General features: G+C 39.8%; 3 protein-coding genes across 3 annotated transcripts; 2 read left to right on the top strand and 1 right to left on the bottom strand.

The window, feature by feature from the left end:
• Positions 1-16499: 16499 nt before the first annotated feature.
• On the top strand, positions 16500-28194 carry CLUL1 (clusterin like 1; the record flags this gene model as incomplete). Its single annotated transcript, XM_082296333.1, has 7 exons — positions 16500-16602; positions 17927-18075; positions 19779-19946; positions 21811-22255; positions 23511-23648; positions 26724-26938; positions 28027-28194. The coding sequence occupies 7 exons, from the start codon at positions 16500-16502 to the stop codon at positions 28192-28194; spliced, it is 1386 nt and encodes a 461-aa protein (XP_082152459.1).
• A 4128-nt stretch (positions 28195-32322) lies between these two features.
• TYMS (thymidylate synthetase) lies at positions 32323-40231 on the top strand (the record flags this gene model as incomplete). Its single annotated transcript, XM_082282062.1, has 7 exons — positions 32323-32491; positions 32786-32859; positions 34073-34247; positions 36379-36480; positions 37685-37860; positions 39180-39251; positions 40094-40231. The coding sequence occupies 7 exons, from the start codon at positions 32323-32325 to the stop codon at positions 40229-40231; spliced, it is 906 nt and encodes a 301-aa protein (XP_082138188.1).
• A 22723-nt stretch (positions 40232-62954) lies between these two features.
• Positions 62955-112474, bottom strand: YES1 (YES proto-oncogene 1, Src family tyrosine kinase). Its single transcript, XM_082280116.1, has 12 exons — positions 112363-112474; positions 78700-78972; positions 74460-74559; positions 73690-73788; positions 70577-70680; positions 70342-70491; positions 69963-70118; positions 69509-69688; positions 67184-67260; positions 66703-66856; positions 66034-66165; positions 62955-65244 (listed from the first exon to the last, which is right to left on the bottom strand). The coding sequence occupies exons 2-12, from the start codon at positions 78962-78964 to the stop codon at positions 65036-65038; spliced, it is 1626 nt and encodes a 541-aa protein (XP_082136242.1). The 5' UTR covers positions 78965-78972; positions 112363-112474; the 3' UTR covers positions 62955-65035.
• Between the last annotated feature and the right edge of the window lie 31705 nt (positions 112475-144179).

Below are 144179 nucleotides of genomic sequence, written 5' to 3'. Positions count from 1 at the left end.
GGTTACCTGCAGATCTTGGGGTGAATATTCCTGCCAATGAAACTGCAAGATGATTTATAGAGAACCTTTGTGAAAAACCTTTGATTGGAGAGGCTATGGGGATATCTTGCAAAATCTGCAGTGAAAAATGCAGCCACATAACTGGGTTCCTAATATAAATGCCCCCAGTTGCATATGCAAATAGGGTTTTCATATAATCCCAAAATGAGAGCTGTCTGGCAATAAGTCTCTTTCATTTTACTGTCAGTTTCTTGGCTACTTGGAGCACAATGAATAAGAAATGGAAGAGAAAGACCTTGGAGGACCCAGCTGCAAAGTAAGAAATAGAAAAATTATGTGCTAAGAACATAGATTTGGTATTTCTGGCAAATGTCCATATTTAAGTAGACTTTTCACATAATATGGATAAGTGTTGTGAGTTGTTGACAAAATTAATTTTTTTCTGTTTTATCCATGACATGAAAAATCCCTTTTCTATTTCTTCAGTAAGTCCAAACACCAAGGATAGCAAATGCTATTTAGCCACAAGCAAACATTACAAACACTGAGTAAAGTACACTGGTTTGTTTGTTTGGGGTTTTTTTGTGCAAAGAGCAACTGCCTTAAGTGCACATAACTGAGTGAATACAACTGCTTGGTTGCTCCCACTTGGAAGTCTGTTGCTATACATTTCTCTTTAGCATTGACTAGTGTTGAAATAGGTAGATCATAATAGGCTTTATTCTCTAAACTGCTTCCTGCTCTGACAACAGGTGTAAGTCAAGAGATATGAGGGATAAGAGAACACTTTCCATGGCTATTTCAGTCCATGATAATGTTTGTTGAATTTCCAGAAGAGGATGCTTCTGATGAGGTTGCGCATGTGAAGATTCTTCTGGCAACAACTCGTATTGGTTCCTCACAGCAGAAGTGAAAGCATTTCATTGAAGAAGCTTCTGTTGAAATGTATCTATACTCATTTCTCTGAACAAAAAAAAGAAATATCATGTATTAGCTCTGAAGCTAGAACAGGAAGGAAGCTCTTCCTTGAGCTGAAAGGAATGGAAAGATAACTTCTCCATATAAAACTCACAAGAAGGAGTGAATAGATAGTAGCTATCAGCAAAATTAAGCACATATCTTTCATTTCCAAACTCACTTCCATTCTTCAAGAAAACTGGAAGTGGGTTTTGGACACAATCTGACAATTAAAACAACCACTATTTTCTAATTCTGCTGTGTCACAGAATAGGACTTCTTATTAAAATTTCTTTGGAAGCTGTTCCATTCTGAATTACATGGGAGTGTGTGCACTTTTCAAGTGACAAAAGGTCCTAAATCTGTTTGCATAAGTGAGAACTGAAGCCTGTCTTAGACACCACAATCCTTGTCATGTGTAGCAAGAACAGAGATTAGCTGTGATTTCAATAGTGTAAGCCCTTTGCTAACACAATGACCTGTAAGAAAAGTAGGGAGCCCCTGCTACTTACTAACATGATAGCATCTTATTAATCCACCATGCCTTTCCACATGCTGCTCTTTTAACATACATGTTTCAGGCAGATGGGGAATTGTAGTCTATTTCTTTTCTCTTAAATGCCCCCATAAATTATGGGACAGATTTGATTTCCTCAAGGTCTCAAGTCATGGCTATTTACACCTGTAAGAAACCATTGCAATAGAAGATTGTACTACTAATGAGAAAGTGGCAACAAAGGATTATGGCAACTCTATTAAATGATTTTATTGAAACAGTGAGATCTGAGTGCCCTATAGCTCCCCAGTATTATGACAGTTGTTGAGAAAATAGGGATCATTTGTCCCTTTGATGCTTCCGCATTCCTAACATGAGGAAATGTTTCAGTGATATTGTTAATATTTTGGAGGTATGCAAGCTAAAATACAGGGTTTTCTCTTAGACCCTTGTACTCTGGGTGGTTCACATAGCTCTTACCTAAACCCCAGATACTTGGGACCTTGGGGATGCTTGTCCTACTTGCTTATCTGTATGGTTACAGCAGGATGTAGATAGCAGGTTTCAGTTGCAGTTTGTTGCCTTGGCTGGTGGCTAAAAGCAATGTCTGAAATTAGTGTCAGGCCTTTTTTCTTAGATAAAGATTTCGTTGCATTTTTGTTTGTTGGACTAAAGATTCAGAGATGGAAACATTTTCCTAGGAGAGCTCAGAGGTAGAAACTTCTGCTGGAGAAGAGCTTTCATGAATAAGTGCCTGGATTTTTCAGTACTGCTGATGATCACCTAGAGAAACCATGTGCAGAAATATCTAAACCTTGACTCCCTCTTGGAGCCATAGACAAACACTTATCCATTAGAGCTGGAGAGGAATCCATCACAAAAAAGAAAATTAGATGCAAATGTTGTCAGTGGATGCCTTAAGTGGACTTAGCTTCTTTACACAAGGCACTGTTAGATTAAGTGATTCATGTTATGGCTGAAGGAAATGGTGGATAATGGCAAAGTGTGAGCTCCCGTCAATCATGGTTTGGATGAGGCTGATAAATTTGCATTTACTTAATCTGAAAATGTAACACCTGATTTTACCTCTCTTGCAATTTTATATCCTTCTACCACAGGACTGACAGAAATCAAAAGTGTAGCTGTGTTCCCCAGTAATCTTAATTGCATCAGATTGCATTTAATGTCTCCACTGGCACATAGTTTAACTACAGGTATGGCCATATTCCATGAGAATGTCAACATCACTTCAAATTCCACCTAACCAATCCATAACAAGGTTGTCTGAAAAAGTCTCCGTTTCATTAGCCCTTATTTTTTTTAGCCAGGCACAATACTCCTTCCCAGACTGAAGATATAGAGAGTAAATGACCATTACTGTATTTTCATTTTGGAAAGATTCCTCTGCTGTAATGTGTTCTGTATGGAAATATGTACCTGCCCCCAGTATTCCAGACAAAGCTTAATGGAATAATGATGCCACCTTGGCTATTAATAGAATGAGTTCAGCTGATTAGTCAAGCTTAACCTACTTGTTTTGACAAGGTCTTCAAGTTAACTTCTGTTTAAACAAGCATAGAAAGCTTCTCACTTCTTAAGTATAAACCCATATTTTTCTGTAATGGCAGTGAAAAGAAATAAATAGCTCAGAGGTGCAAAATAAACATTTAAAAATATATTTTGCAGTACAGGTGACCCCTGTTTGCTTTGTTTCCTCAGATGTAGTGAAAAATATTCAATGCACTTAATAACAGGAGGTGATCCAGCATAAAATTCCTTTGTTGCGAGAGAGCAAGAAATACTATTTTATATATTTATAGGTAAAAGGATGGGTATTATTTAGTCTTAAAAATGCAATTTAATGGAAGGAGCTGCTTTACTACCAGGAAACCATGAGCTGCATCTCTATATAGTAAACTTAATTAAATTTTAGATAGTAAATTCAATTAAACTGATCTTGAAGAAACTTAAAGTCTAAATGTTAGCCCAGGTCAGATGCACAGAAGGTTTTTAAGAAATCCACCCCTACTGAATTTAGCTACTGAATTAAATATACTGGCCAGATACTTTGTTTTCCATCAGTTTTCCTATGACTCTTTCTCTGCTATATCCCCCTCCCTCAGACAGTGACAGCTAAGAAGACAATTAAGCCCTTAACAGAGGAATGTCACAGAGGCAGGAGAGGACAGGAGCCCTTTTATTTGGTAATGTGTAACAGTGGCTGGCAGAACAAGAGTTCCCCTGGAGCTATGGCTCTTAAAAAGCTGCAGATGAGTTCCTGTACAGCTCCTACAGCTGTTCCTCATCTCTCTTGGTCTCATCACCCAATTAGTGAAAGATACATCAAGCCGTGCTTCCCCATGTGTGTTTGAGCTTGCACCTATGCACGGATCTTCAGAGCCAGTACCTTGACCGTGTAGGCTCTGTAGGTTGTGCAGGCATGTCAGGGTTGGTTAGACAGGGGAGATGGCTGGCTGATGCACATCAGTGCCTAACATCAATCTGGAAAGAGAGCACAGCCTGTGCCCAGAAACTGGAAGTGAAGACAGCTCTGATGAGTTACATATTGCCTTAGCACCCTCGTCTGCAATGAAATAATTATTCATGAGTCTGAAAGACACAGGGCTCCTTAATGACCCAGTTCTCTTTCAGCCGCAGCTCTGGACTGTCAGACTGAATCTTGCCTGTCTTGACTTGTAATAACAACCAGCCCGGTGGGGTGGCACCAAGGAGCATGGGGTGGCACCGAGCAGCTTTCAGGTCTGGCAGTACAAGGAGGAGTGCACAGGAGGAGATGTCTGTGCAATCACCCACAGGCAACTCAGCTCCTGGGAGAAGCTTGCTGGAGGTGGTTCCTAACATCTGGATTGAGAAACAGCTGTGATTTGCTGATCTACATGATTGAGATGCCTCCCTGGAACTAACAGTCTCCGGAGGAAAATCTGCATCTGAGCAAATAAGAAAACCAGGAAGGATGTGGTATTGAGATACATGGAAGTTGGGTCTTCCATCTCTTTGTCCATGTGCTAAACACCTTTCTTGTGTACCCTGCTTCTTCACAGGGGATTTATAACAGGCAGCATGAGTGCTGCAGCCTCCTGTGATCACCATGTGGAAGTTACTAGCTCATGACCAATCCTGTGTCTCTGGTTATGGTATTTGAGCTGACAGACATGCATCCATCTCCCTGTCAGTGCAGTTCTTGCCCAGGAAGCATTTCAAATCCTATGTCCTGTCTCTATCTTCAAACACCAAACTTGCCCTTTGGATTCTATTCCAGTCCAACAGTGCCAGGATATGATACTTAGGCTAATTTTTTGTTATTTTGAGCTCTTTGTGCTAGCCCACACTGTTCTGCTCTCTCCTCGGCTGCCAGCTCCTATGGCAATGGTCCAGCGTTTCTCTCCACACTCCTGTATAAAATGCTCAAATTCCCCTGCTAAGCCTGTTCTTGAAAAAGCCTGTTCCCCCTGTTCTCTAATCCATATCTATTTGCTATGAAACTCCATGGAAAAGCTTTTTATGTGTGTTCCTGATAAATGTCTCTCCCCTCCCAAATGTTACTGTGAGTAGTGAGGGGGAAAGGAGACACAGAGGAGGCAGGGATAAGGAGAAAAGCAAGAAATGATAATGGAAATATTTTACATTCCTCCAAATGCATGAAACTGTGCCTATCATTTCACAATTAAAAGTGGGATTCAGCTGCCTTTCCCCAGAGTGTTGTGAAATGACAGGCAGCATTTTTGCAGTTTAAAGAATACTAAGACATTTCTAAAATATATCATATAGTAAAGGCAGCCTTCACTCGATTTTTTTGCCAAGATAATTTTCTGTGACAGCTAATTTCTTGTTAAAAAGCAAACACATCACTTTTACTTGCCTTGAGTACATGCCTCTTGCATAGATGAAAACTGGTTTTCAACTGTATGTGCCAAAGTTATAACTTTTCAGCAAAATGCAACAATTACAAATAATCTAACTGAAAACAAATGCAAACAAAGCACAACTCACAAACAAGCAGAGGAAAAAGAATCCCTGTCTTATGAAAACAGGTCATTATATCAGCCACAAGTAAATTTTCCAGGTTAGTCATCTCTCTCAAACACACAGAGTCCTGCTATCTGCCCAGTTACCACATTTTTTGCTCACATGTACATAATTAGTGTTTCATGTTCTCTAATGCTTCTCTATCACACCCAGTGTCCAGGAATGTAGTCTCCTCTGCTTGACAGTGCTTGAGGCTGAGCCAGACCTTGGGCTCTCACTTGTGCTCTGCATGGGGTCTTTGTTATCATGCCTGGCTAACCATCTACCTCCCTAATTTAATATACCCACTTTGAGAAAACAGACCCTAATCTTTATACTCTCTAAAATTTTTGGTCTTGTGGGAATTTTGAATTGCCAAGTAGAACAAGGTTATGTCTCAAGTTACCTTTTGCTCATAAAGTCCTGAGCTTTTATATTCCACAGATGGAAGGTGGAGAAGACAAATCTACCCACAAAGGCACAAACCCACCATATGCAAATCTTCCTTTATGCCTATGCATAAAGATAATAACAATGCCAAGCTGAAGAGGTGTGTTATTGTAACTTGTACAAAGTGAAATATTCCTTATGTCCCAACTAACATTCCTAAATATCTTATTATTTAAATGGGGTTATTTTAATGGCAGGCACATAACTGCTTTATCAACAACTCTCTTAAGACAATGATGACTTCCATTTATATGCAAAGATGCATCTATTTCTTACTGATTCTTTATCACTGCATAAAGAAGAACAGGAAAATCACAGCTCAGTATTTAACAAAAAGCCCAACATTTAAACAGGGATCACGTCTCTGCCATGAGAGACTTAGGCATATTAAAGGTTGGTATTTAGGGTAAAAGTGCACAGTTAATTGCTCCCAGCACTCTGCCATGTCTAAGGTCTAAAGCTAAGAGATTTCATAGTGAAACTTGCAGAAGCTCTGACTTAAAACTGCAGAAAAATATTACTGCTATGAACTAGATCCTTAGGGCTATACCAGATGTGCTTCTGGCCTAAAGCACGAGTCTTTTCTCATTTAGAACCCAGTAAATTACGTGGGCTGATCTCAGTTTCCTTTTAGGAAATGGACAAACTGTGGTGAAAGAGCTTTTTTCCAGTGGCTGAATCTGTAGGGCCCCATAGCCAATCCCAAATTTCCCCCCCCATAAGTAACTATAAATACTTTTAACTTCAGTAGACTTTTCATACAGAAAGCTGAGAAGAATATCTCCTGCTGATATCTATAGCTAATTAAGCTTTCACACATTACATTTCTGTGAGGATGCTGTTACAAGTCCTTTCTGAATAACTCTGCTTGTGGTCATTTAGGTGTAAGTATTTACTGCAAGCTTAGCCGCATTCTTTTTGGACCCCCGTTGACTCAGGCATAGTCTGTACATTGAGTTGAAGTCTTGTTCATGCAGAGTGGAGTCAATACAAGTATTTCCAGGGACTCAGATGGGCTTTGATGGGCCCTAGCCCAGGACAAGAGTTTACAGCATTTGGAGCCAGAAAAAACTGAGCGAGGTCATCTGGTCTGGTCTCTAGCTAACCACAGGATATGCAAGTTTTATCCAGATATGACAGTATTAAAATAACATTTTTTTTTGCCTTAGGAGATTAGAAAGCGTGTGCCATGGAGAGGTGAAATGGAGGTGCCTCTGTCACAGTGTGGCACCCTGGCTGCTGGGACTTGCTCAGGAGAGAAGCTCCTGGATGGCTCCATCTCCACTGACAGCCACTGAGTCACAGAGGACTGTGCAGCGCAGTGCTCACTTCCTTCCCAAATCCTGAAGGAAGCTCAGGATTGTCAAACTGTGCCATGAAATGTAATGAATGCTGTTTCCTATCAAGCTCATGAACAAAAGGGGTAAGCACAAGTCAGGCTGACGTACTTTAGGGCCAGAAAAGACTGCAAATAGCAGCCACCTTAATCCTCTCATGATGGGTGTGTATGTATAGTACAGTATTAAAAAGAAATATGTCCAGACAAGTACTTCCAAAAGCAGCAGATGCTTACAAGAAATACAAAAAGCAGGGAAATATAAAATCATCTGTCTCATAATCAGTGGTTTAAGAATCTTTTAGGCTGGAGGTTGGATGTGGACCAATATGCTGCAATAAACTGGTGGAGGTGTCTCTTCTTCAAGAACTGCCTAATTTTTTATTTTTTAGCTCCTTGAATTTACTCTCAGAATCTGGATTAATCCCCTTTTTCTTTTAATATATTTAATGTCATCATAAGAACTCTGTGAGGGTAAATCCACTCCCTTCTCATAAGCTGTCTCAATATTCTCCTCACAGCTACAAGGAAATGTCTTATTTCAAGGCTGGATTTTTCCAACTCTAACTTCCTAGTGCTAGATCTTATCATGCCTTCGTCAGTACTTGAAACAGAGGATGGAAAACAGATTTTTCTCCTTTCCTTTCTGTGTTGTACTGTATCCATTATAAGTAACAGCCATACAGATTTTTAAAATCCTGATCCACTGGACCATTTAATCGCATGATTTACTCAAGTACGTAAGTAATCCCATTGACTTCCATGGGACTGCTCTCAGGTTAAAAGTTAAATGCATGGTTAAGTGCTTTGCTTGAATAGTATTGAAGTTCTTTCTAATTTCGCATTTATTTTCTTTCCTTGCTCATGATATTTGATCTGTACAGTGTTGGAAGCACAGTGTTTGAAGTAAATTATTCAGTATGGGATCACACAGGTTACAACACAGCAATTTCCATTGCAGCTTTTGTCTAGCACTAAAGGAATTCTGACTGATGGATACCAAGGGCTTTTTTTGATGTTATTTTCTCTGAGGAACTAATGCTCTTCATTCCTGCCAATTCCCTCTGCTGCCTAGTTTATTTGTTCAGCAATGCCCCAAACAAGAAAGGTTTCCTTCAAACAATAAGCTGCTTTGCACTCTGTGTGTGTGTGGTTTACTGAATCCAGACCTAGTGAAAATGTACTGGTCTTCAGCTGGTATGAATCAGAGCTGTCTGCAGAGACAAGGGAGCTTCGCTTATTTACATGAGCTAACGATCTGACCTGTTGTCTACTGTCTTAATATATAAATGTGTCTATGTGTGCAGCTAAATGTGTAAGACCCAGGCAGAGGAACAGGCCTTCAACCATCTGCTCTGGGGATATGAGATACAATATTGGAGGCACAAGGGCAAAGGGTAAATGAAAATTCATTTCTTCCTGAGGTCAGGTATGGAAATACATTATGTGGTATTGTTCCCCAGCACCAATAGCAAAATACTTCTGAATAATATTTGCAACATAAATTGCAATGTACCATGGACCTTTGAAAGTTTTCTAGCACCTAAGGTGTTTCAAAGGCATCTGCACTATTTATAAATTTTTAGTAATTGTCACTGACCATTCCTGTGTCCTACATATATGTGACCAGGGGCTCTGGCTGCTTTTGCAAACAATGTGAAGCAGCTATTTCAGATCAGTCAGGCTTGGAAGTTAAGTGTTACCCAGCTCATGGTTTAAATTACTTTCTGAAGATTTCTATATCTGGTCTGTTGATCAGACGCAGAGACAAACCCCTTCTACAAGGTGCTGAGAATATACAGTGAGATTGCTCCTTAAAATACAGTACTGTCCCAATATTCCAGATTTGCATACCCCAAATATTCTTCCAGCAGGTGAAATTTCATGGATTTCTTCATTTGGACAGAGCTTTTTGTCCATTGTGCTAAATATTCACTATGAGCCTATCTTCTAGGATTTTTCAAAACATACTTTGTCTGCAGGAACAAAATAAAAACATCAGCATAAGGAATCCCTACAAACCACTGTCCACAAAGTAGGATGTGTGATACTGTGCTGGACACTATAATGTAACTGACCCAAAACCTAAGTGAAAATCTAGCATGATTTTGAAGTGTTAAGAGCCTAATGCTAACTATATTATTGTGCTCTGTAGGAGTTTGCCTTCATCTTTTATGAGTTTAACACTTTGATTCAAGTTTACAAAAAGGATGATGACTTAAACGTGGTAGCTGCCACTCAGCTGACTGCAGGTTGTGGTAGAAAATGGTGGACTTACAATTTGGATTGTAAAAAATGTGGATTTTTTACAACTTGAAATAATTTCTATGTTTGTTGTGCTTTAAGTATGAAGGATCAGACCCTGCCAACTCCCATGCATGATAGATGTTGCACAAATCCATATCCAGCAGGATATCCAAGTATCCCATTTTGGCCTGTACCATACATGCCACAGAATCACAGAAATCACAGAAGGTGATTTGGGTGGGAAGGGACCTTCAAAGATCATCTAGTTGAATCTCCCTGTCACAGGTAGGGACACCTTCCTGTAGATCAGGTTGCTTCCTGCTAGCTGAGGTGCATACACTCACTGTGCACACTCAAATCTGGACTGGTGAATTCCACAATTCCTTTCTGTATGTTTAGCATTTCACACTACCTGCAAATGTATTGAAGTGTGGGAAAATCCCCCCATCTTCCCCAGAATGGCTTCATACCAGAGCAGAAGGAAATATGAAGATCAAGAAAGGATTTCAAGAGTTATATAGTTGTCCTGTTCTGCCACATGTGCATCTTCACAGGCTTCCTACATTCTTTTTGCTGCAATAACTATTTGGCTGTTGGTAGAGGATATGGATACATATACTTCCAATTGGAAACACTGTTCTCATCAGTGTCTCCCTTGGTATTTTGTACTTTGTAGTCTTTCTTATTTCACCTTCCTTTTCCTTTCTGCTTTTTTCTCATTTGCTCTGAACTCAATTTTTCTTTTTTTTTTTTTCTCCTCCCCCTTTTCAGGTCTCTGTAACTGATGTTTTTTCACAGTGCTTTAAAAAGCTCTGAGTACTGAGGCAGATACATGGGGCAGGGTACCAGTTATATAAAAGGACAGCTGTAAAAACATGTGCAAGTGCAATTAAGCAACAACTCTTAGAAGCATGAAGTCATTAATCGTAATTGCAATAAGGGTTTTCTTAGAAATTGTCCTTAATATTTGAAATGGAGAAAATGGCAGCTTCAGGCAGCATTCCAGTTTTGCTTCCTCCACTTCATGCTACTGCAACCAAGGGGACAGTGTGTGTCCAACTATCAACTACGTTGAGGAAGCTTTATATTCAGACATCCTTCTTTGGGCTTGCTGTCCCATAGGCACTGGAGCACGTTCCACTTTAAATGCAGCAGAAACAAGAGGCCAAGCTACCGGGCAGATGATTATTCCCCAAGAAAGCAATTTCCAGTTTCTTCATTGAATACTATCCTGTGGCCCTATCCTGAGTGCCTTCAATTCCTTTTCAGCAGGTTAGGGCAGCTACCATCATCAGGAGTTGTTCAGCACCTCACAAACTGGTAACTCAGTCCTCTCAATTTCATTGAACTCTGGAGTTGTTTTCAATAATCAGTCACTCTTTTAACTAGGTGATACAGAGCTGAATGACAAAGATGTGCTTAAGCAAACCAGATGAATACACAGAAGGAACCCTGTTCCTTTCAGTTGCAGGCTGAAAGCTGATCTATTACATGTCTGCATGCAATAAAACTTTTTTGTTTTAATGTTCCTAGGGAAGCTTGAAACTAAACCCTTGCAAAACATCTGGTTCAAAACTTCAGCATTTTAATATTAAATACTTCCTGAAATCTGTTTGTGTAACTGTACCATGCAGGTTTGCTTCATAGCTTTCTAATAAATTGTTTCTAACTCACATTGTTATCCTTGCACCGACTTTGGTATCTCCTGCTGATAATATAATGTCAGTAATAGTGCTTCTCCAAGTTCAATAGGTAGCTGATATCCTAAGCACATATTCTGAAAACAACTGCATAATTTTAGGTTTCAGCTTTGTATTGCCTTTCATTCAACTCTAAGGTTTCAATTTTTTGTTCCTTGAAATGAATTAAATTTTTGTTACAGTTTTGTCTTCCCAAATATAGTCTTCAGTATCACCACAGGTCCCTTTTGCAATGCCTCTGGATAAGGTGGGAAAAAACTTTATATGGCCCTGTGAACAACAGCTGTCATGTTACTGCTGGGGCTGGTATTTAGAACTTTGTGTCAAAGCCCTGAAGAGCTTGGAAAACAAAAAATTTCAGCAGTGAAATGAAGATTTTTTCCACACTGCAGAGTCATCCTTATCATCCATGGATAGACAAGCAAAAGGAAATCAGAAAATGCATTTTAAAGCTAGCTAAGCCTTGTGAAGTTGCTCTTGCTGACCCCAAAAGCTGTAGCTTAATAGTTCCAACTAAAGCCACATTAACAATGCTCCAACTTTTGCAGGCTGATTTCTGCCTTCTGCTGGCTTCATGCTTGTGCTGAGCACAGCACAGAGTCCTGACCTGGCATTGCCTGACCCTCCTCCAGACAGGGTAATTGTGTCAGCCTGACTCTGAGCTTCAGGGCTCATGAACTTTGGGATCCTGTCATGCTAACACAGCTGTGCTACTTAGGGGGCCTGAGCTGGTATTTTTGCAAGATGTGTAGCTTAGACTAACTGTAGATATTCAGCTTAATGCAGCCTCAGCTCCTCTGTCTGAGGCCTTCCAGCATGACTGAGAGCACCCCAGGAACATGCCTCTCTCTCTGGGCTAAAGAAGGAGCCTTGATTCCTAACTCCAAGTAATCAGGTAGAGCTCAAAGACTGAACACTAATTCAAGGGAGCTCCAAGAGCCTTTTAAATACAGGAGAAAGCAGAAGCTGCTCAGGGGCTCCTGAAGCACTGGAAAGGATTAAAACAAAACAAAACAAACGTTTACAGCACAAAAGTACAATTCCATACCCTTAAAATCCATACTAACTTTTAGCAAAGCTTCGTGCATGCTTTAGATTAGCCATGTAATTACACCATTTAATTTCAATTGAAAGCAGTAGAACTAATAGTGTGCTTACAAATAAAGCTAATTAAGATTTTGTAGAACTAGGGACTATTTCATACAAATACCAAGAGGTTTAATGTCAGTGTATGGCACTTTCCATGACTCATAGAGTCTATAAATATGTACAGGTATTTTCAGCCTGATCATTACATGCCTGGCCTAGCTCAGAAAGAAATGTGTAGGAAATGTGTAGCATAGTAGGAAACAACTCTTATAAACAGAAAATAATAGTGTAAATATCTAACTGGAACAAAATCCTATAGCTGATGTACAACACAGGAAATTCCATTTCAACATATTTCTTGATGCTTAATCCTGCCAGGTGGAATGGATCAACAAAAAGGGAGAAGTCACAGTACATGGTGAAAAAATGTTACACATTTGTGGAGGTCGTCCAACGGGACCTAAGAAAAATCCACAAAGCAGCTACAACTCTCATTGCTCAAGTTCAGCTAGGTTCAAGCTCAATGTCTATATATCTTCTTACAATTATTTACTTTTCAATTTATCAGTATCTTGCAAAAAAATCTATTTTAACTGAAATTCCTTTTCAAGCTATTTTCCTATTTTTTTTCAATATATACATATTATTTCAATTAAAATAGAGTAGCAGTGAAATAACAGGGGTAGGAAATTGGGGCAGGGAAAAAGGCACTTTTTACAATTAGATCCCATTCTTCAGACTGTCTCTAGTATGATCCAATATTAGAAGAGTACCTTATTAATTTCAACAGCATCAATAAGCACTGAATCATCTGCTTGTATAAGAGTGGGAAAAAATTAAAATGTCAGCACAATGTCGTGACATGCTATACTATAGCTGATCAAAGCATTCAAATTCAGAGGAAAATAAAATATTAAGAGGAAACTGTTGAACATGGCAGCTGAGATGAAAAATGGAGATCTCCATAATAGGTCACTGTAAATCAGATTTGGAAAGCTAAAAAAGAAGAGAGTGGATATTTCACATTAAACCTGAAGGTATTACTGATGAGATTTTTTAAAAATTAAATTCAAAACAGAAATGAGAGAGGAAAAGCTTTTCAGAGTAAGCACAATTAACAGCTGCCTTTCAGGAACAGGGTGTTGTGTTCTTAAGTGCACTTCTAAGGTTAAGTTTAAGCCCAAGATTAAATTTAACAGACATACTAGCTCTATCAGTTTTGCCCTTGGGTTCCTCACACCTCCTCTTTTAGCCATCAGATATATATGAAATAACAGGAGAGCAAAGAGCTAGGATTTTGTGGTTTTGTAAAAAGAAATAGATAACATACAGCAGTGCCTATTTCCATGTGGTTACATAATGGCTAGAAAAAAATTTGAGGAGTAACATCTAAGATGGTGCAAGACACTTTGCAATGTTCAAAATTAACTGAGTTGAGAACAGGAGCCCAACACACACCAGGACTCTACATCTCAGCATCAGCTTAAGGACTGGCTTTGCAAGGTACAAGTGTGTACTTGACCAGAGACTCCCAAGGAGACCTTCAGAAAGCAGACAATTCTGAAAATAAGTGGTGGGATCTGTGCCAGAGATCCCCCAGCCTCTTCCCCTGGGGCAGGAGTGCTGCTCTCCCTCCCCACAGGGCTGGGGCCACCTGCTTTCTCACAAGCTCCTGTGAACTGTGAGTGACGTGTTGAAACAACCCTTTTTACTCTAGATTGAGTAAAGCTTTCCCTATATAAAGTCAGGCTCAGAAAGACCAGCAAACGAATGCTACTAGTAAATGAATATTAGCAAAGTGAAATGTCAAAAATGAGTGGACAAGCCCTTGTAGTGAAAGATTGAAGTCTTTGTTAGATTTCATTACACATGTAGGCTAATAGCACACATTTCACAAGTGTCTGTAAATGATTGTCTTCCTTTATGCAAATGTATTTTCCATTTTCACTCTCCTGAGCCAAGCATGAGGTTCAGAGGGAGGGAGAGATTGCCCCTTCTACTTCAGCCCAAGACCCAGGGATCCTTAAGAAACAGTCTGGCCAGGGGATTGCGAGGTCTGCAAGGGTACCTGCTTGGTATTTCCAGAGAATAGAACTTGAAATGTTTTGGGTAGTGATGAGTCTTGGTCAAGGGGTTAGCAGCAACTCAACGAGACAGCAATTCATAGAGATCACAACAAAATACATATTCCATTCAATCCATCATATTCAGAAAAAAAACCTGTGGAGCTATCTTAATTTTTAGTGCAAATTGGGGACTTGCAGTACCCATTAGAGCTAACAGATTCTTCACTCTTCCTGATTATGTGTTTAAAAATAAATCCCTCAAATCTCTTGCCTAAGCAGCATTAATTATGCTAGATCTTAGCCATCAATCATCAACTGGCTTTTATGAATGATTAGGTAAACAGAATAGAATGTTTGAAAGTTGCTGTCACAGACCATGGGCTACAGACACCCACTCTCCCCACCTCCTCTTTGATTACAAGGGAGTAATATTGCTGAGTATCACGAAGTGGGATATCATTTGCTAACAATATCTGTCTGTATTTTATATCAAGCACCTGTTAGTATTTAAATATCTCATTTCAAAGTATCCAAAACTTTGTACAAGTCAGATCTCAGACATATTTCACAGAGATGGAGAAACTGAAGGAAATAGCATTAAGCAGGCAAACCCTCAAAACAAGTATAATGATGTACAAAATGCCAAAAATTGCTTATCTCATTCCAGAATCTGCTCATATGCCAGCCTGCATCTGGATTCCTGACTTTTTTTCAACTGCTGTAGCTTCAGAAGGTGTACAAAGAAGGCCCTTACATAATGCAGTGGTTTTTTTAGCAAGCTAAAACTATGCTGAAGAGATTAAATGTTGAAAGCTATTTTTAGCCAAACTAATGGTATCAATTTCACTAATAACATAAGCTGCAGGTGTCTCCTAAAGTAAAAAGCAAGACGATGGAAGAGCTAGCATGACAAAAGGCTACTGACTACAGAAAAGTAGCAGTTCCAAATTACATTAAATTAGGCAAGTCTACCCAACACTCCCCCTGGTGGTTTTGCCCACAGAGATGATCATGAAGTCCCATACAGGCAAAATCCTCCAGCCTAATGACTAAACGTCCCGTTAATAGGATTAAGTACCTTCTCATCAGATAAACAGAACATGGCAAAATCCCTGACACTCCCAGAAATTAGATCAGAACACAGGCCAGCCCCTTCCTGACGCAGGGAGCAATTTTACAGAAGAGGTGTTTCAGTATTAATGGTAAATATACTTGTTTTTTTTACTTTTCTTTGGTCATGTGTTTGTATTTCTTTGCAAAGTTAATTGTTCTTTCATGATAAATGCAAAGGTATAATATGCAAGTAACTGTAGAAGTAAATCCAGGCTAGAAACAAATCCAGGCTTTTAATTTACATATGCTCTTACAGCTGATAATTGCATCTCCAAGAAGGCTATATTGGCTAACTACGAGGCACTTGCATACTGTGTTCACTTAATCAGATGAGAACTATAAAGTGCAGTTGCATGGTTTCTGAAAAATAAACCTTTTGCCTCTGCTCTTAGGAGGGAAATAAAGAAAATGGCATTTCTTTCCCTTATTTCGCAGGAATTTCTTTCATTTGTTGATCAGTTTGTTTACAAAACTGATCTAGTTGCCAATTTCTTGGCACACCTATTGCTGCGTCTCTTATATTAAGGCTTATTCTGAAAGAAATCGCATATTTGGACACAAGAAAGCGAACAATATTCCAGAAATTTCCCTCTTTGAAACTGGCAATAGTGTTTAGCATGGATGTATTTATAATATGAACTAAGGACACAATATGAGATCAGTAATTAGTGTGTTTCACAAAGTAGAAAAGGGACAGACTGAGCAGCATAAACTTTTGGTTTTATATATACATGTCCTGATTCTGTTAACCACTGTGCAAACTCAGTGGAATTCATCTAATTAATCGAAATAGATAATTACAAATGAGGTCAAGCGTCTTACTCGTGTTTTCACCAAGAGTAGCATTTAGGTGCATGCTATACACCTCAGAAACCATAGATAAGACAAAATTAACGGGATCTTGTAAGATACTTAGTATTACATTTAGTATTTATATTTACTTAGTATACCTAGACATTTGAGCTTCCTGACAAGGTTTACATGTAACTGCACTGACCTTTTTCTTTAACAGAAAGAACATGAGGTCCTCTTGGATACTTATAATACATGTGCTGTGTCTGAAGGGTCACCAGTGCGTACCAATGAAGCAGGAGGACATGAATCTCCGGGATAACCTTAAGCGTACGTATGGAAGCCCCTGGGCCCAGGTCTCCAGCTGGGTAATGCATCTTGATTTCCACACTCACTGGCATCAAGAAGTTCCACTTCCATGTGTGGAGCTTAGAAACCATAATAAAGCTGGTTGCATGAATGAATACACACACACACACAACAGGAAGATAAGAACAAGCAGGATGAGAAAGCAAAGGGATTCACAGATAAGTATCACCTGCCAAAAAAAAAAAAGAGTGTTTACAGGATTTTTATAGGTTATTTGGTTCCTTGTAGATCGTCAGAATATAAACCAAACCCATAATTCAATTCAACAGATTTTGAACTATTTTGTTTGTTTAAATTATCTTTGAAAATATTTACTCTACACTTACATACTTCACTGAAAAAGGTGGCTTTACAAACAACTCCAATAAAATTACTTAATTTAGAAAATAGCAGCTACTCTGCACACAGACACACACACACACACACACACACACACACACACACACCTCTAAGCATGGCTTTATGGAGGATCAGCCATTTAACAACCCTGTGCTTCAGTCTATGTTAATAAGATTTCTGCAATAAACAAAAAAAAAGTTAGGGTTGAGGAAGAAAGATATAAGAGAAGAAGTGATCAATGTGTTTTTGGCAGTCTCAAGGTGATGTGATTTTACTTGTTTTCTATAGGTCCAGTGATAGGGTATTTCCACAAAGAAAACAACTACAGATAAAAGATAGGCAGTCATGCAGATCTTCAAGGTGCAACACATGGCCCAGCCCAGGTTTTCACCAAAACTCTATGGTCATTACTTCACAGGAAGTTTAGAAATTGAATTTTTATGAAAACAGGTTGAAGGCACCTGTAATCTGCATTATTAAAATGTAAAGGGAAGCTGTCCCAGGCTTCTACCAGACCAAAGATAAATATAAAGGTTATGTCATTACAAAACTGATGAATGATCCTTGGAGATACCCAAAACCGAGGATGATGACCTGTGCAACCTGCTGTAGCTGACCCTGCTTTGAGTGGGGCGGGGAGGCAGACTCAATGATCTCCAAAGGTGCCTTCTAGCCTCAATTTTTCTGGAATTCAGTAATCAGCAGTGGGACAGCTGAATATATATACTGAGTTACATACAGATGATCCTTGCAAAAGCTCTGGGCCAGATTCTTATCTGATGGAAATTGTCTTGGCTCAGTGTTACTCAGCATTCGCTATCTCAGATTTGGCTCTGCCACTGTAGGGAAACACAGAGCGATTTCATTCTCCTTCAGCATCAGTGCATGACAATTTGCAATAGTGTTAAAATCTGATTAAGTTACTATATAATTTGGCTTTTTTTAGAATTATCTGAAGTTGGAGAGAAGTATGTAGATGAAGAGGTGAAGAAAGCTTTGATTGGTATTAAGCAGATGAAAATTATGATGGAAAGAAATGAAGATAAGCACATAGATCTGATGAAAACCTTGAAGAAGAGCAGTGAAGAAAAACAGGTAACATAAGTGCATACATGTTTGGTTTGTTTTTTTTTTTTTAATGTTTATTCTGGGAAGAATATAAACCACATTGTTTGTACAAAACAAGGAGAGTACATCTCTTTATGCAGTCATGGGATCAAGAGAAAATCTGCTTCTGCCCCTTTGTCTCACTAGCAGAGGAAAACTGCACTTACTGCTTGTTTCTAAAAACCCCTGCTTCACTGAATTCACACCAAGGCAACTGCAGGCCACTGTAGAACAGTGTTTTGTGCAGAAGGTTCAGCAGTTCTGCCTTCCATGTCTCTACACTCCTGGGGACACACGATGTTTTCCAGCTTGCTTTGCAAACTTCAGACCTGCAGGAGAATATCAAAGCCACAAATGATAATGTGCTCTAAAGAAAGTACAGTGAATCAGGGAAATTTCCAGTGTCTCAGTGCAATGCCTGGGCTCAGAGCCACGTGCTCAGATGATCTGAAGAAACAGAAGTTTACTGCATATTTTAAAAAATACAAATATCCTAACTTTGTTTCAACGAGGTTGAAGGAAAATTCCTTTCTGGCCCAACATCTGCTAGTTAGTTTAAACTATTTGTATTAGCAAGCCAAAAAGTACCTGACAGCTTCCTAACATCTTAAGGAACACCAGTGCACTCCCACCATCAACACTTCTGTTAGATCTTAGTGGATGATTTCATTTACACAGGACTTACATCCACAGTGAGAGTTCATAAAACACTGAATAAATGTATTAGAAAGATCAGAAAATAACTAAACATAGATTATGAAAACTGCAGTTACTGTCTCCATCAAGCACATTCTGACAGAAGTTTTCTTTTATGTGAGTCTTTTCCCTATTGGAATGCTGACAAAAAGGAATAAGCCCCACCAATTAAAAGGCTTTTGTCATACTTAGAGATAACCTGGAACGTTGTTTGGAAACCAAAACTATTAAAATATGTTGCAGCTGGAGAGAGAAATTGATGATGTGCATTCTACTTCAATAGGAAGAACTTCTCTCTTTCCAAGTCTATTCCAAAAATGCTGCTTCTGACCTGCTCAGCTTTGTGCCCTAGTGGATGAAGTAAATAGAAGCAGCATTGTAAAATGCATCTTGTTTCCCTTCAGTATGGAAGGAGTGCCTCACACTTCCACAAGAGCAGGAAAAAAAGCCCCTCCCTACAGCCTTTTGATTCATACGCTCCCAAACAGCAGAAATGCTATACATCTATATATTTCTGCATTAGAGAAAGACTTTATGTATGGCAAGGACCTAGCCTGAAAATATCAATCCCTTAAGGGTAAGGAAAAGCAACAGCAAAGGACTATTTGTGGGACAGATGAATACTGTTCAGATGATACGGAGAAAAAATAACACAAGTTGAACACATGACCGTGTAGGAGGTTGAATTCTTACACAGAATGATGGGTGAGTTTTTTTCTTAACATCAAAAATCCTGGTAGACTGTAGAGATCTGTTTGTTTCTGTAGGCTGTGCCCCCTGAGAGAACAACATCAGAAAAAACTTATGAGGAAAAAGGTTTTCAATTTTCAGTTCCCTCCATATGTGACTGCAGCTGAGAAGACAACCTACTCTAGTGGTTAGGGATTAGCAAAAAGAGGAGCCATAAATAGCCAAAATGAGTGATCAACACTGGGATGAGTACTTAGAATACTCATCTGAAAATTGCCCTCAACTGAATCTTTTTCCTTACTTAGCAAGCCTTGCGACTTATGGATGAAGTAAAGGCGAGACTGGAAGAAGAGGAAAGACAATGTCAAGTATCCTTGAAAAATCTATGGGATGAATGTGAATCTTGTTTAGAAAGTACCTGCATGAGATATTATACGACTTGCAAACATGGTGTGTCAACATTTAAGAGAAAGGTAGGAAGAAACTTTGTATCTGGGGAATACTCTTGAGTTCACCCAAAGTTTGAGAGACAGCACATCTTATTTTCTCAATATCCAGATCTGCCAGTTATATCATCTTACTAAAATTAATTTGATTTGGAGGGTCTGGAAATATGAAGTTATGTGGTAGAGATTACATGTGATTATGGTCATTGAATGCTGAGCCAAAATGAGTTCAGTTGCACCCTGGCAAGACTCCACGGAAACTGATTACTCCCTTGACTCCCAACAGACTCATTCCAGATATACCATATTTTCTCTCACAGTAGGACTTGCATTAAGATGCACGATAACTGTTTGTGAAAAATACCTCATAGATTCTTTATGGTCTGTCCGAAAATCAGTGAAGTTAAAAGTGTAGCTGTAGTTAGCAAAATTACATGGGGAAAAAAACTCACCTACTTATTACAATGTCATTCTTTCCTATATTTATCTTAAATCAACTCTTTAAGTAACAAAACCAGCTTTAAAATGCTTAATGTCTTTTAACAAAGGAACCTGTCAGCAAAGGAGATTCCCCTAATTCTAACAGACAGAAAATAAGCTTTCCTGACTGGCACATTATTATTACTAAAAGACTTAACAAAATTGTAATCACATATTTTTTGTTTGGGCATACGCTTTAAGTGCAATGAACTTCAGACACAAAACTGTAATTGCTGCATATTCTCAAAATAATTCAGGTTAAAATGTGGGAGATAATAAATTTAAGACTATTGTTGATACTTTTAGCTTTTTAAATACCACTCTCAGATACCTCATACAGATGTTTTGGACTTTCAAGGGTTTGTGGATGCTGAAATTATTGCAGTAAAAGTTACACACTGCATTGTCACTGTCTTTGACCCTCTTAGTAACTTCCTCCATGAGTTATTTGGTTTATTTGAAGCATTCAAAGTAAGAAATGTGTTGTGACCCAAGTTAATTTCTAAAAAAAAAGAAATAGAAAAGAAGACAAAGATGATAGCTGTGGCTGAGTACACACAGACAGCAGGAGCAATACTGGCTTAGGCTGTTCCTGCGGTGTTGTTCCACATTTCACCTTCCCTCTGAGCTGCACTAATGGTCAGATCAAGCTGATGATCTAGGTTTTTTTTAAAAAATTAATATGTATAACTGTCTTTATCTATATGTGTATCTGTCTATATCTGTGTATATCCCCATGTGTGTATTTTAGCGGGGCACTTCTTAACCCTCACCCATTTCGTAATGCCATGGAGTGTGGCTCAAAAACCACTCCATTGGCTCAGGCCAAATTAGTGCTTGAAAGCAGGGAGCAGGGAACCAGTGGCCAAGACCCAGGAACAGGGAACTCTGTATAGAATTGACACTTGGCCTCTTACATGGTAAAACCACAGACTCAGAACCACGGCTTTATTGATTTTGCTGGTTTCAGCTCGCACAAGGAGGTGAGGATTTGCCCATTGGTGAGAAAGAGCAGGCTTTTTACAAATCAAGGTGAGAACAATCACCTTCTGCTCCCTACACCGCACATAAGCAGACAGAAATGCTTCTCACATCTTTCCAACGTAAAGTCCAAATTGTCGGTTGGAAGAAACCCAAATGCTGATAATAACTTTGAGCCTCTACAGATTAAAGGGCAACTGGCAACTTTTTTACTCCAGATCTGATTTGGAACTAATGATTTCGAATGAATGCGCTTCCCCTCTTTGGGGTCTAGTGTCTTAAATTACTTCAGAGAATATGCTGTGTTGGCAGTTATTAAGAGTGCATCATTTCTATGAGTATTTGAAGGAGAAAAATAAGAGACACTTACCTGAGAAATGAGAAACTGGTTACTTGTCAGGCAGCTGATCTGTCTCCTTCTTACACACAGGTTGAAGATTTTTTGAGGAAAATACCTCCACTCATATTTACTTTTCATGAGGATCAAGGAAGAGAGATCCAGTCTAATGAAAAGCCTGAGAAAGAGGATACCCAGCTAGCAAAGATGGAAGATTTATTTAGCCAGCTATTATCAGATGTAGGCTCAATATTTGACAGAAGTTTCATTTTTTTCATGCACATGCAGAAAGAATTTGACCAGTCTTTTCAGACATATTTCATGTCTGACCTGGACTTGAGTGAGTCCCCCAGTATGCCAGCGCTACCCGAGGTCACCACCAGGAATGACGGCTCCCAGAGAGGCTGGGGCATGCCTGGCTTCTTACAGATAGTTTTTGATTTCAGTAGGACGGTGTTCGAAGGTGTCAGTGAAGTGATCACCGATGTATTTGATGAATACAGAGATCATAGAAGAGATGTGCCAGAACAAACCAAAGGCAAGTGTTAGAAAATGAAAATTGACTGCACTGTTAGTGACATCAACCTCTTTGGGATGGCTAAACTACAGTGAATGACTCAGTTTCCAGTATGCTAGTGTGAGATACGTAAGGAAGCTCTGGAGGTTACGGGTCAAGAACAACTATCAGTTAAATGCACAAGTAGAAGTCACCTAGAAATCTCATAGAAATGTTGCAGGGGACTTACAGGTCCTACACAGCCTGATTTTCATGGCAATTCTCAAAGAATTTGCAGGAGTTCCTCAGGAGCACTTAAATTCTGGGTGGATGCAGGTTTTCATAAGGGTGACTGACAGACGCAATCTCAGCATTTGTCAGGATGTGATTTGTATCATCTCTTATTGACATGGTCATCAATTCTAAAAAATTAGGGTAATTCTGTGAGATGACAAGGCAGATCCCTGTCCTTGCCAAATGATGTTAAGTTCAGCTTGACAGCTCCAAGTCTTGTTCCAGGCTACAGCAGCAATGTAGTTTGCCAATCAAATACCAGCCAATCAAAGATCAGCCATCAGGTTTTCTGGTGACCAGAAAATTCTGGGCATACCATTGGTGATAACATTCAGTGAAGGAAAAAGACCATGGCCAACTTTTAGAATACAAATAAGCCTCATATTTTACTATTGCAAACAGGACAAATACATGCTGGTCCTTGTCTACAAGGAAATCAGAGTGAGAACATGCCATAACTCCGAGTGGCAGGTGACATAAGCATTATGTGATCATCAGGAAATACAAAGTTAAGTGACTTTTGAACAGTGGTTTTTAGTTTTTTTCTGCATCATAAGCCATGTTACCTCAGAAATAAGCTTTGGTACTGTGTTGTCATCTAACTGTATGTGATTATGAAACATCCTGACTTCCAAGGGTCAAAAAGATCTTACCAGAACTCACATGTTGTAGAAATAATGTGTAATAATATCAGCAATTGTTTGGATATTAGTGGGGGATACACTACTATGCCTTTATAGGGAATATACTACAGCAGCATGAATTCCTTGAAAGGAAACATGATTTGTATCTTCTCCTGACTTCTACTTTTTAATAATTTATTCCTTTTATTTTTGTGGGGCAAGGGGAGGGGAAGAGAAGGAGTAGGGAAGGAGGATTTATGCAAAACACTTTGGATTAAGGGCAAGAAATTATATTCTAGCAGTCAGGCTCGGTAATGAATGCATACTTACAAAGACTCTAAGTTTAATGGCAGTCTAAAAATACTATGACTTCATTCTAGATCCTGACAGGAGTGGCATGTTTTCAAAAATTGTGTCAGGGCACCAGAGACTTCAGTGCAGTGAGCTTCGGGAGAACTCCTCTGGATGCCCACAGTTTCATGAGAGATGCCAGAAGTGTCAAGACAATCTTTTGCACGGTAAATAACTATTTTGCCGGTTTTTGTCTTTTTTTTCTGTAATGCATTGATCAGTGGTTTATAAATGTTGAAGTTTTAATTTTCTACTTTAATTTTCATATTTTTGGAATTAACATTTAGTCACTTGAGTTTTTACTGTAACTACGGGTACAATAACCATTCCTCATTCCAGATGATTTCAATTAGCTTTCCCCACTGTCTCCACAGAGTGTCAGTATAGCTCGGTTGTTAACATACCGCTGGTGTTCCAAAGAGACGACCCACAGTCTCTAACAAAATACCTACATGTTTTGTTAGAGCTGCCATCCTGCAGAGATGTCAGGCAGCAGTCGATCCTTGCTGGGTGCAGCAGTGCTGAGCAGAAAGTGAGGAGAAGCTCAAACTCCTGACACTCGCTTCTCCTGATGACAACCAGGGGTGACCTCAGGTACCATTCAGCTCCTCGCAAGGAAAGCAAGTGCTGAAGAGCCTGTAATTACTTTTTGTTGAACCCTGTCCACAAAGAGAACTGACAAGAAGGACAAAAAGGGGGCTTCATGTCAGTATGAAAGGAGATGGCAGAGCTCTGTCGGCACCATCCATGGGCACCTGAAAAACCTCCAGACTGATCACCTAGAACTGCTGTCAGGACTCCCACTGCAGGATAACGTACCTGTCTTTCCAGAATTATTTAGATCTTAAAATCCACGGAATATGCTTAAACCTAAATTTCTTCAGAATAACTCCAGTGTGGCAAACATTAATGATACAATTAAATACTTATAAAATAATATCATATCATTATAAATATCTTTTTATCTACACCAACATATTGCAGATACCAGTTTGTTACTGTACTATCAGCTTGGAGATGCCCCTTGATAATCCTATTTGACAGAAAAAACCCTGAATTTTTACAGAGCAATTTTTGTATAAAAATTTTTCTTGTTTAAAATCCATATTTTAGTAAAGAAAAAACCGGCCATCTTCCATTCTGAATTCGTGGCAGATGATACTAGTCTCATACTACTGTCTAGCTATTGCAAGATAAATATTAGGTCTTAACACTCAACAGGAATACAGGCTTCCTTGTAATAACCTCTATCACAGAATCATAGAATAATTTGGGTTTAAAGGGACCTTTACAAGTCATCTAGACAAACTCCCTAGAAAACATGGCAGGGACATCTTCATCTAGATCAGGTTGCTCAGAGACCCACCGAACCTGACCTTGAATGTTTCCAGGGATGGGACATCCACCACCTCTCTGGGCAACCTGTGCCACTGTTTCACCGCCCTCATTGTAAAAAACTTCTTGCTTACATGCAATCTAAGTCCACCCTCTTTCAAATTAAAATCATTACCTCTTGTCCCCAGGGCTTGATAAAAAGCTTGTCCCCATCCTTCTTACAGGGACCCTTCAATTGCTGAAGGCCACAAATCATATTCAAAGGCCACAATAAGGTGTCCCCAGAGTCTTTTCTTCAGGCTGAATAACCCCAGATCTCTCTGCCTGTCCTAATAAATAGGAGAGGTGCTCTCACCCTCTAATAGCTTTTGTGGCCCTCCTCTGGCCTTGCTCAAACAGGTCCATGTCTTTCTGTGCTGAGGAGTGCAGACCTGGATGAAGTACTCCAGGGGTCTTATGAGAGAAGAGTAGGGGGGCAAAATTACCTCCCTCAACTGCTGGCCATGATTCTTTTGATGCAGCCCAGGATATGTTAGGCTTTTCGGGCTGTGAGCACACATGGCCAGTTCACGTCCAGCTTTTCATCCTCCCGCACCTCCAAGTCCTTCTTGGCAGGGCTGCTCTCGATGTGTTCATCTTTCAGCCTGTGTTGATACCAGGAGTTGCCACAACCAAGGTGCAGCACCTTGCACTTGGCCTTGCTGAACCTCATGAAGTTCACCTGGGCCCACTTCATGATCCTGTCCATCTCCCTCTGGATGGCATCCCATCCCCCAGGTGTGTCAACCACACCACTCAGCTTGGTGTCATCTGTGAACTTGCTGGGGGTGCACTCGATCCCACTGTCCGTGTCACTGATGAACCCATTAAACAGTACTGGTCCCACTACGGACTCCTAAGGGACACCACTTGTCCCTGATGTCTATCTGGGCATTAAACCATTGACCACTACCCTCTGCACAATTCCTCATCCACCAAACAGTCCACCCAGCAAATCCATATCTCTCCAATTCAGGGAGAAGGATGTTGTGGGGGACCATGTCAAAGGCCTTATAGAAGTACAGATAAATGACTTCTTTAACCCTTTCTTTCTCCACTGATGGAATCACTCCATCACAGGAAGTGACTGGTTGGCCAGGCAGGACTTGCCCTGGGTGAAGTCGTGCTGGCTGTCTCAAATCACCTCCCTGTCTTCCATGTGCCTGAGCAGAGCTTCTTGGAGGATCTGTTCCATGATCTTTCCAGGCACAGAGCTGAGGCTGACAGGGTGGTAATCCTCAGGGTACTTCTTACTACCCTTGTTTAAAAATCAGTGAAATATTTCCCTTTTTCCAGTCACCAGAGAATTCAGCTATCTTCCATGACTTCTCAAATATCATGTAGAGCAGCTACATCAGCCAGTACCCTCAGGACTCATCAAGTCCCACAGCTCAGATACGTTAATGCTCCTCACGTGGACTCAAAACTGATCTTCTCTTACAGTGGAAGGAATTTTGCTCCCTCAGACCCTGCCTTGCAGTCTATATACCTGGGGCAGATTCATAATGAAATATAATTAAATATAATTTAAAAAACCCATTATGTGTAAGGAAACTATGAAGTTGCTATATGTAAAATTTACCAGATCTTATTTAGCATTAACAGAAAATCTATTGCCATGAAATACGATATAAACCTTGAACTACTTGGTAAATCACTTTAATACAACAAAAGGGATAATGCATCCATTTAATCATTACGAGCCTAAACTAAATCTACCAAAATAAGTCAGAAAAATTATTCTCCTTTTTTCAGCATTATTTAAAGACCAATCCAAACCATGCCCCCTTGCTAGACTCTTTCTGCAGTTTTCATTCTTTCAGACAAAAAAGATGAAGTACAAGACATAACACTGTCTTTTCTAACAGATTGCCCAAATGTTCCCGAGCTGCACATAAAGTTTGACGAAGCCTTTAAGCTAGTTAATCTCTCAGGGGAGCAGTATGAACAGATTCTCCAGGTGGTTCGGCATCACACAGAAGACACTTCCTACTTGTTGAACAAAATGAAAGAAAGATTTGGGTGGGTGTCTGAGTTATCCAACATGACCATCGGACCCGAAAACATTTTCAACATAGTTAAGGTAAGGGTTGTCTTCTGAAGGGAGCTATTGCTGCCTTTAACCTGCATTTTGCTTGTGCTTACACTCCTGTGAGTTGTGGATGTTCGTACATGTGTAATGTTTGGGTTTACAACACGACGTTCCTACTCATCTTGAATTTGTGTATGCTTGGTAATCCCTCAGTGAGCTGCAACTCCTGAGATTAGAAACCATTTTCCTCTAAATCCTTTTAGTCTGATGGATGGCTGACAGGCTAACCTGAATCACTGTCTGATAAGAGTAAATTGACACTAGCAGCTTTGACCGGCCTCAGATTACCTTCACAGATAAATTGCCCTGCAGCAGTCACTAACACATCCATATTGGATTGATGAATGTCTAGCTGTATAGCTGTACCTAGATATTCCAAAGTTCAAAGAACGCAAATGTTATACAGATTGTTGCAGTGGAAGCTGCACATGCTTGACAGCATTGGTCAATATTTCATAAATACATAATGATTAATTGTATCTCACACACAAGGATACATTCAACGTAAATTCAATCCATTTTCTTTGGGCAGGGGACAAATCTTATTCTCTAACTCAGAAATCCACTCACATATAGTGAATTACTACTACTACTACCAGAACTTTATACAAAATGATGGTACAATCCACCAAAAAAAAGCACAAAATAGGAACAGGAGACAGGCACACTTTCCCAACTAAGTCAGATACCTGTTCTAGGAAAAAGTCTGATTAAGATAAACACACAGGAATGAATAAATTCAATCACACAAATGTTGTATTGAACTTAGTGGGACAGCTCAGAAGTTTTCATTAGGAGAAGTTCCTTATAGATGTAGCTCATGGTATAAATATTAACATGCAGTTCTTTAATATGGTCTTGGCAGTGCCATGTCAGCTCTTTCCACCACCTACAATAAGCTTTGGCATAAATTTAGACACCCACTGTCTTTTCAGAAGAAAGCAATTTAAATAAAGTAGGTAAGTCTAAAATATTCCTCTATTTAATTTTCCCCTATTAAAGACAGTGGGCACAGTAGGTATAAACAAAACTGAAAGCACACAGTAGTTTGTAGTGTCTAAAGTACTGATCTCTTCTAGGTGGTACCTGGGGATCCCTCCAGTAAAGACGAAACCGTGGTAGATGTAAACATTCTGACTTCACCTACTTTCACCATTAAAGTTCCTCCCAACTTAGATACAAAGAGTCCTGAGTTCATTGAATATGTAGCTGGGAAAGCACTGCAATTGTATAAGCAGAATTTTTAAGTGGTAAGTTCATTCTTTCTGCTCTCATAGAGAACACACTTCTTCATTAGGGGTGTTTACCTTGCAATAAACTTCAGTTGGAACAAGATTCAGTCATGGTGTACACAAGGCTGTCTTCTCAGAAAGGACACATCGAGAAAAACACAAGCATTATGGAAAACACAAACACTCAATGATCTAGCCTGTAAAACACAGACACAATGATATTAAATGATGTGACTTGTTAAACTGTGAAACCTTCGATCTTTAAGTAACAGCTGGGATGAGGTAATGTGATGATAAATATTCCTTCAGAAAAGAATTGCCTCACAATCACAGTCCAGTGTCTTGGCATTGAAAACCATGTCTTTGTGTTCATTCATCATGAATGGACTGGAATTACCACTATTCATTATGGTTTTATTATTTTCTGTAATGTTTCAGAGCGTGCTCATATTATTTTTGATGATAAAGAAGTACAAAGTGAGAACCACCACCAGGACTTGGAAGAACTGTCTTACTGTAACATTCCTGCATTAGCAGCATTCTGGTCAGATTAACAGTGTTTATTAATAGAGGCTACAGTTCAACTTGCAGGAACATGCACAGAAAGATCCTGCTCATGGGCTTCAACCAGTTTTGTAGAAAGGACACACAAGAAGCCTCTCTCCATGTTTAAGACATTTCAGGAGGAGGAAAGAAAAACTAGACAGAGAGGCAGGGAGGAAAAATGCTTCATATTCTCTACTTCCACAGGGAATTTCCAGGAAAGATGGGATGGTTTTAGGTGGCATCACACTGCTGTGGAACTTGTGAAAAACTTGTGTGTTTCCCTTCCCTGGGGACTCTGGGATGCACAGCTTTAGCGGCCTCCGACTCTCAGAGTTGTCTCTCCCAGGGGAACAGAGCCACAAGACACATGAGACTTTCAGGCAAAGCACTGCAGTGTCCCCACATCTCCTCAGAAGGACCAGATTTGGACACAGTTTCTCTTTAGGTCATAGCTGACTTGCTCAGCTGAGCAATTGAAGCATTACCGGAACACAAAGAGAAGTCTCAGGAGGCGGGGAAAAAGCATTGCACATTAACAAAGTAGATGAAGAAGATTTCAGCACTTTGTATTAAATCTGGCCATTCTTTTGAGGTCAGAGGCACAAGTTTTGAGCCGATGAAAGAAATCACTCCGACCAGAAAGGCTGAAGTGGGCTGCAGAATTTAGACATAATAGAATAAACCCCACCATGTACTTTGCTTAGGTAAATGTTGGTGAAATTATGTGTATATTATATTTAAAGCACAAACATTTTAATATTTATAAACATATAAAATAAAATGCTCTGACACTTTCTCTACAATTTTTCTTCAAAATTCTCTGTAACTTATAAGCAGTTATAAATATAAATAATAAATACTGTTTTAGATCACAGAATACTAATCTTCAGGGCCTAATTATTTCAGGGCAATAATTATTTCTGTAGTCTGATGATGATTTTTAGCCTGAATCTTAGTCTGATTCTCCTGTAGCCATTTCATACCTGAGAAAAGTGGTGTTGATTTCAAAATCACACCACCATTTTAAATTCAGTTTGCACAAGACTTAAAGCACATGTAATTGTAATGCATAAAAAAGAATTAAAACTCTACAAGAAAACTGGACAGATCTATAAGAACAGAGAGAGAAAAAAATCTGTTTGTCTGGTTTTTATGTTATGCATGTTTCTACAGCAGGACACCAATACATTCCACATATACTTATTTTTCTAACATATTTTTCTCCATTCAAAACCAAAATTAATAATCTTTCTTTCTTTTTTTTTTTTTTTTTTTCCTCCTAGGAAAGAAGAAGTGTGAAATCTTTCTTCCTGAAATAAAGTATATGCTTTTTAGGTGAAATACCCCTATGCTCAACATAGCTAACTGTTAAATTACTATGGTTAAAATAGCTGCATATAAATAAAATGTTGCTTAGTAAATACTGTGACATATGAGCTATCAACCAAAGACTGTAGACATATTTTAACCCAAACCCAAATCCATTTTAATATTAACTTATTTTAAAAAATGTTATTTATGTTGTCAGTAAGGTAATCTTTGATAACAAGCTATGGCTCTGGTTATGCAAAGATTTAAGGACATAATCAGCTGTAAGCATATAAGTAATTTCTATTTGCATACTTATATTCAAGCATATGCTTAAGCCTTTTCAACACTGATCCCTACAGATGTTGCACATTCAGCTAAGTCTGAATCAACCAGATTTCCATATGCATGTAGCATATTATTTTGCAATGAAAATATTAGATTTCTTCTTCCAGTTGCTTTTGATGCTTATTGTGTACATTAAATGACTTATCTGAATATGAACTAATGAGTAAGTCTTCTGCCTTTGGCATTTCTTACAAACAGCAGTTTGCCTCTGGATTTCATTTTTTAATTAATTAACAGGCTTTATCAGTAAAGAAGTTTGTTTCTCCCTAAATTATACACATCAGCTTTCAATGGTATTTGTAAATTATAATGAAGGTTAAGAACTGATATAGCTCTCAGCTAGAAGCAGAGCTCTAGGTGATTTGGTTTCATTTGCTGTGCCCAGCATTTCTAAGCATTTTCTGCACACAGGTATATGCACAATTTCCAACTTCAGCTCTGCTAAATATATCATATTAATTTCGAAGTGTACAGAAACATCTATGTTAGATATGAGCAGAGAAAAATATCCACACCCTACTTACACTTTGTTTTCCTTTGCTTCTATACATACATGTTAAGTATACAACTTTATACAAGAAAAAAGCCATCTCACTCTTTTTATTAGTGGAAAAGATGATTTTCTGCCTGCTGCAAAGAAAGTCCTCTGTGCTCCTCACCTTCCACATTTCAGGCTCCTAATCATGAGAGATTATCAGTCATAACTCCTGTAAACATATCACTTGTCAGAAAGCTGGGCTTTATCTGAGAGATAAGTGACTTAAAAAATTCTTGACTTCCAAGAGATACTAACAAAGAAATATGCAGAGAACAATCAGTTTCTTCTGACCAGCAGAGATTACACCTAGAAGATTTTCAGAGGACATCACATTGGGAACAGGTGCAATCAGACACGGGTGGGGATGCAAAGTGACAATGGGATGTGGGAAAATCTGACATCAACACGATGAGACCCAATAAACCCAAGTGACAAGTACTGGCCTTAGTGAGAAAGCAAATGTGCCAATAAAATATGAAGCAGGAAGCTGATGACATGGCATGGCATGAAAGGATCTTGGCTTTAGAAGCGCAGGTCAGGGTGACACTGCTGGAAGTGGAAGGTGAGGTGAGCATGGGGCCTGGCACTGCAGGGGCAACACACCAGGGGAGACAAGGGAGGCTGGCACTGGGCTGCACCCGGGCCTTTTTCAGGATATCCTGGCTGGGGGGATCTAGTGCCAGATGCGTGTGGCCTGCCAGACCCAGCCGAAGGCTTTGGTCTTGTTCAGCTCCGATGTGGGATGCCTGAGGCTGCAGAGAGAGGGAGAAAGATGACAAATGCCAAAAGCACCTTCCAGCATGGGATGAGCCTGAAGAGCAGTTACTGTGCCGCTAGAGCAGAACGAAGTCACGAAATCGCACAATCAACCACGTACGAAAAGACTTCTGGGCTCATCAAGTCCAACCTGTGACCGAACACCACCAGGTCAACTAGACCAGAGCACTACATGCCACCTTTTTTTCCCTTAAACACCTCCAGGGACCACCTCCCTGGGCAGCCCATTCCGATATGTGATCAACCTTTCTGTGAAGAAACTCTTCCGAATATCCAACCTAAACGAGCCGCTATGTTCGGAGCACGGGCTCGGGCCAGGTGCTCGGGCCAGCCCTCCCTCAGGGGGAACAGCTCCGTGCGGGACCAGCGTGGGTGGCGGTGGAAGCGGCGCTGCCGAGACCCCTGGGCACGGGAAGGGGAAGGGGAAAGGGAAGGGGGCGGGCGAGGGAGGAGGTGGCAGTGGTGCCGCTCCGCCCCGCCCGCCCCTCGGCGCCGCTTGGCGGGAAAGCCCGGCTTTGGCGGGAAGTCCGGGCTTTGGCGGGCTCGGCGGAGGCGCGCAGCCGGAGCCCAGCGCTGCCCGCGGGAGCCGCTCGCCCGCCGTGCCCGCCGTGCCCGCCATGCCCGCCATGCCCGCCGACGGGGAGCTGCTGAGCGCCGCCGCCCGCCCCGAGCCCGGCGAGCAGCAGTACCTGCAGCAGGTGCGGCACATCCTGCAGCACGGCCACCGGCGGGAGGATCGCACCGGCACCGGCACCATCTCCGTGTTCGGCATGCAGGCGCGGTACAGCCTGAGAGGTGGGCACCGCCGGGACCCCCGGCCCCCTGCCCTTGCTCCCTGGCCCTGCTCCCCGGCCCTGCTCCACCCCCTGAGCCGGGCTGAGTGGGGGGGTGTCACAAGCCGGGGCTGTCCCGCTCCGTACCCACCCGAGGGATCTGAATATGGGAATTATACATCCTCTCTCAAATCCTTACTTCATATCCCAGCCTCACAATGTCAGGTGGTGGCGTTGCCCTCTGTGTGGGGAAAAGCCAAAGTCTGTTCACCCTGGGAAATGGCTGGCCCGCGCTGACACTCTGAAACTTTTCCAGATCAGTTTCCACTGCTCACAACGAAGAGGGTGTTCTGGAAGGGAGTGCTGGAGGAGCTGCTGTGGTTCATCAAGGTTCGGTATTTGAGTGTCTCTCTGAGGGGTGGGCCCGAGAGTGGCATAAACAGAACGAACTGGTGGGGAGTGCATTAAGGCATTTGGGTAACTGCAGATGCTTCTGTGCCAGTGACAGAAGAAGTTCAACCCCCTAATACTGTGACCGCACATGGAAGGCCATTATCTTCAAGACATTCTGCATTTTAGTGCAGACTATTGCTACCAGGGCAATCAGAACAGTTTCTCTTCTATTTCTTTTTAAGGGAGAGAATCTGAAATAGTGAGGGCTTTGTCTAATTTGAATATACTCTACAGCTATAAAGCCTAATGCAGTCTCTTTTCTTGGTGTTTTAATCAGAAATAATAATATGAAATAGACAGTAGGCAATTTAATGATCTGCTTTTTAATATTGAGATAGCTTGATATGAACAGAAACAAGCAGTGTAGAACCACAGGTGAAGTAAGACTGATGTCAACTCTAGGCTTTTTAGTAGCAAAAAAAATGAGATCTAATGGAGCTAATAGCTGTACCTACTGTAATAAAATTCAACTATAGGTAGTACATTACGATGTAAGTGTTCTTTTATATGTTGTGATATTATGCAGCTGTGGGAGAATCTACATAATCATTTGCTAGATAGCAGGACTCAAATACACATTCATTTTTTGAAAGCTTTTGTTTTTTGGGTTTTTTTGTTAATTTAAAAGACTAGACACTCCCCAAAACAGCATAATTTCTTTGTTGGATTTTTGAGTGTGCTGATTTGGACATCTTGCAGGATTCAGTGACATTTTTCTGGGTTATTTTCTCATTTTCGATTTTTAAGGATCTCATTTAGGATTTTTAAGACCTTAAACTTATTATAGGTGGCTTGGCAAAGACAGTGCCTAGGCCATACATTTTTTATTAGTTTATTTTCTTCGATCTATAAAGTAATATCTTGTTACTTTACACAAATGTGCCTAGGAAATGACATTCCACAGTTGACCTTGAGGCTGTACTGTTTGTGCATTCACAAAGTGTGAGAATCCTGAGCTAAACAACAGCAGCATGGCACTTCAAACTCCATCCAATGTGCTGCTCACAAGTTTTGCTCTGTCCATGTGCAGGAACCTCATCCAGTACATTAATTGGAGAAATACTGTAGACTAGCAAAGCTTAATACAGCTGTTTCAAATCATGTCCTCTGTGTTGGAATTAGAATGCAGACTTTTCACTGTGTTTTGTAGGGTTCTACAAATGCCAAAGAGCTCTCCGCAAAAGGTGTGAAGATTTGGGATGCTAATGGGTCGCGTGAGTTTCTGGATAAGCAGGGTTTCAGCACCAGAGAGGAGGGTGATTTGGGACCAGTGTATGGTTTCCAGTGGAGGCATTTTGGAGCAGAATACAAAGATATGCACACAGGTAATCACATCCAAATACAGTCTTGATTGTTCAGTGAGACAGCTGTGACACACCACTTCCAAAATTCTGCATGGAATGGACTGTTCTTCAGGATCCATTCACATCAAACTGATAGCCAGAGTAGAGTGTTTGAGAGAGTGAACTTCTTTTTCCTTATTCAGTCTTAATTATCCTGAAAGATGTAGCTTTGTGTATTACAGTTGGGTATTTGTGGAACAGATGAGTCACGAGGCACACACTGTTACTCTTTTACCTAGAGCAGATGTGGTTGCTGACAGCTGGAAGGATGTGTGTGCTGCGGTCCGGAAACCTGAGCTAGCTCCATTTGATAACAGTGGAGCACAGGCTGCCATCTCTGTATACCAGTGCAGGGTTCATGAAATTGTTGTGCTAGAAAGAACTGACATCAGTGCACTACATTCACTGGAGGCAGTGGAAGAGAAAGATTTTTCCATTCTGCATCTGGAACAAAGTTGGACGTTTCCATAGCTGATGATGCTGTGGACAGAACAGCTGTGACAAGTTATGATGTGATGCAGTACCTGTTGGTATTTTCAGTGGAACTGGTTCATTAAACTGACTCTCAAATGTATTGATTCATCTTTTCTAAGTCACTGAAGGAAAGGATGTAGAAAATGTTTAGAGGACTGCCATTAAGAAAAAGGTTTCAAAAACCAGATTGTCACTATCTGGTATGATTTTTTAATTTGGATTAACAACATGGTTAGTTATCTAGGTGGGGTTGCTTGTTTGGTTTTTTGGTTTGGTTTTTTTTTTTTCCCAGTACAGCCTCAAATTGAAGCTCACATTAAGTACAGATTTTAGACTTGGTATTGGCATGTTGACCATTAGCAGAATACAGTTTTATGGTAACACAAATGATGCAAGTTGTGAACTGACACATCTGAAAACTCACTGATTTTCTCAGCTTAAAAGGTCTAAGGCATAACATAGCATGGAAAAACAGAACAAGATAAATTCCCACAGCTTTCCTTACGAATAGATTTCCTTAAGTTGCATTACTAATGAATAGGTAATTAGCTTCAGGAACTAATATAACCATTTGACAAGACTTCTGGCATGGTATTGCTGGCAGAAGAGTTCCCTGAGATGCTAATTGTGTATTACTACCTTGTTTGCCAGCTTGGGTCTCCCTGTAACCATAATTTGGTGTTGCTGCAATAAGAGTTATTACGAAATATGTAGTTACCAGCCATGCCGATTCACTAGCATGAGTCAGAACAATGATTAACAACTAACAACTTTTTTATTCTGAAATCCATTCTAATGGTCAGTTAATTTCAGAAAATTTCTTACATAACTGGTATTGAGCCTAAAACTCAGCCAGTGAGTGTCATTGGGTGAAATGCAATATCCTGTGCTACACATGATTAAAGTTCTCTTCTGCAGCTAAAGGCTATGGAAATTTAGTTTTCATACACGAAATATATGAAACTCGTGAAGGCTAGATGGATGCATTTATTCATCTATCAAAAACTTTCTGGTTTTGAGTGTGTAAAGAATTCTGGCACCTGGCACACTGGTCTGGGCATAATTTTTTTTATATATAAGAAGAAGAACTGTAGCATGCAAATTGAATGTCTAGAAAGGCTTTTTAGTCCAGAAATGCAATGAGCAAATCAGTATAAATACCATGACTGACTAGGTGGTAACATCTTGTCTATTCCAGTACAGCACTTGTATTATTTAGGTAACAAGTCATCATGAGTGATAAAATATCATGCTTTGTCCAGCCAGATTTTTTGTAACTGTTGTTTCTTGGGATTTAGTGATTATGCAGACTTCTTAGTTGGTCTTAAAAAATGTCAAGCTGTTGCGAATGGAATAAATAGGGATGGTCCTATTTCAGTGGGTAAAGCCCACCAAATAGTTGGGGGCACACATGAAAATACCATCATGAGAATTTCTGAAGTTCTAGAGCATCCTAAGAAAGACCAAGAACAACTCATGTTTAGAGGGTGCCAATTTATTAATCACTTTCCAAGTTGCCATAAAACCTTCAGAAGTTGTCATTTGGATATCACTTTTCAGTGGAACAAGGGCTGGGTGTTAAAAAAATACCATGATTTGAATCTGTCTGGTTTAGATCTTATTTGTTATATTTCTTCAGATTATTCCAACCAAGGAGTTGATCAGTTGCAAAAAGTGATTGAAATGATCAAAACCAATCCAGATGACAGAAGAATCATTATGTGTGCTTGGAATCCCAAAGGTATTGAACAGCTGGTGTAAAGTGAATGCAGTTGCACATTATACTGCTGTGTGCTAAATGATGTTCTATTCCTGTGTTACCAGTCAGTTCCATTTGGTGTCCTTGATCATTCTTTATAAAACTACTATGAGTGCAGTAAAAATGGCCAGGGGTTATAATCCTGATTCTCTTTCTACTTAATCCTTGTGTTCAGACCTCAAAAATAATGAGCCGTTTCTTCAGAGTTTTTCTCTCCAGGTTAAAGTGAGGGATATACCAGTGTCTTTGACATACAGTCTATTCAAAGACAGTAACTCTTATTTTAAAAAGGTAAAATAACAAACCATAAAAAGTATATTAAAGCAATGTGTCTGGCTTTTAGCCATGTAATCTATCGTAAAGTTAACGAACCCCTTAAAACTAGAGAACAAAAGTATTATTTGTGTTGTAATCTTGTCCTTGAACATAGGTTCATAGATGAACCTGTATCACATGAATGATAGGGTCTATTTATACATAGATATCCATTCACTCTGTAGGACAACTTCTAAACAAGAGCTACTGCAAGAGAATGTTTAACTTCACCAGTGATAGATCTGTGCTCCAAAAAAACCACACAGTGTTTTCCACTGGTGTCTGAAAGGGTATGCCACATGCTATTGCTGTTATTTTCAAGGTTAAAACATTCTCAGAAGATAAATGGTGAAAGTTTTCCTTGCCACACTGTAGTTTTACTCTCTGCACTTTTTAAGTGTAGAAAAACACTCAACAGATCTTCTGGTTTCTGATTTTTTTTTTTAATTGATCATTACTTTTATATCTCAACAAGCACATTGCAATGGGAAGAGAGTAAGATGAAGCAGCTGGAATTTGCTTTAGGATATATGCTTAATTTTACTCTTAATGTCTTCCTTTAGGGAATTCATCTGTCACCAAGGTGAGTAGAAATAAACTGCTGTGCAGCATTATGGCATAAATCTGTTCTGTGGAATATCTCTTTATGACTTTCTGGTCATACAACCCAGGAGACAGCTTGTCATGACCTGGACTTAATTGCCTGGGCAGAAGGTGCTTATAAACAAGAGAAAAAGCAACAGAGTGACAGTGCAGTTGGCTCTACTAGATCTCATTACATGCTTATTTAGGTTTTGCATCTTCTACATTCATAACACACTAATGCTGTTACTATTTTCTCCCCCCCCACCTTCTGTACCAGAATTCCTAGATATTTCCCTGATGGCTTTGCCTCCATGCCATGCCCTTTGCCAGTTCTATGTTCTGAATGGTGAATTGTCTTGCCAACTCTACCAGAGGTCTGGAGACATGGGACTAGGAGTGCCTTTCAATATTGCCAGCTATTCACTGCTCACATACATGATAGCCCATGTCACAGGGCTGAAGGTAGGCTATTTAATCATTTATTTAATCTTCTCTGAGAAGTGAGGGACTAAAAGATAAGACTCTTCATGTCATGCCCAGGAAAAACTGGAATGAACATACTGTTTGAAATCTTGCTGAAATATGTGTAAAAAAGGGCCCTGTGAATTTGATGTGAATTCCCTCTAGTTTGTATGGGCAGTTAGAATCAGCAATGTAAGAATTTTTAAATTCAGGTGAAGCAGAAGATGCTTTCAGGTCTTGACAGTGTCAAAACTGACCTGTTCATTAGTCTTAGAAATCTGAACTGAGTGCTTGTCCTTATGGGATGGTAACATGTCAGTGATTAGATTTTGTAGCATGTGTTTATTGCTATCTAATTTGGATATTCTGCCCACCTAACTTCCAGCTATAACTTCAGCTGGGTATTTCTTTGATTTCCTACTGTAGATGATTATGTACAGTGGTAGTATGTGCTCAAATAGCTCCTGCTCTGAGTTCAGAGCTGTATTTTCTAATTTGGAAGAGAAATTTAAATGCATGACAATCTTGTACAAGGGCAACCCCCTTTTCTTTAGGGCATGTAAAAATTTGTTCTAGAAAGGCCTTTCTATGCCTAATCCTCCTGCTACCAGCAACAAGAAGGGGAACTTGTTAAAACAGGGCAACGGGGAAGGATCAGACTTCACAGCAATTGCAGGAATTAGTCCAAGGTACTAAAAAAGGTGAAGTTTAATGTTGTGTCCAGCTGTTGCCTCTCAGCCACTTCCTCTCCTGGCTTTGGTGGTTTTCAGATCTGAGGGCTGATCAACATTGGTCAGAGGCTGGTAAAAGAGCTGATAAAACTTCCTCACATTGAATTCCATTGCTCAGGGGCTGCTAAGTCACAGAACTCGCAAGCTTGCAAACCCCATCTGGGTGCTTGCCTGTGCCTGGCACCTCCACGGCTGTTTAGTAGTGGCCGAGGCAACTGCTCTGAAGCCAGCTTTGGTGAGTTGTACTTACTATAAGTGGAGTGGAAAAGCTGGATGTCACTGCTGCACCTGTTTGTGTCTCAGTGAGTAGATCAGTGTTGCTCCATTCATTTACCAAAGCTACTGTTATAGCAGGATTTCAAAGATAAATTTTTTGGTAAGCTAGTGGAAATTTCATTTTACTTTCCATTAACTATGCATTAGTCAGAGAAGCTTGTGCCCTTCAAAGCTTTCAAGGATACAATCCAGTACAGAAGCTGCAATTCCACATTAGCCAGATGCTGAGAACCAATACTGTAAGCACTGTAATGTTCTGTTTTCTTGGAACCTGTCTGTTTGAAAACCACATGTATTCTTCATTCTTTTCAGCCTGGAGAGTTCATCCACACCTTAGGGGATGCTCACATATATCTGAACCATGTGGAACCTCTGAAAGTCCAAGTAAGTACTTTCTCTGTATTCTTTTATCCTTTTATCTTCCACAATGCTTATTCAATGCAAAATTATCTCAATATTTTAATTATCCTTTTGCAGATTTGTGCAGCTTTTCATTTCTACCCTAATAATTGCAGTACCTTAACATCTGCTCATTTTAGGTTGCAAACAGAAATACAATACAAGCATGATTGAAATGTTCATCAGTGTACTACTCTAGAACCAAGTTAGAGATCCAAATCCACTTTAGACTTTGAAAATAATTCCACCTAATCCCAGTAACACAAAATAAGATGTCTTTGTAATATATCAGAAAAGGATAACTTAAAATCCTTAATAAAGAGTTAATCAGTAATATTATTTGGCTGAGAAAGGCTACATTTTCTTCAGGAAGTGATTTGTTGCAGTAGGATAAAATCAGAATTTGATTTGATCAGACTGAATGTCTTCGCTACTAGTATGGTTTAAAACCATCCAGAGAACTAGTTATTGATTCAGACCCAAAGGGTCCTGTGAGAAAAATGCATTTTTGGGTCAGATTTTCTTAGTTTCCTCTGGAAGAAATATCATCTGTAACCACCAGGATTGCTTTGCCAACTGAAAGTGCTTGCAATGCATTTGGATGATCAGGGAATTCACTTGAAAATTATGCTACTGCTCCCTCTGAAAATACTAAGGCAGATTCTACCTAACTATATTGGAATTTTCTTTAATTTTTTTTTTTCTTAGTATAAATCTTCTCGGTGGGGAGGGAAAGCCTACATGGTGTAATCTGATTTGAGACTGAGAACACAAAAGTCTCTGCTTTAAAGTATTAGCTTTATACAGTAAACTTGCTTTTATTTCAGCTTCAGAGGGAGCCAAGACCTTTCCCCAAACTCAGAATTCTTCGTGAGATTAAAGACATCAGCGACTTTAAGGCAGAAGACTTTCAGATTGAAGATTATAATCCTCATCCACCTATTAAAATGGAGATGGCTGTCTAATGCTGTAAACCAGCATTAAATACTAATGTGGAAATGTACCTAAGATTGTTTCTCTAACGTGGTGGTGCTTTTATATACTTCAAAAGATATCTGCTTTATTGTTAAAAGGAAATAGATACTCGCGGACCAGAACTGCTTTCGGTGCTACCCTGTAGCTGTACAGCAGAGATGGTTATTCCTGATATGCTATGCAGATGTTAACCCAGTTTTAAGTTGTTAGAGAGCTCCTTTTCTACATGTTGTTTCAGTTACCAGTGGCCCTTTCTGTCACCATTCAGCTGCTATGTGTGAGTAGCACGTGCTTACATGCTTCACTGGGTACTGAAAATAAGAACTTGTATGTGCGATAGAGGATTCCTTCAAGGTGGGAGAAATCGTTAAATATATTCTAAAGAGTGTATGTTTAATAAAGCTTTTCGTAAAAAATCCTCTGGAAGGGATGATGCATATTTAATTTTGGTGTGGCTTTTTATAGTTAGTAGTAAAAAAGGGTTGGAAAGCAAATGTCTTGGAGGGTAACATCTGGCAAGGAAAAACAAACTTCCCGTAGTCTTCACAGATGAACCATCAGGAAGGCAAAAGATTTTCATGGAACCTTGCTGGAAATGCAATCTCTGCACAGTGTCTCTGTAGCAGCAATTTTTTTATTCCCCAGCCCTACAGGAATGACTGATATAAATTAAACAGAGCTGTAGTTAAAGAGAGGTTACCAGATAATATTAGTCATCAGCTGTCTGTCACCATTTAAAACCAGATCCCACAAACATATGGACTAATTTTGCAGCCTGGAGCAGTAAAACCTAGAGATCATAGTATTTGTAGGAACGGAGTTCCTTAATTAAATTGTAGCAGAATTCAGCTTTCACTCTCCTCATCCTTGTAACTTCTGCAGTAACTTATAAAATTCCTCTTCAGGAATTTAATTGTGAGTGGATCTGTGGTTAATATTCTGACATAGGATATTCAATACATATTTAAACATGTGGAAAAATGCATAGTAATTTTTTAAATTAAATTTTAAAGTCAATAAACTGATAAATATTGGAAAAGTGTACAATTTCAGATAATTCTAAGAATTTAATAATCTGTGTGCTTTCATTCAGGGTCCTGCAAAAGAGGACCATTGAATCTTTCTTAAACCAAACAAATCATAACTTTGAAAAGCATACTTTGTATAAAAATTATTTGCATATGTCATTATACTGATTTTCCTTATACTGATCACTGATGTTCAGACTAATTTTTTGTAGCACAAAAAGTTGTTCTCTTTTCCTGACATTTAGCCCAACACAATATTGCACAAAAAAAAATCTCTGCCTGTTGTAAGCACACCAAATGTAAAGAGACCACTGCTGGTTAGAAAGGTTCTTAATACACACTGTAGCCCGTCATTCTTGAAGAGAGATGATCAGACTATGTGCTATTTCAGCTTAGATCCTGTGAGAAGCTTGGAATGGTCAAACCTCATCCTTTTCTGAGGCTGCATTAAATGGACACTTAGTAGCCAACCTGCCGTTGAACTTCTCTCAAATTACTGAACTCACAGGTAGTTCCAGCACTCTTGTCACCACACCTGAGAGCTGTGTCACGTGCTCCTCCTAATAAACTTCATCTCAGCTCTACTAGTCTCATATTCTAAAATCACCTAGTTCAGGTAGTCCAGTAGTCATCTTTTCATTAATGGGATATCCCAGCTGTGGGCTGTCAGCCACTTCTTACCATGTGCATACTTTTACAAGTTAAAGGTTCTTGAGTGTTCCAACAGTCCTCTAAAAGTACAAGGAAATAGATTAAGCTGCAAATTCATTTAACAGGTCTGCCTACACTTAACAAGTTAAGTTCCTTTTGCTGGAAACCACTTTATGTAACACTGCAGATAAGGTGGATTCTGCAGGACATTTTAGCAAATATAGCCAGAGAGGATGTGAAATAAAGTTGGCCTCAGGGCCTGACTAGTGGGAATTAGCAGTCTCAGTGGTTATCCAGGACAGGAATACCTAGCCAAGAGACAAATTCAGAATGGGAGTCATTTACTTTTCTTCCTAAATTGCTGAGGAGTTAGGTGTATGGACATACATAGCATGCATAAGCAGACCAGTCTTTATAGCTCTGGAAGAGTATATAGAGTAGCTCTGAAGTGTATTCCTAGTTTTAGTATAGGAATTAATTACAATTTGACTGTTTCCCTTTATCAGCATAATTTACTACGAAGAGCAGTTGAAGTGATACTTGTACCTTGAAGACCAAGAAGGTTTATGGTGCTCAAAAGATCAGAAAGATGTAAAAAGCATTTACACAGCACCCTTTTAATGTGAGTAAAAGTAAAAATACACTTTAAAATTTGTAGGTATGAGACTTCTAGGAGCTCTCGTGCAAAAATATGATTATTTGAAGAATTTTAATATATAAACAGGAGGTACTCATGGAATTTTGATTTACAAAATATGAACACTGTTCATGCTGCAAAGATGACTACTATGACTGCAGGCCATATTCAGAGCAGTATTTTAGACAAAACATGGGACATTGCTAGATACTGTCAAGAGATGCATCCTTGTATGATTTCTCCACTTTCCAAGGGCCATTCAGCAACCTGGAGATAGCAATGAAATTTCTTACCACTTTGGTCAAGTATCAACTTCTACATTCCACCTTCTTAGATGAGCTTTTGTAACCCATACTGTTTCTGACGTGTTATGGTATGTTGCAAAATTGGCCTTACTGCAATACTACAAAGAATATTAGTTACCTGATTAACGTAGATAAAGGGTCAGAAAAGAAAAAACTGCTGAATTTTTGAGACAAACATCTTATCTGATCAGCCATCAAAATCAAGTCTTCTAATGAGCCTGGCTTGGTCAATTTGTCACCATAGTGACTGGCACCTGTGAAGTGTCTGAGTATGGAATGCAGCCCAGGTTTCAAGTGCCTTTATTAAAACCACAAACGGTTCATACTCACCTGCTTGAAGTTTAACCCACCCTTCTAACTTCCCTTTGCAGCCCACAGGAAGGTGGGCTTGTGGGGTAGCGACACAAGCGTATGCTGTGACCACCATGTAGCAACATATATGTTAAGAAATAAAAGAGCAACCACCATAGCCACTTCTTACTGGAATTTTTTTATATAACTAACCTGTTTTCAAGCGTTTCAGATACTTGGATATGATCAAACATTATCAAGCGCTAGACTAATTGACAGAGGCCCCCAAATCCATCCTAGAGATGACAGTGCCACACCAAGACATCCAAAGTCTTTTGGTGCATGACATGAAACAATGAAAATTACAGCAGTGTGTGCAAGCTTATGCTAAGAAATCACAAGCATGACAGCTGAAGAAACTAATCAGACTGCCTTGAAGGATGGGGAGAGAAAGATTTTTTTCATTGCTGTTGCATTTTGCAGAGCCTTTCTCTGGAACTTTTTGGCCATCAGCAGCACAGACAAGCTTTCATTCACACTTCCCAGCCTGCAGCTGTCAATTTGGAGATAACTCAAGGCCTTGGCTTGTAGAAGATGTTCAAATATCACTCTGTTGTGTCGGTGTAAGGGAAAAAATGGAAAGTTAAGACCTGGAGACTCCCAAATTAACATAGTATAAGAGTTGCTGGCAACTCATACAAAAGCATTTGTACAGTGTCCCTCCTGTGTGTGTCTCAATAAATCCAAATTATTTAAATTTAAATGAGAGACCACATGAGAATTTGGATGAACTTCAAGGATGTTGTCAGTATTAAAAATCAGCTTATACCTGTAATGTCAAGAACACTACACCTGACACAATGAACTGAGGCACACTGAATAAAAATCAATGTGTGCCAAAGGGCATAGTTGTACTGGACTGAGTTTGGAAATAACTGCCACTTAATTGGATGTTGAATCTCGTAAGTGAAAGTGAAAATGGCTGCTCCATTCCAGGCCAAGGACATGGGCTTAACGTGCACAAAGGCACACTGAGTTTGTAATGAGACTATTCTGTAATGCTTACACAAACTGACTGGGCAGCTCTGCCAAATAATTGCCTCACACACTGCCTCAAAATCTTTTTAGTATTTAGGCTCCTTTGGGAGCCAACTCACACCACTTTGGTCACCTAACTGTGTCCACAGGCAGGAGCTTGGGGCACTCTGGGGACAGGATTCAGCATGCTTGGGATTGCAGAGCTTTGGGATGTGCTTGCCTATGTGAATGAGCAGCTATTCCAATTTTGAGGCAGCTAAAGTGAAAATAGCAGTGATTCTGCTGTAAGAAATATTTCTTCCTCCTGGAGACCAGTCAGGATGAGAGATGGCCTTGTAGCTGAGATACACTTGGATAAGAGTTAGGATTCAATTTCTATCTGTGCTACAGATTTCCTGTCTTGAGCTTGACTAAGTTGTTCAGTCAGATCAGGCCTCATGTTAATTTCCCATGTTTCTAGTACAGATAATTGTATTCCCCTTATTCACATGGGAACTCTGCAGATAAATACATTAAATGCTATGTGGTTTTCAGATGCTATAGTAAAAAGAGAAAGGTTATATAAAACATCAAGTAAAGCCAGAATTCAGGACTGGCCTTTAATTTGTAAAGCAAGGCTATACTAATGGGTAATTCAAACCCATCCTACTAGACATTCATTATAAAACATCCCCCTCTGCAAGTAAAGTGTCTTATCTACTGGTAGACTACAGCTGAAGAGGGAGAAGTACAATTAAATATGTTTATAGCAGGGCTTGGCACGAGAAACTGGCAGAAGAGAAATTATGCTAATGTCATCACTGTTGTTTCCAGTTGCTGCAGAGAACCAAGAATTTGTTAATTCACATTGTTTGGCTCTGTAGATTTGGTGTCAATACTTGGCAAAAAGATGGGCACAATAAAAACCAATTTACTTTAATCTGGAGACTGGTATTCTAAAAAGTACCAGCCTGTCTGCTGACACCTGGCTATTTATGATATCTCTAGGAGTCAGTTCTGATCTTTGGACTCATTAAAAATATTTTATGCAAAAAGCATTTAAATATAGCTGATGGCAGTGACTTACTACTAATGCTAGCAATGAGTTTCCCTGGGGGAAAGGACAGGTTTCAACCTTTTAAAATAGCTGCAAATATACCAGACAAATTCCTCCTAAGGCCAGACAGGGCACTGAGTGCACTGACAGACCTCACCACGACCAGTCTCACCTGGGGCTCACCCCCTCTGCCCACAGGCCTTAGTTTCTGCCTGGGTTGCATGGCAGGTGTGCCTGCCTCCAGCTGTGCTACAGCTGTGGACACGTCTGGCCGTGGAACAACATCCCATCCCTGGGCCATGTCTGACCATGGTTCTCCTCACTGCCTGGCCTCTGCTCATCCCTGTCCCCAGGGAGGTGCTCAGCGCTTGAGGCTGGGGCCACCTCCCTGCTCCCTGGCACCCCTGCTCCTGAATAGAGGTGGGACAAGCCTGGCTGGGAGGACTCTGCCCTGCTGTCCCCGTGGGGCTCCCCGACTACAGCCAGTCTGCACGTGCTAGCTCCCAGAGAAGGCCGGAGATCCAGCTGCGGACCCTCTGAGTAACAGCGGCACACCAAGGGGGCAGAGGGGGGACGAGCTCCTCACCCAAGGGAGCTGTCTCTGAGCCTGATGTGAGAGCACACAGGTGGAGGCAAAGAAGGAGAGAGAGGACTCCTCATATAGGTTCCACACAGAAGATCGTCCGCACGAAAGGATACGGACAAACAGCCAAGGATCTGAGCGTTTCCAGGGGTTTTATAGTGGGGATGGGAAAGGCGGGATAAGGGATACAGCCAATAGGATAAGGGATAGGAGGCAGGGTTGAGAGCAAGGGAACCAATGGGAACAACACATAGGAGGGATTTAGGGAAGGAGCCAATGGGGGTGTTGAGTAACATAGAAGTTTCCAGAACTAATACATATTAACTTAAGGGAAATGAATATACATGACCTTGTACATAAAATAAGAAGGGGAAAACGTTAACCAGCCATACAAAAGTATGCAAACCACTGAGCTGGGGAATTGTGGGTTCTCACCCTAACTGCAGGTTGTTAAACCTTGGTGCCTGACCACCACAGTTTGGTATTGGTTGGCTTCTCAGGGGTTGGAGTGGTTGCAGCCAGTTGCACCACTACACTCGACAGTTCCCAGTTCTTGGAAGCAGCTGGCCCCCATGGCATCCTGCCTGTGAGGGATCTCAGGCTGCCTCAAGCCCTGAGCAGTGCAGAGCTAGGCCTGCAGCTGCATGAGACTTTTTCCTACAGGTCTGGCCTGACTCGTGGTTTAACCCTAGTCAACAACCCAGCCCTGTGCACCAGATCACTCATGCCCCACCTGATCACTCATGCCCCACCAGCAGGAGAAGGGAAAACACTGGAAAATGCACGGTTTGAGATACAGACAGTTTAATGGGGATAGCAAAAGCTGCATACACAAACAAAGCAAAACAAGGAGTGAATTCTCTGCTTCTCATGGGCAGGCAGGTGTTCAGCCATCTCCAGGAGAGCAGGGCCCCGTTACACCTCCATGTTCTCCAAGTAATGGTTACTTAGGAAGACAAATGCCATCACTCCAAACATCCGCCTTCCTCCTACTGGCCCTGCCCAGCCTTACTGGAAGCCCTTCCCCATCAATCCTGCCCTGGTAACACAGCCCCAGTCCCTGCCTGAGCTACCCCAGCTGTGATCACACCTGTGCAGAGCCATGGACCTCACTGATCCAGACCCTGAACCACAGGCTGAGCCCTGCTTGACCTGGGTCTAACTTCATCACTATGGGCAGGCTGGCAATCCCTGGGCTCTGTCTCACCCTGGTCCCTGTCACTGGGACAGAGCTTGCCCTCGGAGCCATCTTCGCACCATAAACCTTGTCTGGTAACCTTCTCAGTTCTGGCTGTTCCCTCACACCTGCCCTGCCAGCTATGCTCCCAGCCCACCTGCACCTCTGGCAGTGCCACTGGTGCCACCGAGAGGATGACTTGCAACATGCTAACAGCATGATTTCCTGGAATTTTGATATTTACAGCTGAGTTAGGGCAGCACAAATAGAGGTGGTACAATTAGAGGAGCCTGGAACCTCTCCCCTCTAAACCCCACTCCTTCATACAGCTACTGCAGGGTCATGTCTACACATGCACTGCTGTGCTGAGCAAAACACTGGCTGAAGCACCAAACCCACAGAGCAAAATGAACATGGGAGCTGGATAATTATCCTTGGGCAACAGGGGTTCTGAGCTTCATCAGGCCTTCAGTGCTCTACAGACCACACTATCTGCCTGCACTGTTCCGCACAGATGTTATCCAATCTGTCTCAAGGACCTGCAGTGTGCTCCACAGAGCAGCATGGACTTAATCTTTGTACCTTGCCGCTCTACCCTTCGTATGGGCAATCACAATCACAGGGTGCATTCTTTCATATTTCTCACTGATGCAGGAATATGAAATTTTAGCAATTGTTTTCATAATAATAGTGAAAAAAAAGATCAGATATTTCCAGGTTGTTCACAGAAATTGCATGTGGGAAGAATGAACCAGGGAGATAAGGGGAAGTGAGGCAACCTTGGTAGGGAAAAGCTGAAATAGAGACCAAGAAATTTTCAGCTTTAGTGTTTAATTTCATGCAAAGGAGTTTTGGCACCTGCTCCAAAGGTTATGTAGTAGATTCATTAAACAAACAGTAATTAGAAAAAAGCCCAAAGCACTTATACATATACTCACATGTTCCCTGGTTGCTGCACCAGTTTCTAGCATTGTTAAGGCCTGCAGGGAAATAACAAACATTCAAGACTTGCTTCTGGTTTTCTGAATTCCCAGTGGAATTACTCAGTAGCACAAAGGATGGAATAGCAGTACACTGTTTTCTACGTATTTTATAGAAAATGTAACACATATAAAACTTTTTAACTGATTTTTTTTTCTTGCTCTCTCTTGTCCACAAGCAATGTAAAGAATTATGTAACAGGGTGTGCAGAGCAGTAAAGAAATGCACATACAGTACATCTGGGGTTTTAACAGTGCTGCTAAGTGCAACATGTTGGGAGCACACATTCTGAACCAAATTTCCAATTTCACTGGAAACCACACATTTTTTAAAAAAAGTCCATTCCCATTTCCTACTAAATGTTGGCTGCCTTCTTTATGCAAGCATTGCAGTCCTTTTATGTATTTTTTTTTAAGAAAGAAACAATTTGTTTAGTTTCTTAAGGGAATACAGGTGCAGAATATGTATCAAGATCCTGTAGTGAATACATGTAATAGTATTCTGAATCACTAGTTCAAACTGAGCTCTGAACATGAGAAGGAACAGTGTCAACATTACATCAGTACTGACTGGAGTCACTGTAGTATTAGTGAAGTAAAATATTAAACCTACAGGCTTTGAAACACTTGCATGTCCCATCTGGATATGCATATCCTCATCTGGAAAAGTTGCCTCCTTAATCCATGAGGATTTAAACTCAGCTGGTTTAGTGACCCACTCTATTGCTTCCTTTATTTCCCATTTTTGCTTTGCATTCAGCATCTGGGATAAGGAAAATAAGACTCAAATACAGTGAAGGTTTCTAGAGAGTTATTTTTCCTGTCAAACTGCAAAATTTTTATGAAGTGGTAGAAATTCAGGAAATAGAAAGCAAATGAAAAGTTGGAATTGCTGTTCTGTCTGTATTGTACTTTTGGCTATGCTTATGCACAGTTGCAATGACTGTGTCAATATCCAGACTAGGTTCAAACCAAGCAGATCAGGACTTGTAGGAAGTAGAGCAGTCTTCTGTGGGAATGAGTATATCTTGGCAGCACATACTTAAGTACAGCACCCTGAAACATGGACATGGCTGCCTGAAATTTTCAGCAGAAAAGCTTCTTGACAAAAAAAAAAAAAAAGTGCAGTAGTTTAAATAAGATGAGTTTTTGAAGCAGAATTTCTCTCCCACACAAGGGAGAAATTTTCTGTCTATAAAAAATGAATCATCTGAAAATTACATCATAATTCCTCTGCAGGCTCTTCAGGTCTTTGCCATCCTGTATTCACAGAGTTCCTGGTTCATGATTTATGGCATCCCATGAAAGCTTTGTGCTGCACTGCAGCACCCAGATTAGGTCAGCAGCTGTGGTGTGTCAGTGAACATGTGGGGCAAAAGAATCTGACCCACAGCAGTCAACAGAGAAGCATTTCAAAACAAAAATGAGTGACTCCCATCTACTTCTTCATTTTCATTCAAATATTTTAGTTTGAATAACTTATTTTCCAGCTTATTTTTGGCCAAATACACATTTAAAATTATTAACAGGCTTTACTCTGGAAGCCTCCCTGGATATAAAAACCACTTTAAATCCTCTAGAAGAAAATCCTGGTAGTGGGGTTCTGCTGCAGACTCGAATTTCTGGCACAGAAATACAGGATAAAATTCTTAGTAATACAACTACTTCGGTCATATTCAATACGGCTCTTCATTGAAATAGATCAACATCTGTTGACATTATTCAGGATTTAAAGAAGGAAAGAGACAATATTTGTTCAATAAATGCATATAAGAGCTATTTCATCTAATGGCTTTAAGTAGAAAATAACAGTATAGTAGCAAAAAAGTGATATTCATAGTTATTTTGTCTGGGCCAAACATTTATTGCATAAATCTCAATCTGCAAATATCATCCTGTAGATAAGTGCCCACTTTTACTTTGAACGTATATGCATACTTGGAGCATGGAATAGATCACTTCTGAATGATTAACGGGGCCATAAACTGGAATCCATAAACTAGATTTTAGAATTTTAGCATCACTGTCTTACAGAAGGAACTTTCTTGTTACTTCTCCTCCCCTGTGAGTAAGCTTCATCCTACTCTGAAAATCAAGCAGCGATGGCGTTTCATAAATCAGCGGAAACACGTCTATCTTCACTTGTGATCAGCCCTCAGCTTTCCCACACCACTCCTGTTCTCCTGCAATGCAGCATTATGCAGTAGTGGAAGGGGGGAGTGCCTGGGAGAGATACAGAAGCAGAGTCATCACTGCCCATACCGCAGACCTGCACGAGTTAGACCTGGCCCAGTTTGTCCTTTCAAAGCATAAAACACAGAAGAGTAATACTCAATACAGGTGTTTACAATACAGGTTCCAGCCTTCTCTCAGGGCCTATGTGTGCAACTGCAAGCAAAACTACATCAGTTAGTTATACGTCTCCAAATAACTCCACCACACTGCATCTAGAATATTAATTTACACATAATTAGAATAAGCTTTTTATTTCTTCCTCACAAGTAGCTAGAAGAAACCATCAGAAAATGAGATCAGATCTATCAGTAACATACAGCTGAACCAAACTCCTCCACCCAGCTAACTGTAACAAATAATAAATTTTTCTAATCCTGATGTGAACATCCCATAACTTGGCAACATTATTTCTAGGTATACCAAGGTGTATATTTTCTGAAAGAAAAATACCAGCTGTATTAATTTGATCTGACACCAATAAACTGAGACAGAAAGGCACATGCAGCTCTCTCTGGCAATAGGGATGCTGTTTATGAAGGAAGCCAAGGGCCCTCTGCTACTGACAGTTCCAGAGTACCCCTCGAAGTGATGGCAACTAGAATTTCTAGAATAAACCATCATTTATCACATTTTGAGGTTCATGTTGACTCTGAAGAAGACATCCCCATTTCTCATCCGTGAAGTTACCACAGGTTAAGGGTACTGTGCTTCTCAGCTATCCAAGCACAGATTTTATGTATTTTCATTAATGACCATACTTTTGGTTAATTCATAGCACTCCCCTCAGAAGCCCCGTGTGCATAAGCCCCTTGCTTAAACCAACAACAGCTTTACCCATGCAAACTCACTGTTACACACAATATACCAGCAAAGAAACTTCCATTTCTGTGTTAGTTCCTTGGGTATATCCTCATTCATAAACACTCTGCCTTACTGGGAAAATCACTGAAATGGTATTAGGCCCACTTTTTTACCTCCCCAAATGGATCTGCAATGATACCTTTTCAGTCAGTCCAGCAAAACTTCTAAGTGTTTAGGAGCAAGCAGTGAGAATTGATCATCATCTGTTAGCATTTCCCACTTCACATACTATTTAAAATCTTACTGCTATAAAATTGAACATTCAAACCTGATTTAACTGGTGATCTGAGAAGCCCAGCCAGGAAGAGGATCCTGAATAAGCCAGATATCCATACTTTAACATTTTCTGTTCTGAAGCAGATAAGAACAATTACAAGTCAGGCTGTGTTTTAGTCGACAGCACATAATTTTGTTAAATAATACATCAAAGAATGTTCTTTGGGAAAACTGAAGGATTGGAGGCATTTTTACTTCTTTATTTTCCCCCAAACCCATCACTTTAATCAAATAGACCAATTTTGCCAGATAAGCCCTTCCCTCTTCTCCCTAGCTATTTCATTGCAAGACAACTGCAAAGCAGATAAATCCTTGGCAGCAGCAAAGAACAGCACAAGCTCCTCGCTAACCCAGTGCAAAGAGTTACATGGCAAAGCATCACCAGTGTGGCACAAACCTGAGGTTTGACATTGCTCTCCTGGTACACACAAGAAGATGCCAACAAACAGCAGGCTTCATCTCACACAGTCCCCTTCCCACTCTCTAAGAGGTGCAAAGTAACTGTTTTCATCAGGTACAGATGTATTTAAGCTCACACCTTTCTTTTTTCCCAAGCAGACCATTTTGGAGTATTTCTGTAGGGGAACAAGAATGAATATCAAATTAGACTGAACTGAACCAAATTCTCCTCACACTCCAGAGGTGATCATTACATTTCCTCCAGCCTGTCAGTCTCACAGGCTGGTGGTGTATTCCTGACAGAGTTGCTCCCATCAAAACTAATGAGACAAGGCCAGGATTAGGAAAATGGAGGGTACCAAAACTTCAGCTTTGAAGGAAAGATGACTTACCACAAGCTTCCCCTTCTGCTAGCACACCAGTAATATATCTGTATTCCATGCAGAATAGCAAATGCTTGGCAGCCTACTTCAAGCATGACATATAAAATAAAAAAACCCCATAGCATGATAAAACAGTATGATGGAAAAAAGATTAAGTAATGTTAGTCAGTTGAGGAATGGCTGTCAATCTTTTCCCTATTTTTCTGAAGCAAGCAGGGAGTTGAAACAGCAGATATTCTAAACCTTCACAACCCCCTCTCTCATCAGCTTGTGTTGCACTGCCAAATGCATGTTTGCCTAATTTCATGGCTGTGAGTACTTGATAATAAGCCATTTTCAGCTTCTTTTTAAACTCTATCCAAGCAGGAGTAAGAGATTAAACAGGAAAGCCAAGTCACACTATTTTAGCTGTCAAATTAAAAGAGAGAAGCAACCCTATTCTCATACCTCCTGCTCTCAGAAAAGGAAATAGCAAGTTATTTTAGAACAGGATCTTTTAGATCTTAATACTGAAGGGAATTTCCCCCAAAATGACTGATCACTCCAGCAAACAGATCAACACATTAAGCCCAAGCATTTACTAGCAGACAATGGTAGCACAGGCAATTCAATTACCAAATTTTTAGTTTTCAGCTAGGAGATTTTTTGTGAAAAAGCCCCCAACCATTTAAAAAACTAAGCCAAACTCCCAATTATCCAGACTTAAAGAAAAGCAGCTTCTTGTCCAACTCCTAAACAAAGACCTACAGATTAAAGCATGGTCTTTAAGTACACAGCTTCCTATAGCTGTAGCCATCAGTCCCCACTGCCAGCTGTGACGTGAGAGTGGGCACGACAAGCTGTACATCTTCCCCAGGAGAGAGGATAGTTTGCATCTCTGCTTGAGAGCAGACACATGAAGAGGGTCTGTTGGGAGGGAAGGACTTCTCTGGGCAGAAAGCACCACTCCCCACCAGGGACACAGCTTCTGTCTGAAATGAGCTGTAAGACCATTTTAGTCTGGACACCAGCTAAAACATGTACTCTTCTAATAGGGCCTAGTTGCCTTTAGACTTTCTGACCATGTCAAGCTGTAACTTTCACATAAAGTAGAAAACAAAACAAATCAAATAACTTGGACCACAGTGATGCCATAACACACAGATGCTTTTGTCTTTATGATGAAATGTCACAAAGTGCAAGTAACATTTACATTTGGCACACAAAATGAATTCCTGACACCAAAGCAAAGTGGTTAACAACAGTGAACAAGAACATTGACACTTTCTATTGAAAATCATTAAGGATGAAACATTATTTTTGACCTGCTTTCATTATGGAAGCAGTATTGGTAGAGTGATTATTGGAAAAGGTGTGGAGAGATAATGACTGTGGGTTTGTGAGAATCTGTAATACACAAGTATGTGAAAGCTTTGCCCTCTAAATTTCTCTTCTTTTGTACAGATTACCACCAATACCACAAAAACTTCCACTACAAAACATTTCTATGGTTAATAAAATGAATATGAATGAATATATATCAAGTTATTACAAATTACTCTCTGCCATCAATAATATATGTTATCAAACAACAGCATGTTATCAATCAATAAAAATATCAATCAGTACTGTGGTACAGCCAATGACAGGAGCAGCCAAGTAGTTCTGTATTATTTTAGATAACTACTGTTTATCATGAATGAAGCAAATTTATCAACAACATAACAGCAGATATTTTTATGATTACTTCTATTAATATTTATGCTATTGACATGAAGTGAATTAGATTTCAAAAGCAACCAAACCATTTCAAAAGGCAGGAAAAACCTGGGGGACCAACCCTTCCTGAAAGAGAGGAGGGCAGACCCAGACAGTAAGAGAACTGCTAAAGTCCCAATTCCAAAATAATCCATATCACAGACTCTTTTTTTAGCCAGGTGTCCCTAGGGAGAGCCTAAATGCTCATAGAAAGGTTGTGTGGGATTCAGCCAAGAAGTTCTCAGGCTCATTTTTGGATAAACATTAAGTGTTTTTTATATCACATAGTTGTAAGAGTATGTCTTGGGGTGACTTTATGCTGTGTATCCCCTATTGCTGCTCTGTGCCCAGAAATTAATTTTGTGCCTTTCCATGCCTTTAAATGGAGCCTGAGAGGGGGGGAGAGGAAAAAACCAAGTGAACTTTTCAAAGCAGTTGTTCAAGGACACAGATACACTCTTCTCTGCATTCTTCCGCTGCAGTAGCAAGAGCAGAGGAAGCACCCTGCTTGCTTTTCAGCCAGCTTTTGGCTCCTTTTCTCCGGAGGGAGACGGAGAGTTGAACTTTGTTTTCCTGTGACTTCCGTTTTTTCCCTTCTTCTCTTCTGGACTGTTTCAACATCAGAACACTTTGGGAGAATTTTCCACTGAGGCCCTGGAGGTGGGCCCACGACCCAGCTCCAAGGAGAAGGAAAGAGATTACACCTACAGAAGGACTCTGAAATTTCCCCAGGTTTCTCTCCACAGCGAGAGGTTTTATTATTTAGCATTATTATCCTTTTCCTGTGTGTTTGTTAAATAAATAGTTTTTATCTCTTTCACATTCATCCAACGAAAATTTATTTTTTTTCCTGAACCTCGTGGGGGAGGGATGGTTGTAACCTGCCTTCTATCAGGGAATATTTTCCTCCAAATTTGTCCAAACTGGCACAGAGGGAGTGGGGCATTGAGCAGCCAATAGATCCTATTTAATTTCTATTTTTCACAGCCAATTGGGGATGGTGTTTTCTGTTCCTTCAGAGCTATTTTATTTCTTCAGACTGTTTTTCACCTTCACACGACAAATTGTTGTTAGTGTCTCCTTGTTTGGTGTTGGTGGATGTCTCTGGTTTCTAGGTACCTCAGCTGCACTTCAAAGAGACCAGCTGCCATTTTAAAGGATGTTTTTCACTAGTTCACAGGGCTGGTCCCCAGGCTCACAGTTCCAGGCTGGCAGACCTTCTCTGTCAGTTTTTTTGACTGGACAATATCTTTCGTTCACTAATTTTCCTTTCTAACCAGGCCATCGTTATGACCTCACATCTCTGCCTAAAAAGGCTATTTTTACTAAATAGTAACATGCTAAGTATGCAAGATTTGGCTCCCAGATCAAGAGCATATTCAGTAGGGAAGCAGCTAAAAAGTGAAAATCTCAGATTAAAATGTGCGAGTAAGAAAGATGAAATCAAGAGAAGGGTATACAAAGAAACAGGACTAGGCAAAAATATTTTCTTTCAGAAATGCCAGAGTTCCACAAATTTACTCGGTAATGTTCTGACCAATTCCACCACTAAGCGCTGTGCAGTGGCTACAGTTTTCCATCCTGCAAAAATTAAGCATGGGCAGAGTGTCCAAGAACTCAGCAATGCTGTACTTTATTTGATACTTTAAAGCCAATCGTATGTATAGATTACTTCAAAATCAGGACCACATGCAAATAAGAGCAACCAGGAGCAGGGAATCTCTCTGAATTAATGAGCATACTTACACTGAGGTCCCATGGGTGTCACCTTTCCTTCTGGCTCACAGAGCTTTCAGGACAGCAGCTATAGCCAAGTGCACAGTGCCCTTCTCTGGTCCAATCTGTTGAACAAAAAAATGGAGACCCCTCAGTGTCATCTACAGTGGTTTGATACTCACCTATGTCTCAGTTTCTGTTAAATGATATTTTGTTTGCCGTGGTTTCAAAGACAGCACTGTTGATAACACAGCAAGGGAAAAAGTCACTGATGGGGGGAAGGGGGGAGGGGAAAAAGAGAACAATTCACATTGGTTAAAAATTATGAAAAACAGAAGATGCAGAAATGTGCAACTTGCATCAAATACCCCCCTGGAATTCTGACTGGTCGCTTTCACACTGGCTTGGCTGAGAACCACATGTATTCCCAATTTCCAAGAAGGCAAATGGAACTATTTTGTGAAAATTCACACCTTGCATGTTTGTTACTACTGTTTTCACAACAGCACCCTCATATGTGTCTTACCCAACTAAGCTGCCTGTTGCTGGTAAGCTCTCTGGAGAAGCCTCCAAAGTTGTTGACATTTTCTCCCATGTCTCTGTTGACCACAGGAATAAAGAAAGCCTTGAGAGCACATATGACTGCCAAGCATAGCCGAATTTACTACCTCATTACATCCAAATGCCTATAACAGAAGGACTGTAGGCCCTTTCCTCAGCTGATACTTTGAGAATTAACCTTTTCAGACAGCCTGTGAATTTGAAGTACCAGCATGGAACCATTCATTTTGCGCCCAGACCTGAGTGGCCACTGTCAATTTAGTTGAGTGGCCATGTTGCATTTTATACTTGCCTGTTTCCAGGTGCTGATCCCTTCCTCATAAAAATTAATAATCACAAAGGGCTTTCAAGATGAAAGTTATTCTGTATCACCTCCCACTCCACAGAAGAAGAAAACAGCCACCCTAGACTGGCAGTCCAAAACACTGTTAAGGACACAGAGGCCATCAGATCCCATTATCCTCTGAGGAAAACAGCATTTCTCCAAATTAGACAGCCTTTACATACCATCCCTTTGAAGCAACTGCTGCATTTCCCTGAGTTGTTTTGCTACTTGCAGTCACGTTCAAGTTGTCATTTCCTCATGAGGCATTCTGTTTCTGGCAGTGAGATAATGGCAGTTGGGCTCCAGCTGTTTCCGGTCCCCAAGACTCAGGCTGCAGCTGAATTGGTTTTTTCCAATACCACTAGTCAATGTCAACATATATTCCAAGCAAACGTTTTTGCCAGGGTAAACCACATGCCAATCTTCTTTAGCAAACTGCAGAGTGTCAGAGAAAGGACAGACACTGCATAAGCCTGGTGCCAACCATCATTTTCTTCAGCAGCATGGAATAAACAGTCTTGAGAGTTGAGACAGTGATTCCAGTTCTCTGAGTTCTCCACTGCTTGGGGTATTTGCTTGAGATATGAGGAACTGGTGTCTGAAACACTGTTTTGTAAGAACTCCTTTGCGTGGTTCTGCCTAAGACATTTTCCTTCCCTGTGTCTCAGTTCCTATGCTGTTCCCACCTGCATTGTGGGAACGACATCCCATCCCACTTTTCTTGGATGGGATGAGTCATGTACTACAGTGCCTGAGGTCATTATGTATCTAGGCAGGTTGTACTACGCACATTTCACCCATGACAACGGGAAGGGTTTTCAGCTTCTTAGAACAAACCAGGTGACACACAGATTCCAATTTGAGGCTGACTAAAGATAATGGTTTATTCCTAAAGAAGGTTAAAATAACTGAGTATGTACCTGCCAGATCGCTAAGTGATTAAAAAAAAAAACAAACCCAAACAAAGGAGACGTTTCTGTGAGAAACAATTGCAAAGGTAGATTGAAGGAGGAAAAAGCATGATATTGTCAAGTCAGAGGTTTTGTGGGTGTTCAGCTGAGTGCTTAGAGGGTTTTGATATATTCATAGTGTCAGTGAAACAGACTGGAATGGCAAAGAAGGAAGTGTTCATTCTCTGGTCTAGGGGTGAAAGGGCACTGCTGCAAACCAGTGATGTCTGGAAGCTACACCAAGGTACAAGAAGGGAGCAATGAGAACTATAGGGGAACTCATGGATGTGCTCACTGGGCAGTGCTTGTGGAACAGTCACAGAAGCTGTGTCCTGTCCAAACTGCCTAACAAAGCCTCCTGCCCCCCTGGCCATGTGTCTGAGATGTGGCAGCTCAGGGACCTGGGAAGGCAGATCCCACTGACAGTCACTGCGGTTCTCAGAGGCCAAGGTCCGGCACTCACCCACATGTGGGCTGTCTGAAAGGTGATTTGCTGCATCCCTAGGCCCCCTGGGCAAGCTTCAGGCTAGAGATCCGTGCTCCATGCCATCTGTATGACATAATTGGTACACTGGCTGTGTGGCAGTCAAATTGCTGCACAGGGCCCACAGGTTTTACACAAGTTTTTATCTTTTTTTTTTTTTCTGAGTAGCTCAGGTGCCCGTTGTAAGGAATAATGGGAAATTGCTACAGCTTTTCTTCTCTAAGCTCAAGACCAGGGGTCAAGGTTGGTAGGTGATGCTAAAAGTTGCCCATCTGAAAGGAAATGTTCAGTTGGCCAAATGCTAGATTCTGGCTGCTGCTTGATCATGGTCTTCAACTTGACCCTGGATGAATCAAAATACCTCTTCTCCCTTTGACAGAGGGTAATGACAGAGATAATGACACATCTCACTTGTTTGAGAGTGTGTGAGAAATGCTACGTATTAGGCAATAAGGTTGTTGGGCAAGATGGTAAATGCCTTGGAAACCCCTGGGAGAGATGCTGCCTATCAGTAGATTTCTGTTTATTGCATGGCATAACAGTGTCTGTCTTGGAACAAATGAAGTCCAGGCTATTTTGTCAATAGATCAAGAGCATTTCCACAAGATAGGCTGGCCTGGCATAGTGGATGTGTATCCCACTAACCTCCTGAATGCTCTTTGTCATCCCCAGGTTACAGGAAGGGTCATTCCTTCCTACCTTAATGATCAATTGAATTTAGGGGCATATCTATTGCTAAGTATATACAGCCTTGCTCTTCAAAACACTTAGTAGCAGTCTGAAAAGGCTGGGGCCATTCTAATGACAGTGGAGCCAGAGCTTATATTTAGCCTACTAATCTGCTCATTATAACTTTAATTCACTGAAGCAATTGATTGAACTTCAGTTCCATGGGGGGAAGAAAAACCTCTCCTTGCAAATGGCAGTTCTTCGATAAAGATGTCAAGAAAATGAAATGGACAGGTTTTGATGCAGTCACTTTAACAAGTAACACTAGACTAAAATGTAAATATGGAAATTGTTTCTATTGTACTTCTAGTCTTTTAACACAATGGAAATAACATACACTGATGGTAGTCATAAGCCACTTCGAAAGACAGAATCATTCCAGAAGTGAAGAGGGTAGAGCAAAATCAAAAGTCCAGTGAAAGTAGTACAGATCTGACCTTGCTCTAATAAAGCTGCTTAATTTTCCAGGCACATTTCACTTAAAAATTCCTGTTAATTGTCATATGTGTTTGTGCTATTACTGCACAGCTACATGATGGAGAAATAAAAGCTGATCAGTTGTGAACACCCCAGCTAGAACTGGGAGGAGAGGAAGGTGGGTAGAGGGATGTAAGGAACCAAAGTTATCTAGTCACCAGCTTTCACTCTTAGGAATGTGAACCAACACTCTTGCCTTTTCTTGGGAACTCTCCAGAAGGACAGAATCACAGAATTGGCCTCCTTGGCAGAACTGAACAGGGGCTGCAGTCTAGCACAGTCATTCACTGTTCACAGCACACCATGAGCATCTCCCTGAGTGGCATTTTCTACACTTGCTGGAGAAGCAGTGAGCAGTGTTCACTGTTCTCATGATGAAGCACTCAAATGATTAGATGTTCTCCTCATGTGTGACACTTTTATAATAGGAGTCATGCTGAACTGAGATTTATCATATTTTTGGTTTTGAAAGAGCAGAAATGCTTCCTTACCCTTCCTTACTGCAGCAAATACACCCCTGGCACTTCCAAACACTGAAGCCAAGAGAAGAATCAACAGCCATTTAGCCCCGGGAAGGCTGCCCCAAATGTGAAAAAATGTGTGTGTGGGAATTAATGAATGGTGAATCCAGCAGCTGGCACCTGTGGAGGTGCAGGAAAAAAAGGCGACTCGTTAGCATGCCTGGGATGGATTTTCAGGGCTAAAGGTAAAATGCACGGATCTGTCTGTTTCCCAGTGTGTACTTATCAGCAGCCTCAGCTAGAGACTCAATAACCTAGCAGCAGGGCACAAAGGAAAGGGGTGAAGTGCTCCTACTGGGAGCAGCTTTTTGATTAAAGAAAGGAATGCTTTCACAGCAGTCAGCTTTCCAGTTGGTACATGACTAATTCATCAAGACTGCTTGTATTCAGGTTTCCCTTTTCGATTTCCAGTCTGTTTCTCAGACCCTGCTGGGTTTGCCTAGGTACCTGTCCTATCTTCTTTAAGGACAAAACAAAAACAACACGATGGCCAACATGTTTCTGCTTGCCTTCAGTAAATGAAATACCAAGAGAAGATGGACAGTGTTTTGTAAAAATACACAGTGCTATAAATACTTTCATCGCCTAACAAGAGTGGTTGTTAGTTTGACAAAAACTGTCCCCTTAAAGAGAATGTTAAAAAATATAATCAATGTGCTACCTACAAAAAGCACGTTTGCATGCAGAACTATCAAGGGGAATAAGCTCAAAGAGTAGGACCAGAGAAGAACACGGGTCCCATGGGTAATGCCTGAACTCTGTGAAGTTCCTAGACACACCATATCCATACATGGAGAAGAGGGAAACCTGACACAAAATCCTGCATCCACACACATTCACCAGGAAAGAAATGCTAAGCTACCTCCCAGAGTCTGATATGCTCTCTATTTGGGATGCAGGGACCAGTAACACTCTGGTCAGGCTCTCAGTATCTTTTTTTTTGTTTGTTTTTTTAATTTCCTAACAGCTGATGAAGGTTCATTCTTAGAAATGAGAGCAAAACAATGCTTGGGACTCCCCAACTACTATGAAGGGGCTCTGCAAGAAGCCAGTGAGGGTGAGCTGCCCAGAACCACCACAGAGAACAGAAGCAGCACTTGGCATTAGCCTTGCTCCATTTCCACTGTGCACAAGGGAACAGATGCTCTTCAGTTCCCCTGCATTTCTACCTCCTTTTCAAAATATGACAGAGAGGAGAACATATGACATCTGCCATGCTCAGCCTGCTTCCCTCTGCCCAGTGACGAAGTGTGGTACCTCAGCCGCTTGCCTCCATCCTTCTATCCCACTCTCCCCCTTTCCTCCCCTATGCTAAGGGAGAAAGAAGCAGGGAAGCTGTTGCTGTTTCTGCAGCTAACACTCTCTCTGTGTCACTAAGAAAAAGTGCAGAGAAAATAATCTGGTCCTTGAGGAAATGTTAAAGTCTGCAGCTGAGGGTGAAGTTCTGCAGTAGGTTCTGCTTCCAACTCCCAACAATCTCAAAACAGTCTCTCACAGCTAACACCCAGCTAGCCAGGATTCTTGATCAGAACCCAGGTTTTATACTCAAGGCTGTTACATCAAAAAATAGATACAACCACCTCATTTCCATCTCCTGACTCTTCCCATCCTGTCTTGGAAGGGTGTCTGTCAGAGACATGTATTCGGGGGGGAGGGGGCTCCCAGCCCCACACCGCAGTGCCTGGAAGGTCAAAGGCAGTGTCGTCCCTGTACTACGATGAGGCTGAAGTGGGAGCAACGTGTGTGGCTATGAAGGCACCTGCACTTTCACACGCTTGCACAGAGCCCAGGTACTGACTGCACAAGACAATAGTTACTGGGTGAATCACAGTTCTGGACTTCAGACCTGCTTCTGGTGCCCAGATCAGCTGTTCCAATCTAGCCCTAAATTCCTTAAGCCAGGTGTGAGAATTTGAGTCTCCTGCTTGCAACATACTGCTTAGCTTACGCTGAGTGCTCCTGTGGTTTAAACCCAACGTGACCGTGTAGCTCTAAGTGAATGTTGGGGGAAAGTTGGCACAAATACAAACATCTACAGCATCTCCATGGAAAACTTAAAAACTGAGTTTATTGAATAGATGAAAATAAATAACAGAAGTGGGGGCTCATTAAGTTTACTTCTTTATACTCATTTATACTTATTCCAGCTGTAGATAATGTGTTTTAGAATAAACAGTATTGTAGATGACTGTGGATAAGACAGCATTCTGCTTTGTTTCAGCCCATCAGCAAACTCTAGAAGTCTTTCTTTAAACAAAAAAAACCCCAATCAACCAAAATAACCCACCAAACCCAAAACCCCTCCAAACCTTTTCAAGGCTACTTTTCAGTTGTAAGAGCTACTCACAAGCCTGGTGAAATGACAATTCAGTGGTTTCAAGGATAAGAACACGTAAGGTTCTTTTCATAATGCTTTATGCTAAAGTAGGAATGTACTTTATCTAAATAGTAGGATCATACACATGTTTTATGTTTGGAATTTTACTCAAAAATACTATGAAAATATTCTTAAAATACTACAACTTGAAACAATGCATGACAAACAGTCTGCAGGCCTAGCATGCAGAATGGGAATCACAAGGTTCGGATGGACAACAGGGAGGAGTACAGATTACCAGAAATTACATGATTGTTCTCATTAAAAGTAGTAAAACATTAATTACATTACAGGAAATACTAAAAATACAGTAAACTTTGCAGTTTGTAGGTTCTGTAAGAAGAATGGTTTTAGTGCTGCATTAGTTATTACTGAAACTCAAACAGTACTAGCCCCTTGATCTACAGTGGCACTGTATATACATGCCAGGATCTGCACTTTGAGTCGTTTGTTGAGACAGGTAACATTCAATGAGGTTGAGATAAAACATTGGCTATCACAAGAACAAATGTATAAAGTTCCCTGAAAAATTGGACAGAAGTGAACAGTGGCTGCTAATCCCACACAAAGCAAGAGGAAGGATATGTGCTTGCCTTACAGCGTGGCAGTGACTGCCAGCTGAGAGTTTAAGTTGGACGTGCTCTCACAAGAATCCCAAGTCTGTCTGTCTGTCTGTCCACCACGGGGGTTTGTTTTAAGCCCAGGCAGAACTGTTCTAACCCATTCCTGCCAAGGACCTGTGAACCGGTCTAGAAAATATCTCCCTTTTAACAGCAATAATGCACCATGAACTCACAATCCTGCATGGAAGTACATTAAAACAATTTACAGAGGATAAAAAAAACCTCATGAATCTTTTATTCCTGTCCTTCTCCCCTCAATGTGAAGGCTACTCTGCTTTTGGCCCCCTCCCACCTTCTCCCCTCCCCCACCTCAAATAAGCAGATGCAATCAAGGTGAAATTTATTTTGAACCAATTCTGCAAAACAGTTCAACAATGTCATACTTTATAAAAATACTTAGTTACATAATTAAACTTATTACTATTTATATAAAAAGTGTGAATGTGAATTTTAAACTCTGTTAGGGTAAGAACCACATCAAGGTCTTCAGGTGAAACAAATAAATTTTCATAAACATACAAACTCTTTTGGAGAAGTTTTATAATACACAACCATTTACAATGAACATGTTCATTAAGTTAGTGTTTTATTCCTTTACTATACAAGTGTTATTACAATGAACTGTTCCATTCAGTAATTAAAAATCCATACAATGCCAGTGTCATTTTTGGCATTTTTTTGTTATGACTATATTAATACATAAACTCATATGATTGTGTTATTAATTTTAAAATATTTAGAAAAATTAAAATTCCATAATATTTTTGGGTTTTTTGATTATTTTCTCTGTGTGTTTTTTTGTTTTGTTTTTGTTTTTCTTACAGAAAGCCCTTTTAAAATTTGATAGCCACAGATGTATAGTTGATGAGCAATGATGAGGGAAAATGAAAAATGATGGCACTGTTCTTACACAGATCTGTTTGGTACTTGGATTCAATGTAGTGTAAACGCATGAATGTTAAGTTTAGTACCAGAACTATATTACCAGCTTTTCTGAATTCTTTTGTTGGATAGCTTTACAATGATAATATGAATTCCAAGCTGGTAACTAAGTAAGAGTGTTTCAAAATTAAAGTATGTTAGCTTGATCAGAAATTCAAGAACCTCATGCAAATTGTTGCGTTAAAGACATGACGTTATTGCTTGATATGTCAGTAGCCAAAGAAAATAAATCTAGATGTAGTGTCAGCTGGGCTGAATGCCAGCAAGTTTCATCACTTGGACAATATTAAATATAGTTTAACCCTTTAGTTTTTAAACTTTCACATTTTCTTTTGTTTATTTTTAGTTAAATAATTCTGTAGGAAGGGCAGAAGTGGGAAGAGCAACTGCATGTGTGTCTTAATAGCCAAGACAAGCAAAAGTGCAATCAAATCCCTGAACTAGTGACAGATAGCACTTGTGGCACCCACCCTCATTAACACTTACAAGCCACATACAACAGTACCAAACCTCTCTGAAAAAGGACTAAAAAGTGGCCATTTACCAGCTTCAGTCTTGCTTTCCCAGTGAACTTTGTTCAGGTAGTCTTCCCATACAAAATCTTGCTGTTGCACTGGAGCTTAAAAGATTAAAGGCTTTCCCCCGTGATTGTATTACATAGCTTCAAGTTCAAATATCATCATACTTTATCAACACAATTTTATAAAATATTGCCTCATTTTCTAGTTACCTTCATTATTCTTAATTAGCTATGCAGAAAGGAAAAAGGAAAAATCTCTCATGCTACTTTCCAGTTATATTAATACAAGTATTAACACAGTGCATTATGCTCTCTAATCTCACTATTGAGGTCTACCATTTAGATCAAGTTTCTCATTCACTGTTCCAATTTCTCTTTTTACCTGCCTACCCTAATTAAGTCCATGAAAGCGGAAGCTTAAAGATCAATACTATAAATCAAGTACAGTTGTACCATCTTTTGTTTTGCGGGGGTGGGGGCACACACATGTAGTTTTAAACACAGGGAGTTTTACGGAACTGGAATAGAATTGCTTGGTCCCACAAAGTTCTTCTGCTTTAACAATGCCTTATCCCAAGATCACTAATTCCAGACAATTCCCTCATTAGTAGAATGATTAGCAAATATTGGGAGAATAAAGGATTTGAAACATTGGTTTTTCTGCTATTGTTCACACCAACACTTATTTTTTCTGCCCCGTATTTTCAGTAAGCTTCCTTTGGACCCTGAAAATAAGTTGGGAAAGAGGAAAAAATAAAAACATGTCATTGGTAAATCAGAGTATAACACTTTAAAAGTGGTTTTGTGCAACTGCATTATGAAATTCCAGTTTGCCATTAAGAGCATGCAAAGTAGCGAAGATTTTCTTTCCTGTGATTCCTTAGAGACTTCAGGAATTCTTTGCAAGTCTTTTAGATTTGGCAGATTTGTGCATGTTATATAGACTGTTGGCTTATAAATTGTCTCCAGGCTGGTACTGTGGTTCTGTAGCAGTAAAGTAGTCCTCCAAGAAAGACTGTATATACTCAAATGTTGGTCTCTCATCAGGGTCCTTCTTCCAACACAGTTTCATTAACTCGTGGAGAGACTCTGGGCAGCCTTGTGGACAAGGCATCCTGTATCCACGTTCCACTTGTTCCAGAACTTCTCGATTCACCATTCCTAAAGGGAAAGCATATTAGCTCTGAATGACATTATGCAAAGAACAGGTTCCCAAAGTTTTTCAAGAATCTCTTCAGCTGCAAGGCATGTGGTTCTGTGAGAACAGAACCTTTAATGAAAACGCTTTGTAGTGAATGAATTTTTTACAATTTTGCATTAAATAAGTTTTCTGAAAATTACTTTGGTACACTGGTAATTCCTCAATACCTGGTCCTTATTCCGTATGTACGCTTTCTCCCTTTCCCACTGCCTTGGACCTGTCCTTTTAGAAAGGAGACTCAAGCACAAATAGCTTCTCCCTGCCTTAGGTTCCACTCAAGGACCACTTAATTTGAAACCAGGCCAAATAAAAGTCTTTATATATCCCTAACAGAACTGCCTTACAAATTCCAGACCCAGCAAAGTATCTGTTGAAATATGTTTAGTTTCAAAAAACTGGTTTAGCAGGTTCAGTGTACTGATGCTCTCTGTTGCCTGGGAAAATGTCAAAAGTAGAAATATCAGGAACAGACAGATAGGAAACATAAGGATACTCACTAATCTGAAATAAACTGTCAGTCACATTTAGAAGTGCTATTATCTTAAAACACTTTAAAATATGCAATATTTAATCTGAAAATAAAACAAAGTATCTTTGTGAACAAAGGAACAAGTGAGGTGTGCCTAAGTTTTTGTCTCTGCTTGTCAACTGTGGGCTCTGAATGAAAGCAAAAAGTACAAAAGGTAACTCCAGAGGCACAGAATACAACAAAGAAAAGAAAAGAAAAATCCATTAAATTTTCCTGTTACCTGGATATGGCACTCTCCCCTTAGTTACCAGCTCTGTCAGTAAAATTCCAAATGACCACACATCAGACTTGATTGTAAACCGACCATACAACGCTGCTTCTGGAGCGGTCCATTTAATTGGAAATTTAGCTCCTACAAACATTGGAAAGAGATTCTCAGTTTTCCCTTACTAACCCATAATTTGCTTACACTTCAAAATAATTTGAAAATAATACTGCACTAAAAACATTTTTATACTTTGCTTTATTGATAAAATTCAAGGTGGTATCGGTGTTTTAATATTTCTCAAACTAGGGCATAAACTACTGGCTACAATATCTGGAACCACTAAAGACACCTGAGAATGTGTTAAATATGTTTCAAAAAGTGAACCTGATGAGCAACTTCTCTGGAATCTCATTTCTCTTCGAACTGTAGCATGTTTATCCCCCAAAAATAATTAAAAATGCTTTTTGAAAACACAAACAAACCACCACATAACTTTAAACAAAAGAAGTTTACTAGGACTGCACTTAGGTGAGGGGGTCACCTAAACATAGCTGTGAAAGGACACTTACATGCATGATATTTATTCATGAAGACACAATACACAGGCATGTTCTGCTAAATGTAATAGTTCTAAGCAATTAAAAGGCAACCGGTCTTATTAATTAAATTAATTGGCCTTACCTTGTCTTGCAGTGTACTCATTGTCCTCTATTAACCTTGCTAAACCAAAATCTGCTATTTTACACACAAGATTGTCTCCTACAAGAATGTTAGCTGCCCGGAGGTCCCTGTGGATGTAGTTCATTCTTTCAATGTAAGCCATGCCATCTGCAATCTTAAAAAGAAAGTGTTATGAAAGGTTATTTTTCATGACTATATACATTTATCCCAAGCAGTGAGCTGCACCCCTTTACTTAAGCTCCATTCCCATTGTGAAAGTATAGAAGTAGAGCATTGCAACCCAGAGCTCTGCACTGATTAGTGTGTCTGGCTACAGAGTATCTGCTAATTGCAAACCAGACTGTTTCCTTTCTGACAAATTAAAGCCTGCAACAGAAGGTGTAAGACAGAGCAGCATACAATAGCCAGAGCATTCGATATTTATGTTTAGTTGCTATCTGATATCTCTTCTCTAAGCACAAAATACAGGTTTTTTTGGTACCTGAGCAGCCATGTCAACCAGCTGTGGGAGTTTTAAGTATTTCCCTTCCCCTTCTTTAAGGAAGTCTAGCAAGCTGCCTGTAAAACATGACACATTTGGGGGGGAAGGGGGGGGGGAAGGAAGAAAAAACCAAAACATTAATTTGACCTGAAAACACAAATGAGATTTTTTTTCCTAGACATTATAATTGACACATTTATCTCATGAAATCCGTATTTGAAAATCCATCATTTACCAGAATATGTGACCCAGTAATGAAGCCCATGGTTACCTCCATGCTGGTAACTGGTTAGTGCAACTCTATCCAAGTGGTTTGGAATCCACTTCGATAATGCAGATAACTAAACAGTAATAAATCAGACTGCTGTTTTTGGCAATACATTAGAATTTTTCCAATGTTGCTGGTATCAGTGCTCCTCCTAGCTGGACTTTCTTCCACTGTATGATTTATAATTACAGAACAAAGAAACCTCTATGCCTTACTTACATTTTTCTGCCACCCCCAATCATATACTAGAGAAATTATTCTGAAACTGTTGCATTTTCTTTCTTACAGGGGAAAACAAAACTATCTTCCATTCTTTATGATACCTTATTTTCTCTCATTTATATAATGCAATTGTACCCAGAACATTACATGAGCAGCATCTGAAATCAGTTCCAAGGACCTGTGCTTCTGTTACGACAGCAACCTTTACGTGTGCAGTAAAGCTTTGTCTCTACACAACAGCTTTCCCTACAGGAGGCATTATGTCATGAGATGAAGGAACATGACCTCTTTCCTAAGAAACTGCTGAAGATTGGTAACTAATCAGCCTTGTCACAGTCAAAATTACAGCAACAAAATTACAAGTGTGGCCATGGTGGGGAAAGAAACCACTTGATTGCATATCCTGAAGTGGATTCATAGCAGTAACTCTGAATTAGATTCCTCCAACATGACTTTAGTGACTTGCTGTACTTTTGCATAGTGAAAGTGAAAATGTGGCAGACTCCCACTGCTGCTGCTGTTTGCTGTGTGTGTTTGCATAGACTTTTTCTAACCTTGGTTCATGAGATCAAAGGACTGAAGAGGAGCAAAGATTTCACACTGATCTCTAGTAACCTGTCCACGTTGCAAAAAAAGAAAAAAAAGTTGGATACTTTGCAGTTTTTACCTGTTTCTTTTCCTTGTAAAAGGGGAAATATAAATAAAAACAAATTGTTCTACTGCCTTAGAACAAAGCAGTTCTATGGTTTTTTTTGTAAAATGTGATAAGTTTGTCAAGGGTAAGCAATAAGAAGCTTCCAATGGCATTTAAAATCCATAATTTATACAAATTACAATTCTTTACTTCTGCTTTTGCAAGGTAACCAATTCTGCTAGTAAACTTTGCTTTTCTTTAGACACACAGTTATAAATTCCTTTTTTCCTTACTGCCTTGCTGAAACCTGACAATGAAAACTGATTTTGCATGGCAGGTTTAGATCTAAGAGACTGTCTAGTGTTATTTAGGAACAACAATAACACAGGAGAACTTTTTATATTTTCTGTTCCTTTTTACATTTTTAAACTAATACAACCCTTTAAAAACCCCATCCAAGCAGGAAAAAGCAAACCCATACATTTGTGGCGCCATACTGAACACAACTAGCCATTCCCTTGCTTCTGTGTCTTATGACGACAATAAAATTTCTCTATGAGTTGAAGTCTGCATTTTATAAAAAACTGAATAATTGACTTGAGAATCTGCTGCTTCTTAACACTAATATGCTTATGATGTTTATTTCTACATTCTGCCTAGATTTCTAAAGCTCTGTTTCAGCAGCAGGGGGAGGGGGAAATGATATGGAGCAAAGGAAGAAGGATGAAAGACTGAAAACAAGGGGATAAAGGAGGGAGTCTGCAAAAAAAACCCACTCAACCTTTTTAAAATTTACTATTACACTGCTGGGAAAGAAACATTAAAAAACCCAAAGCCCAACGTGTTTTGTTGATAGCATGACCTGTCTACAGGCAGGCATAATCCCATAATGATATTCCCACCTATACTGTTCCATTTAAATGTGACTGACTGTACACACTAAAAATGACGAGAAAAAACCCCCCAATCTTATACTTGGAAGATTGGCAACGGTGACACAGATGTGCAAAAAATCATGCCTCTGCCCATGATCTAAATCAGAACTGCTCCAAGTAGGTCAAGCGTTGTTCATTTTCATTTAATCAAAATTAACACTTATACTCCAGTTATCTTATACCTAGCATTAATTAAACATTTGATTTACTGCTGAGGTCTTAAATAACCTTTTAAGTGTAGTATTTCTAACTGTCCTGTCACACACCTTTTGTCATGAATTCAGTGACGATGTAGATTGGTTCCTCAGAAACGACTGCGTACAGTGGCACAAGCTTGTCATGTCGTAGTTTCTTCATGATCTGAGCCTCCTGCAGGAAAGCTTCTGGCATCATAGTACCAGGTTTTAGTGTCTTGATTGCTACTTTTGTGGTTCCATTCCAGGTTCCTAAAGAAACAGATCAGGTTTTATTCCCCACTGTAATAGTGAAGAGATTTTCTGCTGAAACTATTTCTTTGCTTCTGTTTTTTTGGCTAACAGAATAATCATAAACTAGAACTATACTGAATATTAATTTTACAATTACATGCATGATCATAACTGGTCTTCTTGCCCTTCATTTCTTTATGATATTATCTTTTCTGATCCCAATACTGATTTACTTAAAATACTATTAAAACTTTCACAGGAACAACCGAAATGTGTCACATTAAGCTCTTACCCATCCACACTTCACCAAAACATCCTTGGCCCAACTTAACTTCCAGCCTCAAAGATTCTCTAGGAATCTCCCAGGCATCTTTTGCTAGTCCCTGTGTTTGTGGTTTCACAGTGGGACACACAGTTGTTAGCTTATGACACAGCCCATCGGCATGTTCTGAAAAAACAGAAAAAATAGTTAACAGATTCGCAGTTAAGCAGGAGTAAGACTGTAACAAAAGCAACATCCTAAAGTTGATAAAAAGAACTAGTCCATTTACTTTTTATTGAAATCAGAAATAAATTTTATAGTTGTGAATTTTAAGAATAAGTTATGTACACAGTCCTTTTTCCTCACAGTAGGCACAGGGTAACATTGGGACACTGGAACCTGGGCTTACCTCTGTAGTGTTTCACCAACTTCTGTAGAGATTCAAATTGTGCTCTGGTTGTGATATAGTATCCACCATTGTCAAGTTTCCTGATTTTGTAGTGTTTTACATTATCACCTCTGACCTCATCCCAGTCACGTATAGAAAGGGAATAAGCACCTAGGAAACAAGGCACATCTGGTTCTTCAACAAAATATAAAATCACATTTAATGTATCTCCCCAACATAACAGACACATACATACCTTTAGTGGTTTCACTCTCTCTTACTAAGAAAATACCACGCTGGTTCCCAGGATTTAAAAGTAGCCTTTCTGCATCCTTCCTGCCCATCTTACCAAAATACCACCTAGAAAATTTAAAAGGAAATGTGTAAATAAAAGCTTCCTATACTTTGGTACTCATACAAGCAAAAGATTTAGAAATCTCAAGCATTGACTGGACTACTAATATTCCAAAACAGTTACTGGGCTACAAGTATCCCAAAGATCAGCAAAAGCAATGACATCCATATAATCAAAAGATGAAGATGACCTATTTCTACATGACTCTCGTTTCTATAATTTACAAAATACATGTAAAGAGGCCTATATCTGCAAATACTATGGTTTTCTGCTGGTTTAACAATGGAGATCAACATTGAAATGAACACCCTCCTCAGGCTAAGTTTATAGGCCAAGATGAATCAGATGACACACTTTGGCAGCACATTCAATGCTGCAGCAGCTGAAACTCTCTTCTTTAAGCAGTTCTGGCTTTGTTAGAAAACAATATTTAATGCAAAGTGGGTGTGCATAAATATCATTGGATGACAGGTTCATTGAGGCTGGAAGGGGCCCTTGAAGTTCTCTGGTCCAGCCCCCTGCTGCAAGCATGGTCAGCAGTGAGATCAGACCTAGTAGCTCAGGTTGTTGTCCACTTCAGGCTTGAAAACCTTGAAGGACAGACCACCAACCTGGTGCAACCTGTACCCCTTCCTGGCTGTCCTCAGGATGAAAAAGTTTCTTAGATTCAGCTGGAAACTCTCCTGTTTCAATATCTGTTGCTTCCCATCTTTTTCTACCTCAGTAGAGGGAGCACTTTTTTCTACCGATCATTTAGGAGCAACCCTATGGTAGGTGTCATTTACTTTTCTATGAGTAACATTTCAAATTGCTGAATCATTCTGATATCAAAAAGAACACAGATGTTTTAAGATTTGTATTTTTTCTTGCCTTCAGTTCTTTCACAAAAGGAGTTTTTTCTTCTACACTCCCACAGCATGCTCATCCTGATGAACAGCCTGCACACAGCACTGTCCTGATCCAGTGATAATTTTAAGGTCCATCTTCATATGAATCCCCAGACTCAGGAATAACACTTATTTCTAACTACATTTTATTTTGATTAGGTGCCTCAGAAGTTACAAAGTGATGCTAAGTGTAAATTTTTGTCTGTCACTGTCTTATCATCAAGCTAATTTGGCTTCATGAGTGATGGGAAAAGTAGTATTGAAAACTGCTGCAAAACAATGGTTTTGTGGGTGAAACATTTTCTGGGGAAAAAATGTAGATAAAGATGGATCACTTTGTTGGCCATGAACAGAATGGCCTGTGCAATCACATGGGAATTTGAAACTTATTCTTACATTTTGTTGTATTTGCAGTTTGACTGTTGAAGGAGATGTGCAAAGTTAGAAATGGGAATGAAAGTATACATGCTGAAGACAATTTGGATGTAACCTATCATCTTACAGAAGCAAACTTGAATCCTAGTTCATAACTCCACATGAAAACACCTCTTCCCTAGACTACTACAATTTACAAACTACATTGCAAAGTGCTGTTTTATTTCACTACCTATTAAGTAATAGTAGGGTTGAATTGCTTTCTTTTTTAGAGACAATTAAATGTTTATATTATGGTGTCATTAAAAAAGCACACAAATAATATGGATCCTGTCACAAGCAGTTTCTGCTACAAATGCCTTCAGGCTTAGAAAAAGCCACTTAGACAAAATCCTAGCAACTTGGGGCTCTGTACTGCTTTTGCACTGGTAACTCTAATTGCAGTCACAACACAAAATCTACAAACACTATCAAAGCATAGGGCTAACAAACTCTAAAACAAATGAACTGTATTCCAAATGCTGTGGGGATATTTCCTAAAATTAGCACTGGCTCTTTAAAATAAACACTTTTTAAAAGCTTCCTTATTCATCACCCTTCACTCTCACATCTAGTCATCGCATAAACCCATTACAAATCCCACCACTCTGTTCTGTCAGTGTTTAGGAGCCATACTTTCTTTGTAAAGGGCTATCATTTCCATTTTATCAGCACTGCAGTTGTAATGACATAAGCTTTTATTGCATAGTTTAAAAAAAGGAAACCTTTGCCTTTTTTTCCAAAAAATGTAAACAAGAGTTAGTAATTTTAAAACCAGATTAAACTCAAGGGTGTAAAATAACAGAGCATCTTTGATGTAATCATATTTTAATAGCAAAGAACCAAGTGAGAGCAGCAGCAGCAGCATGCTAAAGTCTCAGCTTGAGATTCAGGAAACATTTGAACATCAGGCACTTTTCCCAGACGTGCAGTAGCAAACAGAGAAGTGCACAGATCATGTGTCAGAGAACTGTTATTGGCACTATCATGCCTGTATATTGAAGCAAGAGCTGTATACAAAGCAACTTTGTATTTCTAGTACAACAAATACAATCCCTTGGAACAAGCCTAACTAAACTAAAACTGTACTCCAACCTACAGGTTCCACAGTCATTTCATGTGATTGTTGAAGCACTCCAGGATGTTAGTAAATAAATGTAGGAAGTACTGGTACACAAAGCAGTATAATTTTCCAAATTCATAGCAGTCCTTAGCATATAAAAAATTTTTGTCACCAGAAAGTTATTACAGATTAATAGATTAGCAATAATTGTGCATGCAAATGCTTTTTTAGAATGTAAGGTTAGCTCAGACCAAGGATACAGCTGATCTTGACTCAGGGTTTGGCAAGCAAAAATAAGGATAAAAACCTAGAGTTGATGGTGTGTGAACTCTTTAGCTAAAACCCATCCATTTTTGCTTTACATGATACACCAGGTGTGTCCTTCAATTTTTATCATTCTTGAATTCTCCCATCCTTTCTCCTTTAGCCCTGCATGTAAGCAAGCAGGCATAAAACATCCGCATGAGTGTCCACCTCATGCTTACTAATAATTATACATTTGACATAATCCAAGTAGCATTGCTTTCCCTTCATTAGTAGTATTCTCCTCCTTTACCCTGAAATGTTACATATAATGAATTAAAAAATAGTATCACCGCAGGGTACAAAGTGTAGAAGGACAGTAAGATTGACAAGATACAGCGTCTTACTCTTCTGCTTGAATGGAGTCTGCAGGAGCTACATAATTGCTTGGGATGTAGCCTGTCTTTCCTGTAGCAATGGACCTTGCTTCCCACCAGTCTCCTTCCCTGCAATGAAACATTAATTACCTCTTCCACATACAAACAACACATAATTCCGTAGCACCTGTAATGTACTCACATATGAAAGGAAGGTAAATTTAGGCAACATGTTATTTTAATTATGAAGGCATCTAAAATAGTTTGTGCTGCACCTACATACCTCTCGTGTTGTGAGCAACACAAATGCCTCTTAGTGGAATTTCATATTTTAAAAATTTGGGGCTTTTTTTTTTTTTTAATGTAAAACCAAAATGCTTTATGGCAGAGACGTGTAAATAAACATCTGAGTTGTCTAGTCTTCATCTGCCTCTCCAGATCAGAGAGCAACTCCAGGTGCAGAGTTTGGGATGGAGAAGTACATGCCCCCACCTTTGCTGCCCCGAAGGGGTAGCTGTGCCTTGCTAGGGCAGGGAGGGGAAGGAAGTCACACAACCAAGAAGAGGCCACAGTTGCTACAGTTCTACATCTGCACCCAAACCCTGATCTCAGCCTGAAAAGTTACTGTCTTAGCAGTATTATACATTGTAACCCCATGCTTGTTGAATATTGAATGCCTTAAAAAAACAAAAACCAAACCAATCTACTCTTCACTGAAATAGGATATACAGATCTCCAAAAGAACTGAGGATCTAATTATTCCCAACAATGCAGTGAAGTCTGTGAATGAGAACACTTACGTGTTATTTATTATCTGGAACCGTTCGCCTTTCTTAAATGAAAGGTCATCTGTAGTTCTAGCTTCATAATCATATAAGGCCACAAATACAGTAACACCACCTTAGAAAAAAGAAAAAAAATCCCATAGGATATAGCAGTAATGTTCCAACACTTGATTTAAGGACTTGTGTGTAAAATAATTGATCATTTTTGATTTGGAAGCAGCAAACACTCTGAGTTGTATCTCATTTTGGAAGCCAGATCAATAATCTGCTCTTTTCTTAAGGCAGAGCAATGCCTATAAACAGATATTCTGAAAATATGCTTCCACACCACAAAAGGCCACTAGACACACATCACTGGAACTACATTAATAATTACAGCACTTATATACAGAAACCTGCATGACGCATCATCAGTAAAAAAAAACCCCATAGCTTCTTTATTAAGCTTGCTTCTTGTTAAGAAATGCAATTCTGGAAGAACCTACACCACCACAATGGTGAACCATCAGCCACTAATTTTCACAGAAGTTTCTGTTGAATTTAGCCATAAATAACTGATGCATTCCCAACTTTTTGAGGTTACACATCAAGACCTACTCAAGGAACTGAACCAGAAATAAAAGTATTCTCTTGGGGACAAAGACATTTCTCTGCTTTAGCACTAATGATTTTTTTGATTCCACCAGGTCTCCCCACCAGTGATGCAGACCCTTGCTGAGGATGATCCATCAGAGAACAAGGACCAAGACAGGTCACATGAAGAACAGCTGCACTCCACCAACCCTAAGGAATATGCTTTCCCATCCCACTTCTGGTATAGGGCACGCTGTTGAACATGTTCCCCAGATAGGACAGATGTGAGAGAGGTGGATGGTAGGAAGGCTTCTACACTTACCAAGAGGAAACCTTTTTCTATACTTTAAAGAACTAATCTATAAAACTGGGCTAAAAGAGAAAGAGGGAAAGGAGAACAGGCTGTTTGAGATGTACAAGCTACTAGCAAAAATAAAGAACTATGTACCATAACTAGGAGAAAGTTAAAATAGAAAACCGCAAATAGACAATTCAGGAAGATTTTTTTAAGCCCTAGAAATGCTATTTCTCATCTAATGAACATTTAAGAAGCTTAACGATGGTCCAAGCAATAACACATTTTTAAATACATAACACTACATCTCTAATACGCACATATATATGTACCAGGATATACATGTCCACCAAGAGAAACATGTTCCATCTAATTTTAGATCTCACAGTTAATATGACAGTGATCAGAAAGGAAGAATACATAATGCAATGGGGATAAGTCTATATGCAATATTCTTTTGCAATGTACACTGTCTTAAGAGCTCCCAATCACCTAAATATTTTCATTTGATTTGGCATCTTCCTGTGATTACAGTCTCTCAGCAGGCCTCAGCTGGAAATGAATTTATAGTTCCACTAGGAAAAACAGAACAAAATCCCCACAGGGGGTTAGAGTAATTGAAGGCTTTTTTAAAAGTGTGATTTATAAACTGAAAATGAATTAAAATATTCCTTAGAAGTTAGCAGCTCCTAATTTAAGTTAAAAATCAAAACAGTTCTACAAATTTTTGCCTTTATTACTACATTATTTTGATGACACAAACTGGTATGTGGAGCAAGAAAATTGTGAGGATACAAACATACTCACACAAACAGAAAGCAAGTGTTATGGAAATAAACCATCCCCAGAGAGTTCTTCTGCAGATCTCAAGTCACAATATCACAGAAGTTTTTAACTGCATATAAAGAAACTGGGAGACTCCATGAGCCTCGAAAAACTTCAGCTGCCATAAAACCTCTTTTTGTTCTCAGTCACAAGCGTTTTTTCATAGCAAAGAATAATAAAATACTTGAAGAGAACAGTATCAGCATAGAATGATTTAAGCAAAGATACTGTCAAATGATTTTTCAACTCTCTTGCAGCTGTTTTCTTTGTGAACCACTGTGAGGTGATCTAGTTTAGCTGCTCAAGCTATCTGTAGCCACAAGACTTTCCTTAAGGATTTTCCTTTCATTAGGTCAGTATTCCCATCCTCTAATCTATGACTGGTTTTGGAGAGAAGACTTTACCCTCTTGTTCAGCATGGGGATTACAGAGCACTAGTACTTGCACAGCTTCATGGAAGGCAAGAACAGCAGCCCATTTTTCTGTTTTCATTTTCAGCAATATTCTATGAATTCAAAGCATCTGAAGACAGACCATGTGTAATACAGGAGCAGTGTGACTAACTCAGATTTCTTCTTTTCTGCTCTAGAGGAATAAAAGATGGCTCAACTCTATTCAGCCTCACTACAGGCCACGATGACAACCATATCATCCTCTTGTCACACATCACTGATCAACTGCGTAAGTACTACTGATGCTTACATCCTGTTTGACAAGCCCATCTATTCTCCTCTCTTGCGAAGCAAAGGGCGACAGAATGTGATCCAGTGTTTTACTGGTCACAAACACAAAAAGCTTACAGCCAGATGAAGGTTATCATCTCATTCACTCACAAAAACACCCAATTTCGACTGATCTGAAAAGCAGTACTGAATTTACCAAATAATTGTTAGCGCAATTTTATCTATGTATATACTTACTTTTTTTATTTAAAATGTGTGTTTTTTTGTGGATAGGCTGATTTTACCGAACGAGGAGGAATAATTTAATATGCAGTATCATTTTATCTAATTGCAAAACAATGGGAGCATTCACACAAATCAGCCTGCCTGCTGATAACCCATTTCACACTGATGAGATATTAGACTCTCTTTTCAGGAGAAATCTCTCTTGTTGACTCTGGTTCAAGATGTAACATGCTTAACTACCAGCAGGAACAAGAACAGGGAACGTAACATCCTGTCTGGTCTCTGCAGAAAAGGATTTGTGGTACCTGGTGGGGGGCTACATCCCTGATGTCTGGTTATACCCAGGAGTGCCTGCATGCACTGCTGGAGATTCCTACATGACCAAAGAACCAGATCTAGTAAGAGGTTCTTGGAGGAGATGAAATACAATAAACTTTCCTCAGCAGAGCTAATGAATATGAAGAAATGCTGCCCTTATTTAATTTCTGCATGTTCATGCAAAACAGGGATTCAGAGCTGACTCATAAATGATAGAGGCTAGATGTTCATTTTAATTATTTGGCTTTTAATGTATTCCCAAGAAAAGGACTACAGGGTGATCATCATTACCTGACAATTCATACTTGGTTTCCTGAATTGCTTAATGTCAAGGTCAGAATGCATCTTCACAGATCTCAAATTTCTCGTGTTTAAAAGACTTTAAATGCCACAGTAACATTGCAAACATTTAAGCACCGTAATTGTGCCAACATTAGAGGTTTGTGGGAAAACTAGAAGTAGACTACTAAGAAATTATTTACTCTGTTTTGTGAAGTGTCTGTGCAGAGCTTCTGGAATAAATGCCTTTCTTTCTTGTGTCTCTCAAAAAAAGAATAAATCACAGCTTCCTCTCAAAAATATCCATCTAGACTGTGAAATTAGCTATGAGGACAAAATCAATATTTTTGTGTGTTTTAAGATTTTGATATAATGGTGAGTTTATAATACCAAATGTGCATGTTGCCTTAAAATGCTGTATCCTCTATACCTCAGCCAAGAAGGTCTCTGTGCGCTGCAAATTCTATTTTTACATTGCCCATTTTGGTTTTAATATGACCACCAACAATGAGAATTCTGCTCTTTCATTTCACACGTATTGTTCCCATAGTAAAATACACAGAATATAATGCAAATCCTGTTTAGCTTTATAAATTGATTCAATGTTGTACTAATATAACTTAAAGTAATCAGACTTGAAACCAGTTTAAAATATCAATTTCCTGAATCTGAAGTGTTGTTCATTTTGTACATCTCTCCAAGTTTAAAGCCATTATCCCATATGCATCCCTTCAACAGCTTAGAACTTCTAACATAACTTCATCAACTATTGCCATTATTGTCTTAAGTAAAATTTCTCTGTGCTGTGATCCTAATTGTCTCCACAAAAATAAAAGCCTAAACACCCAACCTCCACGCCCCAGTCACTAGTGAATACAGGCTGCATTATTATCTGAGCAGTAAAGATATTGAAAATCAGGAACCTCTAAAAGACAATTTATTTTAAATTTGCAATTTATTTTTGCACAGTGAGGTGTCATAGTACTTTCTTGGCTATGACTGTCAAGCAGCTATAATAATAAACAATAATAATAGCATCATTTTATGTAACACTCACCTGTTAAAGTACTAGGATATGGACTTGGCACAGCTGAAAATGAAGATGATGCTCCTCCAAAGGGTGTCATTCCTGAAGGCCCTCCAAAAGGAGTCATGGAATGACTATTAAAATTAACTGCTGATCCCTTTATTGACGGTGACTGTGTTGCTTGGCTGGAATCTGATCCATAATGACTGACATGGGAAATAACAGGTTCTGGAGCATTTTCAGTTCTGTATTTCATGGCTGGGCCTTTACCTTCTTTGCTTTTAATGCACCCCATGGTTGCTTCTGTGAGAACGAGAGAGGGGAAAAAAAAAAAAGAGTTCACCTTCATGTTGTGTTTTTTGATAGCTAACACAGAATATTCCCAAAAAGTTAACCCAAATGCTAATATATTACTGTTAAACCCCATGCAGAGTATAAACACCGATGAAAAAGTGTTCTGGAGTAAAACTGAAACCATTACCAGACCAGGGAAGCCCCAGTTATTTTCCCTTACAACTTGACATACTAACAGCACACTTGGATTATTCTTCATCCCAGTTACTTGATGGACTGTAAATGGCAACAAAGAAAAAAAAGGGAGAATCAGGCAACAGATGAGGAAAAGACACTGGAGCCTTCTACAGCAGGGTGGAGGGCGAAACAGATGTGACAAACCCAGCGTCAATTATAGGAAGTAAATCCAAAGCAATTGTACAAAGAAAACGAATGGGGCATTCCTGCTTTCTTTTTTAAGCATCTGTGCAATCAAGTCTTGACCAACTGGTGACAACTAACATTTTTAAAGACATAGAGAAGTTTTCATCCATTGCCAGCCCCCCAAATACATCTCACAAACAAACTTCAGATATTCGCAGCCACAGGATAGGGTTAAGCTCTAGAGTAACTAAAATTGCAAAAAAATTAAGAGTAATTACAATATCCTTAGGGGTTTAGAAACTGAACTGTGCCCAGAGAGGTGACAATTTATATCCCTGATGGCCCAGGACTGCCACCAGCTCCCACTACAGGCAGACAGTGCCAGTGCTGTTTACCGTGGGGCCACCTATTACCTGCTGCTGAAGGGAATCAGAGAGGAGACCTGTCGCCAGCAATTAACACTGACTGAGCCTTAAGAAGTCACCACCTGCCATTTTTCAGGTGGTCACAACCGGTAGCAGGCATTTTCTGGCTTACCCCAGCTGGGAAACAAATCAGGAAGAAAAGCAGGGTCTATTAGATGCAACACTAGTCTGGCATTAAAATTCCTGCATTATTCGCAGGACAGGGTATAAAAATCTACTCTAACTTCAAAAGTAAAACCTCGACAGACATAGGAAATCAACTGCTCCACATACTCTAATGAATCAATTGAAAAAATAAACAGCAGGAGTCTGAAAGCATGAAAACCACATATTTTGGTAAGTACAACAACAATTTCATGGACTCCAACTAACAATTAGGGAAACACAGTATTTCCCAATGTGTGTCTAATTATATTTTTTCCTTCTCAATTCCTTCTTGCCTTGTTAACTGTTAGACAGAAAAATGGAATAAAGTAAATTTTACTAAACAAATACTGCCTTAATATAGTCACACTGAGAGAAACTAATACCCCCATATAACTAACAGTACAATAATAAAGGTACTGCAATTTCCTCAAGAACCATGATTCAGAGTTCCTGAAAAGAACAAGGTCCACAGATGGTGAAACACCCTATAAAATTCACTGCTCAAAAAGGTTAAGTATATTCACCTTGTCATTTCAGCCCCTAATACTGCAACATAATACAATTACTGATGCAGAAACAAGCAGCAACAAAGTCAAATAACTGCCCTTTTACAAATCATATTTGAGGTTTTCCACAGAATAATGAATCATCATAAACCACACCTTTTCAATTATTTTTACTTCTCATACAATTATTGCCAACTTATTAATTATGAACAAATGTTAACATAGCAATGTTGAGCAAAGCTCAAATACGTGCATAAGAATGCAATGTGCCTAAATACTTTACAAAAGACACCTTACCATCCACAGTAGAAAAGCCAGTTATTAATTCACAATAGAAGTCAAACATCCATAATCACACCATTTTAATTTCCCTACCACTGCAAATAGACACTGTAATCCAAAACATTTTCTTTTGGCCACGTGGCTGCCTATTGTGAATTCTTGTCTTCCTCTGAGGCTTACTTGATTCTTTTTAAAAAACTTGAATCAGTGTTTTCTCCTAGCATTGAATAATACTACAATCACCTTTACAAAAAGGTCTTTTCTAATAGCACTGATTCCTTGCCTTTGGCTGGAAGTTAAGCACACAATTCAAAAGTCCAGCATACTATTAATGTTAATCAAGTAGATTAAAAGGGAAGCATACAGACATCCGTCCAAATGTCCATCACAAATATTTTTCGTTCCTTCTGGCATTTGCCGAACTTCAAGATAAGACCTCAAGATTAAAAAAAAAATTTTAAAAAAAATATATATAGCAAACAATTTACCAAGTCTGGTAAAACTGCTGGATTCTGCCCAAGGAATTGCTCATTCGATCAAATGGATGGTAACTACTATCACCCGTGCGTGCTCACACCCACTTAGGCTGTGTTAGGAGCAAGAACTTACTATTGGTACATTTGAGCATCACAAAGAAAAGCCCTTATTGAAGACCTGAATTCATTCTAGAAAAACAGAATCAGAGTCTCCCTTGCTTCTCCCCTCCCCAGCCACTTCACTGTTAAGGTAATCTTCTTTCAGGGGTTAAAGAGATTAACAACAGAGATTCAATCAGCACTTCAAAGAGAAAGACATTCAGAAATAAGCAGACAAAAATGTAAACTACTTTTATAACTGCATACCCACAAAAAAAATTTGAGCAAGCAAGCTCCTTAGCTTTTGAAAGCAAAAAATACAGGTGCAAACTGCAGTAAAATACTGTATATGTATTTGTGAGGAGGAATTAGAGGCATGAGGGGAGGGAAGATGACATATACAAGGAGCGAGTACTAAAAAAACCCCGACTGCCCATCCTGTGGGGGGAAACCCCCAACGACTTAGTACTGTTTAGTCCTGTAATAAATTACTGGATAAAGAACAAAAAATCCCTAAGCAGCTGGTGTGCAACATTGGATTTGATTATTCTGGTACTGCATTTGTTATCAAAAATGTATGTAACTGAAATAACTTCACAACTATTTTTATCGACCTTTGCCTGGCTGGCAAAAACATATTAAGGAATACATTTTTGTCATAAAAACCTAACAGCTCTCTTTCTGACGCACTGAGCTCTTTAGAAATAGATTCAGATGGGAAATTCCTATTTGCACTGCAGAAGTCCATCTATTTAAAGAAATGCTGGCCCAAGGTATGTTATCCACAAGCTACTGATTTCCCATTAGTTAGATTGTTATTTTAGACAAGACTGGTGTCTGGGGCAATCTACTTGAGCAACTTCAGCTTCTTGTTCTTTCTTTGAAACAAACATTCACCTATTGATTCTGATCACTGTGCCCACATGGTTTGGGTGGGGGAGGGTGGCAGTCAGCTTGCTGGAGGTCTATCAGGAAACCATGTTCAGAAAGGCATGGACTACAAGCCCAGCTGTCTTGTTCTGTCTTTGAGATGAAAACAAACCTATGTTAGAATGTTTTCAAGTAGAAAACAGAAGCTAAAATGATCTGTGTTAATAAGACAGCTGAATGTTAACAGGATGCCCACAGAAATCAACAGAAGAACGAGAGTACTCCAGGAAGTAGGAATCAAATGAGATTTTAGTAGCATCTCACTGGATTTGCTTTTTGGAGAAGTCATATAAAGGACAACGGTTAATTGTCATTCAATACTCTACAAACATCTCAGACAATGAAGAAGACCCTTAATAAACACTCTGACAAGATGAGAGCTCCAAGAAAGTCAATGCTGCCCTCTTATCTTCCCAGCTCCTTTTTATAGCAGAGTGCCAGATCACGAGGAAACCTTTGTTCAACAACAACTGAAAAGTGTGGCCAGTAAAGTCTTTGTGTTGGCTTCTTTTTTTCTGCTTTCCTTTAAGGATGAGCTACCAGACCAAGAAAAACAAGTTTTTCTTCTAAAGCCATTATATCTTGGGATACTGACAAATTCCCTCAGGGCGTCTGCAGCCTTGTCCATCCCGCCCAGAGGTGGTTGTCACAAGGAAACTACTTGTCTATCCAACGTGTCTTTGCTCCTTCCACTTGGTAGTTACAGAAGTTACTGCTTGGTTCCTTGGGACACAAGATTGTCAGGAGTGCTTCAGGAAAGGTCTCCTATTGGCATGAAGGAAGATTAGATAAAGTTTTCATTGAAAGAGATGATTTCAACTCTGGTAGATACACTCACAGTCTGTTCCAGCCACACACCTTAGAGAAAAGCTGCCTGCAAACGCCTCTAAACACTGTGTTCCCTTTCCCCCATACTCTACCCATCAGCACCAAGACTTTAAGGCTAGGTGTTAGCATCTGAAACCCTGAAGACCAAGGGCTGGGAGAATCTTACGTTTGTTTCACTTGCTGTAATGCATTTGATAACAAACTCATTCACTATAAAAAAAACCCTCAACAAAACAACCAAACAAAAAACACCCAAGAAAACTGGGGTGTTTCCTTTTGGGGCCAATGGAATACTCTTCCGATCTTGCACTTCTGTTACAATGCAGCATGTCCCAGTTGCATTCTGGAGACTTCGTAATGAGGTAAGGCCAGGAGTGACAGTCACATGCAGTAGTTTCAATGTGCCACAACGGGAAAGATGCCCTATGGACTTCCTCTCTTTTCAGCCTCTCATATAAACTGCGTACTAACTAAGAGGTACAGCAAAGAAAAATCACTAAAGGAAGGGCAGTTTGCAACATTTTGATTTCATTCCTTTTGATTACTGAAATTGTTCATACAGCTAAAAAAAGAGCACATAAGTGATTTTTTACTACAAAGAATGAGTCAAGTTAGAAGAAAAAGCAAATCAAGTCTCCTTCCAAAAGGATAAGGCAAGACTGCAAATATTTTCCCACCTAAAACAAACAAAAATTCCTCCAAATAAAAAATAACTCCCCATGTTACCTAACATAGAAAAATAATTTAATTTGAGGTTCACAAATGGCTAATAAAAATATGAAAACAACACTGAAGATTTCCACTGCTACTCTACCTTCACTTCTCAGTGTTAGCATAAAAAAATTAAATGTTTCTGTCAAGAAAAGACACGCCTTCACTTCTGTGAAACAAATGTCTTACAGAAAGGTCTTACAAAAAGGTCTTCTTAACTTTCAACTAAAGTAATGATTTAAAGTTATTAAAATTTCATGCAGTGATAAAGACAGGATATTCTGTGGGAAGTTTGCTAATGGATCCATTAGCTGGCAGCTGTCTATTTGCTCAAACAAGTGTAGAGCTGATTCCACATGTCACCAGAGACACAGAACCTATACTGGCTTTTTGTACACTGGGCAAACAGCATGGAGCATCTGCCAAACAGCTGGTTTCAGCTGGTGATATTGAAAAATCATTTCTTAAATGTGACATAGACTGAAAAAAATGAAAACCACTAGTAAAGAAGCTAACGAGCTCTTTGGCCAACACTATAACATCCTGCTAATTCAGTCCATCTTTAACAGGTCACTGCTTTGGTATGAAAACAGGAGTGGGCTTTCTTGTCTGCAAAACAACCTGCCTTGTTTGTAAAGGACAGTAAACTAAAGAATTGCCCTGTGTTCTTTGCAGTGTATAGGCAATTAAAAAAATTACGCAGCTTTTATCATGGGATATAATTTATCTTTTATGAGCTGTCATAAATTGTAGGGCTTGCTTATTTTACCATGAACAATCCATGACATTTCAAAGAATGATGTTCTACTGTATTCAGTTTTATAATTAGCAGTAACATTAGTGTAATGAGACCTTAGAGAGTCTGCATCATTATGCATTTGAAGTGCAAATGACATGACCTTGCAATTAACGATCTAATAAGGAGCAAAAAGTGAAGATGAAGAAGCATTAAAAAAAAACCCACTGAAGGAAGGATTTATGTCACTTGATTTTCAATGTTTACCACACATCTTTGTGCAGTTCTACACCAAAAAATAAGTATAAACCAGTGCTATTAGACCTCAGCTTGCCCATACACTAAAATGTGTATTTAAAACCATCCTCTTTATTACTAAGGCAGTCTGAACTTTTGAATCCTAATGGTTGTACAGACCTAGTCCTTCTTGGATCATGACTATACAAACATATTAAAGCAAAAAAAAAAAATCTGGGGCTGGTGTGATGATGATTTTGATTTCATAGCAGCAGAACAAACCCCAGATTATTTTCTAATAAAGCTACAGCTATCAAACACAGTGTAGAAAACAAAGGATTCTGTACAGAGAAAAAACAATGAGTATAAAAATGTTTTTCAGGTGGACATTTTGTATTTCAGAGTCAAAAGCTATAGGAAATATTACATATTTCTATTCTGGTTCATGTTTTTTACAGGACTCAAAATTTTAAATTTGCTTTAAATTAATGATTGATACTGATCCTTCTACTGGAGGAGCCAGTTAACTGGCTTGCAAGATCACAACAACCGTGCTCTGAAGGAGTACCGGATTCCAAAATGCTACCTGAAAAATTAGGATAAGCAGAAATTGCTAAAAGAATAAGGTCTTTCAATCCTTCATGTCCTTCCCTGGTTTCCTGACTTTTTTTGGAATGGAAGAAGTTCGATGGAAGTTTGTCTCCTCTGAGGTTTGAATGGCTTAGACATGGGAGATTTGCTCAGATGTATCAGACTTTGAACATCGTATCTATGCAGGAGTCTTAAGGATTTACAGTCCTCCCATTTGGATCGTCCCAGACAAAGGCTTCTCTACTGAAAAAACACCTACTTTCCTTGTTGGAACAGGTAGAAGATGGAACTCCCCCAGCAGTGCCCCAGTGCACTCTCATACCAGTGCACAACAGGCCCTAACAATCCAACTGCAAAGTCCCATTGGATGCCAGGTTACAAAGCTGAAGAAAAAATTGACTATGGCAACCTAAAGTTCTAAGAACAAAAGTGGAATTAAGGATTATCAGAGAGGAAAAGTTAGGACACATGTGAACACTTATATTTTCCCTCTCAGTTACATTCTTCCTTTCATTTGGGCCAAACATGTACGATCTCCTCCCACTCACTCTGTACCTGGACAGCTGAATCTGTAAAGTTAAAGATTTGTGTACCTTTAAAGTGTCTTTCACTTTAAAGACAGGCAAAGGCTCTAGGAGCATATTGGAGACAATGACCATGTCATGGATGATATGTGGCTGGCTCTGCAAACATACTCATAAATTACTGCTTATTTATAGTCAGTTTCACCTACATTATCTAGGACTGTAGGTTTTCTTTGATCAGATGTTATATGCAGGAAAAGGTGGCTTTTCCAATCAGACTAGGGAGTGGCCAAGAATGACAGACTAGAGGTGGAAGAAAGCAAGCCTACTGTAATTTTGAACATGCTTCTAGTCAAAGACCACATAGTTCATTATTCTGTCTTCAACAGTGGCCTTTGCCTCTAACCAGGAGTTCTACCTTCACCACAGGTCTGAACTGTAACAAAAAATAAGGCTCTCTCTTTTTATAAAGAGCCATCAGCAGGAGATGCCTTGGAACATGAGAAGCAGGATTAGTGAAAACTGCTCTGACCTCCACCAATCTGTATCTCAGAAATTCCATACAGATAAAGATTAAAGATTGATTTTCTTCAGCTACCTGAAGAAAACTTCAACAGGTATGTCCCAGCTTATAAATTTAAACTAATGTACTTATGTTGATGCAACATCTGCACAGCATTTGCATTCCAGTATGTCTTCACTTGAATTGTTTTACACTAACTGGTTTAAGTCAGAATAATCTTATCCAAGAAAATAAAAGTAGTTATTACTATAATGGCATTGACTTAAACGTTGCAAACATTCTGATCTAGACACAGCTTAGGAAAACCCACAGGCGATGAGTGTTACAGCCAAGACCAGGACTAAGATATTACAAGTGCAACTGTAGTGGCCTGACTTTTAGTCTGATACACCAGGACAAGGCTTCCTCATCCAAACTGCTCAAGCATCTGAAAAAGCACACTCCCATCATCAACCTCCTTGTCTTCCAGCTGCTCACATGAGCAATCTCTGCTTCAGCTGGATGCTGCCTAACTTGTGTGCAAGACAATGGAAAGCACAAAAGAAAGAAGTTGCTGGGTGGGGAAAAGCTCCAAGCAAACAAAGAAAATACCTAACACCCCAAACCCACCTGCAGCAGGCACAGAGGCTAGCTGGGGGTACCTCACTGACATCCAGATGGAGCTGCTTCTAACTTCCAAAGCAGAGAAAATACGTCAAACTTAGAGAGTTAAAATAAAATTTTGAACCCTCTATCAACTACTTAATAGAGCTTCTAGATAAAGTTTGTTTTCAGGATGTATTCTGAATTTTGAGTGAAGTCAACATATCTTTCACGTTCAGAAAGGGTGAAAAATAATTTGTGGTTTTCTACATCCAACAAAAAACCTGCTGACAAACCTAAGGCAGATGATGCAAAATAACGTTAACACTGATGGATTAATTTTCTTTATTCCAGCAGTCAAGATCACAAGGGAGAGACTAACTAAAATATAAGAATTGCAAAAATAGTTTTATGTGATGAGATATATAATACATATACATAAGACCATTTTTAAAATTTAGAGTTACAATGTCTAGCTATACAATTTCAAGCCCTTACCACACAAAGGCATTTTCTCTGATAACAGATGATACCACAGACAAAACAACAAATATATTGTCTAGACAATATTACTGTTGCTCCATTGTCTTGAACATTTAAGTACATAGTCAATAAGTAAATGCATAAAAGGACAATTATGCTTGGTTTTTTTTAATAGTTTAATGGCTATTTTTATTAATTTGCAAGTAATTACAAGTATCTTAAAAGCTAAAAGTCTGGTATATTTCCAAAAGATTGTTTCAGATACTAAGGCATGTCATACCTTGTCAAAGATATCTAGGATATTTCAAACAGGATGTAGGAATCAATTTATAAATAGAAATATTTTGTTTTCATTGAATTCTATTCTGAAAACAACAAACCTATGCCTGGTATCATAGACCATTTTCATACACTCAGTTTTCAGCCATTCTATTTAAGTATATTAAAAATAAAAAGAAGTATCCAAAAGTTATTTATTAAGCCACTTTAAAATTTTGTTTACTAAAGTAAACTAACATTGCTTTCCAGGTCTCACAGCATGAAGCATGCAAAACACCTTCCCAAGACACATCTGCCTTACAGAAAAAGCGACATAAAACTTCACGGTAGAACAAATTGCAGCATTTTTGTTCCGAAAAGATAATTTAAGAAGCAATTTCTTTCAATGTTCAACTATGAACTACATATGAAAAATGGACTACAACATTTGCAAGCTCCCAGAAACTCAGAGATACTGAAATTCTTATGAATCATTTTCATCATCTCAGCTGGGCATATTTTAAGATGATAGAGGAACTCAGTATTAGCAAGAATCCTCTTTCAAGTTCATTAGTCAACTTAGAAATATAAAGGAAAGGAACCGTTGCAGCAACTTAAAGAGATGAATCAATGAAACACCAATCCACCCAAATTATAGCACAAGGTCACTGATAAGGAATCTTGTGGAACTTAAGACATTATTTATTTGCTGTGTGTTTGATACACTGTACATTACATTTGCACATTCCTGCTTTGCAGACATGAATTTCCCATCTACTCTTTGCCAAACTTCACCCGAAGCTGAAAGTAAATTATTCTTTCTTCTCAATGCTATTTTATCCTGATATACTTGACATGATTACCATGTTAAGAAAAATCACTAATTAAAGTATTTAAGTCCAATTACTGACAAAATGTTGCAGCTCATTTATTCAAGGACCATATACCCAGACCTCCTGCAACAATTAGCTCTTTGCTGAACTACAGGATTTCAAGAAGACAGCTGGAACATATCAACCTTTGGACTAACACAAAAAGTGAAAGTATGTATAAACAATTACAAACACACATATACATTGTTCTTCATGAATCAATAGCTTGTGTTTTTCCTTTGTACATAAAAAAAGTAAAAAGTACAATTAAATTGTAAAGAAATTCAAAATTAAACAAACAAACAAACAAATGATACGTGCTAAATAACAACCTTATGAAAAGGAAGGCTGGATGATGTTCTAACTAAACAAGAATTATTACCCTCATAGCTATCATTACTGCAGTTCTGTTGTTTCTCTACTGACATATATAACAGCATTCATAGGCAAGAAGACCAGGATAAATTATCTTAATTAGCTAGTCAGACATCTTGCACAATAGAGGCCATAGGGCTGCCCTAAATTAATTTTTCCTTTTATGGTCTTGAATGTACACACATGCTCAAACTCATTTGAAGTGACTGTTATGGAAAGTTCACCCACAGTCTGGACAAGTCCTAATTTGAAATTTTGAATACAGTAACCACTAAAAGTACATGCCTCACATCCCATCTGAGTTTAGTGCCAACACCCAGAAAACACCTTTGCCTTGGAGCCTTACTACTACCCTGTTCCTGTTTCCTGTATAAGAAAGATCACAGCTATCTTAGACCTTCCCTTTGACAAGACTCATGCAGTCCATTAGACTCCAGTCTATTAAGTGACTCTTCAGTCACTCAGACACCTCATTTTCTCCAAGATCCCCCAGTTTTTTCAGAGCCTCCCATTAACAGTGATCACTAGGAAGAGACATGGCATCCAAGGCAGGGGATATTCCTTAAACCTTTTTTCACTTAATCACTGAATGTTTTGGATTGGAAAGGATCTTCAAAGATCACCTAGTTTCGGCCCACATGACCTTAAGCAGGGATATCTTTCAGGTTGTGTGGGCCCCATGCAACTTGACCATGAACACTTCCAGGGATGAGGCATCCACAACAACTCTGAGCAATTTGTTACACTGTCTCAACATCCTCGTCCTGAAAGACTTCTTACTTGTATCTGGTACCATGCTACTGTCTTTCAGTTTAAAACCTTGGTCTGTCACGACAGGCCCTGATAAAAGTCTCTCTCCATGCTTCTTACATGTTCACAAGTCCACAATAACTCTTCCTGGAGCCACTCCAGACTGAACAATCTGAACTCTCTCAGCCTGTCCTCATAGCAGAAGTGCCCCAGCCTTCTGCTCATCTTCGTGGTCTCCTCTGGACCTGCTCCAACTCTTTTTACACTGTTCTTACGTTTGGGGCCCCAGAGCTGGATGCAGCACTCCAGGTGAGGTCTCACCAGACCAGAGCAGGGGGGCAGAATCACCTCCCCTGACCTACTGGCCACACTTCTTCTGATGCTGGCAAGGATATGGTCATCTCATGTTCAATTTTTCATCCACCAATATCTATGTTCTTCTTTGCAGGGCTGCTCTCAATTAATTCCTCCAGTCTCTGTTGCTACTGGGGATTTCCCTGATCCAGGAGCAGGACCTTGCACTTGACCTTGTGGAAAATTATAATGATCCCTGGGCCCACTTGAGATCTTTAGTATTTAAGTGGACAGCAGCCTTAGGATTCTTAGGTCTTTTTCAGCAATGCTCTTGAACAGAAATATCCACATCCTGAAAGCATGGTGCACATACCTCTTGCTAAAAGTACAATAATAATTTTTCTGTATTAAACAGGCATGACTCTCAGTTAATCCAGATATCTCCAATCCGGGAGCTGTGAGACAAATTTGGAAACAAAAAATTTGAAAGTCTCCCACTCATCTGAAAGTGGAGACAACAGGACACGGTAAGAGTCTCACCATTACCCTACCCAGCATTTCTTATGATTATCTCCAACACTCCATAACCTTGCTCATCATCTGCCCTGCAAGCACCTGTGTTTTGCAATGTGCATGGATCTCAGTTATGCAGCAGTTCTACCTTTCAAGTTCATCTGCTTCTGCAGGACGAAGACATTTCTGCTGCACCTCAGCAAGCACACCGCCACAGGAAAGCACTCACATTCTTCCTGTCTTCGTAAGCAGGACTGGCTTATTTGTAGGTTGTACAGCCACTTGTCCTAAACAAGGGTTGGTTCCTGCAAAGTAGGTGTATCCTCTGTCTCCAACAGAAAAGTTTTGTTCCAAATGTGGGCATTTCACTAGTCATTTCACAAACTTGTTACTGAAAAAAAAAGAATATTCATTCTTTGCTTTCTAAAACTAGGGTACTACCTTCCCTTACATTCATGTTGTTTCATTTGCTTACGGGATCAAAATACTCAACCCTTTCCAGCTCCAGACTAGCAATTAGTGACTTGTACCAAGTGCACCAAGCCTGCAATGATGGCCTGTAACATGAAACTACACAGCGTTTGCTTGCCATTCCTTGTTCACTCCTGTTTCGACTCACCTTCTGCTGATTTTCCCTCTACCACTTAAAATTGCTGAAAGGGCTTTAAACACAGTGCATAAAAGCATTTCTGCAAAAGATGTCAAAGACACTTTTCCTGAGAGTGTTCTTATTTGACGGAGTGAAACAAAGGGAAACCATCTTAGTATTTCCTGTGATGGGTAGCTTTATCAACATACAGCTCAAAAAAAAAAAAAGTTGAAGTCTTCAAACATCTTCTAAAGACATTTTAGAGATGACATCAGTTTTCTGTTTCTCTTTTTAGAAGGTTTTCCATATTAGTCAATGGGCCTTCCCTCTAATTTAGATGTTCCAAGTGTGAACTACCCAACAACATGTAAAATACATCATCAGTCTCTACTCTCTGAACATGAGCAAAGTGAACACAACAGATAACTTTGGTAAGTTTTAGCCATGGTACAGGATACCAAATAAAACAGTAATAGATGAGAGAAGGGTAGTAAAGGAGAGTGAAGGGATGCTGGAACAACAACTAGAGGGCTGTAAATTATCTTTAAAAGAGAAACAGACCACTAATAATCAAAGAGCAATAGAAAATAGTTTTGACACATTTCATGTAGGTAAATACTGATCACTCCCAAAAGGATACACCACAGCACAAAGACACCATTCAGTTTTTATTGACCAGTTCAGGCAATGCTCTTCTAAATAAGTAAGTAAAACCCTTGGCCATTTTGTGTTCTCAATCACTCTGGTACCTTGTTTTAGCAGGACACAATGCATGTTTAAGGATTCTCTTCAGGCTAAGTAACTGCTGTTTAGTAACAAATTTTCTTGTTCCTAACCAGTAAGCAAGGCTTGTAGCAATATTCTTTTGACTCAGAAGTATTGCCAAAAGGAGGACAATTTCCATTTCAATTAAGTGTTAAATTGAATGGTGGAGGGAAGATGTTAGGGATTTAGCAGAAGCATGCACGTCAAACAACTTACTCCTCACTAACCTGCGTGAGTTTTTAAAATTTTGGTCACAGGTCAGAAGGATTGCAGTCATGAGTAATAGGGAAACAACAAATTTACACTATTTGAAAAGAATTGATGTTGCCTGATAGAGATATTTCAATGACAGAACTGCTGATCTTCAAAAATAAGCAGCATGATTAAAACAGCTTAAATTAAAACTGCCTTGCTGCAGATTTGACAGCCTCCGAAAATTTCAACAAACCCAAGTATTTATTGAAAAAATAAAAAATACAAGCATTTAAAATAATTCCATTTTATCATGTCACCATAAAACAAGAAAAAGAAAACAGTCTTGTCATTATTCTATGTCTCTCCTGGAAGGTGGGGGAGATGTATTTTAAGTCCTTTTATGTAGTTTTCTTACTCATTTCAGTGTTTTGGTTCTTCTTATACTGATGGTTTAGAGATATGTAAAAACTTGTATTTCTCATAAGTTCAAATAGGAAGATGTATCTGAGAGAAAGCTACATGTCATCCCTATCCAGCAGAAATGGGATTTCTTTGCTAAGCTCCTAAACTTCCAAAATTCTTTAAGTCCTTACCAGCTTTATGAACTTAATACTTCTAAATGTCATCTTTCCAGCAATGCAGGAAAGCAGGAAGCAAAGCAATACTATCATTCCACAGGTTAGCTTTAAGAATCAATTTTGCATTATTTTTGAACACTGTCTTTAGACTAAACACAAAATCAATCTGCTGAAAAATGGCTCAGCTGTTTGGAGCAATCTGTGGACTGCCTGCCAGAACCTACTGCTATTCACAAAGAGTACTACTAAGAGGGATAACTGAGCCTGAGCAGAATTAGAGGTAAGTTCCTGTACCTGCAGCCACAAAGGAATGGCACAGTTCATTGGTGACTGCTCTAAGGTAAGATCTGCACAATACAGCACTAAACTCCAAATACACAGTAAGAAGAAAGGAGAAATACACAGAAGGGAGTTACTCCTTTGGAACTGTCTACACGGAAGCAGAAGCACTTCATATTTCTACCAAGTACTGGCTGTAACTCAACAGGAAGAAGCTATATTGTCCCCAAGCAAAGTCCTATTTGACATCAAATGGAGAGCTCAGCAATTGCTCCTTATCACACAAGCTGACAGGTTTGCATTTTCTGCTCATATAACACCCAGCATTAAACTGCCAGGCTAGGAATGGGGAGAATTATCCAGCCACTCCCAACCAGTAGACTAATGGGTTTTTTTTATGTCCCCTCTTTGAGGGAAGATTTTTTTTCTAAAAGTGCCTGGCAATTTTTATTTGATAAATTCTCTGCTAGTGCTAAGGGCTCATGATGTGTTTTACCTACCCTCATATCTTTCCATAGCCTGACATTGCTATTACTTTTGACTTTTGTTATTTTTGTTAAGAGAGTTGAGAACTGCTTTACATCCTTGTCAGTACAAGTAACGAGCCCACACAGTATCTGTATAACATCCAGTTCTCCCAGTTAGGAACCCCAATAACCTTTTGGGTCCAAGTTTCCAACCACTGATTTCCCCTAAGCTCCTAGTGAGGAACTGCTCGCCCCACCATGATTGTACCTGGCAGAGTAAAATGTTCAAAGGATACAGTTTTCCATTATATACATAACCTCAAATGTTCTTGTGAATTATTTTGTAACCCCAAACTACTTTTATAGAATGTTCAGGCTGATGTAGGAACTAAAGAAAAAAAATAAAAAATACTCATTTCAATACAAAAAAAAAAAAACCCTGACAGAACTCTACCATCCTCGATATATAACTGAACTTAAGTATAATAAATGGTACAGAAAAACAGAAGTGGTACAATAGCAATTGGATTGTAGTAATTTCTTATTTTTGATTCAAGCATCAGGACAGAATCTGATGGCAGGATCAGATTGATCAGTATAAGCTGCCACAAATCATGACATAAAAAGCAGAGTTTCCAAAAGGGAAAAAAAAAAAAAGAAAATAATAGGAGATTGCCTGTGACAGGAATCAAGACCTATAAACAAGAAAAATAAAGGGGTGGGGGGGGGGGGTGTATGTGAGCATGGCACAGCATGGAAAGTACTTTAAAAGGATACCAGTCATTCCAAGTGTCTGTTCCAACAAACAAAAAAGGTATCTGCACTGCCTACCTTTTGTACCTGAATATTTGAAGGCTGGATCACCTCACAGAGACTTTGTTTATAACCATTGTAGAGACACAGGCTCCTGTAGAGGAGCAGTGATTTTGAGGACACTGAAATATTTTTTTTTAATTCCTAACATTGAGCAGAAACTTTAGAGCAGAAAGACATCTTTCTGACACTAGGGACTAGCATAACGAGAAGAGCAGGGCATATAACCCTGTTGTCATCCCCTCACCCCAGCAATCAAACCGGTTGTCAGGAAGAGCCAGATAGCCTGGCAGAGCTAGATACTTGGAAATTAAGCAATGTGAATATATCCCACTTGTTAACTTTCAAACCTGCTGTAAAGGCAGAGCAGCTCCAAACAATACAAAATATGAAACAGGCTACAGAGTGCTGATTTTAAATCTCTGAAACACAATTCATGGAAGAAAACAAAAGACTTCTACTCAGCTGCTGTGCCAGTCAAACTAGTGTCCTTTTAAAATAATTCCTAGTTTAACTAATGACATTTATATTTGGTAATGGACTTCAGGTGGAATTCATCTTCCAAATTTAGACATCCATCTGGGGGTGAGATGAATCATGCAGTGAAAGTGCTTATTTCTCTCTACTGACTATAACGGGAGCCTACAGAACCAGCTCATGTATAGGCAGCCAAAGCTGGCATTCACCAACCTGTCTCCTGACAACTAACGCACAAGCTTAAGTGGCATGGCATGCCTAATGGTCATTTTCTTCCACTGACTCAAAAAATCAGGCTAGAAAAGTTGTCTTTCAACAGAGTGAGAAGCAGCCCTGCCACAAATTAGCAACTGGAATTAGCTTAAGTTGTATGTCAATATTAGCATTCATTATTTTCCCCCTGCACAACAAATAGATGTCTGTTCATGGAAGAATAAGCACACCTTTCAGATAAAACCACACACGCTTCTGACATCTTTGTACAAATCTTGACATCTTTGAATATGAAATAAATATTTTAAAATAATGCAACCACATAAGGAAAGCTATCAAGAAGTTCACATCCTCAGAAAAAGATGTCTAACTGGATGAAAATACTTTACAAAGTCTACTAATTCCTTAACCTCAGCCTAAACTTCAAAAATATTTCTACAGAAAGCAGGAACTAAGGATTCAATAATCAGTGACACACTAAAGTATACTACTAAATCAAAATAATCTATTATGATTGAACCAAACAGTTAAAACCTGTTATTTGCAGAGCTGTCACCTTCACAAAAGGAACAGGGCAGCTATACTAAATAGCAGTCTCTCGTTTCAAATAGTGTGAAGAGTCTCATATAGAATACTGCTGTTCAACACAATATTACTTCTTAATTTACAAGTAGAGAGGTCTCTTGATTATTTCAGTAGTCATTAGAGACACAGAGAAGTATATTTTTATCAATAAGCATGTCTGGAGGAGGAAGTGCAATACAAAATCACTGCAAAAGAATCAGAAGGGAAAGCAGAAATAATCTGCCTATATTCAGCCCAGGCCATGCATTTGTTCAACCTCTACACACTCAAAACCACCTCTTCCTTAGAACATCCATTACATGACCAAAATGTACTATGCACCAGTAAGAGGAAAAAGTCTTACGAAATTAAGCCATTCACTGACACGTACCTGCAGTCCTATCCCTGGTCTGAATACGATCAGATTTTATATTCTGGAGATTTTATATTTTGGTGGCACGCACCAGTCTCGCAAAGAAAAGAATATGTAACCAGAGGCCCTAAAACACCCCTTAAATATCTTAGTATCCCAGTGTGGGCCAAAGTTTGAGTGCTACTGCTAGAAAGGATTACAGAAAACTGGTAGCAGAGAAATAAAAAAGGGGCAGGTTTTGAAACAAAGTAATGGCTGTACTTAGCAAGATCCAGAGGTCCGTGCCCATTCCAATATCCTCTCACTAACAGCAGCCAAGAACGAAGCATGTAAGAATACAATAACTACATAGCAATGCTTCCCCAGAATATTCCTTGATCCCCCAACAGTTTGCAGAAGCAGGATTTCCTGAACAAGAATAGGTAGGTATTTGATGATTCTTCCACAAAACAGCAGTTTCCCTCTGCACTGATGTAATGTTTAGACTCCTTAAATTCCTGGGGCAAGAAATTCTATAGCTTAATTACACGTTCTGTTGGGAACCACCTCCTTTTGTCTGTTTTCAATTCATCAGCCGCTATTTTCATTAGATACCTCTTAGTGTGTGTGCACTAAAATAGACAGTGAATAAACACCCCCTATTTTTGTCCCATTGGTTGCTGAACACTTAACAGGATTCTGTCACACCACTTTCTGGTCACCTTTTCTACCTTAACAAATTCATGCTGCTCCTCTTATAGAAATTGTTCCATATTTCAGATTTTCTCTTCCTTAAAACTTCAACTACGTTCTTTTTGTGGTGATTACAGGGCTAGGTGTAAGCAGGGCAAAACTGTGTAAGATGATTAAATTTCTTAAAAGTTATAATCATTATGCTCCCTTTCTTTCCTAACCATTTCTAGTGGCAGTAGTCAGCTTTGAGCTCATCTTTTTAGATGAGAAGGCAAGCTTGTTCCTCCCCAACTCCAAATAGAACACATGAAGCAATTTATGAGAAATTTCATCTGCCATTTTAATGTCTGGTTGCTGAGCAATGTTGAGTCCCTGTGTAATGCTAGGGTCTGCCTTTGCATCTGCTACCCATCAGTAAAGTCTGTGAGCTCACTTTTGTTCTATACACCTTATTAACTTGAACATGCTCTGTTAACATAACCCTGGACAATTGTTACCTGGAGCTCCGCTATACTCTATTCACTACCAACTTTTCCTCTTATATTTTAGTCATTAATTTAGCCACATAAAATCCTTTCCCACTATCCTGTGGCTGCTTAGTTTCTTCAAAATTCTTTGGTGGGTGTCCTAGTCAAATTCTTGTTGGACATCCAAAGAAATTCCTTCTGTCAGATCTTTATTTATATACTTGCCTTCAAAAAACCTCTAGCGAGTTTGCAAAACATGACATCCCTTCACAGCAGGGTCTTAACTCTTCCTCAATACATCATGTTTATCCACGTTACTTTCATTATTATTATTTTGACTGATTTACTTGGAACAGATGTCAGGCTTAGTAATCTGTAGTTCCCCATATCTGTCCTGAAGCCTTTTTTTCAAGTAGTGTCATATACAGATTAGGACACTATAGATCACACACACATGAATTTATATTTTAGCTAAAGCTATCTTAGGTGTCGTATTTGTTGCTCACTGTCTACAATACAATGATCCTTGCTTGCTTGCTGTTTGGAAAGCTGCACTTCTAAATGCAAAGCAGGCCTCTCTAAAGACATGAAAGTGGTTTTCATTTTTTCACAGAAGGTTTAAGCATTATCTTTAGGAAGATCAGTACATGATAAAGATTTACTGTAACAGTAATACTACAAACATTTGATTGCATCGAAAAGCCTCTCTTATCTTTCCAGTCTGTAAATAATACTTCCATAAATATATGTTCCTGTGCAGCAGTAGCCATTCAACTATGTAATAGCTGTCCTAATTACCAGAAAACACAAATGAGCTTGTGAAGACAGTTATTCATTTGCAAATGAGACAACATTCAAAGAGAAGTAAAACTTTTAACATCTTTCTGGAATTGAGAACTTCTGTAGAAATTACAACCAATAAGCAGGCAACTTGAGATATGGACTAAAACAATGTGCACAAGTATTTTTAGGCTCATCAATTGTGTGAAGTTGCAGTTTTATAACACAAAGTTTTTAAGTACCATCTAAGTTTCAGGTTTAAATTCACACAATTTTTCTTCAACACAGTGCCAACTTTCATCTCTTTTAACTCACAAGTCCAAAGACAAAGAGTTGAATATTAGTCTTACAAACTGATCAAGTGCTTTTCTGTGGTGCAGGCTCAAATGCTAGATTCATTGTGACTGTATTTCTACTGGTAGGATGTTAAGGTTAAACCTAACAGTGTGTTTAAATCCACATGCAACTGCTCCAGCTCCTTTTTCACCTTTGTATTTTCCATGAGTCTAATAGAAGCTTGTAGTTCTAATACCAGCGGAAGAGCAGCACAGATTCGTCAATTCAGTCTGTTTAAGTCAAACGGAGGGAGAAGATTAAAAAAGCCATATTATCAAGATTGGTAAAAAGACCATTGGAGCAAGCACAGTGTTCACATCCTATGTTTTTACAGCACCAAGAAGAAAAAAAAAATTACCCTAATTATAGATGTTGAAAAAAACACCTTTCCAAATATGAGATAAAAACATTTCCTTGTCTTAAAGCTTCTGGTGCTGCCCAGTCTTCCGGGCAGCAGGAAAGTTAACAGTAGTCTCACTGCTACTGCTGCAGGAGTGAGAGGACACAGCTGACGATAAAGCCATACACGGCCTTGATATTAATAGCAGAAGGCTAAGACAAGCAAGAGAACAATGCAGTTGCAGAGAGTTTTCTCCCCTCTTCCCAAACTGGCATAAGAAAGCTGGGAGGAACAAACAAACAAATTTGTCTGCAAAAACAAACAAAAATATTCTGCCTTTTCAACACCTGTATTTTGTTTAATTTCAGCTGCCACATTTATTGTTTTGGTCCTCTTCAATGAAAATCACAGAACAGCTGAAACTGGAAGGGACATCTGGAGGATGCCTACCCCAACCCCCCTGCTCAAAGCATGTCAATGACAGCAAGTTGCTCAGGGCTGTGTCCAGCTGGGTTTTGAGTTCTTGCCAAGGATGGAGAATCCACAACATTTTTTGGACCACCTGTTTCAGCGATCTATCACCCTTACCATAAAAAAAAAAACCTCCTTTTTTTTTTATGTTTAAATGGAATTTCCTGTATTAAAATTTGTGCCCATTACTTTGTGCCATCAGTGGAAACTACTGAGAGCAGCCTGGCTCTGTCTTCTTTATTCCACCCCATTAGGTTATTTACACACATAGGGTGCTCCCGAGCATTTTCCTCTCCAGGCTGAGCAATCCTAGCTTTCTCAGCTTCTCCTCATAAGAGAAATTCTCCAGAGCCTTAGTCATCTTAATGGCCCTTTGTTTGACTCTCTCCAGTATGGCTATGTCTCTCTTGTACTGGGGAGCCCAGAAGCACACAGCACTCGAAGTGGGGCCTTATCAGTGCAGAGTACGGGGAAAGGATCACTACCTTGATCTGTTGGTAACTTTTCCTAACGCATCCAGAACACTTCTGACCTTCTTAGTTGCAAGTGTACATTGATGGCTCACATACATCTTTCCCACCAGGATCCCTGTGCCCTTTTCTGCACTTTCTTTTCAGCTGATTGGACCCTACCACAGACCGGAGCCTGGAGTTGTTCCTCCCCAGGATCACTGAATTTCCCTTTACTGAACTTCTGGAGGTTCCCATCAGACAATTCCTCTGTCGATGTCCCTCTGGATGTCAGCACAACCCTCTTTGGTCTGTTAGCTCATCCTACAAGCTTGCTGAGGGTGCACCTCTGTGTGACCCCCAGGTCAGTAACAAAGGTGTTAAACAGGATTGGCTCTGGTACTGAGCCCCAGGGTACACTGCTAGTGACCGGCCACCAGCTTTTCAGCCACCTGAGACATTGTGCCACCGATGCCAACCCTTTGAGCCCATCAGGTCAGACAGTTTCCAGTCGCTTTCACTGTTCACCCACCTGGCATGCACTTCACTGGTTTGTTTATAAGGATGCTATGGGAGACCGCACTGAAAACCTCACTGAAGTCAACATAAACAATGTTCACTGCTCTGCTCTCATCTACCCAGCCAATCTCATCACACAAGGTGGTTGAACGTGATTTCTTCTCCATGCTATGTTGACAGATCCAAATTAACAGCTTGTCTTTCACTTTTGAAAGTTATTCTAGCGTCTGTTCATCTTCTCCAATCTAAGCTTATGTTTCAGTTTTTTTCTTTGGATGTCTACAATACACTTACTAATAGCTGCACGTCTACTAATGGAAATGTCCCTAAAACAACTAACAATCTCACAGCACTGCTTAACAAACTACTTATTCCAGCCAGGCACTGAAATAACAATGCTTCTTTTTTTTCTCCACAAATGTATGTAAACTAGTAGCAATGTTGTTGCAGCTGTAATGGCCTAATGACCTCAGAGAAGCAAGGAAAACACCCTCCTCCCTGCCCCCAAATACACTCACTACTTACCACCATGCCCATAAGAAATTTTCTCTCCTTTAAACTGAGTATTTTGTTAACAGCATCCTTTCTACACATTTAGGATAATAACCATATTTTGTCAGGCTTTTGACAGAAATAACTTCTTTTCTCAGATTTCCTGGCCTCCCTGAAACAGAAACATCAGAAATTTCAGGGAGCATCTTCTCCACATGCTTTTCTCTTAACTTTTTTCACCTTCTCTTTTCCCTTCAGAAGTGCAGTGAAGAAATCTCAGACTCAAACTATGCTTAGAAAAGGTCCATCCTTACACTCAGGGATGAAAGAAAGCACAGCACTAAACCCTCTGCACTCAAGTGATGGTGTACTTAGAAGGTAAGCATCCTTTCAATCTCCACTAAAACTAAAGATGCATCAAAAAATTTTGGCCAGCAAAGAAGCGATGCAATTTTCATAAATTCTGTCCACTTTTAAACAATTCCAGGTAATGGATAATCCAGTAGCTGGCTTGGCTAAATGGTAGCTCAACTCTGTAAGCACTGCAGTAATGACAGGCTACAAGTTGTGGTTTTACACTGTATTATACATCCAACTAAGTGTTTCAAACACATGCTGTGGCATTAAATGCAACTGGAAGAGCAGATTACAACATGAATCCTGTATTCTTTCACCAATTTAGTGATGTACTGCCAAAAAGGAGTCCATTTTAAAAGCCGTGTTGTACGTTTGGCCAGGACACATCCGCTGTAGTTCTGACAGACCACGGACAATTGTCTGACAACCACTTCTGGGGTACTAATGCTCTCTGCAGCCCAGTGATTGACTAAAATATTTGAAACAAATTTTGACATAATCCAAATCAGATTATAACAATTTTCAAGCAGCTGATGCTCTGGGCCAACGCTAGTTGACAGCACCCATTTAAAAACTCTTTCACACCCCTACAAAGTTAAATCAACTTGGCACTCTCTCTGGTGGGCAATTGTCTCCTTAAAGTATGAGCACTATTTATTCAAGTGAATTGCTGCATTAAGGGGCAGTTGGCTGGCATGGGGAGGACCGGACTGACTGACAATGCGCCTTAGTCACAAAGAAGTTGCAGCAAGAGTTTCTAAAAACCAAAAAGCAGTTAGGACTGTGAATAGATGAAGCAGGCTGAAGACACAAAAGTACAGGATGTGTCCAGGAAGATGCCAGTGCTTCAATAAGCTTCCTAACTATGACTAATCTTAAAACAGTTCTTATGTCGTGTTTTGTAAATTTAGCATCTCAAGTGTTTCAGAGAATTTCAGTTTACTACTTAACCCCTTAATACCAGCTAAATATTGCAGCAACAGTTATTTGTGGAGGTTTTTTTTTTTTTTTCCACAGCTATATATGCTAAACAGCTAAGAGCTCTGTGAAGCTTCCTAGAGAGGGGATTTTATTTCACCTCTGAAATGTTACCAAAGAAATGCAGGGCAGCATTTAAGGGCTCATTCTCAAATTATTCTAAGGAGATTACAGTATTCCCATCCCCCTTCCCCTTGTGAAATTTCAAGGATAAAGTACAAGAAAGCCATACAGAAAGTGCTTAGGTCATAATAATCACACAGTTGAATTAATTCATGATTCCAACAGACACCAGAAGCACAGAAAGAAAAACTTGATACGCAAGAGTGCAAATGATAGATTTTACAAGAAGTATAGCAGAGTATTACGTAAGTAATCAAATCACTACATTTGAGCTCATATGTCAAGTATGATTACTTCATCATTTGTGTACACAATGCAGATACTGTTGTGTAAAGCATTAGTGAAAGATGCCAAAGGCACTACTGTCTACTGTGGAACTCAACAGGATAACTCCAGACACCACCACCAAACACATGGGATAACATCCAGACCAATTTTTGGTGTAAATGAATTACCCTCTTCTCACCTCAGTAAGACTACATAAAGCCACTCAGGATGCCAGCCTGAGGCAGAAAATACAAACAAGGCTCCCCAAACCTCACAAAACTTGTCATGTAAAGCCTACTAGATTAAACAGCAATTCAAACAGATTCCTTTCATCTACTTAAGGATAAACTGCTCAAAAGTTTGCTGACAGTTTGTTTTCTCATGATAATTCTTAGGCTGCACAGACAAAAAAGTTTATAAAGAGATTCTAGTTTCTGAAAAATATTTGTAGTCAATGTTAAGTGACACGTGTTATTCACTGCTCAATGCAGTGAACTAGTATAACTGTACTATCTAATTGAAAAAGGGAAAAAAATCTTTGATTCAACTGCTAAATTAGTCTAGCTGTTTGAGCTAACAGATCCAATTTCACTGCCTGTTAAGGCAAGCAACACTTTTTTTGTCTTCATTTTATACTCTAATGAAGTCTACTTCAATAGAGTTGCCTCCACTTATCCCAGAGGACAATTTAGTCCTTTTGTGTAAAGCTAATCCAGCTCTCCCTGGAGTCAAGGGGAATTTTGCACTTGACTTCAGTGTGAAAAAGGATCACATCCTAGAATAGCAATGCTAAAATATCTGTGAATAAAAACAGGTTCAGATTTTCCAGTTCCTAATTAGCCAAAAAACTGCCACAAACAAACAAATTACCCTGCAACAAATCTTTCTAAAGTGAAAAAAAGTCTAATTTCCATTTCAGTTTAAAGCATGTGAGAAGTTATTCTACATGGCAACGTTTTAAAAGGGAATGATCCCACTCAGATATTCTGTACTATCTAAAACTGTACTATCTGCATCTGCTTTGGCTTTCAGTTTCAGGGGAACTCGAGGGAAAAGTCAAAATCCATCAAATCTAGGAAATACTTTAAGAGAAGCAACAGTTAATTGGCATGGTTTCCAAGCTGTAGAAATCCTGCAGCAGTAACACTTGCAAACTTTTCAAATTTTCCATCAGAGCGCTCAGGGTTTCCTCAAGAACATCTCAGGCTGTGATCAATCCACTGGCTCAGAAGTTTTTGCAGGTTTCTCTGTTGGCCTAAATATGATTTGATTCCATCACATAGACTGCCTGGTTACCTGGCTACACTGTACTACACATAATGCAGTAAACAATGTTTACTTCTAACTATCTGTATAACAGCAAAAGTAAAGTACAACAGACTTATGAAGCCAAATTAAGTCATATGCTGACTGACCATGCCATACATAGTTATAATAGTAAGTTACCCTTCTGATGGGATTTTTTAAATATTTAAAGTGGAGAAAGAAATAATTTTTTTAACTGAAATTTCTATAAAGACACAGATTTATTTTTAAGATAACCTATACTGAATTAAAAAAAATATTCAAACTACATTGTTAGCTACCAAAACTTAAAACAAATTTAAATCACCAGACTGGCAGAGCTCATTCCTAACCACCTGAAATCAGAATTTGAATACCCAAATATCTAAAGTAACATAAGCTGTTGCAAGTGTAAAGAATATTCCACCCCTCAATATTATGTAGATACTGGTTGACTAGAATCTTAGAAACATCTGGGGAAGACAAAGTTAAATGACAGAGGAGAGATTTCTTTGTTTCTATTTTCAAAGAAAACAAAACCTTCAATGTATGAGATCTATCCATTCTAATGCCTTATAGGTTGTGGTCACCAAAAATTATCCACAAACTAAAGCTAATATTCCCTTTTGCAAATAAATCTATCAGATTTAAAACAAAATGTGGTTTGCACCAGAATTATTGCCCTCTATATCCTTATCTAAGAAGCAACACATTAACTTGTACTTTAAAATGTAACACTGGTTATTTATATGCATTTCAATCAAAATTTCCATTCAAATACCACTGAATGCAAACTAGGAAGAAAACAAATTGTCTTGCATAGAAATTGCACTTTCATTGCTTAAATAATTATATATATAGCTTAAGAGAATTATTAAGACACTGTATTATAACATTAAATATATGCATGTAAAATCCATGCCCCTGGCAAAAAGCTAACAGGATTAGTGTAAACCTAATATGTAAGAGTCAATATATTTTACCAACTGGTCAGGCTCAATCTCTTTCTTTGGGAAAAGATCGAAGAAGCCCAAATGTAAATCTGAGGTAAAATAATAATTTAAAATAACCATATAAAATAAAAGTGTCATGCTTGTTAATGTAAGTCATGTATTAACTTGGCTATGATTTCACCATGTATGCACCAGATTTAAATAGTATTCTGATGGTACGTCAGACCTAAGTGAAATGGAAGGGGAGGTAATCAAAGAGCCCTAGATTTAATAACCAATGCAAATTAATTCCAGAATATTTAAATACACCTACTATGCATGAACAAGTCAAACGTTTCCACGGAAATAATTTTTCATCTATAAACTAACACTTGTCTCATTTTATGTACATCATGATAGCCTGAATCAATCAGATCTACGGTTTCTACAGTGTATAAGCTAAGAAATAATTCCTAAAATGAAAAAGAAGATAGATATCTTTAGCAAATTACATAATGTGCAGTTATTCAGCAAGATATTTTGAAAGCTTATCACTTTAAATAGCCTCAATCACTATGATTTATGAATTGTGTTCTAAGTGTGTAACTACTTAAAATACAGTACAGAATTGTACTTGAAAGTAAAAAAAAGGTACCCATATTACTATTGCATCCTAGCCTCTAAAGCCATATACAGTTAGCATTTAATTTTTGTGTGTTCTGAAGTTGAGAATTTTGTGCTTGAATTTTGCTCTCTCACTTAAGAGCCACAGAAAAACAACAAAATCCCCCCACCAAACAAAAACAAATAACCCTTTTTTTCCCCACCAACTACAGAACATTAATACAATGCCTACTTCTTGGGCTTGAAAAAAACAAATGCTACTCAAGAAAATTTCCCCAACTGACCAGCAGTAACAACTCAGGGAATATCCTTATTTTCCCTTCTCTTTTCTTCATGGGTAATTGTATTCAAAAGGAATAGTATTTTGCCCTATGCTGTAAGTGTTCCTGAATAGAATATTTAGCTTTACTATGAAAACAGAATTCAACATGGCTGCCTACAGTGAGACTAATATACTCTTTTTCTCTCCCCATTGAATGTTTTTCAGTTAGGTATGGATAAACTGATCTGGCCAATAGTATTATAACCTTTAATCGTCCTTTAAACAAATATTTAACACCAGTATCAGCTAAGCAAACCCATCCCTCTCTTTGCTTTCAGGACTTTGTCATTCTATTCATGCAACTTCTGTTCTAAAATATATGGCGACGGAATCTCAAAAAAACAAAATCAAGGAATATACCTTGGCAAAAATCCCATATATCACGTCTCACAAGCCAGAGAGCACACTAACATTTTAAGATATTACTGCTGAAAGCAAACTGGAATACTTTTTATTTAGGACAGGCAGAAGCAGACATGCCATCTGTTGCTCAAAGAACCCATACTGAAAATTTCCCTCTAACTAAACTTCCAAGAACTTTTACTTGAGACATTCAGAATTTATCCTGAATGGAGTGAATTTAAAAAAAAAAAAAAAAAAAAAATCAAAAAATCAAGACAACAGGTATTTGCCTAGATAGACTTCTGGTCTGATTTATAACAACCGCTCTTTTAGTATGCTTTAGTTAAAGAACATGTGCATCAAAGAGAAGATCTGTTCAGATTTAGGATAAAAAACCCCAAACGATCAATAAAAATACATGTCTTCCGTCCCCATACAGTAAGGGACAGCCTTCTTACAAGAATGATACACAACTCACCTGGGGTAGTCATCACACAAAGCAGAGAATGGTCTCTGCTTTGTGGAACTTAAATAAGTCCTGCATAAATTTGCATTAGGAAAAAGAAAACAAAAATCCGTATTTTCAGGTTCATCTGTCACTGAAGTATTGCAGGATCTCCTGTTAGGAGACATTACCTACAAGCTCATAAGATGCATTACTAAGCATGTTCACAGCTTCATCAGAGCATCGCTGCAAGTTCACAGCTCCAAGGAAATGAGGAGTATTTCAACTGAACTACTGTAATCAGAGCTGGTCACAAACACCAAATACTAGCTATCAACAAAACACCAGAAGTCGCAAAATGTTCTGCTGGCATGTTCTGTTTTCAGCTCAAGAAGGTACAGGAGGAAGGACACAAACCACTTGCTTTTATCACTGTAAGCTTTCCTCCCATTTCATCTCACCCTTGCTTAGTCCTCACATGAATACAAATGCCGTGTCTTTACAGATTTTTAAAATGGAAACTTTGCTACTAGGTTTGGTGCAGATCTGTAATTTTTAAGATGTTTGGAGACCCCTGTTTTATGCAAAGTTCAGAGCTAAATGTCACACTTAATTCTGTGTTTCTCACAGGCTAATTCTGATCAACTTCTAACTGAAGCACTACACATTTTTTCTGTTAATATTCTTCTGAAGACCTCAGTTTGGGAATCAGTAATGTAAGGTTTTTATCTCAAACTTCAAACCTCCAGAAAAACAGATCAAAATCAAGGCGAAGAAAGGAGATACAAGAGAACTAAAAAGATGTATGACTAATCTTGGTGATTTGTTTTAAACACTTTACAATGAAATACAGAACTTTTGTGTTTATTTTAAAATTTCCTCCCTCAGCCTCAGCTTTGATAATGTTTTCTTCCCTAAGTCTGGCAAACAAATGCTAGTTTCAGATAAATGTGTGCTCTGAAAACAAGAATATTTTCTAGACATTAATTCTATATTCATTTTTCAGTGAAGCATACTTTGACCAAAACCTTAAAAGTGTTTTCATCTGTGAGGCCCGTGTTAAGCTAAGCCTACTGAAAGGACAGTTTTTATGAATTAGACCAGAAGTCCATCAAGCCCAAACACCTCTGAGTCAGACAAGAAGTTCACTACCATCTGAAATGCTGGGCAATACTGGATGGCAAAAAGGTAGCCTAGGAGCCAGAAGAGCCTGTGGCCATGCTATCCTTGGTGCAGTCTTTTAGCTTCTGGACTTTGGGGTACTATCACTGGCAAAATAAAGTATTTATGTTGAACAAGATGAGCTGGTAAAAATCAACCAGAAACAGGAGGAGTATGTAAAGAAAGAGAAGGACTTTGGAGGGTTTTTCTTCTACTCTTCTGTGTTTACAAGTGTCAGTCATGATTTTAGTTTCCAACAAAATGTTCTTGAAAAGCAAGAAGATACACATAACAACTGAGACCTGTTTTATCTTTGCCACATTTTAAGCATAAATATTAATGTTGTTATCTAACCACACTTAAAATAACTTCTTAAAACTGGATTATTCACTATTAATTTGTTTTAAGTCTCCCTTTCCTGGCTGACTGCCAAAACAGTTATAATGCTACACAATTGCAATACACAAGAGATCCATAGCACCCTCTAATTACTCTTTAAATACCTCACACAAGCACTGCCTTTTCTTACAATTGGGAGGCCATTAGGTAGGGTTGAAAATTTCAAAACCTTTAGCCCAGATACTCTATTTTATTTCCGAAGTTTGCATGTACCACCAAAACGTTTGCCTGAACTATGGGCAAACGTGGTACAGGAAAACCATCCTCCATTCTGACCCTTTGCTACAGGGCTGTCAGTCCTGGGAAGGACACCTGAGACCTGACTGCACTTATACTCCATAATTCACATCATGAATAAAACACTATTACTGCCTCGGTTTTGCAACACTAGAAAGTGCTTTGGGCATGTGCAAAGGAAATTAACCCTACTAAATCAAACTCCTCCAATACGAAGACTGAGTTTAAATGTCTGATTAATGCCACAAAACTCTCCTGAAAGTTTCTCCAAAACAGTTAGAGGCCCTGATCTACAAAGATTTACTGATGTGGGTGTGTTTACTCAACTCTCAACTTCACTGTCAATGGAATTAAATAAAGGTATTCACTGTTATAAGCCTGGTCTAGCTAACCCTAAAATTTGAGCTAAAAGGGTTCATCACTTCTGAAGAATCATTTAGTTTTCCCAGACTCCTCTAGACTTCTGGTGTGAAGAAAGCCACAGAAACATCTTAAGCCATAGAAGTTTTTCATCTCCCTGAACTCGAAAGACAAATTATGTGATGTTCAGTAGCACCATCAGAATTCAAAATTTACATAAACATTTAAGATGTAGGTGCAGTCAATATTGATACTTACTAGAATCTCATGTAACGCTACTATAAAAGCATTTGCCTTCCAAAAATACTATGATAAAATACAGCCAAGTTAGCAAAAAAAGTTATCTATTTCCCTACACAACAACTAAGAGTGTTCAAGAAGCTAAAATACAAATTATTCCAGTCTGAGGTTTTACTTCCTCAGCATTCTCCAACCATGCTCTATAACATTACCTAATACTACAGTCAAGAAAAATCAAAACAAAACCCCACTCTTGGCCACAACAGTCAACACAGCCTTAAACACAGCTAGTGATGATGTCTACAGCAGTATTCCACTGAGCTGTGGGGCTCGGATGCAAGCCAGGGCTAGCTACAAGTCCAGCTCGAGGGCTTGATTTCAGCTGTGCATGGCTTTGGTCCACTGACTTATGGGACACAGCATGAAACCCAGTGCTCTAGGCAGTGCCAACCCAAAATGACAACAGAGAGCATTTCCCATCCTATTTCCAGGTATCCTTTACATTTTCAAACAATATGTGTTTAAATCTAAAGAGAAGAAAACTCATGCATAAGTGATAGTGTTTACTTACTCAATTTCTAGCATTAACATTACTATCATCTTGATCTCTGATCCTGCAATCAGCCGTGCATGTTAACTTTACCTAAGGGGGCAGTCCCACTCATTTCAATAACTTACTTTGGTGCCAGTTTCTGTTCTGATGCACTGGCATCAATGATAAACCCCCATAAGTGGAGAAGGCAGTAAGAACGACCTCTTATAACCTAAAATTAAACTTGTCCTACAATTGGTTGACAGCATCTTTTCAATATGACTTCTTCCCTACTAAACTCAGAATACACATGGGATGTTGTCCAGGTTTACCTTTGAAACCTGGCACTTGGTGATACAATCTGGAACCCTACAGCTCTAATCATTGGTGCGAATGCAGCCAGGGACTGTAGTGATTGAAAGAAGTTCCCATATGGCAACTGTAAAGCAGTTCATATTTTAAAAAATTATTAAAAAAAGTGGTTGCCATATCATAAAATCCATCACTATAAAACAGCCTCCTACTGGCACTCTCAAGGAGAACAAAATGAAATAAATCCTGAGACTGCGTTATTTACTTGTATTTGGAGGTGGTTCCTCCAGGACAAAAATTAACCTATTCTGTTACAGTAGTTAGAAAAACTGCAGTTCTCCCCCATGGATCAATCTGTTCCATCAACAGACACAGGACTTTCAGTACTAGAAGCCTGAAACCTTTCAGGAGGACTTCACAGAAACCACAGGCTGTGTATGTACACACAGAAGGTGTCCTACCTGAAAAAGGCTGCTTGATGCAACACAGCAGAATAAGGACACATTCCTAAAGTCGTTTTTGTGTTAGTACTGACACCAATTTTTAAATTAACATCAAGGTATCTTACTCAAACTGTGATCAAAGCATGTGGCAAAACAGTTGGATGCAAGTAGGGAATATGGATGAAAGAACGTATTTCTTTTAACTAAGGAATTATCTACTGAAAATACACAGCTTTTGTCCACAGGCAGCACATATGGAAAAGTAAAACCATGCAGCCAGTTTGTTCATAAAGTAAACTTTGACCACATAATCTGACATGTGCCACACCGCAGACTTTCGCATCGCTGTCACATGACGGCCATGATTTATCAGACCAAACAGAGTGACGATTTCACTCTTCAGGAGCCGCAGAAGTGCACAAAGCTCAAAATGAAGAGCATTTCTTTAATGCAGAAGAATAGTTCTCTGCTCTGTTGCACAAATATTGATAAAAACCCCTAAATTGTAAGGTTTTTAAATAATTCCGTTACACAGTATGCAGCACACCAAAAATGCATTAAGTATTTTTCCAGCTATTTCAAAATAATGCAACAATTTAAGTATACTTTCGATTCCATTCATTAGTTTCGTAGCCAAAGAACTGTTGTTGAGTAACAAATATTTCCCTGAAAATCTCTCTTTATAATACAGAATATAGACTAAACCTGCTTTGGGCTCACCACTCTCATTCCAGATGGAATGGTACTGGGGTTGAGGTATTAAATAACTAGTAGCTCTGCAAGCAGCAAAAACAGGGAGGCCCCATTTCCTGCATCAATTTCCAGCTTGAGGTAAGCATTGCCATGAACTCCTGGCGTGCAGGTTAAGAGCTCCGCTCTACCTGGCTTCCTTACTTTCACAAATTTTCTAGAAACTGCTCACCTGGGAGACCTCTGCTGCCAAATTTATTTGAAATCAGCTAAGAGCCAGAAGAGTTACTAGAGGGACTGAAGGCACACAGAGATTACAGTTCTATTTGAGCCGCACCTGCTAAGGAAATAAAGCTAACAAAGCACATGGAATAATTAATTACTGGCAATTCCTGCTACTAACTACTGTCACAGCTGGTATCACTGGATCTTTTTCTTTGTAATTCCGCACAAGCAGAGTGCCCATGCTGCTGTCTCTGTTCCCATCACAGATGCTACCTTGTCCCAAAATTAACCACAACACCCTGGCTGTGCAAAATACACACAGTCTCCACTCTATACTTATGCTCAACAGGAAGCTCCTATAGCTAAATTTACAGCTAGACATCAGAAACAAGAGTGGAAGGGCAAGGTTTTGTTGTTTGGAAAGGAAAGGTTCTTACTTCTATGAAGCCTACAAAAACATGGTTATGGCTGAACTGTACCACCTACCAACAGAGATACTGCAAAGGTAACTGACAAGGCAATGCTATCCCTCTTCAAGGTCTGAAGTAAACTTTTGTATCTGGCCCTCCTGCCTAAAGATCAATTTCACTTGCAAAATTTGCCTGAAATATCATTCAGCTGTCTATGAATTATTAAGTGAAAACCAATACACTTTCTTTGTCAACACACTCCAAGTTTCAAAACTGGTTTTGGAACATTCTACCACTTTAAGAAAACCCAAACATCTAATTTTTAATTCATGACTGGCCTCTGCCTAGGGTTAAATCCAGCAGGTACATCTGAATACACCTTAACAACATGAGCTTCAGCAATATTTCTGTCCTACTTTTCCCAGTGCCAAGTGGACCATACCCACATGCACGCAAGAAACCTAGAACCCCATATATTAATATAATAAATAACCGTATCATAAACTTCACATATTTGTAATACTGAATATTGGAGAAGTCATCACACTAGCCCTTGGCCTGAGCACACAACTTTAAGCACATCAAACCTGCAGGTCCACACAGAGCAGAAAGTTATGTGCAGAGTCCGCAGGAACAGGGGCCTGTGTGTGTCCAATACATTTTATTTTAACCGTGAGGAAGACAAGGAGCCTTAATGAAGTGTGATGATTGAACATTTAAATTAATGACTCAGAAATGTTAAGCAGTCATGTCCCAAGCTCGATAAAGGGATATAAACTAGAACAGTGGGGTGGGGATGGGGGGGGGAGGGGGGGAAGGAAGGGGGGGATGCGTTAGAAAAATTATTAGAAAATAAAACCACGCAGGCCAAGCTACAGGCGACTCCCGAATGTTGCCCTTGTACATCCTCCGGCCCCGCACCGGGAGCGGCGCCGGGAGCAGCTCACGCCGAGCACCAGCCCGGGCGGTGAACGCCGCCACCGCCGGCGGACGAGCAGCCGCCCCGCAGCGCCCGCGGCAGCCCGGCGGGAAGGGGCCGCGGGGGGAACCGGGCCAAGGAGAGGTCACGGGGCCCTCCCCCCACAAACTTACTCCCCGCAGCCCGCCCCACGCAGCCCGCCCAGCCCAGCCCGGCTCCCGCCCGCCCGACCCCTCGGCCCCACGGGCAGGGGCTCGGGCCTGGGAGAAAGTTGCCGAGAAAGTTTCTGCAGAGGAGAAGGGGCCGGGGGAGCGGGACGCCCCCCGCCCCCGGGGCGCGGCGGCGGGGCGAGGCCGGGGGCAGGGCGGCCGGGGCCTAGCGCCTCCATCGCCGCCGCCATCGCGGCCGCCGTTCCCGTGGGGCGGCGGAGCAGGGACGCGGCCGGGGCCTCACCTGCCTCTCCTCGGCGTGGCGGGTGGGAGAAGGAGGGGGGGAGGGAAGGAAGCGGGGGCCCCCCCGCTCCTCCCGGAGCCGCGGCGACCCGGGGAGGGAAGCGGGGAGGAGGGGGAGGGAGGAGGGACGAGGAGGAGGGAGCCGAGCGCTCCGGTGCGTGCGGGGAGCTGGAGCCTCGCTGCGGGAGGAGGAGGAGACACCCCGCCCCTACGGCCGGGATCTCCGGCGGGCACCGCGGGCCCTCCTCCGCACCGTGCTTCCCTCCATGCGCTCCGGACCGGGATCGCCGCGCCTCCCGGCCGGGGCAGCACCTCCACGCCCGAACCGGAGGCCGCGGGGAGGAGCCGGGCGGCCCCCGCGGAGCCGGGCAAGCGGCGGCGGTCCCTCCTCCGCGCCGCCCCGCGCACCGAGACAACATGGTGGAGGCGTGCGGGGCGGCGCGGGGGCGGCGGGGAGGGAGCCGGGGCTTGCCCTGCCCCGTGGCTCGCCCCAGCGCGGCCGCCTACTCCCGGGCTTGGGTTGCAGGGACCCTCGTCGGGGTAGATCCGGGGGAGCTGCTCCTCCCGCCGTGCTGGGCTGGTGAGCTCGGCAAGCCTCTCTTGGCAGAGAAGCTGAACCTGAAACGTTCCAGCAGCGGAGCCCTTCGGCGTGGCGCGTGAAAAGCGAACAAAAATAACTTTTAAAACTCCTCGCCTAGGCATCTTCAGGTGGGCCACGGCTTAGGCTCGGTACATTTAATTTCTTGTGGGTCAAACAGAAGCAGAACGACCCTCCGGCAGTGCGGCTGCTGTAGCGGCCGGCGGGGAGCAGCGCCGGCAGCTCGGGAATGCCCAGGGTGGCACCACGGAACAGACCTGTCGCCCAAACACCGAGCAAACAAAGAGCGAGCCTGTAAATTACGCACCAGTAACTCCGGGGAATTTTATGTTACGGGTTTCCCCACTCATCGCGGTTCCATAAGTCAGCGTTTCCTATTTTAAGAAATAAAAAATCGGATTCGTGTCAAGTTGTGTTTCGTGAAAAAAGGTGGTTCAAATGCATCTATCGTTCAGAAGTGCAGACTGCGGGAAAAAGCGAAAGAAGAGAAAAAAAAAATCAACCTGAAGAGCCAAAGTTACTGAAACTTGCATGGGCAAATCGGCGGTTCTCATTCAGCATTATCTTTTATTGTTTTCATCTCTCTAGTAGTCAAATCTACATCTCTCTCCACTTCATTTTCTTTAAAGGCTGATCATAAAGCAGTAATTGTATTGATCACTAATGATAACCTAATATAGTTTAGTCCTAAAAAAAAGAATTGAGACAGGAGATCAAATTTATCTTGAAGGCAATGCTGCAGAATAAAACCATTTGTATTTTTGAATTTCAGATAAAGCAAATACATGTATTTGGCTTTAGAGCACCATAGATATACTTAAGCTGTTAACAAAATACAAAAACCCAAAAGTGTCTTAGATTCGGAGACTCCATACCGCAAGTCATTCTCATGTAACCCTGTTAGAGTGGTGGAGTTTATAATTTCCTGTTCAGTCAGAAATTTGACTCACATTATACAGAATTGATTTTTAATTTAAAAATCAAGAGTGAGTTTTACAAATTGGCCTGGGCAATGAATCACTTAACAGTTTGCAGACTGGTTGAAGCTGTAGGTCTGCCATGGCTTCACAACTCCAGCTGAGCTTACGGTAGTCTTGAGTGAGCAAGGTTTGAACTCCCATACCATTTGAGGGGTTTTGTATACACAGGCAAGCGTTGCTGATTGGTTAATTTTCCAGCACAATGGTAAAACTTGCGTATCTGAAAAACACAAGACCTTGTTGTCTTATCATCATTATGTTTCAAAATTACTCACTAAAAAAATTTTGCCTCATTGGGCTAAAGCTTCATAGTTAGAGACATACTGGCTCTTGCCAGCTGTCGCTGTAATTTGACTTCTGGGTTTCAGGTTTGGTCTTGATGGATGGGATTACATAGTAGTCCTTTCTCATGGCACCTGGCTCTGCCTGTGTGGCACTGAAAGGTTTGTTGGGATTCTCAGTTCATCACACCTCTCCTGTTGCTTTGTCTCCTAAAGACCAATGTAAGGAATGAATTGGTGGGTTTCTGAAAGGCTGAGCTATTAACTGTGTCCCTTACTTTCTGTCTTACGTGTATGTGTGCTATTGGCTGCCACAGACAGTACTGGGGCTGCACCAGTCATTGACTCTGCCGATAGTGGAGAGACTGTCACGCTTAATTTCAAGCACAGTGTGATTAAAATAGCAGAGCAGTTGGGGAGAAGACGAGCTGACCGGTCCCATAGCTGAGAGCAAGCTCAGACTCACAGCATATGGGCGTGAAAGAATAGATGAGGGTTTGAGTCAGGAGTCTTGGAGGCTAGACATGCTTTCATTGCAGTGGAAAAATTGGCTGCTTCTTAAATTGTCGTGCACTTGTCACTGATAGTCTGAGTGTTCCTCAGAGTGTTCCTTTTATAAGGAAATGTTGAACAGGTGACTTTAAAAGATCAAACTGTTGGTGGTTCAGCCTGATTAATCCTGCACAGGATGGGACTGAGGGTGTCATTGCTATCTTTTGCCTGCCAGCCAGGCAGCCTGCAACCTGTCTGCCACATGTTACCTGGGTAAAGCTCCCTCACTGCTGCTGTTACTGAGTGGGCTCTCAAATGTGTTGCAGTGCAGGTGGGCTGACACTGTTTGGTATTCACTCAGGAGACATCAGCTGAAACTAGCACAAGTCTCAGCTGCTAGTCAGGCGAGGCCAGTGCCTGCTTCTAGGAGTTTCCCCTTCTTTTATTCTTTTGCTTTAAATGAATATTTTTGACTTTGTTCAGGAAGGAGGAGGGAGGAGCTGCCCTCGCATGGTTTAGCATGGCTGGAATAAAGTGTAAGAAGCTACTGATGCAGGGGTTCATTGCTGCCATTTGCTGGATACTGTTTCCCAAATAACCCTTCAGACAGGTTCAGCATTCACTGACTCCTCATCCGTGTTGTGTAGTTAGTTGGCGTTAACTTAAATTTGAAGATTTGTGCAAATAGCCTACGTTTAGGAAGGCATTCTCCGTGTACTAGCTTTGAAAATTCTTATATATTTGAATTACTTTCTAAAGTGATAATTTATATTTATACAATCCTTAATGTGTTTGAGTAATTTGAAAAAAAACCAAAACCGTATGATAGGATCAAGTAGATGTTATGCCAAATAAATTATTTCAGGGTGATATAGAGGAATACAGGTGTAAGAACAGAAAGAAGGAAGGAGAAATAGAGGTGGAGAAAGGCAGACTAAGATATCTCAAGCACTGATGTGGGTTTGGTGGTTTGTAATTGGGGAATACAGAACTTGTATCCTGAGATATTGAGGGAGATGGACAGATTGATTCTCTGAAGAGCTTTAGCAGTACGTGCCAAAAGTTAATCTGTGGTACGCATGGTAGTAACCTGGAAACATCGAGACATTCTTGAAAACACTTGGTGGGATTGCTTTCTAACAATTCGGAATAAATGGAAAAACACTATAGTGATTCATGGACGAACAATTTTTTCTGTTAAAGGAAATAAAAACTTTTGCTGGACCTAAATTAATTCCCTCCTTTTGAGAAATAACTGAGGTAGTCAAGGCCTCATCCTAGCTATTGCTTTTTAAAAGTGTGGAAAACAATGGTATTTTATAGCAGCACCTCTTAAAATTCATGTGCAAAGTTCCCATTGCTCATTGTACTGTGTGATCATATTACAAAAAAGCAGTTCATCTTGGAATTAGTATTAGTCAATTGCTTACTTTGAAGCTCTTGGATCAATATTTTAAGAACAGGGTGTTTCGCAAAACATAGATATTCCTTTTTAATCTCAAATATATTTCTTTTGAATCTGATTATTCTAAGCATTAGTCGAGTAAGTGGGTAGTTTTTGTCATGTTAATTTCTATTTAATATTCCAGAAGCTATTAATAGAATCATTGATGTTTAAAAGTGAAACATTTTCCTTGGATATAATGCAAATTACATACCAGTATAGTAGTTCAGTACGGAAATGGAGTGCTAAGTAGCTGTGTGGTGGATCGGTAATTGTTTCCTATTCTGAAGCAAGTATCCTATTTAAGCCTCATGTTAAACTTCAAAATTTTAAGATGTCACATTTTGCCTTAAAATGCATCTGCATCTCCAAATGGCCAGGATCTTTGTGTTTGGTGCCCGCATCTATTTGTGAGGTTTAGTATTCTGTTCTTTCTCAAATAGCGCTTCTGTTTGATCTTGCATAACATGTCTAATTATTTATGCATATTATACTTCTAGCAAGTATGTGGAGGGTTCTTTTTGAAAAACATTGTTTCAAAGATTGTTTTGGAACTTACTAAAAGTTATGCTTGAAAGCATGTTAGACTTGGAAAACCCTTTATTCCCAAACCTGTTGCTATTTACATTTGTGTCACATCCAGTTACATCAGACACGCTGGATTACATTGTATAATGAAAGCCGTATTGCTGTACTCTAATCTTTATCTCTTTATATCCGATCTCCTTTGAATTGCACATGAGTATTGCTTATGGTTACTTAAAATAACTACTGCTTTTGTTTCAAGGGCAGTGCTATATATGATGAACACTTAACACTCAACCCTGCTTTGGCAGCAACTACACATCCTGTCTTTGGTTCTTGCATGATTTAATTGGGAAGCTTGCACGCATTCTTTTTTTATTTTTCATTTAAATTTCATATTTGAAAAATCTGAAACCTGTGAAATCATACATGTTCAGAAAAAAATAATACATTTACTTGTGCCTTTGCGCTTTTGAGAGATTTGGAATGTGTGCCTTCCTCCTCACAAAGCAGGTCATATACTCTTAGGCAGAATGGAAAGGGACAAGGAGTAGGAGGAAAAGAAGTTTGTGCAGTAAAGCTGACCTGAACTGGGGTTGGTTTTGACATCACTGCTGGAGTCATTCATAGCCTTTAAGAGACCTCATTTGATAACCACTATAAAGAAGCAATTTCTTCTGACTTTGGGAGACTTGCACATGTACATACTGGTTATATGTATTTTGTTTTTCTTGTACTGACTACCTAAGACATTACTGTGGGAGTAATGCTTAATAATGTTAGTAGATGCAGAATCCAAGATAATGTGGCTTTTAGGGAGCACTGGAAGGGTGTTCTTCATCAAAATGTCCTCTTTTCCAGGGCATCCTGAATTTTTCCTGTTGAACAGACATGCTGGTGTGGTGCTTTTATACATGACTTCATAGAACAAAGCCAAGTAAAATAGAATTAAAAAAAAAAATATTATTCTCCTATCGTCAGTTGCTAAACCTTGTTTGAGACTCTGTGTGGTCTTTTCCTCTGAGCTACCACCTTGCTTAAATATGAACAAATTCCTCAGGCTGTGTGAGTGCCCTTTATTATACTTTGATGCTTAACAGATCTTTTGAACTTTCTGTGACAGGCTGTTTTTCCTGCCCTAATGTTTTGAGGATAATTGTTGGTCATAACCCTGAGGATCAGAAAGCCTTCCTTCTAATTTAGAGATGAATGTGATGAAATTTATTACTTTGGGAATAGTTCCAGGAGAATAATCATCCCCTCAATCTGTGATGTCAGGCAAATCCTTAGAATGGAACTTGGATCAGGATGGGGCTGTTCACTCTCATGGTGTTCACCATTACAGGTGGGCATAGCTGTTGTGCACCATTTAGAGATCTGAGAAAACTGGACAGCTATCAGATATGTGGGCTCGTTTCCTCAGCATGCCCTCTATTTCTATTGTTTTCCTCATGACTTTAGTTTTCTCATCACCATTCCTTCAGGTGGAGGTTACAGTCCCCTCAGGTCTGCTGGCGTAACTACAACTGTAGTTTTTTTCCTATAGTTTCTCAGCTCTGCCAACATGATCTTAGTTTATGTCTCCTAGTAGTTTTCTATAAACCAAGAACACATAGAGGCAATTTTGCTAGGGAATGATATATATACATTGTTATGCTCACTGGCATAACAATGGAAAGAGGTAATAATGTAGGGAGACCAGTGACTTCTTATGCCACCTACAGCCAGAACAGCCTGAATTTTCTGAAATTTCAGAATTTAGGAAAATACAATTTGATTGCATTAGTAGATGAGGAAAGAGCAATGGTGGTGAATAGGGAAGACTAGCTGGCTCTCTTTTCCTGATGTTTGACTGTTACATGGTTCTGCATGGGTATTTTTCAGTTCTTACCTCACTCCAGGTAAATACCCTTTGGTTTCCTTATCATTATCTGCTTTGTTTCTGTGAAGCAGCCACGGCTTCTTCCATTCTTCCCTGAGAATCTGTATCAGGGCTGAATGAAGGAGTCATGGAGCCAGCCAAGGTAACAACTACTCAAGAGGCAGCACTTGTAGAAAGCTTGAATCTTAACATCTGAAAAAGACATGAAAAGATGGAAGAAGCCTGGGTTTATTATAAGCAGAGCTTGTATCGTTTCCTGTTGTTAATGATTGTTGGTACTGTGTGTGAGAGTTTTCAGTTGCCTGTAACCACCCAGCTTCCACTTTTTCTAGGCAAAGATTGTTCTTGGCAATTGCCTGCCTCACTGCTCTGACACTTGCAAAGTGAAAATCTGCTGCTTTCTCATGTTAGAAGGAAGCAACTTTGCCAGCTAAGTTGTAGAGCAGTACCTCTGCTTCCAAACTGGACACAGCCATTTGAAATGTCTCAAGTCTCCTATGCAGATTAGGGATATGCATTTTGCAATAGGTGTTAATAGTACATCTGCTCCTGACCCAACAGCAAGTAAGCCTCTGCACAGTTTCACTTCTCATGTACAGGCTTAGTAGATCAAAGGTGAGTTCTCCAAAAACTTTATCTGCATTTCCTCTCACAAGCCAAGGAGGTTGGACATGCTCTGTTCCAAAGCTTCAGAGGCTAAGCCAGCATTTCTTTGCAGTTAGATAGGAACACAGAGCTGGAACAGACCTCCCACCATGCAACAACTGTTGTGGGAAGATGTTAGCAGCTCTAACCTTCTCCACCCCTTGCTCAAAACCAAAAAATATATAGGAATTAATAAAGAAGAAAAATTGGTTTTGAGTTACTCTTCTCTTTGTTCTGCAGGTTCCTGATTTGTCCTGAGGTTTCATCACTGTGCTTCTTTGGCATCTGGCTTTCAGGAGAAAAAAAAAGGAGCAAAATCGAACCAAACCTGAGCCTCCCTTCATGAGTGCTGAAGCTGGTGATGGTACATCACAGCTGCCCAGAACCTTCTTGTTCATATTCTTCAAAAGAAAAAAAAAAGAGATTGCTATAAAGGTTCAGAAGAACTAAGTATATTCCATGAATTCAGAACTGCAAGCTATAAACATGACAAATTTATTTACAAAGGAGAGGTTTTATCAACATATTTTCATACAAATTTTGAGTCATTCTAAGAAGGGCAGCTGGCAAGTAGTCCTTTCTCCCCCTCCTTTTCTTTGAATATGCAAGTAATTGATCCTGTTTTTTCAGATAACTGTAAAACTTCTGATGGAATGTAAAAAATCTTTGCTTTTTTTTTTTAAAGTAACATCATATTTCACTATTTTCTTTTGTTTTGTACATTTCACCTGGTTTGTTGAAGCCAGATACCGTTGCACGTTGGTATTTCATTCCTCACGGAATAAATTGTAAATGATGGGATTAAGAGATACCTTTATAATTCTCATAATGGGCAATGCTAGTTATTAATATGAAGAAAAATGTAGCTAACTGAAAGAAGAAAAATACCAGCTAAAGAAAAATACATGAAATTAAGGATTACATTAGTATGGTTCATATGCTGCTTTCTTTTGCTTATTTTTCTTTTCCCTTTTGGTTAAAAAGGGATTTTCCAAAGCACAAGAATTTCCTTATCCTACTCCTCTTTCCTTCAAAATGGAGCCTATTGAAATCAGACTGTGTGTTCAAAATTGTCCCACATTTTTGCTTTTGTTTTCTAATTGGGAAGAAAAACAAAACACGGAAAGTTCCAAAGTATTTTGGTTTTAAAATGTGGGCTTGGACACCTTTGATGCATCATCATAACAGCTAGAAGGGACACTGTTGTTCTTAAAGGAAAATGCAATCCATTCAGGAACCCCAGATGATGGGGGAATATGAAGGACCTAAACCATGACAAACCTATGATGAGTAATGACAAACCATCCTGAAGCCAGGCATTTAGATTTGCTTGGACACTTCAAAACATTTTGGATTCTTTTTTTATTTTCCCAAAGGGACATTACATTGTTTTGGCACAACCAACTTTTTCCTGTGGAAAAAATATTACAGAAACCACTTTTCTATTAAAAACTGTGAACAGAAAATTCTGGAGCAGCAATAGAGGGAAAAAAGGCCCAAGCCAAAACCAAGTGCATTTGAAAATGTCCTCTCAGGAGAATCTTATGACTAGCAATAAGAATTTTATTTGAAGGTAAGTGTATTTCCTAGACAACAAACATAACCTGATGAAATCCATGTAGCATAACTTGGTGTGTTTCAACACATTTGAAATATGATGTTTCACAGAGGGACTTGAAAACTGTAAAAATGTGAAAGAGCTCTGGTCAAAGGCTTGGGCCTTTGACATGAAAAATCACATCTGAGATTTCACAACTGTTTTGCTAGGACTGGGCATTTTTAGAAAACTTAACACTGCTTTTTTAAAAAAAAGTCTCAGTCCACCAAGCAAACATTTTTATGTTTAGAAACATACTTCTAGCTTTAAAAATATGTAGCTGAATTCATCATTATTTAATATTTAGAGGCATACTCCTAAACTTGTTTTTTAAAAATGGGCACAAACCTATTTTTATCGACAGCAAAGTATTTTTGAGAGTGGTAAGGGTTGCCATACTCTTACTGAATTTTTAGAATACCGGTAGTTAGGATGACCTGCCAGGACATTTTATATCCTTGTAAAAGTTACTATGAGTTGCTCACTTGCGAGGACTGATGGGTATCTCGATGCTTATTTGTCAAGGCAACCTGTGGTTTAAAGGTGACAAACTGTGTTCTGGCTTCTTCTGCATCAGGGCAAGCTTCATCTTGTCAACAGTGGGTAGGAGACAGAGCCTGTTATTCCCTATTACCCAAGTTAATCACATGCTTTTCTGAGTATAAACAGGTGATTCACCAAGTTTAAGAGCGGAAGTGACCAACAGACCAGCCAGTGTCAAACACTGAATATCAATCACCACTTCTTAGATTTCACCCACTGGGACCCCATCTCTTGTGCTAGGGTGAAGTATCCCATATAGATAGAAGACTTTTAGAGGTGGGGATTGCAGAGCTTTGGGCAGAACAGGCATAAGGGACCAACAAGCAAGGAAAGCAGAGCAACATCAAAAGCCTGATGGGCGTTTGAAGATGACTGTTGGTATCATGCCTGTTGGCACATGGATCATTTGGTCAGTGAAGTTATGTGAGCTTTCACCTGGTTCTTGCAGGAGTGTGTGATTTTTTTATGTTCTTTGTGTGTGCAGTTTTCACAATGAGATGCTGGTCCTTATGGCAGGTCTGTTAGGGGCTTTAATAATAAAAAGTACAGTAAAATAAACAACCTTTGCTAGTACATTATGCAAAATGTCCACTGACAACTGAGCTTCACCACATCGCAGTGAACGCAGGATGAGCTATTGAAGGGCCCAGGATCACTGCAGATTTATCCTGGTAAAATCTGTAAATGCTCTGTTTGCTTCATGATATTTCTGGGAATGTCTGGGAAGTCAAATTAAAATGGAAGAGTGGATATCATAGCCGGGGGCTTCCCCCTGGCTCTTCACTACCACAAGGAAAACAAATTACAAATGGATCCCGCCAAGGTTTGAAAGGCAGGGTTTTTTATTCAACATCACCTGACAGTGCTGTTTGTTAATACATTCAGTGTGTTTTAATATAATTTTTCTCATCTTTCACCACACTCGATGATTTTTTTCTATAATTGTTTCGTTAGTCATTTCTGTAGGCTGCCTGGCAGCTGTTGCTGCAAATCCATTTATGAATTGTGGTTGGCTCTGGATTTAACAAAATGCAACTGCACCCTCTTGTGGAAGCTGCTAAGTAGATTATTTTGGTTTCCTGGTACCACCTGGTTAATTTTTTTCTGAACTAGTCAAAAGAAAACAAATAGCAGAAGTGTCCTAAGGCCACACAGCAACAAAGCTTCCTGGAGAACTTCAAAAGAATAAGCTGCACCTTTGGAATGTCTGAACTCAGAAAACCATTGAAGACAAACTTCTGTGGAGAAGACCTTCAAAGGCACCCTGGGAGACCTTCCTGCCAGTGGCTTTTGTGGGAATCTCTGTCATAATATATTTTTCAAGAGAAACAGTTGGTATGGCTATATGCATAGAAATGGTACATTTACAAGTAAGTCTAAGGACAATAATTAAACATAAGTATCCAGCATGGACCTGAAAAATAGTTTATGTTCATTCTCTATTTGTGCAAATCCATGAATACAGATGTCAATCTCTCTGTATGTGCTAATGGAAGTAGTGTTTGTTTTTGAAGGCAAATACACTTGTGAAGGGAGTGGGTTAGCTTGCACAAAGAAGGTTTAACGTTGAACTCTTGTAAATCTCAAAATGTAATTTTTTTTTCTGCAACCGCTGTGGACACTTTGGATAAAAGAAGTGCCTTTAAACTCATGAATGCATTTGTACTCTGGTCTACGAGGAGTAGGGGCAGGGGAAGCAAGAATTCCTTTAACTGCTGAAGCAAATATATTGCCACCTCCTACTCTGCATTATATGGGCTTGCACAGAGTCTCATACAATGTTTACCTTAGTTAAAAAAGAGAAAAATTGTTTACAGGAAAAATATTTTCCTGAAAAAAAGCCTCAAAACTTTTTGTTTTTACTGTTATTGTGGACATAAGGGCTTTCTGAGTAAGATAAAATGAAGGGAAAATGATTTTAAAAAAATCTTTTATAGCAGAGACATTCACTGAGAATAGAGTAAAAATACCCCAAAAGTAACAAGGTATTTGTGAAATTATCACTTTCCATGAGTAATTAAAAAAAAAAAAAGGTACTGAAAAATTTTTATCTTGTTTCTAATACACAATGTATTCAAATACATTAAAGTCCAACATGAGCAGCAGCTGGTTTTTATGGGCCACAACCTAGCTACTCTTTCTCAGAGCAAAGAATTAACACATAGTCTGCTTTGGTGTCAGTTAGAAAGATGGAAGAATTTGTCTTGCTCTCTGCAAAGGGCTACTTAAAAAAAAAAAAAAAAAGAAAAAAAAGAAAAAAGTAACTGTCATACAGCATGTATGTATATATCCCCTATGTAGAATTTAATGAGGTGAGTTGATTTGCATTTTTATGTCTGAACTTGTTCTTGCACTGCCAGCCTGTCTCACTGGGCGGTGAAATACAACCTATCGACGCCTCTGGGTGGGGTAGCTCAATTCAAGATGATGATCTGAATTCGAGTTTTGGGAGTCTGATACTAACATTGTCTTACCTGTGACACGGCTTCTGCATTTTTTGAAGTTTCACAGTGTTTAAAATTTGTATTTCTGCTTGTTTCTCCACTGCACTTTTGCTCTTTTGCTCTGTGCTTTAAAGGACCCTTTGCCATCCTCGGATGGTACAAGTTTCTGCACTCAGTAATACAGTACTTTACCCCAGACAAGGGTAAAACCTCATTTTACTCTCTCTGTTGGGTACCTGCTGCACTTTATGTATTTCTGGCAGAACAGTGGTAAGCCTGACACTGTGCCAGCTGACCCAGGAGGAGCAGCTGTGGTTGCAGTCTCCAGAGGGGTGGCTCACACAGCCTGGCTGACTTTGGTCTCTGTGGGCTATCAGAAAGGGAAAGACACTGGCCAAGTACCCTCATGATTGTTGCATCTTTCACAGGGCATGGAAATACACACAGGTTGATGGGAAAAAGAACTAACAAGCATCCTCACATGTGAAAAAGCTGCTTTTTGGACCTCTGTGTGCGCTTCTTGTGCCGCCAAACTCAGAAGGAATCCTCTTAGCACACTTCAACCACAGGAGCTTGCTCCTTCCCTAGAGCAAGTATGGATGTGAAGTTTATGCAGCTGCATCCCTCTTTCAAGTTAATTATATCACTCTGAGCAGTTCAGCTATGATCCCACACTGCAGTGTCTTGCACTTGAACCAGCCTGCCTATTTCCTTGGGCGCCTGCCACGGAGGTTGCCTCCCCGCTGAAATCCTGGCACATCACCTAGTGCTCTGTAATCCAAGTTTCTTTCAAGCTCAAGTACCCAGAATTCACCACTGTAGCCATGCCTCATGTCTCTACATGACTTCAGCTGATTTCCAAGTCTCCCTTGGGGAAAGGTGTATATTCAGCCTCATTTAAAAAGAAACCCGTTGCTGAAAACCAAGGATCTACAACCTACAATACAATGTACTACCTAAACCAGTTCCTGCATGGCTAATAAATAATATAAAGCCATTTCCAACTCCTAGTATTGATCCTCCATGTTATAATCCTGAGCATCTGTAACAGATACAACCTTACATCCCTGGCATTGGCCCCTTATCCCACTCTTCAAGTGTACTGAAAACAGTGTTGATAACACAGAGATGTCTTAGCTGTTGCTGAGCAGTGCTTAAATCAGAGTCAAGGCATTTTCTACTCCTCACACCCCACCAGTGAGCAGGCTGGGGGTGCACAAGGAGCTGGACGGGGACACAGCTGGTACAGGTGACCCCATGTATCCAGAGGAATATTCCATACCATAAGGCATCATGCTCAGCATATAGAGCTGGGGGAAGAAGAAGGAAGCAGGAGAGCATTCAGAGTGATGGAGTTTGTGTTCCCAAGTCACTGTTAAGTGTGATAGTGCCTGTGTTTCTTGGAGTTGGCTGGACACCTGCCTACCCGTGGGGAATGGTGAATGAATTCCTTGTTTTGCTTTGCTTGTGTGCACAAATTTGCATTACCTATTAAACTCTCTTTTTTCTCAACCTATGAGCTTTCTCACTTTTACTCTTCCAATTCTCTCTCCCAGCCCACTGTGGGGAAGTGAGCAAGCTGCTGTGTGGAACTTAGTTGCCAGCTGGTGTCCAATCACCACATCCGGTTAGGATAATTGGGTGCTCCTAGCATGAGGCTTTTCAAGTCTCAACAGTCAGCAAAACCCCTCCTCAGCTCATTTCTTCTGAAACAATAACTTGAATATTAAACATTCTCTGCTAGATGCAGCCTACCAAATCTTGCAGGCATCACTCATTCCTCACAGCAGAAGATCTTACCTAACACTATGCACCTTGCAGGGACTAGGAATGTATGTTCCTCATTAGTCTCAGCATTGCTGGTGAATTTTAGCTCTAATTGTAGTTGTGCATCATGGGCCCCAAGTCACCCACTCCTTACACCTAAACAATCTCCTTTCCAACAGTAACCCCAGCCCTCTCCACATGGATGCTGCAGGATCTTGTTGAATTTCTTCATTCCTTGCTGTCACAGAAATGGGACATGTCTGGGGGTGGCAGGGATGAACTGAGAAGGTTCAGTTCTGAGCCTAGTGTTAGGATTGGGGTAAAGATGTGGTTTTTTTGCAAAAGAAAGCTTGAAAAAATCTGTGGTTTATTGTGCTTTCCTACAAGAACATTAAAGCTAGAATGAGGACTATGGCTGGTAGGGACAATTTCAGGGTAACAGGGCAGGATAGGATATGAGTCCTTTCAGTGAAGGCTGGAGTTGCAGCTAGAGGTTCAGATGGAAAGGGCTGATCCAGAGAGGTAGCAGGGGATAGAGATGCTAGTCACAACTACAGATTAAACTCTGGGTTCTGATTAAAACTAGAGTTAGAGTTTGACCCTAATCCAGGGTTTAAGAGGGCTGAAGAGTCAAATGACTGCTGGATTGAAGAGATGTGTTGAGTCAGGCTGCAGATGACCCTGGCAGGGGAAAGTAACTCACTGTTTTGGCTGGGGGATTGCTAGGAGGAGATTGGTAGGATACATGTAAACTGTGGCTGGGTTAGAGTTAATGTTAGAGTTTGATTCACAGAGTCTGAAGAATTCAGGAAAATGCAGGAACTTCTAAGACCTGCAGGATTTTGATGAGGTTTAGTTTCTTAATGAACTTGGTAAGTGTAAATGCTAAGATGGGGAGGAGGTTAGAGTAGTTCAAGCTTGTTTTGGGTAGTGCTTGCTTCTGGCTATATTGCCTCTGTTAAAGGAGGCAGGGGCCTCCTAATCAAAGTTCTAATGAAAGTATTGTATTTTGGGGGGAAGAATAGAATTGATTAGGTTGGACAAATTTTGGTAAGTTTAAAGTTAGAGTTAGTTCTGAGTAAACATAGTTTGACTCCACCAATAAATAACACTTGAGAGTTCAAAGGTTTTACGCAGGTGTCAGGTATGCTGGCTAAGAGCAGCAGGCAAAACAAACACACTTGTATAAAAAGTGTTTGTACAGATCAAACATTAACCGGTGTTCTCAGTGTCCCATACAGGAAATGCACACACACATACATGGTTAAATGTATGGGCTCTAAGAAAATTGAGGAATTGAGGCATCACTGTGGGAAGGTTTCAGAAAAACAGAATACTTCATCTCAAAGCCTAGCTATCAATTTTACCAAAGATGGTGGCTGCCACTCAAATTCTCATTAGGTCCAGTAGTTACCATTGTAGAACTCAGACAGTAGTATTTATAAATTTTCCACAGTTAATTTGAAACTAAACCATTCACCCATTTTTCTAAGTCTTCTGAGTTACATCTCCTTTGAGAATCACAGTATCACAGAATATTCTGAGTTGGAAGGGATCCATAAGGATTGTCGAGTCCAACAAGTTAGTAGCCCATATGGGCATCAAATACACATGGTGTTCATAACACCTTAGTGTTAACACCATGCTCTAATCAAGTGAGCTCATCTCAGATTATTCATGATGGATAAGGAGTAACATACATAAATAATAAATTGCATAATGCACATTGCATAGTGGAATGCAGTAGCCTATGCACTCATACAATAAATTTTATGAGTAGCTTGGTTCGGTATTTATAGAAAATTGTAGTGGTTCTTCAAAATTGTTGAATCAATATTTCAAGAATAGAAATTTACAAAAGTGCTCAGAGTGATCTTTCGTACTAGAATATTTAATATTATACTTTGGAAGTATATATTCAATTTCACATGAAAACCACAAGTCAGTTTATGTATTATACCTCAGAACAGCCTCTGGTATCATTTAGATGTCTCATAAAACCTTATTCAAAAGCCAGGAGGATTTTCCACTTGTCTTTTTTGGGTTATATTCATCAACAGATAAATCCTACAGCCTGTAAAGCAGTCTTACTGACCTCAGTGGAGCTGCTCATGAGAGAAAATGCTGTTGGGAAGAGGGAGGAGGAAGGGAAGAGAATACCCTTTAATAAAAATGAACATGGAAGGTATTGAGGTTAAGTTACGCCCTTCTCCTTCTCATTGCAACAGACACTTTTGCCTTCAAATACCCCATTACGTGTATCAAATGCTTGTTCTAAAGAGATAAATGGCAGACAAGGGCATAGAAGAGAGGGGGCCTTTGGCCTCTTTAAATGTGGAGTTAAAAAAAAGCCAGTTGCTAGGCTGGGCACTCTAATACTGGGTTCCAGGGCCTAGAAGGAGGGGAAACAAGTTAGCCTCCTGTCTCTCTGTAGTGGCGCTATTTTTAAGCACAGCTTTTGGGCATTAGGCTGCAGGCCACCATTCCCAACATCTGATTATTCCTTAAGGCTCCTTTCCTGCGCTTTGCTGCTTGAGGAAGTACTGTGACGACCACCCTGACACTGATTTCAGGTGGGAAATCTGATTCAGAAGTCTGTGCAGGTCTGTTGGTCTGCTACACCACTGGCAATCCCGAAAGCAGGGTTTCCTCCATTTCTGTGATTTGCTTAAGTCATGGGAGTTCTCCTGTCAGTCCGAATAAAGCAATTAATATTACTTAATGTTGTTTTGCACGCCTTTGTGCCTTAAGTTGCAATTATAAATTATAAATTGAATTACATACTTAAAAGAGTGTATCATTTAATATGACAGATTCTTTCAATTATAAGCCCTTGTTTCGGTATGAGTTTCTTCCAGCAAACAATAATTGATGAGGGCAAAAATATTTGTCAGGAGATTTGTAAAGGTATGTCTAGCTTCTTTTAAAAATTCCCCAAATTTCAAGCTGAAAAAACATTGATAGAGAAAAAGTCTGGTGGTTTGGGTTTTTAGGGTTTTTTTAAGCAGTGTGCTAAATTTCTAAATACATGAGGGTTTTTTCTCCTTCCTTTTTAATGGAAAGTTTTAGAAACATATATTCTCAAGCATTCTGACTAGCTCTAACTTCCAAGTGGAAAATCCAGTTACATTACATGTTACAGGCAATTACATTCCTAAAAGGAGAACCTATACTAGAAGCAAAGCAGTCCAAGGGCAAGTCTGCTCTTTAGTGTGACATTAGAGGATGGGTGAAGAAAGACACTAACCAAAACTCTGTTACATGCTGCGGGCCTGCCTGGAAATGAAGGGAATCGATGACTGCAGGCTGCGCACAGCGCTGCTCCACTCTGGAGCAATAACCAACATTGGACAAGCCCAAACAATAAGTCAGTGAAAAGTAAAACCTCAGGCTTGCTATGTTTGCCCAAACCAATTCACGATGGTTCTTGAAGCTTCTGTCCTGGAAATATTGCAGTTCAAGGAAGCTCTTGTTTCTGTGCACATTGTTGTATTTCACAGACGTTTCTCAGCACTTTGTCAGTCTTTCTGTCTCTGCTTGCATGCAGGGTGCTTATAAACTGTGAATGTTTACATGTTGTTTCGGTTAGTCTGTTGCTTCAAGGAGAAGTTTAATCAGATTTTCCTTCTCTTTTCAAAGCGGATCATTTCTCTCTGGGATGCTCTTCTTTTGGGGATGGGACATGCAACGGCGCGCTCCCCTCAGGCGTTTCCTGGAGGCTGCTCCCTTTTTTTCCTGTGTGTCCACCTCCCCAGTCTGTCTGCCAGCCTTTCACTATTTCCATGGATTGCAGGAGACATCTTGTGGTCATGAAGTAAAATCACGGAGCATGCAGAGTGAAGTCTGCGAGGGCTGAGTAGTGATAGACTTCCACTGCGTCCCAAGCGTTTCGTTTTCGTTTCCCTGATAGGGAAAAAGGGAAGTTGGAGTCGTCTATCTGTCTGAAGGGGCCTTTTAAACTAGGGCAGGCTGGCTGAGCTAGGACAGAACGAAGATTTGAGGCTGTGGAGGTGACATATGGGACATTGTCAGCCTTGTATGTGAGTGACCTATGAAATCTGATGCAGCTTGCTCAGGCAGAGGTTTCTTAGCTGAGGCCTTGCTAGCAGCATGTCTCCTTGCTTGCAGCCACCTCTCTCCTGGAAGAACGCTAATGCAGTTTGCTGCAGAGCATGGGAAATGAGGAAAAGCACAACAAACAAGAGTGCATTTGTATTTAACTTCAGCAAAGTAATATTTCTGTGACACCATGGAAATGGACATCATTCAGTCACCTAAACCTCACGTATGACAGTCTGTGGAATTTGGATGCTGTCAGCATTCTTACCAGATCAATGCAGAGGGAGAGTTCCGTTGAGGCAGCCTGTTATTTGAAGGTGTCTGTTCAGAGAAAAAAATGTGGATTAAAAAAAGGGTAAAGAAAAGCAAGAAGGAAAATAAGAACACAACAGGGAAGCAGAAAGAGAAGGCAAAATGTTTTTATGATTAGTAACAGGCATCTGTCTCTGATGATAATTACAATTATTGGGCAATTATGTAACAGCATTTCTCAGCTGGCCTGGACTTTTACTGTGGTTGGTGCCATGCCCCTACATTTGGAAAATGACAGTACATGCCTCAAAGAGAGCCTCAGCTATGACACAAGATAGAGAAGATGGAGAAAAATTCGTGGATTGTGAAAGGGTGATGGAAGACATGATAACTACCAGTAATAAAAGGATGGGGGCAGTTCTAAACTTACCACCATACCATGCTGTGCTATTAAAAACCTTGTGAGAGAGCAGAGCAATAATGAGTAATGAGCAGCAGCAAAAGGTAACTCCTAGAAGATGCATAACAAAAACTGACTCAGAAATCATTCAGTAGAACTTCAGGCCAAGCAATCTGGTATTGAGACCGTATAGCAATCATTTGTCCCCAAACTGCTATTATCCATGGTGAGGAAATGATACTTGCAAGTGTGCAATGAAAAAGAACATGATCTTTCAGACCCCATGGAGTCACAGTTTATTAGTAGAGACTTGCAGAAGATGGAAATTCTATCTGGCAAAAGACTGCCCACTCATCCTCATTAGCTATGGCACCAGTAACTCCACAAGTTCTATGCAGAAGAGTCTTTCATAAAGGATTAGTGTCAAGTCAACCTGCATACTTCATTTTGTGATGTGAGAATTCAATATTTTATAATAAAATATAAAATTAAATGAACAGTCATTTTGGGGGAGAAAAATAAAAGAAAAAGCAAAAAGCACTTCAGAATGTTTCTACAAGTGACAAAAGAACATTTTACAAAATGTTCACAACTCCTTTCCCTTTTCTTTCCCCTTTGTTGAATGAAATTACTGAGAAAATTATGCTATTTTGCAAATGTGTCAATGATAAAGAATGTGAATTCTCTGTTCTAACACTGTTTTCCTAACAAGCTCAATTAACCAGTTCACTTGTCTTTCAGAGGTAAATTTTGTCCCCTTCCTTGAAAATTCTGTACAATTAATGCTGGGCCCAGTTGTAACAGCCCTGCACACGCTGCCTCAAAATAGAGCAGCACTTCTGCTACCAAATGCCAGCCCCATTGTGGGGGCCCATGCATCTCGGGCAAGATGTCCGCTTGGAGGAAGACTGGGGAAATGGCACAAACACAGTCTGGTCCTTCTAATCTCCTTGGAGCTTGTTGTGGCCCTATGTGCAGTGTACACCTGCCCTAACTTATATCATAGAATCACAGAACCATGGAACAGCCCAGGTCGGAGGGGACCTCGAAAGTTCATCTGGCCCAACTTTTCATCTTTCCCAACTTTTTGGGAAAGGGAGCCTCGAAGAAATCATGTAGCAACCTGACCAGTCTCAAATTGAAAACCTTCTGTGATGGGGACCTTTTTCCTGGTAAGGTTGTTCCACTGAGTTATTATTCTCACTGTGAAAAATTTCTTTCTTATATCAAGGTGAAATGTCTCCTAGTACAACTTGTACCCATTGCCTCTTGTGTTTTCTGTGTGTCTCCTTGTGAAGAAGGAGCCTCTGCCCTCGTATCTGCCCTCTAAGCACTGGAATAGTGTGATGAGGTCCCAGTAAGCCTTCTCTTCTCCATGGATGGAAGATCTACCTCCTTCAGCCTTTCCTCGTGGGGGAGGTTCTCCAGCCCTTTGACCATCTTCGCAGCCTTCATTTGAACCCTCTCCAGTCTGTTTCAGTCTTTCTTGAATTGTAGTAACCAGAATTGGACACAGCATTCCAGATGCAACCTCACCAACCCTGAGTGGAATGATCACATCTCCAGCCTGCCAGTAATGCTCCTGTGGCTGCAGCCCAGGATCCAGTTTGACTTTGTTGCTGCAGCTGTGCTCTGCTGACTCATGTTCAGCTTCTGTTGTGTACCAGGACCCTCAGGTACTTTTCAGCAAGGCTGCTCCCCAGCCACACAGATCCTAACCTGTACTGGGCTCTTCAGTATTTTTTAATCTCTACTGCATTTGCCTTTCTTGGCTGCTGAAATAGCTGGGAACGGCTGACATAAGAGAAACACCTGTACAACCCCAAATCTGTCTCCTCTGAACTGTTCCTTGTGCTAGGGTCTCCAGGAGAGGACAAGATATGGCCTGAGGGCTTTTCATTAGTTTTGTTCCTTGTGCCTCTTGGCCATGATCTTTTTTCTAGCCAGCACTGACATTGAAATGGATGGCCTAATACATCTGAAAAATGTTATTCAACCCTCATCCTTACCTACACTACAGTGGGTAGATCCAGATCAACTCTGGGCTTTCCAAGGACTCTTCACAAATTGCAAGCAGGGAATTCCTGTGTCTCAGAGATGCCTGTATGTGCTCCAGGGTGGCAGACTTGTCAGCATAGAGCAGGCACCATGTACTGCTCTGATGTAATAATTGAGATGCAGTACTTTGCCATTTGTACAGCTGGCTAGTTCAGAACTAACATTATAAGATACAATATCGAATGATTTTTGCTTATAAACAGGTATTACTGACACAGTATATGACACACTGAGAATGCTAAGCCTGATCAAACAATTAGCTTATCTCTTTGTCTTGCATGATAAGGTAAGTGTAACCACCATTAGTGTGGAATGCTTGGACATACCACACTCTGGTATTTCACATCTGCCTCACTTGCAAAGCTGTAGTTTAAGTTAAACCTGCTTGTCAATAAGCACTGAGCAGGTAACCCCTTTTGCAGTACCGAGCTTTTGCAGTACTCACCCTCCAAACTCCACCATGGACTCTGGTTATGTTTAAGGGACAAGCCAGTAATGTTAGTATGTAGATGAAGCATATGGCTGTCATCCAAAGAGTGCAATTTTGAATTGCCCTGTATACCAGTGTCACAGCAAAAGGATGACATGGGCAGAAGTTCTCATTTATTAAGTGTTGAATTTTGAAATTCTAGTCCCACAAGATTTTGGTGTGGCAGGAGGGGAGGGAGAGGACAGAAACCTTGAAGTCCAATCCAGAATAGAGACTTGATTAGGCACAACTCCTAATTAAGGTGTGAAACTCGTTTCACACAGCTGATGCAAGTCAAAGGTATAAAACTGTTCAAAATGCAATTAGACACATTCATAGGGAAAAGTCAAACAAGGACAGAACATCAGACTGAGGATACACTTAATATCTCAGTAATTCCTTAAGCCACAAACATCCAGAAGCTGTAAGTGCTTGGGGAAAAAGTGTCAATATAGGCATGTGCTGTTCTTGTGGTCTTTCCTAAGCATCTATTAGCAGCTGCTGTTGGAGGTAGGCAAGCAGTTTTGAAGGACCACTGGTCTGAGACAATACAACAGTTTTTATGTTTTTACATCTCTGACTTTGCTCACTACAATTCCTAGGTCCTGCAGACACTTCCATTCGAGTGTCCTGCATTGCAAAAAGCCACCTCAAATGTGGGGCTCTATGCTTCCTCAACCAAGTATTCTAAGCAGAGCAGTTTTCATAAAAGATAAAACAAAAAACCCACAGAAAGTTATAGCATCTATAAGGTCTTGTGCATTTCCTCCTGTGTCTGTACAAGCAAACGCTGGAATGCTCCTAGAAAATCAGAGCAGGGTATCAAACTTACATCTCAGCAAACTGCTATTAATGTCTGCTCTTGTTTCTGCAATAAATTCCTCTCACCAGAACTTTGGCTTAGAGTAGGGGAAAGCCTAGATTTTGTCAGCTGCCACTTTCTGTTGATGATTCCTTGAACACTTTAATTAGAATCACACCTGATAGTTCCTTCCAAACACGTGGTGAACAGCTGTCACATGAGCACAGTAAATTTCTGCACCGTAGTTTCCTCACAAGGGACCCATGGCTAATATAGCAAAAATACTGCTACAACTGTAGGCCTTGGGCCATGTAGATTGTACTAATATTGGTGAAAATTAGTTTTATGGGCTTATGTCTAATAATACCAACAAAACAGTGAATCCAAAAATGGGATAAATGCTAAATACAAACTCTGCAAAATAACAGCAATATGGTATGTGTTATGTGTGCATGGAAAAGAAGCCAGCTGATTATTGGTATTGTGCCTGAAAAAGAGGCTGTTGAGGGACTAATTTCTGGTAACATTAATCATATCTTAAGTATATTTGACCCCCACAGATCAATTGCTGTTTTCAGGAACTGAATGCCACATGACATAAAAGCATTCCCAAAGGAAATCTATTCTTCTCTACCCAAATGTCATTATCTAAAAGTGGATAAAGATTATTTGCATAGAGAATGTGAAAAAGATATTTTTCAGCTATTACAATGCCTCTGGGATTAGCACTTTCAGAAGAGATAATTCCTTCTTCCTTTTATTATTTCTTTTTAAATGGAAGAATAAGTCAAATTCTCATTCTGAATTTTATTTTGTTTTTATTTTCCTGCAGGTAACCACTGGCAAAACCTCCTCCTTTCCACAATTTTATTTGAATGCAAGGTATCGAAGACAATCTTTCTTTTAGCAGTGACAGGAGCGAAACGTAGTTTTGTTCCTTTGTTTTCTATTTCTTTGGACTACCAGAGGCTCATACTGCAGAAGACACAGGTGGTTAGATGCTATGTAAGAAATATGGATAAGATACTGTTCATAACTCTACAGAGCAAAAATACCTTGCTCCTAGCAGTAGTAGAAATAGGAATCATAGAAATCTAATGTGTTAAGGATTTAAATAAATCTTCTAATCTAATTCTTTGGTGAAAGGCATCAAGTGTATCTAGGCCACTGGCAAAGATGTTTGTCAAATAATTTGTAAATGCCTTGAATGAAGGGGGTCTCTCAGAATTTCTCTACCCCTCCGTCCTGAGGCTGATGGGCTTTACAATGAGAAAATTCACCACATATCTAACATTGTTAACATTTGCTGAAAATCAAAATTATTTCTTTTTGTCCTACTTCTAGCTGGTCAACAGCACTCTTGTTTCACCAGTAGTTCATAGCTTGTCCCACACTCCTCTTGCAAATCCTAGAATGGTTTGGTTTGGAAGGGACCTTAAAAATCATCTAGTTCCAAATTCCTGCCACGGCCAGGGTTATCTTCCAACAGACCAGATTGCTCAGAGCCCCATCCAGCCTGGCCTTGAACACTTCCAGGGATGGAGCATCCACAATTTCTCTGTCAACTCATTCCAGTGCCTCACCACTCTCACAATAAACAATTTTTTCCTAATATCAAAATCTAAACATACTCTCTTTCAGTTTAAAGCCATTCCCCCTTGTTTTATCACCACACGACCTTGTAACAAGTCCCTCTCCATCTCTCTTGTAGTCCCTACTGAAAGGCCACAAAAAGGTCTCTCCAGAGCCTTCTCTTCTCCAAGTGGAATGATTCCAATTCTCTCAGACTTTCCTCATAGGAGAGGTGTTCCACCCTTCTCAATAAAGCCAGAAATATGGCTCTGCAGTCACTTCACATCAACACACTGACACTACCACGGTGCCACCAGCACCATGAAAGTTTTTCCAGCCAGGACACACTTCAGCCCTTGCAGAAGCACCTGTGGGGACCAGAGAAAACTCCCTGAACTCCATCGCTGCTTCTCATTCCTGATGCGGCCTCAAGATCCCTGTGTGTTTTAATCAAAATGATTGTTAAAGAGTATTTGCAAAAAAATCCAGGAAAAGCTCGAAATGAACTTGTTCAAGGGGATCTGAAAAGGGTGGAAGAAGCAGGACTGGGCTTGGAGGGGCTCCAGCTGCAGCAGATGTTGAGCTGCTGCTGGGGCATGCTGTTGAAGTGGCAGCACAGGGACGCCTCAAAAGCATATATCTAGAGTTGTATTGCCCCTTTCCTCAAGGAAAACTGTTGGAAAATCCAGTGGGATTTTTGCATGTTGGAAAATCCAGCTCATCTGACTGGAGCTGTACAATTTATCTCTCATCCCATCAGGGCACTGCCGGTCCCTGGGGACCATGGGAGCTCCCTGCTGGGTGTGTCAGGGCGGGTTCTGACAGCTGGGGCTCATCCCACACCACAGCCGGGAGCATTGGGCTCCTCCCTGGGGTTGGGGACAGGCCAAGATGTGGACCTGCAGGTGGAGACAGGGAACCTGGGTGCTGGAGACTGGCACTGCTGTGGTGTTGGGGCAGGGGGCTGATGGCCCTGGCAGGCTGACATGAAGTTCTGGGCTGTAGGCAGGGTACTGGGAGTTCTGGAGGGGGTGGACAGGGACAAGTAGGGCTGGCAGTGCCTCAGGGCTATGACACTACTTGAATTTTCATTTCATGCTTTCCCTCCTCTGCCTCCTTCTCAATTAGTTGCACTTATGGCACTAAAATCTGGTGGATATGAGGTGCTGATGATAATTCTTCTGAGACTAACCAGTTCAATACGATCCCTTGGCATGAATGCCATGACTGGTGCACTCTTTTTATCTGTGTTTTGCAAGATAGAGTTGATTTCCATAGAGTAGATACTTGGTCCCTCACAGTGCACAGTTATCAATGAATCAATCCAGCTTTGAAAAACACAAGCATCACTTGTTCAAAAATTTTTTCTAAGTGTCACTAGATATGTAAAGCTGAAAAGTGTCATGCTGATAAAATATCTTTATTAGCATATTTTGTCTGAAATGGGTCATGTCCCAGCAGCATGCAAAGTGCCAGAGCAGCAATTGCAAGGGCTCAACAGCATAAGTTCTGTGCACACCTGAAGACTTGACACTTGCCTTCTTCCCTAAGTTTTCTGTGTGCTACCCAGATGTTGTCACCTCTCCATGCCTCTGCATGAAGAACTGCTGAAATTAATGTCAAACGAGGAGTTCTTCAGATAGTAAGGAATGAATTCCATCTTATTTCTCTTTATTGCCTGCATAAGTTTTAGGTTGTGTCAGATTTCCTTCAAGGTTTTGCTAGAATCTTTGGGGCAAGCTTTGACAAAGAGACAAGTTTATGTTCCTGAATATCTTCAAACCAAACTTAGAGCCTTATCTGTTTCTTGGCCAAAATGAGGGTCGGTCAACTCAAAACTTATTTGGTTCAATATTTAGCTGAATGAGGTTGAATAAGTGAAACTAAACAAATGAGTTTTCCCCTCTGGTGTGAAACAAAGAAGTAAAAACCCATGGATTGGAACTGCAAAGCGCGGAGCCACGATTCCTCCTGCCCACTGGTGTGGTGTGAGTCACAGTCCTTCGTTCCCAAATCAAGTGTGGGTTGAAGAAATTCACTCGTGACTACAGACATGCAGCCCCCTGGGTAAAAGCAGAGCCTCTCTCAAAGCCTGGTTCTTAAATTTCCAAAGTCACAAATCAAGGTGAGACATGGTATACTGTCATCTGACACTGACAATTTTTTTCTCTTGTGTCTGGCTTTTTTAGTTGAAATGAAGAATGAATTGACTAAACCCCAAACGGACTGCTTATATTTACTTGTAAATAAGTATCTTGCCATTAGAGACTATTATATGTCTGCAAAGAAGTCTATTTTTTCCTGATGTCACAAAAGTAATTTACCAGAATATCTTTTTTTTTTTTTTTTCTCGGAATGGTGGTGCTTAATCATTTTACGAAAATGTGGGAAAGAACTGTCATGTGTCCTTTGCCTTGTAAAGAACCATTAAGATTTGGACCTATTAGCTGGTGTTTGGAGGTTTCATCTGTCTCTCTTTGTAGTTATATAATGAAATATTTATTGAAAAAGAAGAAGTAACCATTCCCTTCCATCAGTAAACAAGTGTCTCCACCTTGTGAAAATGTAGGATGGACGACTCTTCAATTAAACTACAGTGGATACATGGATTTGCTGAAGACATTTTATCTGGGAAGTGGAACATCTGTTCTACCTCTCACATTTTTCTTCAAGGAATTCCTCTTTTAAGCTATCACAGTTTTACATTCTGCCAAGGATTTTATTTATCACTCTGACACATTCAAAACTGCTAACTTGAAGTCCATCCAAACTGTACCAAAGTAACTGTGGTAGCTGAAGGATTTTATACTTGGTTTTTTGTCCTAAAGTTTGTAAGCACCTGTTTTCCTCTAAGTATGTGTACAACTTAAATAATTCATTCTCTTGTGCCCTTTCTCATCAGACACATACAATAGTCACTTGTTAATAGTGTCTAATTTCATCTTAGGCATTTCTGTTTTGTGATCCTTTATATCTTTTTTAATATGTGTCTTCCATTTCAATATTAACTGACACCACTGTGATGTTTTTTAGGCTTTTATGATGCAATTAAGATAAAACAGTAAAAACAATAGGAATACTAATCCCTGAGAGTTCAGATGTTTAAGAGAGTCACAGATGCTTTTAGTGCATGGCCATGTCAAATTATTTCTCTAATAATGTGGTATTATTTATCTTTTCTGAGATACTGTTTCAAACATACTTGTTTTCAACTACTTACTAAGAGACATTGTCAAAGGGACTCAGCACTCACCTGCAAAGGGATAATGACTGTCAAGCCCTTAAACACTCACCTTTGCAGTACTTTAGTCCAGATATTCAAATAAACCCAGCACTCACTTCAAAGTGTGTGAACATCTGGAACTTCTTCTGATCTCCAAGTGAGAGATGGGTAGTCATGAAAGTCTATTCACATGCACCTTTTCTTTGACATCAGGCTCCTAAAATACAATGTATAGTCCTGAAAGAAAGTTGACTTGCAATGTTATTAAACATAGTCAAAGTAAGTCCTGGGTTCCATTAAAAAAAATCTGTTGCCATACATGGGAATCACCTCAAGCTCCGACAGTCTGAGCCTATAATACATCTGACTGATTTCTGACACAGAAGTTAGTAGCCCTAACCTTTCACCAGACATGGCAGATGAGTCTATTATGTAAACTCCTACCCAGTCAGCACATCTGAGCCTGACCTTTAAAACACCCAACCTTCAGCTGTTACTCCTTTTCTCATCAATCCCACTATTTGCTAAATTTCTAAATTTCATCATCCATCTTCATGGCAAGCGTTTTTGGCTGGGGAGGAATAGGAACTGAATTGAGCTGGTGGGGCATTGAAGAGGTATCTCAACAAGAGATACTCATGATCACTTTAGGAAACTATAGTCCAACAGTACCAAGCTACATTCCTTTCTTTGCCTACTTCACTTGCTGCACTTGATGTCTGAGGGCTTTGCTGAATTCTTTTTAATTCATACACTTTGGCAAAAATTTCAAGTAATAAAATATGAATAGAAAATTCTGCATATTAAATTTTTTTTTTTTTAATTATCTTAGGACCTTAAAGCAGATTCTAAGTGGTGTGAATGTGCGAACTGGGACCTTTTCATTTATAAAGTGGGTAGAGGAAAATATTGAATGCTCATTTCTTGTGTTCAACAGAGAATTTTACAATTCTGCTTGCTTAGCTGTTTTTCTCTTCTCTCAGTATCTTCTGTCAGTAATGAAATTAAATGCAGATTAAAGCAATATATCTGATCTTTGAAGTACAATGTATAGAGGAAAATGTTCTTTTAAATGAAAAAGTACTGCACTGTCAATTCTTCCTCCTCTTCCATCATGTTTAAGGACATCTGATTTCAAACTGCCTTAGTCTGTAATCTCTAAACAATAATTTTCCCAGGAGAACAGGAAAATGGTGACAAGTATAATGGTATCCATTATTTTGGCAATATTGGTTAAATAGGATTTTGGTAGGCATTCTTATAGATCAGAAATTTGCAATTTGAAAGACTGCAACAGATATTTACAGTTTCATAAAAGTTGTTTCATTTAATGACCTCTCTTTCACTTCTGTGTCTGATCTTTTATTTTGCTTATCACCATTCAGCCAGTCAGCTCCCACATCTGGTTTTATATGTCAATTAAACACAGTGTTTGACTTACCCAAAACACCAGACACTGCAGATCTGAAACGAACCATGAGGAGCGGGATCAAAGCAATTTGAAATAGGATTTAAGTTGTATGGACTTCATCCACCTGTACTTACCCAGGCACCTCTAAAATCTCCAAATATAAATGATCAATTTTCAGAATCAAATCAAGCTTTTATGACAGTTCAGACAAGAAAACTGGGAAGGAATTGTTCATGCTTCCATTCATACATCTGCAAATGTGTTTCCTTCCTAATTTTGCCCATATGCAGCTGCATGTTCTTCCTAATTAATGAATTGCCCTCAGGTTACTCACTCAGACCCATCTAATCTATCTCTGTCCAAAATGACTAAACCCTCTATGCTGCATTAAAGATGTAAAAGGCCACAAATTACTTTCTTGATCTTTTCAACTAGATCACTGCTTATTGAATGGTGTTCTCTCCATGTGGCATTCAGGGTGATTTCATCACCTCAGGGCTGAAGCTTTCAGTAGAAGTGAAGTAAAACCTATGCTTCTAAAAAGCGTCTCAGCTCAGACTCAGGTTCAGCAGAAGAAATGTTCACTTCAGGTTTACTCTTATAATAACATGAATCCAATAAAATGTGTAAGTATGCACTTCTTCCATCTTTAAAGCACTTTAAGCAAAGTTTCTTGAGAAAAATTTCCAACTCAAGTTATGTGATTGAGATGAATTTGCTACAGAAGGGTACTTTTTCCAGACCTTACAGTAAGGAAATGTGTGCAATTAATATATAAAGCATATAAAGCAAATAAGAATAAGAACATGTCATCTTTAATACCAGCTGACCTCCGTTGCGGCATATGGGTGATACAATAAGGGTGCATGCAATTGTTGTATTTTTTCTTACATTGCTTAAAATTGTTTCCTCCTTAAGGCCTCTGAGAGCAAAAAACCACTTCATGGTCTTCTGCCTGAAATGAAACATCAACAGTACTTGATAGGCTAAGGGATTGGAAATTATAGTGCTGGATAAGAATTCCCTGCAGGAGTCCAGGCAGCAGGCATGCTTGCTTATCACATTGAAGGCAAAAAATTGTCCATACAATTTGACCTCTGTTTCAAGTGTGAGCACCACAAAAGAAGCAGTTATCAGCACAGTAGCATCGAGGATTAGGCAGCAAGCACAAATTTGGCCAGAGAGTTACATTTAACAGAATACATTTCCTATGATCTTTAGCTGAAATTTGCCAGTGAGACCAAGCCTTATAATGCCCAAACCATAAGAAAAAGGAAGAGAAAAACCCCAGTTGTATACTTCTAAGTAGTATGTTGAAAGAGAGCAGCAGATGTAGAGTTTATCTCCCACTTTGGGACCACTTTCCCTGTATAATCACAGGGAAGAAGTCTCTCTTGTGCTTACAGTTTCTTATTCATGCCTGTCCTCTCTTTTCAGATTGTGAAGCCTTTGGGTAAGAACCATTTCCAACAGGTGAAGTAGTGCCTGACAGAGTACACTGCCTGTACTAGCCAGCACACTGAGATTTGACCATAGCGGGAACAAAAATATGAGGGGAACATTGAGGAACTCTCTGTCAGTGTAATAAGCTAATATTGAAAAACATTTTCTGCTCTTTGTTTGGTTTAACGTGAGTGCAACAAATCCATCGCTTATTTAGAATGCTTAAAGGCTTTTGCTGGCTTCAAAAGTTTACTTTTCAAGTATCCTTTGAACAAATCATGCATGCAAGATAAAACTAGAACTTCTTCCTAAAAATAGATTAGAAGAGATTGGGTTCTGGAGAATGGTACCTGAAGCCAATTGTATGAGATTTAACAAGGCGAAGTGCCACGTCCTGCACTTGGGTTGCAACAGCCCCCCCACAGGCTGGGGACAGAGTGGCTGGGAAGCTGCTCCCTGGAAAAGGAGCTCTGGCTGAACAAGAGTCGGCGTGTGCACAGGTGGCCAAGAAGACAAATGGCATCCTGGCCTGTATCAGCAACAGTGTGGCCAGCAGGACCAGGGCAGGGATTGTCCCCCTGTACTTGGTACTGGTGAGGCCACACCTGGAATCCGGTGTTCTCTTCTGGGCCCCTCACTGCAAGAAGGACATTGAGGTGCTGGAGCATGTCCAGGGAAGGGCAATGGAGCTGGGGAAGAATCTTGAGAGTGACTCATATGGGGAGCGGCTGAGGGAGCTCGGGCTGTTCAGTCTGGAGAAAAGGAAGCTCAGGGGAGACCTCATTGCTCTCTACAACCACCTGACTGTAGAGGCTGTAGCAAGGTGGGGATTGATCTCTTCTCCCAAGTAACAAGCACCAGGATGAGAGAAAATGCCCTCAAGTTGTTCCAAGGGAGGTTTAGAACAGATATCAGGGAAAAATTCTTCACTGAAAAGACAACTAGACATTGGAAAAGGCTGCCCAGGGAAGTGGTGGAGCCACCACCCTTGAGGTGTTCAAAAGGGGTGTGGATGTTGCACTTGGGGATGTGGTTTAGTGGTGGACTTGAAGGTGCTGGGTTAAGAGCTGGACTCAAACTTAGAGGTCTTTTCCAACTTCAGTGAGTCTACAATTCTATGAATTTCTTTATTTTTCATTTAACTACAAAAATTGTCAGTTTGGGAAAAACAGATGTGATACTGCCATGCTTTCCTGTTTTCTGAACTACTTTTCTGCTCCTGTTGTAAAAAGTGGCTTGAAAATCATAAAGTCCACAGCTGGTGTGCTATATCCTTGTTTTGGTACCCCTCCTGACTGGCAATTCTGAACTGTTGTTATTCTAATGCTGTATACTGACTACCACTGTATGTTGCTGCTTTTCTAATTGTGTTTGGATTCTTGAGGAATAACTACAGTGTAAAGAATTCTGGACCTCAGGCACTCACCCAATATTTAGGACAGCGTAATCAACCCCCTGGGAAGATAATACAGGAAAACTTGATTGCTGGTGCCGATAGGGTTTCTTTTCCAGGTCATTGCATGAAGTGAGGCCTGGGAGGTGGTTATTTTCCAATTTGTTTCTTTATCTAGTCATTAAAGAGGCCAGATTTGTCACCTCCATCTTGTAGACCTTTCTGCAGGATCCAGAATTACTGTTCCTCAGATGCAGAATGTTCCCTATGTATCTTTTATAGTCTTCAAAGTTTAGCGCATTTCAGTCTTTGTACGTAGGTGAGGTCGGTTTTGCTTATTCTTTGGAAATGTTGTTTTAATCCTGAAAAAAAAAAAAAAAGAAAAGAAAAGCAAAAAACCAAACAAGAAAACACCACATCTGAATTTTGTATTATGCGTTTTGCATTTTTTATAACCATAAAACTATCCTTACCGAAGGATATTCTCCAGTGACTGCCTCTGAGTTCCTGATACATGGTCAAAATATTGAAGCCCTTTTGGGATCTGTTACTGCATAGCACTGCAATGTAACTCTTACTGGTAGGTGTCAGGGTTGGCAGTCAACCTGAGCTCCACAGTCTTCAGGGAATGAATTGATCCTGAATATCTGAAATTTCATTTTTACTGGCTGTCCAACCAGGTTGGCTAATCTCTGCTGGATAAGACATTGATGCAAGCTGTGGATTGCCATCTTAGAAATTGAAAAAGTTTTGCAAAGCAACAGATGACCAGTGGTTTTATCACTTGCATGATTATTTCTGGAAGCAGGATATTTTGGTGCAGACTGATTAATTTTTAGCTGCTAGCATCTTTGATGCTTCCTATTGAATGAACAAATAAAAACCTTTTAAAATAAAAAATAATTTCCTGTTTGGTACTATTCCAAACAGTGAACTCTTCCTTACTGTAATACTTGTTTCTCTCAGCACAAAAAGCGACTGGCACATGATTCCTTCTCAGCAGTACCAACACTAAGATTTTCTAGTTTTTTCTTCCTTAACTGCCTGCTGCAGTGTGCAGAGCTATACGTTGTTTCCCAAATATGGAAGACACATAATTTATAAACTAACTGACTGCTTTTACTTGCAAATTCTGGTGCTGAAATGGCTCTGTAGGAAGCATTTACACAAGTTTTACAGTAATGAGATTATCAGAATGAAAGCTAAGAAAGAAGTTGCAGGAGACAGAACTCTGAGTGCCCATCCTATTTTATCAAAAATTGCTTCCCTAGTTGCTGAGAGATGAAAGGGTGAAAGTGGTGGCCCATCCATATGTTTTCCAAGAGACAGAAATGGCAGCATTGTATTTGAAGTATGTGAGATGGGCATAATGCTTTCTGTGTGGCAACTTACTTCTTAATATCATCAGAAGCAGAGGAAAATCTCTGTTAGAAAAATCGGCTTTGTGCATCCTATCATCCAGTGCCAGGGTGCCAATACATATGAATGAAGGGTAAAGGAGAAGAGAAAAGAAATACAGCAGAAAACTGTGACCCCTT

The sequence above is a fragment of the Coloeus monedula genome (genome assembly GCF_965178545.1).
Source record: "Coloeus monedula genome assembly, chromosome: 1".
NCBI classification, from domain to species: domain Eukaryota; kingdom Metazoa; phylum Chordata; class Aves; order Passeriformes; family Corvidae; genus Coloeus; species Coloeus monedula.
Note: the sequence above shows the minus strand (reverse complement) of the source record. Positions and strands in the feature narration are given on the sequence as shown.

Excerpts from the sequence above, each read along its gene's own strand:
- YES1 (XM_082280116.1), bottom strand. The coding sequence starts at position 78,964 with ATGGGGTGCATTAAAAGCAAAGAAGGTAAAGGCCCAGCCATGAAATAC. Across the intron at positions 74,560-78,699 it reads ATATCCTAGTACTTTAACAG|GTGGTGTTACTGTATTTGTG; the intron begins GTGAGTGTTACA and ends CTTTTTTCTAAG. Across the intron at positions 65,245-66,033 it reads GGGGAGAGTGCCATATCCAG|GAATGGTGAATCGAGAAGTT; the intron begins GTAACAGGAAAA and ends CTTTCCCTTTAG.